Below are 142,790 nucleotides of genomic sequence, written 5' to 3'. Positions count from 1 at the left end.
CTGGTAATTAATGATATTTTCTCCACTGAGGTCTTCCATATGTTTATCTGTCAGCGTTGTTCATCAGCACATTAAAATTATTGTTATTTTTGTGCATGGACTTCTTTATACCTCGTTGTTTTAAAGCTAGAGAAAGGTATTTTGTTTGTTTTGTTTTTCATTTAGGATAAATTAGCCCTAGCTGGTTTGACTCAGTATTTAGAGCATCGGATAACAGACTGAAGGGTCCCAGGTTTGATTCCGGCCAAGGGCACATACCTGGGTTGCAGGCTCGATCCCCGGCCCAGGTTGGGGTGCGTGTGGGAGGCCATGTCTCTCTCACATTGATATTTCACTCTCTCCCTTTTACCCTCTTTGAAAGCAATGGGGAAAAAATCTCCTCGAGTGAGGATTTTAAAAAATTTTAATAATGTTTTTAAAATTTAGGATAAATTAGCTTTTTTGTGGCTGCAGTAACAAATGACCACAACCTTTTAGACTTACAATAAGATAAACTTACTTTCACAGTTCTGGAGACCAGAAGTCTGAAACCAAGATGTAAGTAGAGCTGAGCTCCCTACGCAGGCTCTAGGATAAAATCCTTCCTTGCATCTTTCAATTTCTGGTGACTGCCAGCAGTTCTTGGTTTGTGGCAATATCACTCCAATCTCTGCCTCTGTCTCCTTCTCCTTTTCTGTCTGTTGTAAAATCTCCCTTTGGCTCACTCTTGGGGGCACTTGTGATTGTATTTAGACCTGACCCAGATAACCCAGATGAATCTTTCCATCTCAAGATCCTTAACTTAATCACATCTGCAAAGTCCTTACTATTTGCTGGTTCCAAGAATTGAAACATGGGTATCTTAGGAGGCATTTTCACCGTCTACAGAGGTTGTACTTAAATTTGTAACATACAGACACTCGACTCTAAATTGTTCTAATGAAGTATAGAGCTGATCACAGCAAGGACCATGGAGTGCTTTACTTTGAAAACACTCCCACATCTTATTTTTATTACATGTTTTACTTCTACACTTTTTTAATATACAAAACTTTTTTATATTTAATAGTTAATTATATTGTCATTTGTTGTCAATTTATGTTACCATTGTTTCTTGTATCCTTGGTTCACTTTTTCTTGCTGATATATTTTATAGGTCTTTTAGTGAGGATCTGTGGCTGATTCAATCTCTTGTTCATCTTGTATCTGAAAAGACTTTATTTTGCCTTTACCCTTTTTTTTTTTTTAATTTATCTTTCTTGTTGAAAGTATTACAGGTGTCCCATTTTTTCCCCCCCAATTGACCCCCTCCACCTCGCTCCCACCCCCTCCCTAGGCCTTTACCCCATCATTGTCTGTGTCCATGGGTTATGCATATAACTTCTTTGGTTAATCTCTTCCCACCCTCCACCCCCCTTCCCTCTTCCCTCTGAAATATGATCGTCTGTTACATGCGTCAATGTCTCTGGATCTATTTAGTTGGTCAGATTCTTTTGTTCATTAGCTTCTTCTTAAAGAAGACCCTTCAACATTTCCTGTAGTGCTGGTCTGGTGGTGATGAACTCCTTTAGCTTTTCCTTGTCTGAGAAGCTCTTTATCTGACCTTCAATTCTAAATGATAGTTTTTCTGGATAGAGTAATCTTGGTTGTAGTTCCATGTTTTTCATCACTTTGAATATTTCTTGCCACTCCCTCTGGCCTGCAAAGTTTCTGTTGAGGTATCAGCTGGGAGTTGTATGGGTGCTCCCTTGTATGTAATTAACTGCTTTTCTCTTGCTGCTTTTAAGATTCTCTCTTTGTCTTTAACCTTTGGCATTTTAATTATGATGTGTCTTGCTGTGGGCCTCTTTGGGTTCCTCTTGTTTGGGACCCTCTGTGCTTCCTGGACTTGTAAGTCGATTTCTTTCCCCAGATAGGGGAAGTTTTCTGTAATTATTTTTTCAAATAGGTTTTCAATTTCTTATTCTCTTTTCTCTCCTTCTGGACCCCAATAATACAAATGTTGGGCCTCTTGAAGTTATCCCAGAGGCTCCTTATCTTCATATTTCTGGATTCTTTTTTCTTTTTGCTCTTCTGGTTGGGTGTTTTTTGCTTCTTTATGTTCCAAATTGCTGATTTGATTCTCAGTGTCCTCTACTTTGCTGATGATTCCCTGTAAATTATTCTTCATTTCAGTTCATGTAGCCTTCATTTCAAATTGGTACTTTGTCATTGATTTTCTCAATTATTTTTGTCATACTCTTACTAATATCCTTGAGCATCCTTATAACCATTATTCTGAACTCTGTATCTGTTAGCTTGCTTGGATCTATTTCATTTAGTTCCTTTTCTGGAGATTTCTTCTGTTCTTTCCTTTGTGACATGTTTCTTTGCCTCCACATTTTGGCTGCTTCCAGGTGTTTGTTTCTATGCATTAGGTAGAGCTGCTCTGTCTCCTGGAATTTGTAGAGTGGCTTTGTGTAGTAGGTGTCCTGTAGGGTCCAGTGGCTCAGCCTCCCCAGTCACCTGAGCTGGGCCTTCTAGGTGCTCCCCTGTGTGGGCTGTGTGCACTATCCTGTTGTAGTTGAGCCTTGGTTGCTGTTGGCGTCACTGGGACGAACTGACGCCCAGGCCAATCAGCTATGAGGACCAGCTGCAACTACGGCCAAAGAGCTGCTGTGCTGGAGACATGCCTATGGAGCAGGATTTGCTTCAGTGGAGCTTTGGTGTTCACCAAGTGCGCCCCTTGAGTGTCACTCGTGGATGTGGTAGGGTTGTAATCCAGCGTGGTCGAGTGTGACCACCAGGTGCACTGTCTCTGGGGCCTCCCGGGAGGTGCGAAGTCAGCCTGTGCCAGTGCCTTGCCCAGGGCCACCCAGCATGAACTACACAGCAAACCTTAGTTGGCTGCTACTTGTGCTGGGCTTGGAGGTGTCCAGGAGAGGCCAAGCTGTGAGCCAATGCAGCTGATGCTAGTCCCCGGCCTGGGGCCACTTATCAAGCTGTATGGGGCCCACTGCTGCTTGTTTGAGAGATTTTAGGAAAGTCCTAAGCATGAGGCTCGAGAGGCCACTTGCATAGAAAAGCCCCTGGAAATGGCCTGGATGAGCTGCAGGTGGGGAGGGGCGGGGCCTCCGGGAATCACAGGGCGGGGCCAAGGGCGTGAGTCAGGTGCTGGCGATTCAAACATGGCGCCTGCCTGCCGGCTGTGTGCGGGGAGGACTCGCCACAGGAGCAATGGCCTCTGCCAGCCCTTCTGCCTGGGAGAAAGCCGCCCCTCCACCTCTCGCCCGGATCTCAGGCAGGTTAGTTCCTCCCCGAGTGTCCCAGGTCCTTTCAGGCTGCTGCCCGGCGCTGGGCTCAGAGGGAGCGTCCGAGTGAGTCCATGCCGGGCCCTTTAAGAGGAGCTGCTGGGGCTCCCGCAGCCTCCGCGACCCTCAGCCACAGTCCCCGCTGGTTTCATAGCCCGGAGTTGTGGGGGCTTCTCTTCCCGGTCCTGGAGCCCTGGGCTGGGGGCCTGCTGTGGGGCTGGGACCCCTCACTCCTCCTGGAAACCCCCTCCGCCAAGATTCCCTCCCGGGTTTAACCTGCGCCACCGGGTGTGGGCCCGCGGCCGCGTCTCTGCGATTCAGCCCCGATCCGCCAGCGTCTCCGCCCCTCCTCCTGGTCTCGGTGCTGCTTCAGCTCCCTGGTTGTGGGGCTTCTGTTCAGCCAGATCTCAGGAGGCTCTGAGTGATGGTGGTTCTGTATTTTAGCTGTAATTTTGAAGTGGTCACGGGAGGCGGCGGGTGCAGCTGTTACCTACGCCGCCATCTTGTTTCCCTCTGCCTTTACTCTTTAATGATTCCTTGCTGAACATGAAATCCTGTTTACTATTATATTCCCTCAGTACTTTAAAATATTACTCCATTGTCACCTATTGTAGCAGATGAGAATTGTGCTCCATGTCCAATTCTCTGTGAGTGAGGTACCCTTTGTTTCTGGCACATTTTAAATTCTGTTTAGATTTAATTCACAAATTGTCTCTTCAATAGTCCATACAGGATTCACATCTTTACTTACTTTTGAGAAATTCTTCTCAATTGTTTCTTCAAATACTGCCTCTTCACCATTTCCTTCACCCTGTTCTAGAATGCCTGATAGACAAAGGTTGGGCCCTTTCTATCCTCTACGTTTTACATATGTTATTTACCTACTTGTTTATCTCTTTGTGAATTTTGTGCTAAACTGAATTTTGTGCTTAATTCTCTTTAGATTTATTTCATTTTTCTAATCTTCCAATTTACCAATTTTGTCTTCAACAGTCTAATCAAGATTTAGTCATAGGCAGAATTCTGGTGTGTTTAAGAGCTAGGGCTCTGCTACCAGCCTGTCTAGGTTCAATTCTACTTCTACCATTTATTAACTAATGGATTTGGACAAATTAATAGTTTCTCAGGACCTCAGTTTTCTCATCTGCAAAATGGAAATAATAGTATGTACTTCATTGTGTTTATGAATATGAGGAGAGCCAATGTATGTAAAGCACGTAAAATAATTCTTAGCACACATGGTAAGGCTCAATAAATATTAACTATTTTTATTGTTCAATTAATATCTAAAGTTAGTTCAAAACTTTTTTAAAGAATTAATTTTCATATCCTTCCTTTTTTTTAAAAATTCTCACCCGATGATATGTTTTTATTGATTGTTAGAGAGTAAGAGGGGGAGAGAGAGAGAAAGAAACATTGAAACATAGATCAATTGCCTCCTATATGTGCCCTGACCAGGGATCAAATCTACAACCTAAGTGTGTGCCCGGACCAGGAACCAGACCCACAACCTTTTGGTGCATGGGACAACACTCCAACCAACTGAGCCACCAGGTCATAGCTATCCTTCTTTTTTTAATTGCTGCCTTTAAAAATGATTATAATTTTTGATTCAGTTTACATCTTTAGTTATCTCTTTGAACATCATAAACATCTTTACTTTTAAGTATTTCTCATAATGCTCCATAGACTGAATTTCATCTGGACAAGTTTCCTATTCTGATTTTTGAGGTCTGTTGGCTATTTTATTAAATGTCATGGGTTTGGGGATACAGACTAACAGGTTTATTTTGAGTGTGAGATTTTTTTGCTCTCTTTCTCCAGGGCTCATCTCATTTTAGCAGGTGTGTGGTTGCCTCCATCTGGCCTTCCAGACATCCAAGTAAGAAACAGATCTTTGAATAGTAATGTGGGGGTTATTTCTGCCCCGGATTGATATTGGGAGTATCAAAGATAGTGTCACAGAATCAATACCTAGTTGGGAGATTATGTCTATTGGAAATGCCATCTCCATAAAGATGCTCTTCAACCCCGAAGGAAACAGCCATATCAGTTATTAGTTAACTAACCCTTATACTACTAAACTTAAGGATTTTTAAAAATTTTTATTGTTGACATTATTATAGATGTCCCTCATTTTACCCCCCTTTGCCCACCTCCACACAGACCCCACTCCCCCTTCCTCTGGCCCTCACCACACTGTTGTCTGTGTCCATTGGCTATGTATTATGTTCTTTGGCTGTTCTCTTCATCTTCTTTCATCCCCTCCACCCCAACCACCTCCTCTCTGTCATCTGTCTGTCTGTACCGTGTATCCTTGCCTCTGGTTCCATTTTGTTCACCAGTTTATTTTGGTAATTAGATTCCATATAAAAGTGAGATTCCATGGTATTTGTCTATCTCTGACTGGTTTATTTCGCTTAGCATAATAATTTCCAGGTCCACCCATGCTGTTGCAAAAGATAAGCATTCCTTCCCTCTTACAGCTGCACAGTATTCCATTGTGTAAATGTACCACAGCTTTTTATCCACTCATCTACCGATGGGCACTTGGGCTATTTCCAGATCTTGGCTATTGTAAGCAACGCTGCTATAAACACAGGGTTGCTGATTAGTATTTCAGGATTCTTAGGATATAGTCCCAGAAGTGGGATCACTAGGCCAAAAAGCAGTTCCATTTCTAATTTTTTGAGAAAACCATACTATTTTTCACAGTGGCTGCACCGGTCTACATTCCCACCAACAGTACACTGGGATTCCCTTTCTCCACATCCTCTCCAGCACTTGTTTGTTGATTTATTGATAGTAGCCATTCTGGCAGGTGTGAGGTGATATCTCATTGTAGTTTTAATTTGCATTTATCTGATGATCAGTGACTTTATGCATTGCCCCAGCTTGTTCCTATTGTAACAAGGTGGCTCAGTTGATTGGCGCATCGTCCTATATACCAAAATGTTGCAGGTTCAATTCCCGGTCAAGGGACATACCTACGTTGTGGGTTCAATCCCAGATCCCTGGTTGGGGTAGGTACAGGAGGCAACCAATAGATGTTTCTCTCTCACGTCAATGTTTCTCTCTCTCTCTCCTGCTTTCCCCCTCTCTCTAAGATCCATAAACATATCCTCAAATGAGAAGTGTTTTAAAAGGATATTTTTAAAATTAAATTTATTGGGATAACCTTGGTTAATAACATTATATAAATTTCAGGTGTGCAACTTTATAATACGGTATCTGTGAACTCTATTGTGTGTTTACCATCCTAAATCTAGTCTCCTTCAGCCACCATATACTTGACCTTCTTTGCCCTCTTTGGCTTCCCCCTAGTCCCCTTCTTCTCTGGTAATACCAATCTGTTGCCTGTATCTATGAGGTTGGTTGCTTGCTTGCTTGCTTTTTGTTTTATATTTCACATATGAGTACAATCTTGTTCTCAGGTCCTTATTCTTTTCCATCAGACTTATTTCACTTAATAAAATACTTTCAAGATTCACTTATATTGTCACAAATGGCAATATTTCATCTTTTTAATGGCTAATATTTCATTTATATATATACCACATCTTATCCAATTATCCATCTAAGGACACTTAAATTGTTTCCATGTCTTGGCTATTGTAAATAATGCTGCAATGAACATAGAGGTACATATATCTTTATGAATAAGTGTTTTCAAATTTTGTAGGTAGATACCCAAAATCAAGACTGTGGATCATATGATAGTTTTATTCTTAATTTTTGAGGACCCTCCAATTATACATATGCTATGTGATCATATGATTATATATTTTTGTAAAATTTGCAAAAGTAAGAGTTTTATCCCCCGGCTGGTTAGGAGCACTTTCTTTTACCACTCTGACTTCTCTGTCACATGGGAGTGTTGGAGAGACAGCATTATTATTTAGGTCTTGCTAAGTGTAACTCAGCAATACATTTAATTTGGGTTTAGTGGGCTATATATTATGGGGTTCATTCCAACAGTCTAGTTATTGCCACCTGTTGGCTTCCAGGAAAATCCCTACACCCACTGTGCCAATCATCCAGCATTGTACATAAAAGTGAAAGTTAGAGGTTATATTGAGACATGAACACATCTATGAGCTAACATAGGAGGCCATAGATAAAGAAAAAGTTTAAAATATATGGATAGAGCCAGAAGCTAGACTATGGAAAGGTACTCCGAATCTTAAAGCCCACATACAAAAGAAAATTGTTGGAAGATTACTCAAATTTGACCAAAGTTCTAAAAATTCACATTACATTATCAACAAAAAGTCGTGAAACTGGAAGAAACTTTTGTAATAATCAATAATGAAGAACAAGCTGATTTATATACTAAAGGAAAGAATGTACAATCTTTTCTATTCTATTTTTATTCTCTATTTTAAAATCATTGTCATGTGAAGAGGCAGTGAGTGTGCAGCCAAAAAGTATTTTTAAAATAGAAAAAAGTATTATGGAATGCATCAGGCAGTTGGTCGATAAAATTTTTATTTCTTTGGGATTTTTAATTTTTATAATATTTTTAAATTTATAATTTATTATGCTTATTCATTCTAAATGTGTCTACTTTCATCACTAATCTTCTATTTGGGATTTATATTATTTTTTAAGAGCTCCCTTTCCCCCAATCTTATAAGCTCAGGCCCCCAAAACTGGATCTGTATGGGAATGTACAGCTTCCCAAATATGTCTTCTGATGCCCTCTGAGGCTGCTTCCTTATTCAAGGAGCATAAATAAGATGCTGACACTTAACTCTTAATAGATTAATAGGAATTAGAACTAGAGTTAATGATTCTGAGACAGTAAAGCAGAGAATGCCGAATTTAGTGCAGTGGGAAGAATAAGATAGAATCTTATTTGTGGTGCTCCTTGTGCCTGGATGGACTATTTGTGGCTGCTTTACACAAAATTAATTTTCAGTTTATTAATGTAAAATTTTTAAACCCTAGTTCTCTTTAAGCCTAGTTGAACATAAGCTTTAAGATAATTTTCATTATTCTATTTATAAATACAGTGAATTTTAACAATCATTTTAAGGAAGCTTTTGATTACCATTTAATCAATTTATACTGAACAAAATATTCTAAATAATCAACCCTATTTACAACTTAATTATATATTTCCAAACATTTAAACTGCCTTTATAAGTGTAATATATTTGATTTCTTTTGAAGGGCTTGACATGCCTAACCTAAAACAGCAAAACCTCTCTTAACTTAGCCACTTTACTACATTTAAATAAATAAAAATTTAAAATATAGTGAATTCCCACTTCCCTTAAACAGTCCAAATTGTTTACAAACTTGTTCTCTTATCCCTTTTACCTAAAAACTCAAGCCCAAAATAGATTATTTAATTACATATTTTCAGATACACAAGTATGACAGATTCCCTTAAACCTAACACCAAATATATAAATTCCTAAATTTAGCCCCAAATTATTACTGAATACTTTATATATTTTATTATCTCACTATATACAATTTCAAGTCTTTCAAGGATTAAAAAACTTTGACAATCCCAGGCAATTGGTGCTGCCATCTCCAGAACCTGAGATGCTTACCAACCATAGACTTTCAGCCAGGATAGGAAATCTCTGGTGTACAGACAGTCTTCAAAGATAGCTCCCTCAATAATCCGTGCCTCCTAGAATCCACAACCCTTCTGTAGTCCCTTCTTTCTGAATCTGTGACTTGCTTGTAACCAATAGAAGGTGACAGAAATGAAAACTTATTGATTCCCCCAATCTCTCCGAATGATCACTCTGAAGGGAGCCAGCTGCTGTGTAAGAAATTTGACAACCCTGAGTCCACCATGCCACAGGAAGGCCCAAACTAGCCACAAGTAGATGCCACATATGGATAGAGAGATATGCCTGGCCAGCTCCAGTTGTCCCAGCCCACAACTATTCATTGTCATCCCAGTTGGAGCCTCAGGTATTCTGCTTCTCAAACCATCCCTGGGGGACTCATCTGAATTCCTGACCTACAAAATTGTAAAATATAAAACTGAGTTTTTTTAAATCACTAAATTTTAGGGTAGTTTGTTACACAATAGATAACTGGAATGCATGCAAGGTTATTGGGCCACTAATGATATGTTGAGACCCTTTTCATGGTTTTCTAACAGGATTCCAAGCATGTATCAATCAATCAATTAGAGTTCCATTCCCCTGGTTTATACTGTTCCCTAATCTTCAAACTTGAGTTGAGTCAGTCAGCACCCAGCCCGAAGCTTATTACAGCTTCCTTCATGGTTTTGTTGGCTCTTGCTTTGTGTTTTGTTTGTTTGTCTTCTCTCCTTTACTCTGGACTAAAACTTGCAAAGAAATTAAATGACATCTGACTGGATTCTCTATCTCTTTCTTCATCAGGTTCTAAGCCACCAGATGAAAGTCAGTCTGATGAAAGGCCAGCAGTTCAGGACGGATCCTTCCCTGAGGTCATTGGCATTTGCCTCAACTCCTAGCCATTGCTGCTGCAGGACCAGGCAGCTGGAGGGCTGCTTTGCTCAAAAGGCACTCAACCTGCAGTGCCTGGAGACGAAGCTTGTTAAGGTTTGAGACCTACAGAATACATTATTGGTGTCAAAATATGCTGAGAAAGCTACAAAATCAAAATGGGAAAATATTTAATTAAATGTCCACAAATACATGTTAACTTCATTAAGTGCTGAAGTTAGTACTTATAAAAATTTTATTACATTTGAACACAACCTCAAGTTAGATTTTTTCCAGTTTACAAGAATTCCTGAGAATGCAAGACTGCCAGAGCATCAGCTCATCATAGTTTAAATTACCAAAAAAATTCAAAAGTAAAAATATAAATATACTTTACATTTTAAATAAAAGATGATAATTAATGTGGATTAAGGGTATGTACATGGTAATATTTTCATGATGTTGGGTGGGAGTTCCACAAATAGGAGTTCAAAGTCTCCACTAGGTCCTAACATGGTCTTGGGAACTGGCCAGTTTGCTGGTTTTGGGTTTTTTTAATATGTTTTTATTGATTTCAGAGAGAGGAAGGGAGCGGGAGAGATAGAAACATCAGTAATGAGAGAGAGTCATTGATCGGCTGCTTCTTTCACTCCCCCAACTGGGGATTGAGCCTGCAGCCTGGGCATGTGCCCTGACCAGGAATCGAACCATGATCTCCCGGATCCTAGGTCGATACTCAACCTCTAAGTCGCGCTGGCCAGGCTGACCAGTTTGCTTTAAAATCAACCTAGTTTCATTTTTTAAAATTTATTTTTAATTACAATTAACATGCAATATTATGTTCTTTTTGTGTGTACAACATAGTGATTAGACATTTATATACCTTACTAAGTGATCACCACAATAAGTCTAGTACCCATCTGGCACCGTATATAGTTATTACAATATTAGTGACTGTATTCCCTATGCTGTGCTTCCCATCCCCAGGACTTATTCTATAACTGACAGTTTGTACTAGTTACTTCCCTTCACCGTTTTTGTCCATCCCCCTAACCTCCTCTCATCTGACTACTGTCAGTTTGTTCTTGTATCCATGAGTTTGTTTCTGTTTTGTTTTGTTCCTTTGTTTTTTTAGATTCCACATATAAGTGAAATCATACAGTATTTGTCTTTTTCTATGAGATTTCACTTAGCATAATACCCTCCAGGTCTCCCCATGTTGCTGCAAATGTCAAGATTTCACTCTTTTATACAGCCAAGTAGTATCCCATTGCATATATGTACATTTTCGTTACCCATTCATCTGTCGCTTCCATATCTTGTCTATTGTGTGTAATGCTGCAATGAAGATAGGGGTGTACATATCTTCTTGGATGTGTTCTTGATTTTTTCAGATAAACACCCAGAAGTGTGATTGCTGAATTACATGGTGGTTAAAATTAAAACATTTTTAATTTTTTGAGGACTCTTCATACTGTTTTTCATAGTGGCTGCACCAATTTACAGTCAGGCCCATTTTCTATATAGTCATTCCCCTTCCAGCCTGCACATTTGTACTTGGCTATAGCTCCCCTTTTCACTTCTTCTCTTACAGAATTAGGATCCTAAATGATCCTGCAGAGATTTGGCTCTACTCTGAGGCAGTTAGTATATTATTGCCAGGTTTAGAAATAAGTCACAAATGAAATGACTTACTGAAAGGTTCACAGCTAGGAAATAGAAGAGAGGCCAAGACTGGGGCCCATGTCTTCTGACTCCAACAGTCTTTTCCCTCTTATTTTTCCCCTTCAAAGCTCCTTGTAACACTCATTTTACTCATATGCTGAAAACCATTGTTGGTGGCAGGAAAAGTACGCCATGCAATTGTCCCACTCTGTTGGAACATGGTTCTATACCAACTGGCCAAGGAATCACTCTGAGAACTGTGCTTTGATGCTTTGATAAAAAAAGAAATGGAGAATAAGAAAGCCTGCACAGGGAAGGGAGGGGGGGAAAGAGCTTGAGTGAAAAAACACGAATGAAATGACAACAAAAGCCGAAAACCAAAACTACTTCACACTGTTGTCTTGGGCCAGCCCTCCTGTTAACAGCATCCTCCATGGAGGCCGGGTCAGAGGCTGGAGCGCTGGAGCCAGAGCAGTTCTCTGGGACTGATCCTGGGAGTGGAGCAGGACAGAATATTAGAGACAGACTTGATTGTCTTTGGGAAACTTGTGTGTGTTTTTTTCTCAAACCCAGTTCCCAGAAAAGGATCTGCTCTCGATCACTTACACAATCTGAGTCAGTAAATGACCTCTGGAAGGGACATTTGTATTTCAGCTGCCTTCCGTTTGCTACAAGGAGTAGAACCGAATGTTGGCGCACTTGTACTAACCATTAGGACTCCGTGTTGTTTCTGTTTCTTCACGCTCCTCTGCTCTCATACTGAAATTTGGCCTTAAGTTTTCATTCTGTTGGGTTCTTTATTGTAAAAACATTTATATTTTAAGGTATGTCAGAGCCTTTTTGTTGCTAGACAGAGTATAATTTATTAAGTTGAGAAATAACTATGTCCCCAGCAACTGAGAAATGCTTGTTTTCCCTAAGGCGTTTTCACCTCTTAGATCACCCCATTTAGTTATATAGTCCTGGCCCATCCCACTAACAGAAGGGAGGTGTCTTGCCCTCACCACCGCCCCCTCAAAGAGGCTGCAGAAGCCTCTTACTCCTGGGCAGTCTTTTCCAGATCTAAGCGAATGATGAAGCATCCAGCCGGGTCACGTGCTTGGAAACTTAGAGAAAACCAAGCCAAGAAGCAGGAGAATGAGCCCCTCAAAGAATTTAAAGGTAAACAACGGTTCTCTCATTTGCAGTATTTTGACAGGGAAAACAGAACTAATCCCCAGTGTGAAGAGGCTGATTTACTTGGCCTTCATGTGAATTCTCTGATGGTCCTGCCAGCGCTCCCTCCCCCTGGGCCCCCTGCTGAGAGCGCTCCCTAGCCCATGCAGTTCAGGTGCTGGCTCCATCAAACATTCGGGCAGGAGGGCCTCTAGCCCACTGCAGGACTAGCAAGAGCAGCTTCTCAAGCTCAACCGGCTGGACCATGCCTTTGGTCTGGAGGCCATTGTGACTGCATCAGAAGTGCTGAGTCCTACCAGTCAGGAGAGCAGGCCTGCTGATTCCCATTGCCCTGGGGTAACCCGCGAGTCTCCCCAGACTCCACTGCCCTGCAGTGATCCCATCCAGCTCTCCCGTGTCAGGCAGAAACCAGAGCTGTCAGGGAAACAATCACCTGTGTGTTTGGTGAAGATGATACGCAGATCGGATCATGGAGACCATTAAGCAACTTTCCTAGAAGAGCATGGTCCAGTGACCTAGTTAAGGAGCTCAGACTCCGAGCCTGGAGCTCTTTAAAGGTCTTACTTTTCGTAACTCCAGTCCCTTTGGCCCTATTTCCTCCTTGCAGCAGGCTCAGCCGAGATTAAACACAGCTGGTTGTCATTATTTCTTCCACCAGCACTTTCCGTAATTGAAAACAACCACTTCAGACTTCCCTGCCTCAGATGAAATGATGCCAAGTCCATGAATATTTCCTCCATGTTCTGTGTTCCCAACTCTAATCATTTTCTATGTGAACATACCATTTGGGAACTTGACTTAAAAATCAGTGTCTTTCTTCAGGGACAAATATTCAAATTAGGTAATGTTATTTTTATTTATTTTTAACAAATATATGCATATGTACAGAGTGTAAAGGGTGCATAAGGGAACACAGTGCAAAGGCAGTCTTCCTCCTACCTCTGTCCCTCAGCAGCCCAGCTCCCTGACCCAGAACCAGTTGCTGTCACTGGTTTCTGAGGGTCCCAGCAGAAATGGTCAATGCATTTAAAAACTTACATGATTCTATATATTCCCCCCACACAGGTGGTAGCCAACACATACTGTTCTATAATTACTTCACTTAACAAATTTTTGGGAGATCTTCCCAACCCAGTACATATGAGGCTACTTTTCTTAAATGACAGCATACAGCAATATAGTGCTTTGGAATAATGTATTTAACACTTTGCTATATGCAATTATTTTAAATATTTTGTTATTACAAACAATTGATATCGGTGTGCATTTATCACTTCACACAAGTAAGAATTTATATATAGGATAAAAACTTCGTAGCCTGGGCCAAAGCATATATTAACTTTTGATTGTGATAGATACACTGTACTGCCCAGTATGTCCTCCCACCTGCAGTCTAAGGGAGTCACTCTCCTTAGCACTGTTTTTATTAAACTTTTTTTTAAATGTCACCCCAAGGTTTTAGTTTGCATTTCTATTATTATGACTGAGTCTGAAGCTAAATACGTTTTCATAAATTATAAAACCACTTACATTTCTTAACTGTGACTATCTAGTCTCATCTTTGCCCACTTTTCTAATAATTCACTCGACTCTCCCATATTGATTTGTGGTGCTAAGGAAATTAACTTGATTTTTGTCTTAGTGTTTTCTTACCACAAAGAAATGTTTAAATCCAATGTGGTTGCATTTCTTAATCTTTTTTTTTTAATTGGCTTCTGGATTCTGTAGGCATTACTCAAAAATGCCTTACCAACTCCAAGAATATTTCAAGAAAAACTCACTCATCATTAAACCATAATTTTTATGGTTTAATTTTTTTATGTTTAAATTTTTAAACCATATGGAACTTATTTTGGTGTAAGATGTAAAATGGTGATCAATTTATTTTCCCAGGTAGCTACTCAATTGTTTCAATACCATTCGTTAAATAATCTAATTCTTTTCCAAGAATTGGAGTTTTTGTATATATATACATGCACTAAAATTATATATATGTATTGGGTCTATTTGTTCCTGTTGATCTGTCTTTACCAGACAACACTATTTTAATTACTTTTAGCTCTGTAATATATTTTACTATCTGGCACAGTTTTCTTAGACATTCTTTTTTTTTTTTTTTTTTTTTTTAAATCTTGGGTGGGGGGGCATCGACTCGATGCTCCATCCATTCACTGGTCATTTCTTATATGTGCCCTGACTGGGGATTGAACCTGCAGCCTTGGCGTATCAGGATGACACTAACCAACTGAGCTACCCGGCCCGGACCAAGCATTATTTCTCTTCTTTTTCAGACTATCTCTTCTTATTCTTGCTTGTTTATTTTTCATGTGATCTTTAGAAATGTGAATTTTTTTCTTGTCAAAAAGTCTTACTGGTGTACTTATCGGCTTCACATAAAATCCATTGATTAATTTGGGATAAAGTATATTTTTGTGATCTCAAATCAACATTCCTAATCAAGATCATGGTATGTCATTCCATTTGTTTGTCCGCTTTTGTGTCCAAAACAATAACTTTCAAGTCTGTTCTTCTTCCTTATTGAAATAATTCCTAGGTAGTGATCATTTTTCTTGCTTGTTGTAAATAGAGTGGCTTCTTAATTTTAAATTCCAACTTACTGTTTGTACATATGAAGGCTATAGACTTTCAGTTTTACTCATTTCATCCCCAGCCACCATAATGAATTTTGTATTGAATAAAATAAAATTTCAATTGATTATATCAGGGTTTTCAGATACATAATCTTATCTTCATGTAATCATAATTTTGTATTCCTTTTTAATGTTTATATAACCTTATTTTTAATCTTTTCTAATTGTGTTGTCTGGAACTACTAGAACATAAAATAACAGTGATGATAAAAGAAATCCTTTATTCCTCTGGCTTTAGTAGAAATCTTTATAAGATTTTCTGACTAACCACAATATTGATGCTGACTCTGGGGCAGACTCAGATTTTTTTTTTTTTTAATTTTTAAATTTTATTTTTGTTTAAAATATTACAGATGTTCCTTTTTCTCCCCAATGACCTGTTCTACCCCGTCCCATCCCCCTCCCCAGTCCCTCTCCCCACCATTGTCCGTGCCCTTGGGTTGTGCATATATGCACATAAATGACTCAGATATTTTATGTTATATTTTTTATGTTAAAAAAGTATCCATCTTTTCCTGTTTTATCAAAGTATAGTTTTTTAGCACCTATGGAGTCAATCATATAGTTTTTTACTTTTGATCCATTATTATAAATTTATTAAGGTTTCATGATATTGAGTCCTTCTTGAATCCCCAAAATAAGTCTATGAAACCAACTGGTTGTGGTTTGGGTGAAGGACATCTCTAAAAATATTTCTGCTATGAAAATTGTATTATATTTAGATTTTCTATCTCTTCTTGGGTTATGATTTATATTTTTGTAGAACATCATTTCTTTCACCCAGGTTCTCAAATTTATTTGTATGGAGTTCAGCAAAGTAGTTTCTTATGATTATATATGACAATTTAAATTTCTTGAAGATCTATGGTTATTTTCTAATATTCTTTCTTATCTTCGGAATTTATGAGTTTTCCTTTTTATCTGATTAAATTAGACAATAATATACTCATTTAATCTTTTTAAAGACCTAACTTTGGGATTTATTTATTAGTTCTATTATTTTTTTGTTACTTGAAGTCCAGGATCTTGCCATCTAAATCAAGTGTAGGTATAGGTGTGCATACTTGAGTACGGGTCCTATTAGTCTGAAAACCTGTGAACTAAAGAGACACACCCAACACGCAATGGTGGGACAGACATATGATAACTACCATAGACAGTCCCATTTGGAAAGGGGTAGAAGTGATCATTCCTATACCAATTCTGAAATCCAGTTGGAATTTTCTTGACTGGAAGTTTCTTGACTCACTCCTACTGCTTTCCTGGAATAACTTGGCTCTGTCACCTAGGCTACTGTGGCCATCCTCTGAGTTATCCTACCTTTCCTATGAAAGGTTGCTTCTGTTTGCAGCTGAACAGTCTCTCTGCTTGCTTCCTGCCTGTGAGACTGTGGGTCCAGTGCTATGTCTCTTTTCATTTTGTTTCTGTCCCTTTTTAGGCCAAATCAGTGTAATTTTTTCCAGTATAGTTTTCTTTGGGGGGATTCATTCCATTAGACAGAAGATACACATACAGGGTTTTCTTTATGACAAGCCTGTCTTCATTTTGATTTTCAGCTAAGACTGGAGAGTGAGCACCCTGAAGTCACAGTAAAGGGGAAGAAGAAATATGAATGATATGATGAACGAGGCATTAATAGAACTTAATTAGATGTGGATGAGGGGATGGGCTAAGGAAATGTCAAGAATGACCAAGTTTCTGGCTGAGTGAATGGCTGGTCAGGAGGAATTGCAGGAAAACATTTCAAGAGAAGATAATGTGTTGGGTTTTTTTGTCATGTTTAGTTTCATATATCTGTGGGACATCCAATGTTCAGTTGTATGGGCTTGTGTACACACACACACATACACATCTCTACGGCTCAGGAAAGGTCATTGGACTATAGGTAAGGATTTCTGTTGAATTTGGCATATATGTGTTAGGCCTTTTTAAAGAAACAAAATCTAATATGCCAAGTATTACATGTGCTGTTGGCATTTAATAAATATCAAAAGGAATAAACAAGATCATTTGTCACTAAAAGAATAATTGGATTATAACCTTTTATAGGATTGCTCTCTTCCCAAAATGAACTCCTGAAAGTCCAAGATCCCGTAGGAGAGCTCATTCTAATTTTAGTTTATACAGTTGTATACTTTAAAACTCTGGATCATAACAAAAAATCTCTGTAAAAACATGGTCTGAACAATTAGTATCTCTTGAGCATTGACTATCTACAAAGTACTGTCTTAAGCTAGGCAGAGAGAGAATCTGAGGCGGGCATGATTGAAACAGAGTTCCTAACTTTAAGAAGCTTGAAGTCCACTAGAAGTGAAAAGACATATAAAGAAATATCTTTAGTGCATAGTAATTGTGATGTGTCAAAGGCCAGGCAAAAACACAATGATAGGACATTTCAGAAATAATGGGAATGCAGAAGCAAACGAGAACAAATTCCTATCTTTAAGGAGGCTGCATTTTATTGGGAGAGACAAGTTATATACAAATAACTTTTCCACATGTACATTCATATTTATATGTGTATATGGTGTCAGGTGTAGAGTAAGAAGAGAGAGAATGACATGATTTTAGGTAGGGTGTTCTGAGCTGGCCTCTTCTGATACTGTGATATTTGAAACTTGACAGAGGTAAGGAAATGAGCCAAGAGGAATATATCTGGAGAAGCCCATTATAGGCATGTGGGAAACAAATTCCAGGAACATTTCAGTGTGGCTAGAACTCGATGTTGGGGGGGGGGGGGCGGGCAGAGCAGGGGTCACAAGAGGGTTGGTTAAAAGATGTGGCTGGAAGGGTAAAGGGTCAGATCACCACTCCCCAAAGCCAAGGGCTTTGAAGGTCCTTGAAAATGAGGCAGGATAGTAAGAAGCTAGGAAAATTCCTGGGCAAGTGGAATGGGGAAACTGAGGCATAATCAAGGCGGAACAATTTGACCAATTTACAGCCAGATAGTTTACAGATAATCAGGGTTACAAGAGGTCTCCTATCCCTTCTCTAACCTCATATAACCCTGATTATCTATTCTCAAGTGTGCTCCAGTGGTGTTAATTAAGTTCTCTGGCGGAGCCCTTTATCCCAAGCCTCTGATCAATTTATCAACTCCCCGCGGAGAGCAAGTTGCATTTCCTATCTTAGCAAAACAAAAACAGTTAACATCCTGTGGCCATAAACCCTCTGCACTTGGATTGAGTAATTGTTGATGGATTGTCTGAATGACTCGAAACATCCCAGGAAACTGGAGATCTTTGACTTTCCTAACTGCCCTCGTAGCTAGGGGGAGGGGGGCTTGCCTACCGCTCGTAAGTAGCTGTGTCTAATAATATGATTCTAGCTGTAATCTGTGCTGAAGGTCCTGTCCTCTCATCGCGGCGGCTCTGAATTGGGCAAGAAGCCCATTCCATCAGGAGGCTATGATTTTGATTCAGTCTCCATTCCTGGAGGTGTGTCTCAGGACGATGGTTCTCAGACTTGGTTGCACATAGGAATCAGCTGGGGGAATTTTAACAAATACGAATGCCAGAGTCCCATCCTTGGAGATTTTAATTTAGTTTATAGGGGGTGTGGCTGGGCACTTGCAGCTCTCAAATCTCCCCAGATGATTCTAATATGCAGCAAAATTTGAGAAGCATCTGCTTTGTATAGGCTTCAGCTGATATCAATTATTGATTCTGATGGGGAGTTTTGTCTTTTTGCACTTTGTGTGAAAAACAAAACAAAGAAACCACACAGTAAATGAGATAATTCTACAGGGGAGTTCCCAATGTCAAGCCCACATATTGCTTTCAGAGCTGGCTGTAGTCACATGTAAATCACAGTCAGGGATTATGAGAAGGAATTTGCCCTAAAGTAACCTTCCCTGACTATGCCCCAATTTGGAATTATACTGTTTTAACACCATTCTTCATGCTTAATCTACCATAAGTGACTGTTTTCAGGAGAGACAGCCAATGCAAGAGTTACAATAGCCAACAATATTTCCCTTCACAAACCTTAGAGAGTTATTTTTCTTTTTTTAAATATGTGGGTGTTTGGTGTGGTTTTTTTTTTATTGATTTCAGAGAGAGGAAGGGAGGGAGAGATAGAAACATCAATGATGAGAGAGGGTCATTGATCGGCTGCCTCCTGCACACCCCCCAATAGGGATGGAGCCCGCAACCTGGGCATGTGTCCTGATGGGGAATCAAACTGTGACCTCCTGGTTCATAGGTCGATGCTCAACCACTGAGCCAAGTCAGCCGGGCGAGAGTTCTTTTTAATGTTTGTTTCTTGGGTCAGGGGCTAGCTGGCTCCTCTGACCATGGTCATTTCTATTTCTCCTCAAACACTTAATTGTAGTGTTTTCCAGTGGTGCACTAGGAACCTGGTGCTTTAGCACAACTTCAGACTTTGTTGGGAAAAGGAAAGGAGGGAGGGGAGAGTCTGGCCTGAGTCTACCTGGGGAATGTTGAGATCCAGAGACAGTATGTATAGGCTAACATTGGGGATTCAAGGTTTCAAGGGATGAAAAAACAACCCTTTGAGCTGCTGCTTTCTGTTCACAGTTCTACTTAGATACAATTATACACAAATTAAGCAAGATATACTTTAGCAATTTTTAAATTGTTCTGGATAATTCTAATTATTCAAGAAATCATTCAGCACCCATTTCCAGTTTCTCCCTCCCTCTCTCTGTCAGCCCCTCTCCCCCTCTCTCCTCTCTCCACCTCTCCTCTCCCCTCCTGTCGTCTCCCCTTCCCCCCCTTACTTGCTTCTGTTGTTATCGGTGGGGAGCTCTCTGTGTCCCAACCCGTTGCTGGTGGAAGTGGAGTCCTTGCAATGTCCCAAGGGAAGGAATTTTCTGAAACTCGCACAGGAGAACGAGTGGCATTTATTTGTGTGAAATTACATCCCCGAGTTTCCAAAGTCCCCTTTTCCTTTGTTCCTCCAAGGAAGAAGTCCAGCTGTGTCTTTAGCAGGGCTAAGATAAAAGCTGTTGCCCAGAGTTTCCATTCTACATTTGCAAAGTCTAGTCCAGCACCAGGCTAGCTTAGCTCCTGTTCCCAGCTGCCGTCCATCTGTCCATTGCGTGTGGGATCCATGTGGGGTCCGTCCGCATAGCCATGGGCCACGCAGCTTCTAGGAACACAGGCAAATACAAGGAAACGAGCAAAACCAAAGGAACAAGAGAGCCAAGAGAGAGAATTCCTATGTCTGGGATTATGTATCCCTAACTTTGCACTGGCTCCGTCCCCTCTAGCCAATGATCTCTGTTCCAGATTAGACTGATAGTCACCCTTCCTATGTCACCCCAACTTTACTGCACACATGTCTATCTCCCCTTTGTTGGACTCCTTTCCCCAGTTATCTGACCTGTGGAGAATGGGCCCGTGGTTCCCTGGGTAGCGTAAAATTGCCGCTTTCTGGTGAAGCTGCTCAGATGGCCATGCTTATTGTGTCTGGCCTTTCCTTTGCTCCTTTCCTATTATTAATAACTAGCTAATTACAATGGCATCAATCCCCCCTTAAGAGAAATACAAGCCATTGTATTCTTACAAAGGGTCAATGGATGAAGGTCTCCATCTTCTTGTAGCTGCTTCTTGCTGTCAGAGGGGCATAGTCCTGACTATCCCAAGGCTCAGAAAAGGAAGAAAAAGGAAAGGGAAGGGGAGTCTTCATACAGGGAAGGGGGATTTTGCCATGTCCGGGTCAATCTGGTGTCCTGGGAGGTGGCATAGGTGATGTCCACAGGATGATGTATTGGATAAGCTGGCATCCTTGTTGTATTCTAGAAACGACAAACTTGAAAAGAAGGTTAAAAGGCATAATTCAAAAGCAAGGAGACTTATAGCAACTAAAGGTCTAGTGAGAGGTAAAAAAACAATGTGATAATGGGAAGGACTCACTTTACAGTGTCCCAGATTAGGTCGGAGGATCGGCTACTCTGTGTCACACCTGTCCGAAGCCCTCCTGTTCACCATACTTAACTCACAAGTGAGGTCCGTACTGTGGGAACGCACAACCAGGTATATAAGGACATAGGCATATATTCTATGAAATCAGAAGGGAGAACACGAAACACAAAGGTTAATGCACACAGCAAATCATAAACCAGATGAGAAGACTTCCAGATGCAAGGCTATTGCTGGAATAAAAGCAAGCAGTGACAATCTGATAGGTCAATCTGATAGGTCCTCCGAACCCACAGTCCTGCAGATCCTTTTTGTCTTCAGTTAGAACACCTCTGGTGATGTCATCTGATGCTGAAGCCTGTATGGCATATGCAGACATAGTCTTAAAAACAAAACTTTGAAGACGGTTAACTGTACTGGAGTCAATCTCCACAATTGAGCATTGTGATGTTCATTGAAACACAATTTTTCTCCCCATAATTACCCTCATTTTCAAAGAGATTGCATTAAGTCCATTTTTAATTTGGCCTGATTATTTGCATAAACACAACAAGAATAGTAACTGATCAAATAGATCACACAGGCTTTTTCAAATTTGCTTTGCTGAAATTTTCACAAGCAATCTTTAGATTGAGCAATAGTCAGCCCCTCAGGGCAAAGAAGCCAAGCTACAGTTTCCATCAGGCATTGCCTGCAATATCCATATGCATGGGTCAATTTCTCAAGTCTTTGAGATCCCCAGGATGTCTTGAGGTTCCTTCCTTGCCATCTTTCAGGAAAGCAACCCTCATTTCATACCTGGAAAAACTGCTGTGAACCACATGACCAAGCAAGGTATTAGGCCATATCTGCAGTGGACTTTGATTCGCTTTGGAAGTCAGTCTTAATTCCTTAAGGTTTTCTGGTGACATCCAGATCCAGGCATGTCTTTCTTAAATGTGGCATTCTAGTCAAAATCTTAGTTAATAAGACCACAAGTGAAGACTGGTCTTATTGAATTTATGCAAAGAAACATATTGCCATGACTCGCTCATGAAGAACTGCCAAATTCTGGAGGGATCAGGTAGGGAGAAAAAGCTAAAAGTAAGCCATTAGCACTTCTCAAGATTGGCAAACACATTCCATAACTTTTAGACACATAGGCTCTTCACTGGCAAGCACACTTATACTTTAAGAGACATACTTCCATGAGACAGGTATACAGCAAAACTCATTGATAATTCAAAGTCATAAGGGAATTAAGTTAAACTGATTGGCTCAGGTAGCTTAGGCTCAGATAAGATCTATTTTTCAGAATCTGCATTCCAATGATGGCTCAGATAAGAGTTCTTGGAGACCAGATATTAGCACTTTAGAAACAGTCACTTCTTTCCCAGACTTAAATTACTTGCCAGAGTATGTACTTTAAAAGAGTCTCTTAAGGCACCGTGAATTGAGACTGTATTGCCTATTGACTTCGGGGAGAAAAACCTTCATCATCCTAAGACAGGGAGAAAAACCTTTCACCCTGTTGAGAGGGAGATTTGGTAGCTGAGGGAGGCATGAATTTCTTCTATGCTCCCTAGCTCTGCTGTCTCCGCTGTCACAGACCAAAATCCAGGATGGCCTGTAACCCTGTCGATCTTGGCTTCCCATGGCCCGTTCTGCCTACGCCAGCTGGGGGACTGGCCCTTCAGCCCCAAGTCTCCTCCCACACTGGAGCCAGAGACTCTCCCCAAAGCAGCAAAAAGTAGCAACACAATTGTCCAGGTGTGGAGCGTTTAACTCCACATGAGAGATTCTGATGGCCTCTGGCCTTACTGGAGGTTTCCACCCTTTACTGTCATGGGTAGAAAAATTCTGGCTTTTAACTGGCCTCTAACAGCTGGGCTAGCAATCTGTTGCTGTCTCTTATATTCCTAACAGTCTCAGTCCCTCAGGAGGCTTGGCAGAGTGATACAGCCTCTCTGTTAATCTGGCTGGACAGAGATTTAACACCAGGGCCATGGGGGCAAATTCTGTTAGTAGTCAGCCTCCAAGATTAGTTAACAAAAACCTTTTGTTTCTCTGAGGCATTTTTTCTATTCTACAAGTCTGTTCTAGACTTGGGACTCAGCCTCACCCTTGCTCTCCCAGCTGCGCCCTGTCCTCTGGGTCTCAGCTTTGTCTAGTGCTGGCCTTTTCTGTGATCAAGAGACCACACCACTATGTCTATTGGAGATCAGGATATGCCACCCCAAAATGTGCCACTTTGGCTTAAGGATTATTTTGAGCTGAAAGCAACAGATGCAGGAAGAATTCTCTTCTTTCCCCTTACCCACGTAAAAAGAACATGTGCCCCAAGAACTTGTGGCTCAGTGGTTGAGCATCGACCTATGATCCAAGAGATCAAGGTTTGATTTCTGGTCAGGGCACATACCCCGGGTTGCAGGGGCATGCAGGAGGCAGCAGATCAATGACTTTCTCATCACTAATGTTTCTCTGTCTAAAATCAATAAAAACATATATATTTTTTTAAATAGAGTATTATAATCACAGGACCAACCCAAAATGGTCCTATCTAGTTTCTGACAAGATACTGAGTTGCCTTTCAGCATCAACAAACCAAAACTGCAAGTCATGCAGCCAAAACATGTGTAGAGGAGAGAACTTTGACCTCCAGCTACACAAGGAACCAAAGTTTCACCCCACTCGTGGAATTGAAATACCGGGACATAACCAGGACTTGAACACCAGAACTCTTTCAGGAGGACGGGCCCACTGTGCAGGAAGATCCCGTGCTGAAGCCCCTTACCACGTCCTCCATAAACGGCCAAGTTCCAAAGCTCTCCAATCAAAACCTACACCACCAGCAAGTCCACATACCAGCCTATTCTCCCTAACCCCTAATCCTCGATCCTGGCCTTAAAAACCCGTGGTTAAAAGCCATCGGGGAATTCAGGTGTTATACCCAGTTTACTCAAGACTAATTCACACAGAGACCGAATTGTTTGTTTGGAGTTTTTTTATTAGCCGGCGGCGGCGAATGGGCTCTTGCCCTAAACAAACTTGCAGCCCCGAACAGTTTTTGCAGGGAGGATATAAAGACGAAAAAAATTACATTCCATTTGCTTAAGGGGGGAGCAGTTCAGCTAAGGGGACGCAGGTGGTGGAACTAGCGAAGCGAAATACTGAAGCTAAGATAAGCGTTAGTCAACTTTCTGCGGTTATCTATCCTCTGGAATTTTGTGGGTTGCAATCTTTCACACAGCGCCAGGAAAGGAGAAGAGGTCATTGTTTCTACATAATAAATTGTGTTGCTCTTGTTTATCTTAAAGTAGCGGTTGTAAGGGTAGAAGATGGGAGAGCAGTGCTGTGTCAGGAGTGCTATACTTCACAGGTTTTAAGTGATAGCTTCCCACTCTCCTTGCTTGGTGCCCTGCAAAATAAATGGTCCTCATTCAGTTCAGTAACAGTATATATTTCTCTTTGAGGAAGATGCCCAACTTCCCCATGCCAGGGAAAGAAGAGCAACTTACCATCAAAGATAGAGAACTGATACCAAGATGAGTTTACATAAATAGATCTTGCTAAAATAGCCCTTACCTCCCATCAGTTACTCTATATGTTTTCTAGTCACTTTCCCAGTATATTATCCCTTGAAGCCCAAACTCTCTTTCCTTTGTAAAAAGGGTATATAAACCCCAGTCTAATTGCTTCTTTGGATTTTACTTCTTTTGGTGAACTCCAAAGCACATCAATATTAATAAAAAATTATGTGCCACTTGACCTGTTAATCACCTTTTTGTAAATTTCATTCACAGGCCCCCTGCTACTAAATCTAAGAGCATATCAAAAAAGCTTTCCTCGCCAACACTATTCTGTATTAGACATCTTTTGTTGATACAAGGACAGCCTACATGGTCATCTCGCAGAATTCCTACCAGGATTGGGACACACGTTTCCTTGCTTTTTCACTTCTGTCTCAACCAATCTGGGCATCATTCGGAAATTCTTGTGCCCCAACCACTATCCCAGATCAAAGCCCAGGCCCAGGGGCCTGGGTCACTTTCAGTTATCTATCCTTTCTCTTTAAACGGGATTTTAATTCTCCCTTCTAACCTGGAGTGAGTAATCCTACCTGCTGCTTTTTCACCTTGTGGACTTCCTTACAAGCAATGAAGGGAAGCAGAGTTTTCCACCCCAAAATGTGCCTTTTGGGATATTGATTGTTTTAAGCTGGTTTTCTTGTGTGTGTGTTTTTTAAGCTGGTTATTTTTATGAAACAAAAGACTCCGGAAAAAATTTTGACCTTCTTCCTAACTACCTAAAAAATACTTAGAGGGACATGCTTCAGGAAGGGAGATACCATCACAGATAACTATAGTTTAATATAGACTAGCAATAGAGAGGAACCTAGTAAGGCCCATTGTTCAAAGTCCTCTCTGTGTCCCATTGTTAAAGATGGCCCAGCAAACATGTATTTGCCAAACATTTGCTCTTCTATCTCCATGTGAATTGCCTTCCTGCCCTTTGAAGTCCCAAACCACAACCCCCCTTCTACTTAGTTCCAGAAGTATCTAAGCCTTAACCGCCCAATGTGTTTTTGGGTCTCTCATTCTTACGGCACCACCAAATGTACGTCAGTGACGAATTTCGGACATTTGCTCCTGTTAGTCTGTCTCATGTTAATGTGATTAATTGCCCAACCAGAAAAACTAAGAACGATGGGAGGAAAGTTACTTTTTTGTAGCCCCTCCCCCCCGCACCCCAAGCAGAATTCACCTTTCCTCCCTGAGAGCAATTAGCCTTACAACTTAAACTTAATAGCAGAAAGGCAGCTCTGCACTAGAAAATACAGGAAGTATTTTAAATATTCCTTGTACACGTATCTTTGTTAGCACTGGGACTTGAAAGGAGCCGATCACACTCTTGGCGGTGTGGGATCTAGTCAGGGAAGATAGTAAGTATATCCACACACTTGAAAACAAGAGGAAGAATTACCTTTGGGAATTCTAGAAGGATGGCAGCGGTGGTGAGAGCATACTTTTTGGATATTCCAGTGAAAAACAGAGCAAACAGATAGCAAAACCGAAAGTCCATGGGCAATGTTTGCAACAAAAGTCTGTGAAGAGGTATCTTAAGGCCCTCAAAAGCAAGTGACTAGGAAGGGACAAACTACCAAAACTCATACGACCAGCACGACATTGGCATCTGTGCACCAAAAAAAAATCAGAGGAAGCAATGAGGAAGCTCGGGAACCGTGGAGTAGGAGGGCCCTACAGTAACCGTTACTGTTCCCTGGCAAGTGTTGCTGGTGGATCTGAGGAGAGCAGCTGAACACAGAAGAGCAGAGACATTGCCTCCTCAAGAGAAGAAGGGCAAGCAGTTCACGGGAAGGTCTTCAAGGCTGGACAGCCTAGTGCTCTCAGTTTTTGAAACAGATAAACAAGGCTGTCTTCCAAAATAGGAACACAGTGAGGGAAAACTGCTGAGTGTGGGGTTAAATGTGAGCAGAGCGATAGAAACACGGGAAAGAGAACATCCAAGGGAAAGTGGGAGAGAGAACAGAGCCAGGAAATCTTAGAAATAAACAGCCAGATTTTGTGTAATTTTTAAAGAAATTTTTATTTAGGTAATTGTAGATTCACATGCAGTTTTTAAAAAATAATGCAGAGGAATCCTTGGTATACTTTACCTAGATTCCTCCAATGGTAACGTTGCAAAAATGTAACATCGGAACCAAGATGTTCTCGTTGATACAGTCTACCAAGCTAATTTAGATTTTCCCAGTTCTGCTTACATTCATTTGTGTGCATATTTAGTTCTGATAGGGGCACTTATAATGTCCAAAGATTGAGCGCCTGAATTAACCTGAAATTATATTACTTATAAAATTGTAGAACACATATACGTATGTGAGCAGGCAGTTAAGTTTCTTTTTTCCTGAAGTTTCTCTCTCCTAGGCCTTTGCGCTTGTACACTCCACTTGATCCCGGACAGAGCAATTAAGGAGGTGACGAAGCTGTGGAACACTGAGTCAAGATATCACCTCATCCAGCCCGGCCGGGCGTGGCTCAGCGGTTGAGCGTCAACCTAGGATCCAGGCGATCAGGGTTCAATTCCCGGTCAGGGCGCATGCCCGGGTTGTGGGCTCAATCAATGACTCTCTCATCATTGATGTTTCTCTCTCTCTCTCCCTCTCCTTTCCTCTCTCTGAAATCAATAAAGATATATTTAAAAAAAAAAAAAGATATCACCTCATCCAGACATCGCCAGATGACCAAGAACAAAGAATGACATCTTTGGACTTCTAGGACTGCACGTAGCTGCATTCCATTCCCAGCCTCAGTTTGCCCCATTTCCCTATATAACCCTGTCCCTCAGGCCACTCCTCAGGACAGGGTTTGGATGCTCGCATGCCCCCTGTCTTCTTGGTTGGCCGGCCTTCTCAATAAACGCCTTACGTGATTCAACCCTGCCTCCGCTGAACTGGCCGCAGAGACAGGCAGCCCGAACCCCGCCCGGGTTTCGGGTAACAGTTCTATATCATTTTCTCACATGTGCGGGTTAGTGTATCCACCACCACAGTCAGTGATGCCGAACAGTTTCAAAATCACACGGATCTTTCATGTTGCCTTTTTTTTTTTTAAACATATTTTTATTGATTTCAAAGCGAGGAAGGGAGAGGAAGAAATAGAAACGTCAATGAGAGAGTCATTGATCGGCTGCCTCCTGCACGCCCCCTGCTGGGGATCCAGCCCGAAACCCAGGCATGTGCCCTGACCGGGAATCAAACCTTGATCTCCTGGATCCTAGGTGGGCACACAACCACTGAGCCACACCTGCCGGGCTCATGTTGCCTTTCTATAACCACATCTGCCTGCCTCCTCTCTCTCTACATCAGGGGTGGGGAACCGTTTTTCTGTCAAGGGCCATTTGGATATTTATAACATCATTCTCGGGCCATACAAAATTATCAACTTAAAAATTAGCTATGAAAAAAGCTCCTAGATATAGCGAATTTCGAGTCCCGCTTGCAGTTGCCTTGGCAGGACCAGACCAAATGATTTTTTTTCATGGTCAGTCTAGCTAAAGATTTGTCAATTGTGTCGGTTGTGTCAACAAAACAGCTTTTCAGTTCATTGGCTTTTCTGTATTGTTTCTTTAATTCTTTGTTTTGTTAAATTAATAAATTATGCTCTAATCTTTATTATTTCTATCCTTTTGCTTGCTTTAGGTTTAGTTTTTCCTTCTTTTCCAGTGTTCTAAAATGAAAAGTTAGGTTGTTAATTTGATTTGATATTTTTACTCTTTTTTTTTTTTTTTGTCAGTGTCTCAAAAGTGGAATATTTACAGTATTTTGGCATCTAGGCTTAAGCTGTTTAAGTCTGCCTCCTCAAGATGGGAGCTAACTGGCACTGCACAAAATCTAAAGAAAGTCTTGATAAGCACATTTTTGTTTGGTAAGTAGTCTGTTTGCTCAAGAGAACAGATCTAACCTTCAATAAACTTATCTGTAGGGATTTCCTAAAACAATTGTTGGAATTATTTTTGTTTTACAGTCTTGTTTTCCTCTGGAAGTTCTTCTGGAACAAAGAACCACGTCATGTTGACATAGGTGGTCTACAGGCTTGTCTAAGTCATGCAGACACAGCTGGTTTCAGTTCTCGCCCCCTAAACCAAGTCCTTCTGAGATGCTTCCTGCCTGAGTCACTGGGAACACTCTCCACCCTCCTACTCCCCCAGGGGAAAGATCTTGGTGCGCCTTTACTTCTGCATCCTCCAAGGCAGTCTCGCACCCTCAACTCGTGCTTTGCAATTGCTTCCCAAATGCTCTTTCAGCATGTCTCCACTCTTTCTTTCACATATAGTTTTCTTTCTGAAATAAATAAGTCACTTCTCCCCTAAATGATTTACAATAGTTTCACAACGCTTATATATGGGGGGCAGGGAAAGTGGGTTTAAGTCACTGACTGAATTGAATAAAGATTAAAGGTTAAAAATAAAAAAGCTCCTGCCACATTCCAGGTAAAGAAAAGCAATAGACACATCAAATTAATCTAACAACAGTAGGTTTAACCTAAAACTTTTTAAGACGTTTAACATCATTTCATTATTATTTTTAGTGGAAAATTGAGGATTATTTAGCAACACTGCTTTTACCTGTAATAAATAAACAATGATAAAGTCAAGTGGGGGGGAAACCTAAGAAAAACCACCAGTGAGGCATATAAAATTGTTTTTAGGACACTATCTGAAAAATTCATGGATATTTGTAGCAAATACGTCCCTATGTTTGTTTCTGTGAGCCAAGAGGGTATTAAAATGTTGTCCACGACACAGAAAGGCTTTTCAATGTAAGCTGCTGCCCTAAACTGAGCCTCTGCTAGAAATGAACCATGCTAGTCACAGCTCTTTCAACAGAACTATCATCTTAGGATGCTAGCAGCATAGCAAACTTAACTTACCCTATCCTAATGATAAGCAATGAAGCAAAACTAGAAAACTGAAGTGGAAAAAAAAAGGACAGGGTAGGAGATAGCTAGAGATCTTATCTTTACATGAAAAGCCTTTTGTTGAAGTTTTTCCGAAGCCATCGTAATACAAGTTTTCCAAATGGATGTGAAGAGAGGACTTAAAATTAATAATGCACTAAAGTATTTCTAAATCTTAAGTTAAAAATAACACTGAAAAACTGTTTAAAGTATTACAGATATCCCCTCCCCCTTTTTAAAATAGGTTTTTATTGATTTCAGAGCGAGGAAGGGAGAGAGAGAGATAGAAACTCCCATGATGAGAGTCATTGATCGGCTGCCTCCAGCACACCCCCTACTGGGGATCGAGCCCCCAGCCCGGGCATGTGCCCTGGCCTCCTGGTTCATGGGTTGATGTTCAACCACTGAGCCAAGCCGGCAGAGGCCCCTTTGGGAGAAAAAGGGACATTTGTAATATTTTAAACAAAAATAAACAAACAAAAAAAATGCACTATAGTAAGTACTATACACTGATTAAATTTTCTAAATATTCAAAATAAAGCTAATGACATTGTTTAAAAAAAGTATCTTTATTAATTTATCTTTATTAATCTGTAAAGTATGACAGATGTCCCCCTCCTTTTTTTTAGGGACTCAAGCACATTATCCATGACAAAAAATTTCACTGCTGTACAAAATAAAATTAATTCTAACTTTTATTCTTACAAAATTTGAAGAGTAGAATTGGAAGATTGCTATAAGTTTTAATGTTGGTAAGAACTTGACTATAATACAGCTGAAATGCGGTGGTGAGCTGAGCAAGAACGTTTAAAAACGAAGTCACAGATTGTCTTTCTATACTTTTTTTTGAAGAAAAGTATAAAGTTAGCAAGCAGTCACAGATGAAAGAATAAACAAAATAGGTGGGCTGGGTAGTTCAAATGAGAAACAGAAATATCTATTTAGAGTTTAAAATGGGCAGAGTGGGTTTTTTGCAGCAAGAAAATGGGGTGGTGGATGGCAACTGATAAAACAGGAGAACCCTCAGCGACATTTGCTCTTCTGCCTGCCAGCCTCCTCCACTGCTGATATCTACATTCTCACTGTGGGGCTCTTTTACAGGGGTCTTTCAAAGGATACCTTCAGCTAATGTGAGAAAGGCCTTTTCAATGTTTATGCTGGCTTTTGTACCAGTCTCAAAAAAATCTAATACCATGCTCTTTTGCAATCTGTTCTCCGTTTCCTTTAGGTGAAACTCTTTTATAGCCATATCACACTTGCTTCCTAGCGACGCCCTTTCCACACCTTCATTGGCATGCTCATCTATGTTTCTAAGCCGTCTGCTGATGTTTTCAAAATTTTTACCATTGATGATGTCATAGACTAGCACGATACCCACTGCTCCTCTGTAGTAGGAGGTTGTGATGGTGGGAAGTCGCTCCTGGCCTGCCTATCCCATATCTGCAGCTTGATCTTCTTTTCTTGTAATTCATATGTTTTGATCTTAAAGTCTTTTCCCATGGTGGAAATAAAGGTGGAATTGAAGGCATCATTCAGAAAACGTAAAAGGAGGCAGGTCTTCCCCAGCCTCGCAACCCAGATCAGGAGCAGCTTGAAAAGCAGGTTGTAGGTCTTAAACTTCATCACTGGGAAGGGTGGCTCAGGCACTCACTGCCGTGGGCCCCAAGGGATGGGTCCCTCTCACTATGGTCAGCTCTTCAGTTGGTGTTCCTAGGCCAAAGGACCGAAGAAGCATGGGGGGAAAGGAGGGCTTGAGAGGGCACAGGGGACCTACTAATGGCCTTGACAATGAAGCACCAATGGTGGGGGTGGCGGGCATCTCCAAGGACAGCCATCGCATCTCCACAGCCTCTCTCAGCCACTCTGCCCTGTTGGGGTGGGGGGTGGAGGAGGGTTCACAAAATGGCCTTCCCTCCCACCTCAGGGCTGGGAAGATCCCACAAAGCAAGCAGCAAGCTCTGCTATGGAAGGAGCACAGTGTGCTTCATTTGTTGTTCTTTTTCTAGTCCTTTTAAGTGTAAAATTAAATAGCCTGAGATTTTTCTTTTTTCTTGAGGGAGGCCTAAAATGCTATGAATTTCCCTCTTAGGACTACTTTCACTGTGTCCCATAGATTTTGGGTTGTTGTGTTCTCGTTTTCATTTGTTTCAAGATATCTTCTGATTTCTGCCTTGATTGCATTGTTAACCCATTCAGTGTTTGGTAACATGCTATTTAACCTTCATGTTTTTGTGTGTGACCTAGCACGTGGTCTAACCTAGAAAACGTTCCATGTGCACTTGAAAAGAATGCATATTCTACTGCTTTGGGGGTGAGATGCTCTGAAGATATCAATTAAATACATCTGATCCACTTTGTCATTTAAGGCTGCTCTCTCCTTGTTGATTTTCTGTCTGGAAGATCTATCCATTGATGTCAATGGGGTGTTAAAATCCCCTACTATGACTGTAGTACTGTAGCTATCTCCCTTTATATTCATTAAAATTTGCTTTACATATTTTTTAAAAGTATGTTTTTATTGAGTTTAGGGAGAGAGAAACATCTATGAGAAAGAAATTTTGATCGGTTGCCTCCTGCATGCCCCCTCCTGGGGATCAAGTCCAAAACCTGAGCATGTACCCTGACCAGGAACTGAACCAGCAACCTTTCAGTGCATGGAACATTGCTCAACCAACTGAGCAACACCAGCCAGGGCAAGATTTGCTTTACATGTTTAGGTGCTCCTATGTTGGGTGCATAAATGTTTACAACGATAACAAGAGGATATAAAAGATTATATCCTCTTGTTGGATTGCTCCCTTTATCATTATGTGGTGTCCTTCTTTGTCCCTCACTATAGCCTTTGTTTGAAAGTCTGTTGTCAAATATAAGTATTGCTGCCTCAGCTTTTTTCTTTTTCATTTCCTTTTCCATGAAATGTCTTTTTCCATCCCTTTACTTTTAGTCTGTGTGTATGTTTCATTCTGAGGTGGGTCTCTTGTAGACAGCATATATGTGGGTCTCATTTTCTTATCCATTCAGCTACCCTATGTCTTTTGACTGGAGCACTTACGCCATTTACATTTAAAGTGATTATTGATAGGTACATATTTATTGCCATTTTATTCTTTTAACTATGTTCCTCCTTCCTTTTTTCTTCTTCTCCTCCTCCTCCTCCTTCTTCCTCTTCTTAAAGAAGATCCTTTAACATTTCTTATAATACTGGTTTGGTAGTAATGAACTCCTTTAACTTTTTACTGCCTGGGGAACTCTTTATTTTTCCTTCAATTTTAAATAATAGCCTTGCTGGGTAAAGTAGTCTTGGTTGTAGGCCCTTGCTTTTCATCACTTTAAATATTTCATGCCAGTCACTTCTGGTCTGAAATGTTTCTGTTGAGAAATCAACTGATAGTCTTATGGGAGCTCCCTTGTAGGTAACTGTCTCTTGCTGCTTTTAGGATTCTCTCTTTGTCTTTAATCTTTGCCATTTTAATTATGCTGTATCTTGGTGTGAACCTCTTTGGGTTCATCTTGTTTGGGACTCTCTGCACTTCCTGGACATCTGTGTCATTTTTCTTCACCAGGTGAGGACAATTTTCAGTCATTATTTTTTCAAATAGGTTCTCAATCCTTTGCTTGCTCTCTTCTTCTGGTGCCCCTATGATATGGATGTTGGTAAGCTTCATGTTGTCCCAAAGGCTTCTTTTTTTTTTTTAACATTCATAGGAACTTTATTTATTTAATAGTCAAGGACCAAGCAAAATGTCCATCAACAGAAATGGGTAATAATTGGTGGTATCAAAGGTTTCTTAAACTATCCTGAGTGTTTCTTCTTTCACTGGTGTGGATATAAGGTACTATCTTTACTCCTCACATTATACCTTTAGGATTAAAAGAGCAGTAAAGGTCAAGAAACAGAGTGACACTATTTGTGCATATGGTACATATGGAGTTAAAATGTACCCTTGGATTCATGGTCATCTTGAAATGATTAATGGCCTAGTTTCAGATAGAATGCTCCATATCTCTGGTAATATACTTATCATTGGCATCTTAGCTCAAATCACATATGGTAGTAGAGAATTCCTAGGGCCTTATTTTATAACCCAGACTCTCCAACTTGGGAACTTCCAAGAGCCTAATTTTCTCGTTCTTACTTGAATATCAAAGTGCTGAGTTCACAGTCATGAACTCAACCAACACTTTATTTAACTTGTACTGTCATTGCCCTCAGTATATGACACTATCTCACATGATGTTGGCACTTTCAGTGGTAAAAGAAAGTTATTTTTTCTTTTTAAATTAGTATTAATGATATAGTGTTATGACACAAATATCTTCCTTCCTTCTTTCTAACTTCTGTTTTCTGTTGCTTTTTTTAAAACTCCAACTCGCCCCCTCTTTCCTTAGCTTTTTTGGGTCGGTATCTCAGTTCCTTTTTGTTTGCTTCTTTTTAGGACATATAGAAAAATTTCTCCCTAGAGATAATTATGTTCGTGTTTGTTACATTCTTAAGAAATTAATTTTAATGACTCCTAAATGTCCTATTTCCAAGAAAAATGAGTATATTGGTGAATTTTGGTTATACTCACTGCCCCTAGAAACCTACAGAGGTTTCTACTGTCCATCTGAAAAGGCAAAACAAACAATGATGTAAATCAATTTCTGGGAAAATAAAATGGTGGAAGCAATATAGAGCCAAAGCACAATATAGCACAACAGTATTTTTCTAGTCCTTAACTTCATACTCAGGTACCTCTAACATTTTTAAATCTTTTCTAATTAATTTTGGTGAGGGACAGGGCAGTGAGTAAAGTCAGTGTTAGCATGTACAATGTCTTTGCATGAATTACTAAAAGATGCCCACACTGGGTAGATGAGTAATAAGAAGGCATTCACTTCTGAGCACATGAAGCGTATGAAGATCCATGTGATGCATAGTTTCCTATCTATTCCTATATGCCTGCTCAAACTTGCCAATGGCACCATGACCCTAACACCTTATAAAATGCCTGCATGTAGTAGGTGCCTAATAACATTTGTCAAGTTAGAATGGCCCTACATGTTCCATCCTCTGTCCCTCCAGCTGTTAATAGTATCATTTGTTACAACCCACCACCAAAGCATTAAGTGCTAGAGATGTCGAGGTTTCCTGACTGACTGAGTCCCCCAGAAGCCAGTATACAGCTTACAAAAACTACCAGAGACGCCCCCCCCCCCCCAGTGCATTAAAACTTTACTGGAAAAATATTGGGTCAAAGCTCCCACCCAGACCCCACATCATGGATTCCAAATCTAGCCATCCACAGATTAATCCCTTCTCCCAAAATCTCAGGCATACCTCCACATGAGCAAAAATGTTGAGGTCAGACTGAGAAAACTTGTTTGGGGAGAAATAAGAGACAATGCTGTCTGGGCAGAGCTTCCATGTTAGATAAATGAAGAATAACTTGGTTGAATTGGAGAAGTAGTGAGTACAATCATTTATTGTCTCTCTACTTGGCCACTCTTCTTGACTTGCAATTTGGGCCATTAGATCACCATTAAGGGGTTTAAAGAACTCCCAATTTTTATTTAGCTCAGCCTAACTCAGGAGATGGTCTTAAGATTGCATCTCTTGGCAGCCACATTGTGGTGGTGTGAGCCTGGACTTTGCATGTAACTTTCCTCATCAACAATGGGACAATGTTGACAACTTCACAGGATTATCACAAGAATTAGAAAAGAATATGCCTGTGAAAGCCTGGAACTATATAGCCTCAGGATCTCAGAGGCAGATCATGTCCCAACTCTCAGTGTCTCATCCCTGACATGAGTTCTGCTGCCACACTAGTCTCTTCTTGGGATGCAAAGACTGTAAAGAAAATTTCACCAGCCTTGGATAATGCATCCAAATTTTGCAAATCTTATTACTGATCTTATCTCCTTTAGAAATTCCTTCAGTTGTGTCATAAGAATGGGTTTCATTTAGATTGTGAAATCTTTGTTCATCACTTTTGGCTAAAGAAGAATTTGTCTCAGCTCAGCAATTAAGAGATTTCCAAGTCTGAAAAAGACTAGAGATGTTGGAACTCTGTCAGAGGAATGGGAGAAGTCAGAGAAATAACTTAGGTCTGGGTACTTCCCTTAATCTCACTTCTTAGGCAAGGTTCCTTTTTAAGTCCCAAAACCTGGGGTGAGAAGGTAAAGAACTTGAGCCATGATGAAATAGGGAGGTCCTCATGCTGGAGCTTTAGTACAGGTTTTCTGAATTAAGTCTTTTTAGAGCCCAAAATGGCTGAAAAAAAATCAATCATTATGAGTTACTGGTTTGTGAGAATGGGAGTTGCCAATGTTATTCAATGAAGAAAGGATAGACTTTTCAGCAAATAATGCTGGAACAATTTGACTATGTAACAAAAGCAAACAGTTACTACCACCACCTCCTTAGCAACAACATCAATAACAAAAACACATTTATGTATTGCTTGCATCATATAAAATAATTAACTAGAAATGGGCTAAATGTAAAACAGTGAACAACAATGCACACACACACATGTACACACATACCTGCACACACATGTGCTCATATATGCAAATGATAATTTACAGTTCTGTTGTTAGCCAGAAAAAATAAGTTTTGAGTAGAAGGGGATGTTATGTTCTATTCTAGTAATTTCGCTTGGCTGTTATGTTATTAATAGACTAATGGATAGCTAAGGCAAGCAAGGAGACTAGGGGAAGACTATTGCAATAATCCAAGTAAGAGCTGATGGTGGTAGCATTAAAAAGAGTAGGAAGTGGCCCTGGCTGGTATGGCTCAGTTGGTTGAGCATTGTCCTGGGCACTGAGAGGTCGCTGGTTCGATTCCCAGTCAGGGGTACATGCCTGGGTTTCGAGTTTGATCCTGGTCAGGCGCAGGGTGTTTCTCTCTTACACTGATGTTTCTCTCTCTCCTTCTCTCCCTTCCTCTCTCTTTGAAAATCAATAAGACATACTTTTAAAGGGTAAAAAATGGTCAGATACTGGATATATTTTGAAGCCAGGGTGATAGGGTTTCTCAACTGACTGACTAAGACTTGGGGAAAGAAAAAAAGGATTCAATGATAGAGTCCAAGTTTTTCTTCCTAAGCAACCAGAAGAAAGAAGTTACCATGAACTGGGAGAAGAAAACTGGGGAATTCACTGTTTTTACGATCAACAGCTATGTTTTTAACATATTACATTGGAAATGCCTATTACAGCCAAGTTGAGATATTTCTTTATTTATTAACTTTACTGAGAAACAATTGACAAAAATAATTGTATATATTTAAAATGGGCAATGTGATGATTTGATATACATTGCAGAATTATTAACAAGATCAAGATATTAACACATCCATCACCTCATATAATAAAATGGTTAACACTCTCCCTCTGTGTGTGTGTGTGTGTGTGTGTGTATGTGTGTGTGTGTGTGTGTGTGTGGTGAGAATGCTTAAGATCTACTCTCAGCCACTTTCAAGTATACAATACCATATTATTAACTGTAGTCACTATGCTATACATTAGATCCCTAGGACTTCATCTTACAACTAAACATTTCCAAGTGGATATATTTAATAAGCAATTGGGTGTATACAAGTCTGGAATTTAGAAGAGAGGTACAAGCTGAAGATGTAAATTTTGGTTCATCATCGGGTACCTGATGCTTAAAGCCATGGAACTAAATAGGATCACCTTGAAGAGGTGGCCGGGGACTGAGCACTGGAGCAGTCAAACTTTTAAAGTTCAAGAAGATGAGCAGGAACCAACAAACAAAATTGGAAAGTAATAGGCAGACAACAGGATAGCAAATAATAGATTCTGGAGATCAGTTAAAAGCTGTTTCAAGGAAAGAGCAACCAGCTAGGTCAAATTATGCTGGGAAGTAAAGAAAGAAGAGAAAAGAGGCCCGGCTGGGCGTGGTTCAGTGGTTGAGCATCAACCTAGGATCCAGGCGACCGGGGTTTGATTCCCAGTCAGGGCACATGCCCGGTTGCGGGCTTGATCAATGACTCTCTCATTGATGTTTCTATCTCTCTCTCTCCCTCTCCTTTCCTCTCTCTGAAATCAATAAAGATAATGTTTAAAAAAAAAAAAGAAGAAGAAGAGAAAAGAGAATTGACCATTGGGTTTAGCTCATGGTGGTTATCAGTAACCTTAAGAAGAGTAAGACTGGTAAAGTGAAAGTGACTGATTGATTGGACTTTGAGAATGGAGAGAGGAAGTAGAAACAATGAGTAAAGACAAGTCAGGCAATATTGCTGTGTAAGGAAGAACACAGAAACAGAACAATAGTTGATGATGAATGTGAGGAGGTGTTTGTTTCTTTTAAGTAGGAACTATTATTGTACACTTGTAGGCTGATAAAATGATTCAGAAGGGAAGTAAAAAGTGAGGGGCAGGAGAGAGCAGGAACAACTCTATAGCAATGTCTAAGTAGAAGAAAAGGAATTCCTTCTCCTGCACAATTGATATGTGTAGGAATTTTGGCTTAGATGGGAACAGGGAAAACATCTATCAGGAGGAAAGCATGGCCTATGGACATTGTAGCTAGGAAATTGGTAGATTTAGGACTGGGGCACACAGAAGTTCTCGTTATGATTGCCTTTATATTCTCGGTAAAATAAGAGACTAAGCCATCACCTGAGAGTGAGGAGAGGTGAAATAATCAACTGGGAGAGCAAAAAAGTGTTTGGAAATGAAGAAGGATTTCTGGGCAGCTATTAGGGACCATTTAAATGAGTTTGTGACTCATTTAAAGTGAGAAAGTCAGCAGAAGAAATGTACGTATGTGTCAACAAGGAGAGAGACAATAATGAGTTTGTTGACATAAGCTTCAGCAAACTTTGGGGTTGAGAGAAGAGAAAGAAACCATGGTCTAAAAGTTGACAAGGGGTAGCAAGAAGGAGATCTACCCCACCCTCGGGCCGAGTGATGAGAAAGGAGAGTATCTACCATTTGAGAAAGCCACAGAAAAGTGGGATCCTCAAGGGATAGCCCAGGCTCAGAGAAAGAAGGTAAAGACCATGTTCAGCCGGGAGGCTGAGTATACAGTGGACTTTGCTAATGACAAATCAAGAATTTCAGAAGAAACTGGAAGGATGTGTGAGGTAGGGGATGGGTGGAAGACAGTAAGATTAAGGAATGTGCAGGGTCATAAGGAGTCTCGAGCTTCTTCAGTGAGCAATGAGAACAAAGTTATTGAGCAGGATGGAATTGCCCTCCCTTTTCTTGGTTTATTAGCTCTGTTTTGTTCTTTTATTCAGTGCTTTACTAATTATGGTGTAAACCTTTAACTTATCACAGTTTCATTCTAATGCTGTTACATGAGACAACTTCACTTGTAGCATAAGGGGCCTTACCGTAGAATATTTGCATCTCCCCTCCCAGCCTCGGGCCCACGTTGCCATCCATTTCCTCTCTACATATGTGTTAAACCCCACGATTCTTTGTTGTTACTTTTGCTTTAAACAGGTGAGTGTTTAAACACATTTAAGTAATAAGAAAAAAATCTTAAATATTTACCCAAATACTTAACATTTCCAGTGGTCTTCATTATGTTGGGTAGATGCACATTTCCATCTGATACGATTCTCTTTCTACCTTAAGGAACATTTAACATTTCTTCTAGTCTGAATGTGCTAGTGATGAATTCTTTCATCATTTTTATGTCTGAAAAAGTTGTGTTTTTCAATTTTTTTTTTTTTTTTGAAAGATATTTTTTACTGAGTAAGAATTCTATGAGAGTTTTTTCCTTTGAGTATTTGGAAGATGCTACTCATTGGTATCTCATGCATTTTTTCCAACAGGAAATATTCTGCCATCCTTGTCTTTCTTCCTCTGTATGCATATATCTTCTTTCTCTAGCTGCTTTAAAATTTCTTTTTCTCACTTGTTTTGAGCAACTTGATTACGATGTGTTTTAATGCAGTTTTCTTTTTGCCTGGGTTTTGCTGAGTTTCTTAGATCAATGAATTAATAGTTTTCATCAGATTTGAAAATATTTCCACTATTTTTTCAGTACATATTTTTTTCTGTTCCCAAAACCCCTCCTCCCATTCAAAGCCTCTAATTACACATATCACAGGACATTTCAAGTTGTCCCACAGCTCATTGATGCTGTGTTTAATTTTGACACTTTTTACTGTCTTTTTAATTTTGTATAGCATGTCTTCCAGTCTATCTTATTAATCTTTTCTTCTGCAATGCTTGGTCTGCTATATAATTTGATTCAGTTTATTTTTTAATCTCAAACGTTATAGTTTTCATCACTAGATGTTTGATTATTTTTTAAGATAACTTCCATGTTTCTACGTAACACAGTCTTATCTCTAGCTCTTAGAATAGATGGACTATAACTGTTTTAATGTCCTAGTCTACTGATTCTACCATTTCTAAAATTTCTAAGTCAGTTGTGGCTGATTGGGGTTTTTTTTTCTCTTTAGTTATGGGTCACATTTTTCTGCTTTTTACATTCCTGACAATTTTTAATTGAATACATTGTGAACTTTACCTTGGTGGGTGCTCAAAATTCTTATTCTCGTAAATATTCTTTAGCTTTGTTCTGGCATGCAGTTTCTTGGAAACAGTTTGAGCCTTTGGGGTCTTACTTTCAAGCTGTGTTGGCAGGACCAGTGAAGTGTTTGTTTTAGAGCTAATATTGTTCCACTACCGAGGCAAAACCCTTTGTGTTTTCTACTTGATAATCTATTAATTATAAGGTTTTCTAGTCTGTGAGTTGGAGACAGACAATATCTTATTTCTGTGTGAGCTATGCAGGTACTATTTTCTCTATTCCTTTTAGACCATTCTTTCCTGAACGTTTGGTAGTTCATTCTCATTCTCTCTCTCCCTCCCTCTCTCCCCCCCCCCCTCACACACACACACACACACACACACACACACACACACACACTGATCCATAGGAAACTGAAGACTCAAGGGGAACCCTCAGCCGACTCTAGAGCTCCCTTTCTGTGTCTCTCCGTCATATTTAGTAAGTACTCTTCCTGGCCAGCTCTAGCTGCTCCCTAGATACTCAGCTCTGTTTTCCAAACTCAGAGTGGGTCTCTTCTCCTGCACTGCAGCCTTAAAACTCTCCCCAGATCTTAACCTGGGATCGTTGTAGGGCTCACATCATTTGTTTGGCTTCTCTCAGGGATCACTGTCCTTTGTTGTTGAGTGTCCATTGACTTGAAAACCATTGTTTTATCTATTTGTCTGGTTTTGTCCTTTGTTTCAGTCTCTATTGCCTATTACTTCATCTTATTTGGAAGTAGAAGCCTGAAGACATTCTCTTTGTAGCAGAATTGATGCTTTAAACCTGATTAATGAATCTCTGGTAAACAAATTTCAGTCCCCTTGAGGAAGATGTTCATGACTCACAGTGGCCTTTCAGGATCACTCTCTCTGAAGCCTGATCTTTAGAGTGAGGAAACTGAGACAAAGAGATTAAGTAAATTGCTTAAGATTACAAGTAGTAAATGACAGGCACTAGAATCAAATCCAGGTGTCTTTTGCCAAAACCCACATTCTTTACTCCATTATGCTTCTTACATATGAAAGTGAGTTATTTAGGCCACATTTGATATCGGAGACTGAGTGAGTGTAGTCCAACAAAAATACCAATATTGTGAAAGCCAAAGGTCAAGTGGCAAGGAGATCCTCAATTAAGGATAGAAGACATTTCCAAACTAACTTCTCTCTTTCCCTTCCTCCAATTCTGTCCTCTTTCCCCTCCTACCATGTACTTTTACTGGATTTATCAGGTTCATCATCTGACAGTTGATTGAGATTAAACCCTCTAATCAGTCAGAAAAGTGGTGAAGTGGGTATTGCTGGCCAAAACCAGGTTTTTTAAAAAAGAACAAAGGAAAAATGAAACTGAACATTGAAATATTGGTAGCAGGGTAGCTCAAAAATTACTCTTCATCTGTGCTTGAATCTGACTTTCAGCTTCTCACCTTCCTCCCTGAACAATATGAGCTTCAGCACCTGCTCCAACTTCTCCACAAACTAAGGAACCCTGGGCTGTGTGCAGTTGCCCAGCCAGCCAGCAGCAAGGCCAGCATCTGTGCAGGCACTGGGGTTTTGGGCTCCTGGATCTCCTTGTCTTACTCTACCAGTGTGCAGGGCAAGTGGGGGTTCCAGGGCCTGCCTGCAGAGATGGTGGGGGTTCTGGTGGGCATCCAGAGCAAGAAGGAGACTATGCAATACCTGGATGACTGCCTATCTTCCTACCTGGAGAGGGTGAAGAGCCTAGAGGCTGATAATTGGAGCAAAATCCAGAAACACCTGGAGAAGAGACCCCATGTCAGAGACTGAGGCCATTATTTCAAAACCATCGAGAACCTGAGGACTCAGTTCTTTGCAAGTTCTGTGGACAATGTCTGCATCACTCTGCAGATTGCCAATGCCCATCTTGCTGCTGATGACTTCACAGTCAAGTATGAGACAGTCGGCCATGCACCAGTGTTTGGAGAGAGACATCAGTAGGCTCTGAAATGTCATTGATGACACAAATGTCAGTCAGCTGCAGCTGGAGACAGAGATGAGACTCTCAAGAAGGAGCTGCTCTCCTTGAAGGAGAACCACGAAGAGAAAGTCAATGGTCTACAAAACCAGGTTGCCAACTCTGGATTGACTGTGGAAATGAATGCCCCCAAATCTCAGGACCTCAGCAAGATCATAGTAGATATCAAGGCCCAGTATGATGAGCTGGCTGGGAAGAACCAAGAGGAGCCGGGCAAGTACTGGTTCCAGCAGGTGGAGGAAAGCACCACAGTGGTCGCCTCGCAGACTGCAGACACAGGAGCTGCTAAGATTGCACTCACAGAGCTGAGACGTATGGTCCAGTCCTTGGAGATCAACTTGGACTCAGTAAGAAATCTGGCCAGTTTGGAGGCCACCACCCTCAGGATTGTAGACAGCAAAGTGGTGTCTGAGGTCAATGACACCAAAGTACTGAGGCATTAAAGGCAGCAGAAGTGGGGCACCCCTTGTGGGGGAAGGAAGCCAATAAAAAGTTCAGAGATCACTGAACATTTTTTTTTTTAATTACCACCCTGGGTGGTGTGGCTTAGTTGGTTGAGCACCATCCTATGCATCAGAAGGTCACTGGTTCAGCTCCTGGTCAGGGCACACACCCAGGTTTCAAGTTCGATCCCCAGTAGGGGGCGCGCAGGAGGCAGCCAATTGATGTTTCTCTTTCACATTGATGTTTTGCTCTCTCTCACCCTCCCTTCCTCTCTCTAAAATCAATTTTTAAAAATCCTCTTCATAAACAAGCATCAGGGTATTTTTTAAGAAACTGTGTTTGTCTGTTGTTTTGTGTTTTCAAGCAACTTTATTTTCTCATGGAAAGAAGCTTAGGAATTGGCTGACTCCATTGGTAACTTTCAATCTAAAAGTCCTGGTGTTAGATCCCACCTAACTTGAAAAAGGGCCCAAAAGAATGCTGTAAGGAAACAAACTTATGCATTAAGAGTTTGGACATGTGGATAACCAGATATTTGGCATCACAAATGACTGCCTCTAACTGAAATAGAAAGAAGAGGAAATAGATAAAATTTCATTTATTGCCTTCATAGGGTAGGGAAAAGGGCTTAGATTATATCTGTCTTGTATTGATTTGGTTTTCAGTGTTCCTAAATCCAGCATGTTATTCTAATTTATCTTCAGACCTTGGCTCCTGTTTTTCACCCTGGCTCCTTGATTTGCTCTCGCCTTTAGGAAGATGACTTGGACGCACCTGGGGTGCCACTCCCTGTAGCCCTAGGCAGCCGCACACACAGCACCCAAAGGCCAAGGCTCTCACCCTGTGCACATACGTGTACCTCCACCACCTGAAATCACGACCAGTGTTTATACTTCCTCAAAAACAATAAGGGAGATTAGATAGAATTTGGAATCCGAAAGCCTGAATTTAAGTGAAAACACTGGCTGCTAACAAGAAACTTGCTTCAGGAAACAGCTGGGCTGAGTTGTTTGAAGCCCAGGTCTACCTGTGTGGGAAACCTTTCCAAAGACAACTCTTCTAAGATAACTTTTATCCCTAAGTACATTGTGGAGGGCGGTTTTCTATTTAAAGCCTTATTACCACACATTTTCTGGTGAAAAGATTGAGAAAATCAACTGGAAGACTTTTTTTTTTCCTGTTGAAATGCTGATTTGGAGATGTATTTCAAGCCTTCAGCAAATTTCAGTATCCTAGGCCAAATGAGTTAGGGTCCCAAAGCAGCTATAGTGGTTCAGATATTGCATTTCTGAAATTCAGTCAGCACGGTTTGAATGCTAATAGAGTGGGTTGGAGGCTTGCGTTATCCCAGAAGTAACTGGTAAGTGTACCTTACTAGAAGGTGTCATTCAATTATAATAATTCTGTTTTCCAAAAGTCTTTCCTTAATGAACAGAAGAGAGGCTGTTTCTAGAGCATTAATAACTAACTGTCTCTAAACATCTTAAGAGATCATTACAGATTTTATAAAACCTTACTTGTGTTAGTTTAAGGTAACTAGGAAAACAAAATATGTGGCCCATAACAATCTAAATGAAGAAAATGTGGGTTGGGAAATCAAACCAATAGTAAGCTAATCTGAGTCCCAGGAGGGAAATCCCTGGTCTAGAAATTGGTGCAGGAGTCAGCAACTTCTCCCAGGCTTGGCAACAGGAAACATGCTGTGATTTGTTCAGTGACATGGTGGCCAGAGCTATGGAGAGTCATGTGCAAGAATGTGCATGGACATGAGAAACTCCCACCCCACCAATGCACCAATTTTTAAGTTAATCTTTTCTCACTCCTTCCCTTTACATCCCAAGTCTTCAGGTTTCGGATAGCTGAGAGCTGGAGGCCCGCTCAGCTTTCCTCTAGGTTGTCCCGTCTCTGGGGCAACCAGGCTCTCAGCGAGACAGAATATTTACCACATGTAACATAGTGTCTGGAACATGAGAAGATACTCAATAAACTTGGTTAGCACCTGTGAGGCAAACGCTGACTGGCTATTTTGTCCCTTCACCTTGATTTGCTTGGAGAGATCTCGACAAGGACTTGGCGTGTCTCTTCAGAAAGCTCCCAGGCCCTGAACTGAAGGATATAATAATAGAAGGGAGACCACATACTGACTTGCAGTCATGCTACTGAATAAAAACTGGCATGGCCAGAGAGGACAACTAAACACAAAGAATTTCTAAGCCACAGACTCTCCTAAGATTTCATGTGTGAAACTAGTTTTCTGGATGGCAATCTGTGGGCAGGGAGGAAAGAATTTAGCTGGTAAGCTCATTGGTTACTCTTAGTTCCAAATCTCACTGGATAGGACTCTATAAACAATCCTGTTGTGTAGAGGAAGTATATTATTTTGTAAAAACAAAAATGAAACAGAAGTAGAAGTCAAAGAGCTGATTATCCATTTTCTTTTGCCTTACCAAAGAAAGGCCGGGGGAGGAAAAGAGCGTTCTTTCAAGATGTCACCTTCTTGAAAGAAGGTGACCAGGTGCCCCTGGCTCTTTTGAAACATGGTTTTCTAAATGTTCAAATTTATAAATAACTATTGGAGGGTCACCTATTGGGTAAAGTAAACTATGTGAATTTGTTATCTATTGCTACTACATAACCAAACATCCTCAAATTTAGCAGCTTCAAACAATAAACATTATTTCACAATTTTTGTGGGTTAGGGATTTGAGAGTGTTTTGCTGGGCCTCTCATGAGGTTGCATTCAAGCCATTGGCAGGGGCTGCTGTCTCTGATGGCCGCCTGGGTCTGGCGGAGCCACTTCTGAGTTTCCCCTGTGGCTGCTGATGGGGGGGGGGGGGTTACTCCTTCCCTATTGGGGCCTCACCATAGAGTAACTCACAATACGGCTTCTCCAGAGCAAGTGACCAGAGAGAGAGAGAGATGACACAATAGAACAACCAAAATGCAAGTCACAGTCCTGTTATAACCTTATTTTGGAAGTGACATCCCATCACTTCTGCTGTATGGTACTGGCCACAGGGATTAGTGTGGGAGGGAACTGCCCAAGCATGAGAATACTAGGAAGTGAGATTTTGGGGGACCAACTTGATGGCTGGTTACTACACTATTCCAGTTGTTCTATACACTTTTGGTCTGCAGCCATGTGGTTCCTCTGTCTAGAACACTGTAATGACAAATAAAGACTCGAGGTGTGATGAACTAGTTGGTATCCGTGGTACAGAGTGCCCTCAGTGGGTAGGCTCACCAGCACACACATGTACTGTGTCACTAGTCACACAGACGTGTGATGGTTTTAATGCAAGTTCATTTATACTATTAGAAGTCCAAGGCATGCACCTTCTAATGGTAAATGTATTGTGCTATGTTTATATGTGAAGCAAACTTATAATTTAAGCACACAGTTTAGAATGTATTTAGGAAACAGAATGATGTAAAGAAATGTGGATACACTGAGTATTAATCAGTAAGAATCAGTTCTAGGTCCATGTGTGTTACTAACTGGAACTACAACATCAGGCAAGTCACTTAACCTCTCTGAGCTTATCATATCAACTATAAAATGAGTGTGTGATATTAGGTGGTTTCTAATAATACTGCTACTTCTAAAAATGGTTATTTAATGATATTTTAATTATGGAAAATTCCCAATAAGATGCATTTCAGAGTACAATTTTCTACACCATAGCATTTCTACCGTAAGAGAAATGTATCACAAATGGGTCTATAATCTAACTGAATCAGAACAAGGGTATTGACTGCATTCACTTATGACAAACTGCCATATGGTGGGCCCCTGGGATATTCAAGGCTGGCATTCGAAGATTGCTGCAGAGATTCCTCCTGTAGGGGCCAGAGGAGTTGTCCCCAAAGTATACTTTTTATAGGTCACATATGCGGCATGTGGTAATGTCTATTCCCACAGGTCTAGGTGTGTACACTTTTAATTTACATGCCATAAAATTCACCTATTTTTAGTGTACAATTCAATGATTTTTAGCAAATTACAGAGTTGTGCGATCATAACCACAATCTCATTTCCATCAATCCCAAAAGATGCCTTATCTCCATTTGTAGTCAATGGTTTTTCCAACTCCCATCCTCAGGCAACCACTAAATCTACTGTCTCTATAAATTGCCTTTTCTGAAAATTTCATACAAATGGAATCATAGAGTATATAGTCTTTTGCATCTGGTCCTTTCATGTAGCAAAAGTTATTCAAGGTGCATCCATGTTGTAGCATGTATCAGCAGTTTGTTCTGTTTTGGTTTTTTTAATATATTTTTATTGATTTCAGAGAGAGGAAGGGAAAGGGAGAGAGAGAGAAACATCAATGATGAGAGAGTCATCGATCGAGCCCGCAACCCGGGCCTGTGCCCTGACGGGAATCGAACCCTGATCGCCTGGATCCCAGGTCGACGCTCACCCGCTGAGCCACGCGTGGCCAGGCAGCAGTTTGTTCTTTTAATTTCAGAATAATATTCATTTTTATGGACATTTTGTTCATCTCTTCACCAGTGTGTGGACATTCGGGCTGCTTCTACTTGGGGGCTGTTATGAATAATGCCGCTTTGAACATTTCTGTCAACTCTTTGTGGACATATGTTTTCATTTCTCTCAGGCATATACCTAAGTAATGGAATGGCTGGGTCACACGGGTTAAATTCTATAATTTTTCAAAAAACTGGCTATACCATTTCACATTGCCATTTTTATTATATCAACAGGCACTGCTGGACAGTGAGGAAAGGGTAAACTGGGGAGTCTCTTCCTGTCGGGGTGACCCAGCTCCAGAAGACCTTTGCCTGACTGACAATGAAGCTCCGGGTCAGTGACCCCTGAAACAATTGTTTTCTGGACTCAATCCTTCCTGATATACTAAGAAGCAGCCCCTTCTTAGTTGCGTGGGTGCTCTTGTAGGTTCTCCTTCACTATCAAGACAACCCAAAGCGAAGTTCTAAAAAATGCACCTCCCATCCCAAATAGTTCATTTTATTGCATAAATGCAATCTTTTTGTAGCTAGCATTTAGATCTCAGAAAGAGACAATGTACTCCAGAAAGTGGTCAAAGATATTTTATGTTAATCTAACATTTTACTTATGAAAAAGTATGCAGGCAAGGAAAGTTCTGTGTATTTTATTTAGGAAAAAGCCTGTATCATTTTCCTCTGTAGTTAGTTTAAAGGATCTTTAAGGCATGGATGGACCTAGAGGGTAATATGCTAAGGAAGTCAGACAGAGAAAGACAAATACCATATGATTTCATTCATATGTGGAACTTAAAAAGAAGAGAAATCAACAAACAAAACAGAAACAAACTCAGTGATACAGAGAACATTTAGATGGTTCCCAGATGGGAGGGGGTCAGGGGATGGGTAAAAAAGGTGAAGGGATTAAAAAGTACAAATTGGCAGTTACAAAAATAGTTCCAGGGATGTAAAGTACAGCACAGGGAATATAGTCAATAATATTGTAATAACTATGTATGGCGTCAGATGGTTATTAGAATTATCAGGCTGGTCACTTTGTAAGTCATATAAATGTCTAATCACCGTGTCGTACACCTGAAACCAATATAATATTGTATGTAAACAGTGATTCAAAAGTAAAAAATTATTTTAAAAAAAGTTCTTAGCTTGTGGGCCATGGAAAAATAAGTCACAGTGGATTTGTTTGTCCTGTGGTCTGTAATTAGGTGACAAAAAAATAAAGGATCTCTAAGTAAGGCCCTATCCAAATGTAAATATAAAAATATATATAATGTACACTGTTATTTTAGAAGCCATATTTTTTACTAAGTATAGTGGTTACTCAGTAAATATTTGCTGAATGAATCTGCCCTAAGAATAAATTTCTATTTTAGGGGACTAAAATGATACAAAATAATGACTTGGTGTTGTAATAAAATGTTGTCAATTTTATTAAAACTTCACATAATTAAGTAAGTTTGTTTTTCTTAAAGCCCATTTTATTGTATTACTTCATCAGAGTCAGCTGGCTCAGTGAGACTGTCACTGATAAAGGCATGTACAAAGTTAGCACCACACATCTACAAATGCAGATGGCCATGGTGACCTTCCCCATATGTACAACCCACTTTTACACATACACACATATATTTACAGCTAATAAATAACACTCAAAGCCAAAGCATTGTTAATATATGATATAGAGTGAACTCTACAGAAGCCAGAGTTCCCAGGGCCATGCACTGATTTGATTGATATGTTCTTAGGTTTATGCACCCTTCCTCAAAACCCAAATCCAGGAAATTAATGAATTAGCAATAAAGGGGGATGCCAACCACTAATCACACAACATTTTATTTTTAGAGAGAATTCATGCCAAACTGGCTGATATCAACCACAACATTCGTCCTACTCTGCATAGGTACAACTGCATTTCTCAGACGAAGGGCTGACTTTCTGGCAGCTCTGGAACAATTCCCACGCCAACAAATTCCAACACATCTTTAGATCATTCACCTTCTAAGCCGCACCAAGTAATTAACATGCGTGCGGGGTTCATATGTGAGTATGTATGTGTTCAGGCGCCCACACGTGTTCACAGTTTGGATTCCCAGCAATAGCCTCTGAGATATTTGACTTCTTTATAGTTTTATATTAATATACAGAAAAGCATTCTGAACACAGGAGATCTAGTTTATAAATAATTGCTCACTCATTCCTGGCTAGTTGTTAAAAACAACTCTCATGACATTTCCTGTGGCTGTGGCAATTGAGGATTCTTTTCATCTCCCACAATGGCTGTAAGCACTGTTTATGAATATATCCCAGTGACTTTTCCATCTCTCCACTTAGTAAAAACGGTCCTTATCTAAAATTTGTAGGCGTTTGTGTGATGCAAAATCTGACTTTGAACACATTTTCTTATCAAAACCAGGGGAGAAAGAGACATGCCCCGAGTATGACTGAAGTATGACTGAGCTAAGCCTAAAACCGAATAGAAACCATTGGATTGTAAAGGGCGTCACCCCGATGAACAGTTTTGAAAATCTGATCCTAAAATTATGGGATCATTTTCTTTCTCCACAGTGAAAATTATGTGTCAGCTGAGTGGAACAGGCTCATTTCAACACCCACCCAGGGAACACTGTTAAAATATAGCTTTGAAACAAAGCAAGAAAAGAAGGGGAGAGGTTAAGCCATAAACTCTAAAGCCTTTTAAAACCTAATTGTTCTAAATTTTCTGTCTCCTTTAGTTTGTAACAGTTATGATGCAACCAGCCACAGGGAGTGTTTAAAGGTTCGGTTCAGCTCCTCGCTCCGAGTCACTGGTTCCTGGTCAGCTCCTGGGCCACGTCCCATGGCAAGAGGGGAACCAGTCCCAAAAAGGCAGGTGTTTTGACCAGTAAGGAAATAAGTCAGACAAAAAATTATTTTCTAGATTCAGATTTGGAGTAAACATTGAGAATGTATCGATCCAGAAAATTCAGAATTCCAACAAAAATATGAGGTTCTAATCAATTGCAGGCTATGACAAAACTCACTACATAAAGAATCTTCATTATTTTACCACGAGCCCAAACAGTGCTTTTCATATCTGCTGTTTTTTAATGTTGGAAAATGTGCTATTTGGCCACTGTACTGCTCAAATTGAATTAGCCACTTTTTCGTATTTGAGATTGTCTCTGAAAATAACTAACAAGGATAGCTGGGATTAATACTCAGGAAAATTCACTTTGAACCACCCAAAGCTCTGGGCTTCTCTTGTAAAAGTTACTTCATTCTCCGCAGAATTCATGTGCTGTTCTTCCTTCTGTAGATTCTGAGAAAAAAGGAGAGAGAGAAAGAAGGGTGATTTATTATCTGCTTAGTGTTTTACAAGCCTCGGCCCTCCCCCCCCCCTTCAGGATGGAAAAATCTCAACTGAGACGTGCAGAACAAAAATTGTGAGCATAAGGCCAGGGGAGATGCGGAAAGGGGCCGGAGAAAACGCAGGTTCCTAGAAAGGAAAGGCGCTGACACCTGCTCAGCCATGGAACAGTGAAGAGTATCATTTTCAGAAGGCTGACCCACACGGTTTCGAAATTTAGGGCGATGTCTCACTTCTACAGCTTGCCAAATGAAATGCCTGTGTGTTTTTTATTTTTCTTGTGACATGAGACTTCTAAAGAGTTATAGCAGAAAGAGAAATTTTGTTTAATTAATTTAATCACAGAGGAAACTGCAGGAGGCGGTTAGGCTGATTCATAATTGCCTCCTTGACAAAGTTCAGATGCATTAAAAAATGCTGCCTCAGTCATGCTATAATCAGACGAGGAATGGATCATTAGGCTTCCTCAGATAAATTCTTATAACTTAAGTAATATAACCAGAAATGCCTTGTAAACAGATGGAGTTATTTCCTAATTTGGGATTTGTTTGTTTTTTACATTGACATATAGAATTAAAGTTGTGAATAATTTGGGGAGGATGTTTGTGTATGTTTTTATGTGACATAAATTCATGTATGAAACTTCATATAGGAGTCCCTTGCTAAGAGGCAAAGCAAATGTGATATTGCCTCAAATTTATGATGAGGAAAAACAAAGCAATGACCCTCTTAGTAGAACAGTCTCCACGCAGGTAAGAGTTCAGGGGCGCTGCCTGGCCCAGTACCAGTGACTATCTTCCATTTCAAGTTTATCTTGAGTGTCTTACATGAATGTTTTTAATCCAGATGGCTTCACCTTGCCACTCAAAGATGTATGCCATAATTCCATTTTTGTCGAATAATAAAAACTATATAAATATTATATATGCATAGAGAAAGCCTGAAAATATATACAGGCGTATCTCAGAGATATTGCGGATTCAGTTCCAGACCATTGCAATAAAGTGAGTGTCACGTGAAAGTGAGTCACATGAATTTTTTGGTTTCCCAGTGCATAGGAAATTTATACCACACTGTAGTCTATTAAGCGTGCCATAGCATTATGTCTAAAAAACAATGCACATACCTTAATTTAAAAATGCTTTATTGCTAAAAAATGCTAAGCATCACCCGAGCCTGTTGGAAAAATAGAACCGATAGACTTGCTTGACGCAGGGTGCCACAAACCTTCCATTTGTTAAAAACGTATTATCTGGAAAGTGCAATAAAGCAAGGTCTGCCTGTATATTAAAATGTTAATTGGGGGTTGTCCCTAGGTGATAGAGTCACAGTGATTTTCTTTTTGCCTCTTTCTCCTAATCTAGCCAAAATTATCCATGGATAAATTACATTAAAAATAGAAATTAAAAATAATAGAGATATTCCATATAGGGTCTTTAAATTTGTTTTTTCTGATTAGGCAATTCTTATTCTGTACTTTTGTCCACAAATGTAACTAGGAGAAGACAAACCAAAAGCAATTGCCTTTTCTATTTCCAGAAAACATGTGACCAGCCTGTCCCATTGTCTCTTATGTCACTGGCTTGTAGGACATGACCTAAGCTTTCTCCTCTTTATCCCTGCCTCTCATTAGCACTTGGCATCTGGCAGGGGAATGAGTGGAGGAATGAAAGTGGCACAGTGCAGGAATTCGGGAAGGGTTGGGGAAGGTCACATGCTTAGTCTCCACTTAGTACTGACGCTCTGGAAAGATTTAGCTGCCAGCTGCCACGTGGATTAGCCTTAAAGGTCAGGTAGGAAAGAGCCAGGGAGCTGTTTTGAGGTAGAAAAGAACAATCTCCTACACTCTAACTCCATTAACTCTCCACCTTTGGAGTTCTGAGACGGATGCTTTGGCTCTCTGTCCCCAAGTCGGCTGGCACGTAGAGCACCATCCAAGGACTATGTGGCTGAGCTGATGGCTTGCTGTCCTGGGAGGAGCTACATCCACAGCCACATGACTACTAACTTGGGTGTATGCTCTGCATATGTGATCATACAGGTAGCAGGGGTGCAGCACAGGGAAAAGATTTTGTGGTCGTTCAAGAAGTAAAATAAAATCTAAAAAGTGTGCCAGGGATGAAGGTCAGAGCTGGCAGAAAGAACAGAGACAGAAAAAAGAGAAAGTACCGCCCGAAGCAAAACAGACCAGTCTGACGTGCACACGGAAGGGCTAAGGAAGCCCCTGGGGGGTTCTGGTCACAAGAATCAGCGCAGGCCTGCAGTTCTGGGGTGAAGAGCCCAGCATGAGCAGCACCCCCCAGCGCGCACACTCGGGGCACCCAGAGTTTTAGCCCATGATGCTCACCAGCCAGACTTTTTACTCAGAGACTTGTCGTAGCATTTCACAAACACCAAAGACGTCTTTCCTTTCTGCAGACGAGGCACTTTCTCCCGGGAACAGAAGAGCACCCTGTGGGGAAAAGATGGATGTGAACATGCCACATGGAACAATGGAAAGGACTGTTCAGAGATGTACGGTTGGGTCAGGCTGGTCTGAGTGATTGTTCGGATATTTCCAATAATTAACGGTTTACACTCGGGCTATCCTGGTCAGCAACACATCTGAATCAGAGGGCTCTTTGAGGGCCTAACCCACTGTTCAGCAAGAAAGCCGGTTAATCGATCCTGACGGCGTACAAACAGCCTGGAGCAGCCTTAAAATCACAAGGCTTTCACTGAGGGATGACACAAGATCGGTGTCAGGCCTGAGTACCTGCCTGAGGGAATCCGCAGACCAGCCTCCAACTGGCACAGCTACAGAAACAAATGCTCTGCGTCTCCAGCCATACCCTCTTTTTTATTATTATTATTATTATAAAAGAAAATGCCCAAAGAGAAATAACTTATCAATCCTAATTTTAAAAGTCATATTTTTATTAACAATATTATATTAACGCTGTAGTTTGCAAAACCCTGTACATTTAGTACAAAAGTTTTCGATCCTGCGGGGCTCTCCAGGCAATTCATTTTATAGACACGTGTAGGGCGGGACTGGGGGGACAGGGTGAGATTCTCCTGGCATCTCATCCTCCTTGAAGAGGATGGTTCTCATCTTTGGATGTCAAAGTAACCCCTCCGAGGTTCCATCCATAACTGATTTGTGTTTGCAAGAAGCAGTGAAAAATGAGAAGCTGAGATTCCCAACTTCCCGTCTCAGCTCTCACACATAACTGTGACCAATGCAGGGCTTATGTTGGCTTTCCATGAAATTTTAAAATACTGTCACTTGCCCTGGCTGGTTGGGCTCAGTGGTTAGAGCGTCGGCCCTCAGACTGAAGGTCCTGGGTTCAATTCCAGCCAAAGGCACATACCTCAGATCCCCGCCCTGGCTGGAGTGTGGGTAGGAGACAACCAATCGATGATATGTCTCTCTCATATTGATGTTTCTCTCTCTCTCCGAAAAGCAATGGAAAAAATATCCTCCGGTAAGGATTAAAAAAAAAAAAATACTGTTACTTCCCTAGTATGATAATTAAGGAACACTCCCCCAAAAATGATCAGTGTAATTATCTAACTGATATAGTTTCTTTTATTTCTCAATTACAGTTGACATTCAATACTGTATATTCATTTCAGGGGTACAGCACAGTGGTTAGACATTTATATAATTTACGAAGTGGTTCCCCCCGATAAGCCTAGTACCCACGTGGCACCACACACAGTTATTACGATATTATTGACTAGGTTCCCTATGCTGAACTTTACGTCCCCGTGACTATTTGGTAATTACCAATTTGAACTTCTCGATCCCTTCCCCTTTTTCACCAAGGCCCCCTGTCTCCCTCCCATCTGTCAACCATCAGTGTGTTCTCTGTATCCATGAGCCTGTTTCTGTTTTGTCTATTTTGTTTTTTAGATTCCATGTATAAGTGAAATCATATGGTGTTCATTTTTCCCTGTCTGACTTATTTCACTCACTAGCTGATATCATTTTAAAGACAAAGCTTACTAAAGTTTCACCAGAGTGTTGAAGGCTCCAGAAACACTATCTCTAAGTAAGGACATCAGAGTAAAATAGATAAAAATAAAAGTACTTACTTCTTTTGAGTCTCTCCTGCTTTTACTCTGACCTTCTCAATAACAAAGCCAGGGCTGCTCCACCAGTCGGACCAGCTGAAGTACGAGTCGCTCTTCCATTTGAGTTTCAACATCAGCAGTTCTCCAATGTCCACCTCCGTGTAAATGAGGAAGGAGTATGTCTTATTGGTGGAAACTTCAGGCCTGAATACAAAAATCAACATATTCGATAAGTTCTGGGAATCAAGTGTCTTTTTCCCTTTTTTTCCTCCCAAGATGTAAATAGCTTTATTGTTTGGTGGGGTGAGTATTTAAAAAATGCAAAACATGTCCCACAAAATACTCAAGATGAATGTCAATGGCATTTAGCGTATTTCAAAAGATATCTTCATCCCTTTCATCAATTCCAACTTTTATCCTAACAATATGAACTATTTAATACAATTTTAAAAGAAAAAAACCCATTAGCCAATTAGTCAGAGACATTATTTTCATTTTCATATATTCTCTTTAAATTTGTAACAGTCACAGTGTACATACAATTCTCTGTTCTTTCTTTGTTCACTTCATATTTTACCTTCTGCTTCTGCCATGTTTTACCTAGTTTTATGTAATTATAGTTTTTAGAGGCTAGATTGACTTAGTTGATTTGTTAAATCACAATTCACTAAACCATGGCCTCAAAGTTGGACGCTTACTTTGTATGCTATTATATGTACCACTGTAATCAACATCTTTTGCCATATAGCTTTTTCTAAATTCTTTTTAATATTTCTTTTTCTAGGTGCCCTACTCTTCTTCTGTTCCTCAGACCAATGCTGATGGCAGCTAGCAGTGCCATGGCAAACCCACACGCTGGAGGTCATGCATGTGGCTACTCACAGGGTGAAAGGGATGTTCTCACTCTCGGCCACAGTGCCGTACAGAGAGATGTCGAAGGCCTGGTTGGTCTGTGTGTCACTGTCAGTCCCAGAAAAATGTATCTTTACTTGGTAATGGAAGACTGTAGGGAGAAAATTGAAACAAGCGCTGGTCAGCCCCCCAAAAGCAGGCAATTCAGAGCCACAGACAGGATCTCACTAGCGATCAAGCAGGAAGCGCTCACACTAGACTATCAGTGTGGCTTAAAAGATTTCTTCATGTCTGTACAGTGTTTGCTACTGAAAAAGTCAAACCTTGAATCCTACGCCCTTTCAGGAAAGTGTGGTTGTAGTGGATAGGAAAAATCCATTGACTACACGTAAGCCAGCATTTCTGATGTTAGTCCTTCTAGCCAGGTATCTGACTATCTCCTCTCCCGTCTCTCCTCAGTTCCTGTAGGTCTTGCTCTAATCAAGTTCCATGTTTGCAATTCAAGTGTGAACAAATTCATAATGAAATGGAAATACCTTAGGAGGTTTGGTATATTCTCCCCTCCCAGGAATAGTTGTATTTTAAAATACAGGTGGCTCTTGCCTTCACTTATAGCAAATTAGGAGCTGAAAAACTTTTTCTGTAAAGGGCCAGATAGTAAATATTTTAGGCTTTGGAGGCCATACAGTCTTTGTCCCAACTGCTCAACTCTGCTGTGGTGGCAGGAAAGGAGCCTTAGTCAATACAGAAACAAATGCATGTGACTTTATTCTAATAAAACTTTATTTACAAAAGCAGGTGGTGGGCTGGATTGTGGCCCATGGGCCATAGTTTGCTGACCCTGGATGGATGGTTTCAAATTAGCTCTGAATCTGGTGCTAATGGGCTGGCCCAAACTAAGGGTCACAATTCCAGAGGAGGGTGGCCAGCAGGGCTGCTGCTGTACAGGGTAGTGTAGGTTGTGCACTGGACCTTACTGGCGACAGGAATTCGGAGCTTCAGTAAAGTAGATCAGATCAACTTCCTCTCCACCAAGAAAGACAAGTTTGGGCTCAGTGTTTAGTGACATCAGTTTATCATCTCTGTTGCAATGAACAGAATCAGTACATGTAATGCAATGAGCATGACCAAAAAATGGGATCAAATTGATTTTCCTGTTTATAGCAGTCTCGAGCTTACCTTTGTAAGGCATTTGAGAACGAGTCTTCAGGTACATTTTGCTGCTTCTTTTGGCTCTGACCTTATTGATCTCATAGCCCAAGTTGTTGCAACGGTTCTTTCTGCAGCTCAGGCAGAGCCCTTTCTCAAAGGCTTCCTTTGAATTGCACCGGTAGGCCTTACTGGGGTTTTCTTCATTCAACAGAGAGTCAATGAAGAGGTGAATGGAGCGCTCATGGGAGCACTTCACAAGCTGATCCACATCTGGGGGAAAAGGGAAGCAAAGAAAATTTCAACTCTGTGGCAGTGCTCAGTGAGTGCCTCATCTAGCAGGTCTAAAAGAGTTTGTGTGGTGTTAAGAATGAAATGTCCTCAGGCCCTGGCTGGGTGGCTTGGTTGGTTAGAGCATCATCCCATACACTAAAAGGCTGTGGGTTCAAGTCCAGTCAGGGCACATACCTAGGTTGCAGGTTTGATTCCCCCTGTCAGAGTGCATACAAGAGGCAACCGATCGATGTTTTTCTCTCATCTCTCTCTTCCTCCCTCTAAAAAAATATATCCTCAGGTGAGGATTTAAAAAAATAAAATAGAATGACCTCAGGATCTAGTTCTATGACTTTTTTATTGTATATTCTATTTAAGGGGGCATTCTTGGTGGCTGCTTCTCACCTACCCCCAATAATGTCAAAGTTGCAATTTATAGGGAACTTTGGGCTTTACTGCTGTCTTATATTTGTGAGTATGTCTAGGAAAATATAATAAGAGATATCCAAGGTAGAAGCTGATTTCACCCAGTTTATCCTATCCTTCTCTTATAGTTAAAGCATATAATACTTCCAGATGCTTCTAGAAATATACTTCTAGAAACCACATCATAAGGGCAGGCATAATTATTAAATAAATAGTATTTTGTCATAGATGCTATATGAAATTCAAGGGTTTTGTTACTACTAATGATTTTTACATTAAGTGAATCATAGAAGTAATCATCAATGTCGTAAGAGTGTATCTATTACCATAAACTTTTATAATTATTTAAAATAGTAACTTTATGCTGTAAGTTTTATAATGTGCACAAAAGTCTTGAACATATTATCTACAGCAGGAGTGGGGAACCTTTTTTCGGCCAAGGGCCATTTGGATATTTATAACATCATTCTCAGGCCTTACAAAATTATCAACTTAAAATTAGCTATTAAAAAAAGCTCCTAGATTTATTGAATTTCAAGTCCCACCTGCAATTGCCTTGGCAAGGCCAGACCAAATGATTCCAAGGACCATATTTGGCCCACAGGCCAGACATTCCCCACTCCTGATCTACAGGTATGTCCTATTTTCCACAAAGTATGCAAAGTTCCCATCAGACAAATAATAAATTTAACACAAGCTAGCATAGATATTAAAGTAAATATTAAGCCAATATTAAAATTTTGGAATATCTGTTGTTAGAGAATGGTGATTTGTCTCTGATTTGTGCATCTCTTTAAAATGCCGACAAAAGAAATGTGGACTAATTAACATGTCCCTTATTTTCTATAAAATTCAAAATAACCCCACTGGTCTTGCAACTGCATTCAAAGTATGATAACATGTGGCCATATGACATTTTATGCTGCTATTATGAAAGGCAGAGGAGTTTCCTTGTCTAAACCTCACCTTTCTTGTCTTTTGTCCCTGCAAGTGCTCCATGTAGTCTAGGTCATAGTGCATGAAAGATGAAGTGTCTGACTGACAACAGGAAGGTGATCATGCTGAACATGACACTTCATCAGTAACATAACTTGTCTAAATGTGTATATTAAAATGGCATACTGGTGGAGAATGGTAGAACACTGGGTCAATAAGAGTTAAGAACACAACTTATGTTAAATTAACTTCTAAATCATATTTACCTCCAAGGCCTCTCTCTGCAATCACACGAATAGCTTCCCCAATGTTACAGCCGGGTTGAAAAGTGCCTCCGTTAGGGTAAATGTCAACATGCCCCACTGGTTTCTGGATTCCAATACTTCGGCCAGGTGACCCTCTGGTGAATGTGTGTAAGACGTCTACAAAATCCGCATCGTCGGGAGAAAGGCGACTTGGAGCTTCTGCATACTCAAAGTTAGGTCCAGCTGGATCTAGGCCTTGATGGGTAGAAAAAAAAGGCCTCACAGATTTTTTAAATTCCTATTGTTTTTAGTCTCTATCAGTATCACCTTAGCATTCCATTGCTCACCATTCGAATCTAACTGGCAGCCCCACAGATTCTTATTAGTTCCTATTCAAAGGTGATTAAATCTTTAAATGACTGAGAGTCAGAAAAGTAAGCTTAGCTCTTCTAAAATGGAATTTTTAGTCTCTCAAAGTGGCCATGAATTAGTAATTTTCACTCAGGATGACCTGATTTCCTTTTGTAAATTACTTTTGAAGCTGGTGAGAGGCCCTTAAACTGTGGTAGGTTCTTTCTTCCTCTCTGCGTATGCCAAACCATCTGTTGCCACTGGCCCAGGTGAATGTTTTCCCTTTTCCAAATGGTGTTGGTCTTTTTTCATTTTCCCAGTGTTGATGTGAGGGGTGATATATGGGCAACACACTCCCAAAGCCCGGGGCAAAGGGAGGAGGGACACTGGTGGGCTCTCTGCCTTTAACTCTGCTCTGTTTCCCTTCTGCCAGTAGATGGTCTGCCCATGAGAGCAAGAGCCTATATTCTATCTCACTCCAGAAAAAGAGCCCTCCCCTGAGATAATCGAGTGGCTGGGCAGACCCAGAACCCATCTGACAAACATTCCCATTCTCTTTCAGAATGACAGGCGTCTCGACTCTTCTGTTGTAAGGCGAAGGCACTGCTTTCTTACCTGTAATCCTGTTAACCTTCTTATTGGTCAGGCTCCCTGCAATGCCAGCCGCATGCGCGCCAAGGCTGTATCCCAAGAGATGGACATTGTCCAGAGGATAGTTAAATTCCTCCTTTGGAAGAGAGAAAGATAAAAAGAGCTCTTACAGTTCTTTGCAAAAGATCAAAGCTAAAAGAAATAAAATGAATATAAATTTTGTTTTCAAAATATAGGCAATACTGAAAACTGATTCTACTTATTTTAATTTTGTGTTACCGATAAGAAAGACGCATACTCTAGGGTTGAGATTTTACTCTTTCCTTAACAACATATTTGAATTTGAAAGTTTTTCAATACATCTGAAATTGAAATGTATTTCCATACATCTGAAAATATGTGTATGCATGTAGTTACATATAGATGTATGTATATGCATAGATGCACATGTGTATACATATAGATACACACACGCACGCACATAAATTTAACTTTAACCCATTTTCCCCTACTCTAAATACTCTGCATCACTCTATTCTTTAAGGTCAGCCAAGCAGTGACTAAAAATCAGAAAATATTACAGGGGAAGGGACCACAGACACATATGGTCCAGCCTCTTCATTCACCAGATGAGAAGCCTGAGGCCCAGGGAGGTGATCTGATTTGAACTATATCTGAGTGAAAAGGGACAAAGACCCGCCATTTGTCCCCCTCTGGCCAGGAGATCTGTTTTGGACACACAGGCCTCTGCCCCCGGTCTTACCGCCATCCAGTTGATGAACGTGGCCACATCCTTTCCCACCAGCTTGGTGTAGCCCGCGGACACCGGGTAGTGCTGCTGGGCCCGCGACAGCCAGTCCACCACGATGACGTTGGAGTCGGGTTCCCTCTTGTACAGGGCGGCCACAAGCTTGGGCACCCAGCTCTCGTACATTCCTGTCACCTGCAGAGGGTGATACAAGCTTTCTTAAAATGCCCACCTACAACTTGTCACAGATGTGTCAGCCCAGTACCCCTACACGAAGTGGGGGAGACAACCCCCCGAGGAAGCCCGTAGGCTCCGACAGAAGACTCAAACCACACAAAAGACCGCGGAGACCTGCAGCTGCCCCTCGGGTGACAAATTAGAGCATCCCCAAGAAGGGCGCGCTGGGCTCAGGGATGGCAGACCGCAGCTTGCCGCGCTTTCAATTTTAGAAGCACGTTTTACGAATTCAGTAAAACGTCAATAATTTAAAGTATTCAAAAGAAAAGATCAGTCAGAACAAGTTAAAATTTTGCAGCAGAATTACAGACTATATTTTAAAAATCAGCTTGAATACTATCAATTAGGCTAATTGAATGTTTCCCAAAAGAATCATTTTGGGGGATACAAATGTACTTTTTTTTCTTATAAAGAGTCACATACACATTTGATGTGCTAATGAAAAAAATAGTCTTAAACATGCTAATGTCCCCTAACAGAAGTAAGTTTGCTTAGCAATCCCTTTCTTAATATAGAAGAAAATGATGAACTTCAGCTCAGACTTTTTCACAAGTTTCTCAAATTCTTCATTATCAGCGTGGAAACTAATGAGGTTTAATGGTCACATTTCCCTAATTATTAGATCGGTCATGTTTGGAGGTAAGCAGACTGCCAACTATAATTCTTCGCTTCTTGTTAATAAAGGCCCCAAAATTCAAAGTCAAAAGAACTGTGGGGTCCTCAAATTAACTCTCTTTATGTAGAGAGGAGACGTTGGACACCTGTGGAAAGATGCACACTTTGCAATAACAGAAACATATTTAAAAACTGCAGATTATAAAATTGCACACACCATCCTGCCATAAACCTGTACAGCAACAACCTGATTTAAATCCCCAAATCTACCCACCCTTAGAAGACCTGAGAGCAGATCATATTGTCAAGGTTAGTCACCACGTACCCCACAAAGAAGATTCTGAAATCTATGTGTCAGGCAGCTTTTCAGGGCAGACCTGTAAAATCTTTCATCTTCTAAAGGTAATTCTAATAGGAAATAATAGGATTCTTGAATTTCCAAACCAAGGGACTTCGTTTGGAACTCTGATTTAGAGGGTGGGTTCTTTCCGACTTACGCTTCCATTTAGTTTCGTGTATTTTCTAGACCAAACTATCTAAACATGGTCGCTTGCTTTTGCCTCATACAAACAAACTGCACGCTTTTCACCACATTGCTGTGCTCTGAGAATCCGACCTTGGTTCCAGCCCCAGCTCTTCCACTGACTACTATGAGCCACGTAGGCGCTGCTTTAACCTTGCTAGGCCACCTACAGAGCAAAGGCGTCAGACTCAGGTGATCTCCAAGTTACCCTCCACCTCATAAATTTCTTCTTGGGACCATTCTGCTTTCCAATTTATTTGCAGTGATAAAATCCCAACTCTATAGCTATTTTAAGCATGAAGAGAAAACAAAGAAGAAAAAATACAAAAGCGGTGTTGGCCCATTAGGAACATCATAAAATCTTTGAACATGTCTCAGCAAGTCTGCTTCAAGTCTGGGTGCAGCCTGGGCCTTCGAGGGAACCAGCTGGAGCACCCACCTTGCACAAAACCCTGAGAAATTGGTCCAGCCCCCTTCTCCTCTATTTGAATCTATTCGAGATTAGGCGCCACCCGGTGCAGCTGCCTCTCAGGGCAGGAGGATGTCATTTCTTCAGAAAACAATGTTAATCACTCCTCCTTCCAGCCAGGGGCGAGGACCTCCTACAACACTATGAGAAGCCTGCCCTTAAAGCACGGCCTGGGAAGCCCCAGCAGGTGTCTAAACTGCCTTCTGAGCTGTGCCCCGGGCACGCTGCACCCTAAGAGCGCCTCTGGACTCCTCATGACAAAGCTGCAGAGCCCCCCGCTTCCCTCGGTCTTCAGCCCTTGGTCGCTGAGCAGCCTGCCTCAGACAAGGCAGGAAAACCTTGTTTGCTCTAAGGCCCTATTATAAGTTTTTCTGTACTATCGACGTTTCCAAATGAGGCAGCCTGTCAAAGAGCAAGTAACCCAGCTTACTCCTGCTGTGACTGATACTTGTCTTAACTGCCTGTCAACTAACCTAATCTTTCCTTTTTTAATTCAACATATATACTGTAACTAACCCAAAGGGGTGGGAAATCCAAGTGAGCACCCGCCTTCTTCAATCTGGAAAGGTATTCTTTTCTAGGTTTTCCTTCGTAGGTTCCTTAAGCCAGTACCAATTTTTAAGTTTTTATTATCAGACCCACAGCTGAACTGAAGCCCTCCTTGCCACCTGCGCCAGGGAGTCAGCTGAACCAACCGGGAGTTCGGTGGAGGTGAGCCGGGCCATATCCAGCATGGCTGGATTGTGAGGACCAACCAGCTCTATGTGGTGAACCTCAGCCCCCCAGACAGTGGCCAAGGCCCGGAGCCCAGGTTCTCAAAACGTCAGGACCACAATGTGAGGTATACAAATGGGTTTCGTGGACAGTAGGGCCAGGGATAGAAATGGGCACCATTTACTGATGCTGGGTTAGCTGTGTCATCTTAGCATGAGAAAAAAAAAACCACGTTTTTTAAAAAATTCCTAAAGTATAAAATTCTCTCGTGGATAAGATGTGTAAGATATTCAATTTATTCCTGTCATATAAATGTTTATTTAGTTTAAACTTTTTGAAGGGTTTAAAAGCCAAGTTCTATATACAACCCAAATGTCTCTAAAACTACCAAAGATTACTTTTTCCTATTTAACTCTTTTGAAAAGATTTGTTAGGAATTTGAATATGTATATTTATCAAAAGATATGTAATTAACTCTAGTAAACAGATATACTTCTATTAAAATAAACACCCATGTAAATTCTATTAGAAGTTACCTTCATCTCCATGAAAGTTTTAGCAATTGTCCTTTACTGTCAATAACAGTTGGGACTAGAAGTATGTCAATCATTTAGAATTTAGTACCTATTACCATATTTGCAAGCTCAGACATAATGAAAGGTTATATCTCTTTCACCATCCATTTTATTTAAGTCCTCTTTAATAAACAATGAAATCTGCTCACTAGGGATTTAAAATATTAAAAACCAACTGAAGTATTTAAGTAAGAACTGCACCACATAGAGTGACTGTCTGGCATATTTAGAGAGAACTAGTTTATTCATATTTTTTTAAAGTAAATTTAACTACAGTTTTTACCACTTCTAGTCATCTGGCCTGACAGTTCCATGACAAGCCCTCTTCCATCTCTAGAAAAGCTCCCTAAAGTTTATAAATGGAGAATGTTGGACGGAAGGATGTCTAGTCCAACCTCTTTGTTTTACACATCAGTAAACTGAGGCCCAGAGATGAGAAGAGCCTTGAGCCACATCACAGAGCTGGAGAACAGCAAAACCAGGACTGGAACCAACACCTCCTCACTCCCACAGGTTGTCTTCCTTAGGAAAGAACCTTTGGTGACGTGCTGGGCAAATCAGGATCCTGCCAGTTCCACCAGTTCCCCAAAATGACAACCTACATTCTGCTCTGCAGTTGAGCAAAGCCTTGTTTTCCATTTCACAGCAACGGCTGGCTCAAGGGCACCAACTAGGTACCAAGGTAAAATAAAGGTCAGCACTGTCCGAGGGAAGTGACTGTCACCCTGTGACTTTAGATTCCACAGTCCCCAGCTTGAGCCAGAATTGCCTTTACTCAAGTTTAAAGCAAAGCCATCGGAAAGCAAGCAGAAGTTTGGGGTGCGGAGACCCATCACTGGGTTCCCAGCAGCTAGGGACAGGAGGCCACCCCAAACCACTCCTTCCCAAAGAGCCTCTCTTACCGTCCAGCCATGGATCACCACAAAGGTTTTGCTGCTGTGGTTAAAGTGACAGTTAGACAAGGATTCTCGGACTCCAGGAATGAGGTGGCAAGTGTCCTCAACTGTGTCTTCGGGGGTCCGTAGAGCAAATTTACTTTCAATGTCTGCAAAATCTCTTTCTCCTGTAATTTCTGAAAAGGAAAAAAAATGGATAGAAAGTTAATTGGAGGACTGGATTCTTTAATTTGATGACATCGTCAGTATGTTTTAAGTTCACAAGCAGCCAGCACCGATACTATTTTTGCTTCTAAAATTTTTTTTTAAATGAATGTGTAAAAAAAAAAAAAAGAATGTGGATTGCAAGAGAATGATGGATTCTCTAGCCATGATCACAGTTGACAGAGACGGCCTTCAAATAACTGTGAGTTAAGCAATATTGATCTCTCTATCTTCCTTCCTCTCCTTCAGCAGGGCGTGTGTGTGTAACTGCTATTTGAAACTCCTTAGTTAATTCAGTCTTCTCTCAAAATATGAATTGGCCAAGGTCGTGCTGCTAATAGTGGGAGAAAGAGTGGAGACCAGAACCCAGGTCTCCGGGTTCCAGGTCAAAGTTCATTCTCTTAGGGAACATTGGCTTGTGGCTCTCGCGTTGCATAGTTCCACTTATTTCATCTATATGTCACCCTCTTTAAATCTGAGTATATCAAAGGAATGTTTTCCCACAATAGGATACAATAAAGCTTGTTTGAGGGAAGAGTGTTTCCTTTTCACCAGCATAATTTTTTAAATATTAGCAATAAGAAAAGTTGGAGACACAAGGAGGCTTTTGTATAGAATGGGTCCCACCCCCATGGCAGGACACATCAGTTCAAGATATTTTTAAAAGTCACTCAGTGGATTGTTCATAAATACCTGTGCTATGTATGAGCAATGGTTAACTCTTTCCCCAAGTATTTTTTTTCCCATTTATGTCTTTAGTGTTCCACAAAGTCAAAGCTTAAAAACTACCACAAAGCTGGTTTTGGAGAGAACCCACTTTGGTTCTTCGTAATTAATCCCAAAATGAGTAAAGAGAGAAAGAGAAATTTAGCCTATTTCTTTCTGGACAATAAATCTAAATGTTGTAAATCTTCACAGGGTATTTGTAAACAATACATTTCACTTGAAGTAAACTGTATTGCAGATAAAATCACTATTTTACAAAGCCAACACAAAGGGAAGTTACATTAGGGGGAAATATGTGATTTCTTGTCAAGTAAAAATAACCTGTCTCTTCACTGTCAGAAGGTAATACCTTGTAGGTTTCAGATTTCACTATTTAAAACTTTCAGAAGATAAATAACTGAGGTTGTTTAGAAATATTTCTAATTTCTTAATCTAGACTTACTCTCTTTCCACAACTCAAAAGCTGAAAATCTGTAATTTTAAATAACACTGCAAAAGTGAGGCCAAAAAATAAAAATAAGAATGATATTGTACATAGAAAGACAAGCATTCAGACCAAACTTATCATAGATTTATCTGGCAACTGGCCAATGTTTTCCTTTTTAATTATTTTCAAAATTTCTAAAACAATATTGTGGTTACTTCTTGCTATGTATTTTTTATACGTAACAAGGTGATCACACACACACACACACAATCTCTAGAATCTAGACATTCTAAGATAATTTATTCAAATAAGAGATTGGTATTTAAAGCTTTTTTTCCCCATTTCATATAGTAAAGTTGCACTTGAAATGCACTCATCCATCAAGAATACTCTGCTTCTCATTTATTTGAAGATGTAGGTAGGTGTTGCTTTTCCTTCCTAACCAGAAAGCACTCTGGTGGCCTTATTATTTATCTGACAGTGGAAAAAATATATTGTAGATTTTTTAATCTGATTCTGCTTTCAATATGCAAGAAGTTATTTTATTGTTAGAAAGTGCTTTAGAATATTTAAAACTAAATCAGTTTCCCTCTCCCACATCTCTCCACATGAAATAACTCATGCCTCCTCTCTGTCTTATTTTAACATGTTTGATTAGCAATCTTTTTAAGGCAGGAATAATCTGAACAACCTGGCAGATAGATCTCACCCACCACCTATTTGCCAAACTGATATTTAAGACTCTGCCTTGCACAACTCCACAGGACGTCACCCACTTTTAGTCAATTTTTCCTTAGAATTATGCAACACGGTGGCCCTGGTGTTGCTGGTGATTTTGAAATGATTAAGAATATTCTTTGTAATTATTAAGGCTGGCTCTGCACATTTACACACACACACATACACACACAGTCTCTTTAGTCCACAGATCTTGTATCAGATTATCTGTTTAGCTGATGGAGAGCTCCAATTTCCCACAACCAAGATTTAATGTTGGGCACATAGCTTGCAAAGAAAAATAATAGGAAATTCATACACACTCGAGCAAATTTGTATTTGGAGACCTTTACTTCACTTTCCAAGGAAAGTATTTTTCATTTTAAGTTACAGAAAGCATATGAAGCCTTTGCCAGGAAACTACTACCACTCTATACGGTATGTGAAGTTTTCAATTCTATGTCAGTTCTATGAATGGAATCAGAAATGTCACTCTTACCTTCCCTCTGACGTTCTGACAGGAATTTTCACACTACAGGTGTTTGTTACCCCTCAAGGATGTCTCAGCATCCTAAAGACAAATGTGCTTTACAAACCTCTATCGGCCCTCACACAACTGACTGTGGCCACGTAGAGACAGGGAAAGATGGGTACTGATCGCGAGCACTGGATGTGTGCAGTTGTCCATTACACGCTGGGACTGCGCTTGGCTGGCAGATGAACTGATACGACTTCACTGTTACCAAGGAAATTACTGTTTCCATACATGGAAATGATATTAGTGACTATACACTTATCCTTTTAAGGAGATAAGAACCTTTTAACAGGTCCCCTGGGAAATTAAAGCCATCTAGAATCATAAAAAGGGGGGTACCTAAGGTGTATTTCTTTATAAGAACCTCCATCCTGAATTCAGCTCTTCATATCAGCACCACCACGCCAACCTGGCCCCATCAGACATGTCCCTATTAAGCACTAAGGGGAAATTTTGGGGTGCCAGGCAAATTATAAGTTAATGCATTTCATGACTGTAATCTTTATTCCTAAATTCCTAAATAGATAGCTAAAAATCTAAGTTGGTACATAAAGACAAGGAATTGATCTTGGTGTGGATAATAACTCGCAGGTATAAAATTAGGTTGAGAAGTCAAAGCACTTTAAGGATAAATTTAGAGAGGGTACATTTTTATTGCTAGAAAAGGAAAAGCAGGGAGCATCCCAGAAAAGATATTCTAAAGGCAGCTCACAATTATCAGACGAATTTGATTGACATTTATAAGAAGACAAGAGGTACAGGAGCTCGATTATAATGCAATTCTCTCTGAGGTTTCTACTTTCTCTCCCTCTCCCTCTCTCTCTCCCTCTCTCTCCCTCTCTCTCTCTCTCTCTCTCTCTCACACACACACACACACACACACACACACACACACACACACTCCTAAAGACCCTCATCACCATTCACCTGCCTCGCTAAGACTGATGGTCACAATTACTGCCTCAGGCACCTTCTGCAGAGTGTCAAGAACTGAAGAACAAGTTGAACTGATGAAAATAAAAACCAAGTTTGGCGAGGGGAACAAAATCGATACTGTTATCTAAAATAGTAGTAAACCATACGGCCCGATTTCTCCTCCAGGAATGAAGCCAGAAAGGAGGGCTGAGCTAAAAACACCCAGCCTGAAAGTGAGAAGTGCTCCTCTGCACCTCTTCCCCAGCGCCCGAGTCCGCCTTTCAATACAGCCGGTCACCAGGCAGTCCCTACTGAGCTCAGCCCACTGCAAGTGGCATCTGCCACGTTGCTGTCATCACCCGACACGTTTGATTCCGATCTTAGCCTGGAAATCCACCGGGACCAGTCAAACAGAACCTCAGCGACCGAGCACCCACTCATACGGTCGTCTCCTCCTTTTTCAAGTTTCCTGATGAGGCGCAGTAGAGACTGTGGTGGCTCCAAGAACAAGGACACGGGGCAGTGCCTCCTATCCCCAAGCTCTTCCTAGAACCAGCCGGAGAGTGAGTTAAGTGAAGCCAGAGCCCAGACTTACCAGTCCCTCCCAGCTCTACCTTTCTTCTCGGAAACTCTTACTTTCTTAGAAAAATTCGCTTGGAGAAGAAAAGGGGGGAGAGCTGCTGTGCTAGGAGAAGCACAATATAAAGGGGGGGCGGGTGGAGTGAGAGCGAGAGGGAAGGATGAGAGGGATTCACTTCAGGCCTACTTAAAAATGATTCCCCAGGACCTGTATAGCCAGGTAAAGCATGCGTTGGTTAAAATCCAATTTAATTCATTAATCACTTACGTGTCCATTTAATCAAAGAGTAAAATTAGAGGGGCCTAAGAGAAATTTGAGTCTGGCCCAAACTCCTCTTTTAGAGTTAAGGAAGATAAACCCGGAGAGGTGACACTGAGGAGCCCAGGAATTTAGAGTCCTGAACCTCTAAGGGAGCCCAGAGAGAACTTAAACTCTGGGTGACACATCTGTGTGTGTGTGTGTGTGTGTGTGTGTGTGTGTGTGTGTGATGGTAGAAGGAACACTGTGCTATGGCGTACTTTTTAAAATGAGAATTTGGAGTTTGTGCCTGTCATCTTCTTGGCCAGTGTCAAACGCTCTCCGGGGGAACAGGCCACCGAGGGATGTTTAGGGCTCTCGGAGTGAACCTCTAGGGGCCTGGCACAGAACACACTTGTCTTTCCCATTCAAGTCCGCTTTGATGGAATCTACTTTTTTTTTTTTTTTTTTTTACCCTAACAAAAATGTTCTTTCACACGATGCAGTACTGAGATAAACTCCTAAAGAAAAGTCATGGACAAAGTCGACTGTCGCTTGCACCACTGCGCACGTGCCACCTGAAAGGACGTCCAGGCAACACCACCCGGCCGTTTTCTTTTCTATTCTGTTTCATCATTAAAGAAAAGACACAGCAGCAAGTCCTGGGGTGGCTGCTCTAAGCCGAATAGTTCCTCCTTTTCAGTGGCTGTTGAGTGTTAGCTGGACGGGGGTTCCAGGGAGGCCGGGGCCTCTGCCGCGGGCGGGTCTCGGGCTGCGCCCGGGTCCCCCCGCCCCGCCCCGTAAGGAAATTCGCACGTGGCCTCCAGCGCCTGAACCCCGGCGAGCCGGCGGCTCCCGCGCAGCGACTGCGGCTCAACCGCGGCCCCCCCGCGGCGCCCAGAGCGGGGCTCTGCTAAGAAGACAGTAAGGGCAGCCGGTGAAAACCTGGCAACTCCCAAGTCCGCGTCTTCAGGAGGGCCACCCCTTCGCTAGGTTTGCTGGGCGCTAAGAAAGCCAAGCGTCCAGGAGCGGCAGCTGGAGAGCCTCCCGGCGCCCTAACGCCAGCAAGACGCCGCGTCCCGGTCCCCCGCGCCGCGCGCCCCCGGTCCCTGCCTCCCTCCCTCCCACCTCGACGCAGAGAGTGAGCGCGTCCTGTGCTCCCAGGGTGCAGAAAACCATGCCCCTCGGCGTTGGGGCCGCTTCTCCAGAAGGGGCCACTTTCCCGCCCGCGCGCCAGCAGGCGGCGGCTGAGCCGCATCCCGGGCCAAGCCAGGGTCACCTTGGCCCGCGTGCCTCTCATTCCAGCCCTCCCCCTCGGCCGCGGCGGGGTTGTTACAGCGGGTCACAGCTGAGCCCTTCCTCCCGCCTCCCTCTTCCCGCCCCTCGCGCCCCCCCGCCCCTTCCCGGCTGCGCCCGGGCGCCTGGGAACGCGACCTCGGCGGGAGCGGAGCGGAGCGGAGCGGATGGCGCGGGAACCGGGAGGGCGGGAACTTCGAGCCGCCCCGGCGAGACCGGAGGGAGGATTCCCTTCCTCCCGCTCCCGGATCCCGCCCCAGCCACTTCTCCGGGGAGCGCTCGGGCTCGGAGAGTCCTCGGCGCGCGTCCGCATCCCCCTGCCTCTTCCTCCTGCCCACGCTCCGGGCGCGTTCGCGAGTGGCCGCTGAGCCGAGCCTGCAGGTGGAAGGGGGGTCTGCGCGCAAAACTTACTGTTGGCGGCGGCCACCCCTCCGCGGGAGGCGGTCAGACACTGGAGCCAGACGCCCAGAGCCACCAGGAGCAGCGCTTTGCTCTCCATCTCCGGGTTTGTCCCTCGGTAGGAACTGCAGGGCACGGTGGACGCGGGACAGACCGATGGACCGCGGCGCCGGCGGCGGGAGCAGGCTGGACCTCGGTCCTGCGGCGCTCGAGTCGCCTGACACAGCGCAGAGCCAGACAGCGGGAAGCGGCAGGTTTCCTCGGAGCAAGAGGAATCGAGTCTGACACTGTTTCCACTCCACGGCTGCTTAAGTGACTGGAAATATGCAAATAAACCTCATCACCTATTGGCTATAAAATCATAAGTTGGGGGGAGGGCCCTAAATTCCCTTCCAAATGTTTGAGCAAACTGTGATGAAGATCAGGCCTGCCAGCGAGAAGAGGGTGAAAGAGCAGGAGGGGTTTGTGGATTTCCTACTCGCTTTTCCTAAGGGGTCTGCTCTCCCGGGACCTCTGCACAGCACCAAACACAGGCTTATGCGGATTTACGTTAAGGACTCCACAGTCAGCAGTTTTCCAAGGAGGGGAAGTTAAGCTGTTCAACTACATTTGGTCCAAACTGAAACCCACTCCTCTTTTGATAGATCCCGTTTGTCCTTTGCAGGGTTTATTTCCCCCGAAATTATCCTGGACAATGTCAGTTTGGGGGTCCATAAACACACCCTGTTCTGTAGCTTTGTGCTTGGACAATCCGGCATTTTAACATTGGCAAAATACATTAGCCGATGTGGTGGAGAAAAGCCCTCTTACTGTAACTAATTTCTAATTTTTCCCTCATGCAGATTATACCCAAACTCATCAAAGAGTGCAAGGATAACATTTTCTCCTCAGAGGCAGAATATCGAGGTCAAAGAACCTAAAACTGTATTGTTATGCAAAGTGAGAAGCCAGTCACAAAAGACAGATGTAAAATATCCACAAATGGGCAACTCTTACAGACAAAAGGAGATTAGTGGTTGCCTGGAGCTGGGGAATAGGAGAAGAGGAACGTGGAGAAGTTTTGGGGGGATGGTGATGAAAATGTTTTAAATTACATTATGGTGATGGTTGTACAACTGGGTAAATACACTAAAAAAAAATTGACTTCCACACTTTAAATGGGTGAACTTTGGGTATGTAAATTATATCTTAATAAAGCTATTAACAAAGATGTATTGAGGTATGCAGTTAAAATAAGAGTAATGAAATCATATTGGAAATTGTATTTTTGGCTAAAATGCCCAGAATACTATCAAATATCTTTTTAAGTGTAAAGGATTTGAATTAGCCGGAAAGGACAATTAACTCTATACGCTCCACTTTATATCTGAGAAACAGGCTCGAAAATCAAAACCTCTAATTCACTGTCTTATATTGGATTATTTCTCTGAATATCTTTAATGCCTCCTTCTACTCATCCCTCTCTCTGTCTCACACACACACACAAACACACTTGTATGATAGAAGGTGAAGTGACATATTCTTTAAACTAGGCTCACGTTTAAAGTTTATCTCAAAAATGAAATACACCTGATAATATCCAAATCATTCAAAGTGTGCTATTCTGAAGACTAGATTTCTATTTTTAAGTTGATACATTAAATGCCTCAACACAATACATTGTCTTGTATTGAGATTATTAAACAATATATTGTGCACATTCATTCTATCCTGCAAAATATGTGGAGGAATTTTGAAACGTGCCGAAAATTAAATCCTTCAGAAGAACAATAGAAGTAAAGAAGGACCATGCAAGGGATGAGTAATTGTGATGGGGCAGTCCTCCAAAAGTTATATAGTAAATTTGAATTTTAAAAAATGACACGAGAGGAGTATAACTGTATTTGCATGTACAGGTACAAATGACATATAAACGGAAGTGCAAAATGCCTACTACATTATATAGAATATTCATGCAGCCTATTTTCACACATAAATTTTTTAGAAAATCACTTGCTAATACAACCAAACCAATTTACTCTCTGTGCCTTTCAGAGAACTGCAAGAAGATTGCTAAAGGGAAGTCTGATGCTTATGGCGTATGTTTAAAATGATTTTCCAGGTTAACAGGCAGCAAAATCAAAGAGTTTGAGTAATGCTTTTTTATTATTATTTTAAATAGGAAACCAGTTTTGGAGTGGCCTGTAGTGTCGCACTCTATGTCCGTTGGGGTTGCAGAGATTTCCAAGAAAAAGTTAACTCCTAGTAGCTCCGCGGGCCGCGGACGCGGACAGGTTGGCCCGCACCCCGAGCCCGGGTCGGCAGGTGGGTGTGGAGGCGGCGCGCTCCCCTGATTGGCTGCTCTGGGCGCTGCGGGCCCGGCGGGCGCGGGGCTCACATGATGCCCCGGCTCCGCTGCCAGGGCGCGCGCCGCGCCCCCGCCAAACTCTCCAAGGTTATTTGATCGCCCAGAGCGTGAGCCTTGGCGGTTTCCGTAATTGACTTTTCCTTTGTAACAGACTTAAAAAGCTTCCGATTAAAAGAAGCTAAGCTTTTTATAAACGTATTAACAAACTCAGGGCAGGACGCTTGCTCCTGGTATAAGTTTAAAATGACCTAAGTAAAAAGTTAAATGGGCATTCCTAAAGAAACGGCCAGAAACTCCAGGAGTCCACGTTTAGGGAAATTTTATCTATCATCTATCTATCTATCTATCTGCCTATCTATCTATCTATCTATCTATCTATCTATCTATCTATCTATCTATCTATCTATCGTCTGTCTATCTATCTATCTATCATCTATCTATCTATCTATCATCTATCTATCAACCATCTACCTATCTATCAATCATCTATCTATCTATTATTTCGATAGTGGGCCTACTTGCACACACTGGGCACTTTCCATTCCTTTCCACATTTAATCATTACAAAAACATCCTGACCTTAATAATATTCCTCTTGTACAGATGAAGGAAGATAAAATGCAAGGAATATTAAATAACAGTAACAAGAGTCAAGTGGTGTGGGGGTTTTTTGGGTGTGTTTTTTGTATAGCGATCCCAAGAAAGAAGGAAAGTATACTTGACGGGTTCTATTTTGATGTCGCTGTACTTGCAAAGCAGAAAAGTCTGGAAAGCAGATGGTTTTTGTACATGTATGGTTCACTACAGATTTTATTTGGGGAAAATGTCTGGGTTCTAAAAGAGCATCAGTAGTACTGAAGTGGGTCTGGTGTCTATCACACAAATTATATTTATTATAGGAAAAAAGTAAGGCTAATACAAATAAAATTTACAAACACAAAACCATAAATATAAAAACTATTTTAAAATCTATTGCCTTTTAACTTTTTTAAACCAAGATGTTTACTAAAAATTGTCCTAAAAGACTTTTCCACTGCTACCCATCCATACCCCAGCATTAAACGGTGGACAGGGAGGAGGGTCAGCTGCGCCTGGACAGAGACGGGGATGTGACCGTGAGGAGACATGGTGCCCGAGGCTGGAGCTGTTCCCACTAAGCAGTTAAGTGGAGATGCTGCTGTTGCAGACCCCTTCTTTGATTCCTTACCCAACAAAGCCGTTTAAGAAATTCCAAGTAACGGTTCAAGGAAAAATTAACTCAGACAGAATATAGTTCCTCATTGGGAAAGCTGGGTGTCATATTCTGGAAAAGTTAAAGTACAAATAAATATTATATGTAGCCAGTTTGCTACTGTCTCCTTCCTTCACCAAGTTTGAGTGAAGGGTCCCTTGATTTGGGGGTGAAGGAATTGTGGGGCGTGAAGAGAATTGCTTCAAATGATTAAAGTGTGGTGTTAGCCTGGCCAGCATGGCTCAGTCGGTGAGCGTTGACCCAGGAACCAGGAGGTCAGGGTTCGATTCCCGGTCAGGGCACATGCCGGGGTTGCAGGCTCCATCCCCGGTAGGGGGAGCGTAGGAGGCAGCGGATCAATCACTCTCTCATCATTGAAGTTTCTATCTCTCTCTCCCCTCTCTTTCTGCCTTCCTCTCTCTGAAATCAATAAAGACTTTTTTTTTTAATGTGGTGTTAAATAATCCAGACATACTTTAAGGATTTTTGTTTTCTTGGTTTGAGAATATTCATCCCCTCCCCTCTTCCAAAAACAAAACAAAAGAAGCTTAATTTATTAATTAATACTTTAATGTCAGCATTAAAAAATTTGACTAAGTAAAGTTAAGAGAAATAAAAGATTTTTTTAAAGAGTGAATTTTTTTAAAATATGATTTTATTGATTTCAGAGAGAGGAAGGGATAGAAACATCAATGATGAGAGAGTCATTGATCAGCTGCCTCTTTCACGCCCCCAACTGGGGATCGAGCCCGCAACCCAGGCATGTGCCCTGACCGGGAATCGAACCCCGATCACCTGGATCCTAGGTCAACGCTCAACCACTGAGTCACACCAGCCGGGCTGAATTTTTTTTTTTAAAGAGTGAATTCTTTTTAAATGTCAATGTATTGCAATGGCCTGTGCTGGATCAAGGCATTATGGTAAGAGCGACACGTCAGAACATGCCAGAGAGACAGATGCTGTCACAGAGGAGCTGCCACAGGTCAAGGGGGAAGAATGCAGGCCTTTTCTAAAAGACAACTCAGACAAACTGAAGAAAAAAGTCCCACAAATAGCCCACTGGATTTTTCATGTTTTAATTTATAAGTAGTTTTTTCCCTGTTCAAAAAAAACCCCCAAAACTTAAAAACCTAAGCCCATGTAGGAAATCAAAGGAGACTTTCTATGAGACCTATTGATGACTTGAATATGCAAGACCACGAATGTATGTTGCTGAGGGCTTCACATTCTGAGATGGCCTCAGACAAATCATGGAAGCCCTAGCCTAACGGAGCTGAGCCTGACTCCAGCACAGATATGCTTGAAGTGCCCCCTGCTGACTTCTGGTGACACTGCAACATCTCAAAAAAGCCACTGTAAGAGGCTTGAAACAATTGACTTTAGTCATTAAGCTCTTGTATTTTTATTGGAGTTTTTCTTGTTTGTTTTGTAAAATTATATGTATCTATGAAGGAGGTATTGCTCTTCTCACCTCTGTGGCTACTTCCCACAGCATCCAGCTGTGCTGGGAAGTTAGGAGGTTCTTAGTAGTTGTTGGGTGAATAAATAACACTGAGTAAAAGATGATGCAGTGCTAAATAGGGGAGAAATCGGGTTATTTTTTATTTTAAATTTTCACTAGCTTTAGTAATTATGAAACTTGAACGTGCATGTGTGGGTGCGCGCGCGCACACACACACACACACACACACACACACACACACCGTCCTTGCCATAATCTAGTCTACTTAGACCAAATCTATCTGGTTAGGGAAATGGAGGACAACTTCATTTACCTGGGGCTTTTTGCTGGCCTCATATGTTTCTCTTCTTCCTTTTTATTAACTCTTTTGTTAAAAAATATATTCTTGACCAAAATAAAACCATAAAAAACAAAATGTCAAGAAGTACAAAAGTGTGTGCAACCAAACTTAAGTCCTTCTCTAGTCTCTAGTCTCTCCCCAGCAGCGACAAGTTCCCTCTCCTGTGTATTTTCTAGAAGAATCTACGCATTTACAAGCATAAATGTGTATTCATCCACACATTTACAACTTATTTTTTACAGCAATGTCAACATACCATAAGCACTGTTCTATAACTTATTTTTTCACCTATAAAGTGCTCATGCAGAAGGGCCCCTTTTCTTTTTAGAGCCATGTAAGATTCTTCTCTGTGGTTGTACCATCATTTTTTAACCAGACACCTATTAATAGTTATTTAGGTCTTTTTAGTAATATAAACCATGCTATCATGAACAAAGACAAATTCTTTTAAATTATTGAGTCATCAAGTATAAATGTTTTTCATAAGCAAATCCACTAGGTCCTCTAATGAACATGTATAAATTTGGATTTCTACCCACAGTGTGGAAAAACAAGTGACCGTAGACATTCTGGCCATTATGGTGTATGAGTGAACTGTTTAATCTCTGCCAACCTGGAAAGTGAAAAATGGCCTTTTGTTTTAATTTTCATTGTAAATAATAATAACAATAATAATAATAGCTAATTCTCATACAGTCACTATGTGCCAGGCATTATTCCAAGAATTTTACATTTATGACTAAAGTGATACAAAATGGTTTTATTAAGATATAACTTACATATCACACAAAACATCCATTTAAGGTATACAAATAAATTATTTTTAGTATGTTCACATGGTTGTGTAAACATGATCAAATTTAGAACATTTTAATTACACCCGAAGAAGCATTTTAGCTATCACTCTGCTCACCCCCTTCCCGCAGCCCCAGCCTTAGGCTACTTTCTGTCTCTATAGATTTTCCTATTCTAGACATTTCATGCACATGAAAACACATAATATGTGTTTTTTCTGACTGGCCATTTCCACTTAGCATAATGTTTTCAAGGTTCATCATGTTGAAGCTTGAGTTAGTACATTCTTTTTGGTTGCCAAATAATGTTCCATTGTACAGACATAACACATTTTATTTATCCATTTATCAGTTGTATGTCTGAGGTGTTCCCATCTGGGGGCTACTATGAACATAGTATAATAATTCTGCTATGAACATTTGTGTACAAGTTTTTGTGTGGACAATATATTTTTCATTCTCTTGGGTACCCACGCAGGAACAGAAGTGCTGGGTCAATGGTAACTGCGTTTAAGTCTTTGAGGAGCTGCCAAGCTGTTAAGTACCTCTTTCTCTATCGTTCCCCAGCTTTCCCTCTGACAGTTTGTCATCACCTCCTTGTGCTGCAAATTAGTGTCCATTTCTTAATTATTATACTCATGAAGTTGGGATGAAATCCACTCATAGCCTCGCAGGGAACAGGCTGACATATCTCAGAGAGGAGCGGGGCAGACGGGAAGAGATTAACCAAAGAACATACATACGCATACGCATGACCAATGGACGCAGGCAAGAGCGTGGTGAAGGCCTGGGCTGGGGCCTGGGCTGGGATGAGGGGGAAAGGGGGGGGGGACTTGGGGGACATCTGGAATACTGTCAAAAGTAAAATATAAAATAAAATAAATCCACTCAGAGCATCTATCTCCTTAGCACCAAACATAGAGCTGGGTACCAGGGTAGATACTCAAACATCTATGTGAACAAATGAGAGAGTAGAGGAAGGAAGGAAGGAAGGAAGGAAGGAAGGAAGGAAGGAAGGAAGGAAGGAAGGAAGGAAGGAAGGAAGGAGGGAGGGAGGGAGGGAGGGAGGGAGGGAGGGAGGGAGGGAGGGAGGGAGGGAGGGAGGGAAGCAGAGGTAAATGCAGAATTGTCCTAGACATCTGTGATTTTATGGTAGTGCTTTTACTTTTATTATGTGATTTCGATATGTTATAGAAACTAATATAATTTTATAGGTAATTTTTCTCCTACTTGATATTTTAGTGTAAAACTAATTGCCATTTTTATCACTGCTAAAGTTATAGTACTATTTTATCAAAAACTTATTTATATGTTGTTCAGTACCAATTCCAATACCTTCCATTCAAGATATGTAAACAGTTTAATAACACAATGTGTCACCTATTAGCAGACTTCACATTTGTAAAGGCTAAAGCATCATACTTAGAACTGAGAATTTACCTGGACCTAGCCTAATTTCTCAAAGAAAATTCGGGAGAATCAGTACATAAATTGACCTTCAAAATTATTTCTAAAACCTGTACTCTCTGACTTCATACGTCAATCACCATTTTCTTCTCACTATACAGGGATTTGACTGACCCTTGTCCAAAATTCTACACAGCTGTCTTAACCCTACTGGAAGTACCCTACCTTAGATGCAACCTTTGGACCATTTTAAGCTACAGGAGTTCAACCCAGTTGACTTATTACCTAATAGCAATGTAAGAGGAGAACAAATCTGCCAGGACCTTGAGTCTACATTATTAAAGGCTTTCTCTAGAGGCCTTGAACCCAGTTTGTCTGCTTGACTGGCCAGGAGAAAATAGGCAGTCTCATGGGCTCAGTCCTGCCTGAATGAGAAAGGCGTTTCTGTCTTAGACTTCAGCTCCAGCAGCTCCACTGAGGAGTTCCAAGAGGAGCAAATGTCCTTAGAACCTGATAGAGGAAAAGCTCTGGCTGGTTTGGCTCAGTGGTTAGAGCGTCGGCCTGCGGATCCAAGGGTCCCAGGTTCAATTCTGGCCAAGGACATGTACCTCAGTCGCAGGCTCATTCCCTGGGCCCAGTCTGGGCACGTGCAGGAGGCAACCAATCCATGTGTCTCTCTCACGTCGATGTTTCTCTCTCTCTCCCTTCCATTCTCTCTGAAAAGCAATGGAAAAAATATTCTCCGGTGAGGATTAAAAAAACACACCAAAAAAAAACAACTTGATAGAGAAAAAGACTGAGAACAGATGGCAAGGTCCACAATGAAATCTGGAGTTCTGGGCCTATTCCTGGTTGCTAGGACCCCAGCCCCAGGGGTCACTAGGGGTCACTTTGACCTCAGCATTCTCAGATATCCTAAGATGAAATGCTCTGCTCACTCAGCACTGTAAAGACCAGTCTGTAATGTGCTGAAGCTGGCTTATATCAGCTTGCTAAAGCTGATTGTTAAATCTTTAGGAGTTTTGAAAACAGATTAATGGCATCTGTAGCTTGAAATAAGCCACCAAGGGAGCATTTACCCCACCGAAATTGGCAAACGGTACAAACTAAGACTTTTTCCCCAAGACAGTCGGCTGTCAAATATTTACCAGTAAACCACTTATTCCTAGCCTATAAAACCTACATATAAATCAGGGGTTCTAAACCAGGAGTGATTCTGGCCTTAAGGCAACGTCTAGAGACATTTTGGGTTGTCACAAGTGGGAGGAGGGGGAAGCTGTTTTTGCCATCTGATGGGTAGAAGGCAGAGATGCTGCTAAACATCTTACTACAATCCCACATAACAAAGAATTCTCCAACTCCCCAAATGTCAATAGTGCTGAGGTTGAGAAATCTTGGTGTGTACCTTGAGAAAGTAGAGCTTCCTAATAAGCCATATTCATTAAGACCAAAATCTATTCCTCATGATGGAACTGACTATCCCGTAATTACTCTCTCCTTTCCCATTAAAAGGCTCATGTGACCACCAGACAACCATTGCTAATGCTCATGTATTAAAAATTAACTTTGCAGGCACTTCACACATAAACTCTTGCTGCCTCTTCTGCATCACTCATATGTACTCATATTGTAGTTGTATGTCATTGCCCTTTTCAACTTATTTTGGTGACATTCTGGTATCTGCCACAAATCAACCCCTATCCACCTCCAACTATCTTTTAAAAAAACAGCTTTCTTGAGATATAATTCATATATCATACAATTAACTCATTTAAAGTGTAAATTCAATGGCTTTAGCATATTCACACAGTTCCGCAACCATCACCACAACCAATTTTAGGACATTTTCACCATCTCAAAAACAAATCACAAACCTAACTAGTCAATTCCAATTTTTCCCAAGCTCCCCAGCCCTAGACAAACACTAATCTACTTTCTGTTTCTATAGATTTACCTATTCTCAATATTTCATATGAATAGAATCATATGTGGTCTTTTTGATGTCAAATATTCCAGTGTATGGATATACCTAATTTTATTAATCCATTTATCAGTTGATGGACATTTGGGGTGTTCCCACTTTTGGGCTATTTTGAATAATGCTGCTATAAACATTCACTGGTACAAGTTTTTGTGTGGGCAGATGTTTTCAGCTAGGAATAGAATTGCTGAGTTAAATCATAACCCTTTGTTTAATTATTTGAAGAACTGCCAGACTATTTTTCAAAACAGATGCCCCATTTGTACATTTCTACCATCAGTGTGGGAGGGTTACAACTTATCCACATCCCCACCAACACTTTTTATTCTCTGTCTTTTTTTAAAATTTATCTTTATTGTTGAAGGCATTACAAATGTCCCTTTTTCCCCCATTGATCTCCTCCACCCAGTACCTCTCCCCCCAGGCCTTCACCCTCTATTGTGTGTGTCCATGGGTGATGCATATATGCATATAACTTCTTATGCTAATCTCTCCCCACCCACACACCCACCCCCGCCTTCCCTCTGAGATTGGTCAGTCTGTTCCATGCTTCTATGTCTCTGGATCTATTTTGTTCATTGGTTTATTTTGTTCATTAGATTCCACATATGGGTAAGATCATGTGACACTTGTCTTTGTCTGACTGGCTTTTTTCTCTTAGCATAATATTCTCCAGGTCCCACAACGCTGTCTCAAAGGGTAAGGGATCCTTCGTTTTTACAGCTGCACAGTATTCCATCTATAAATGTCCGAGAAGATGCCTGATAGGATATCAATCTTCTTGAACTTGTAGAGACTTGTTTTGTGTCCTAACATGTGGCCTAGCTTTGAGAATGTCTCATGTGTTGCCCTGCCGGGCGTGGCTCAGCGGTTGAGCATCGGCCTTGGATCCAGGCGATCTGTGTTCGATTCCCAGTCAGGGCACATGCCCGGGTTGCGGGCTCAATCAATGACTCATCATTGATGTTTCTATCTCTCTCTCCCTCTCCTTTCCTCTTTCTGAAGTCAATAAAGACATATTTAAAAAAAAAAAAAAAGAGAGAGAGAATGTCTCATGTGTACTTGAGGAGAATGTATATTCTACAGCTTTGGAGTGGAATGTTCTATAAATTAAATTAAATCCATCTGATCTAGTGTGTCATTTAGAGTCACTGTTTTCTTGTTGATTTTTTTGTCTGGAAGATCTATCCAGTAAAGTAAGTGGATGTTAAAGTCCCCTACTTTGACTGTATTGCTGTTGATCTCACCTTTAAAGTCCTCCAGAAGTTTGTTTGGTTGATTGTTTTTGTTTGTTTTTTGTTTGTTTGTTTTCCAGCCTGTATGAGTCTTTTGTTCTGGGGTGGATCTCTTGTAGATGGCATATATCTGGGTCTTGTTTTCTTATCCATTCAGCTACCCTATGTCTTTTGATTGAGACACTTAATCCATTTATATTTAAGGTTATTACTGATAGGTAGTTATCTATTGCCATTTTATTTCTTTATGCCTATGTTTCTCATTCTCTCTACTTCAACTTCTTACTGCAGCAGTCCCTTTAACACTTCTTGAAATGCTGGTTTGGTGGTGATAAACTCCTTTAGCCTTTTTTTGCCTGGAAAGCTCTTTATTTCACCATATATTTTGAATGATAGCTTTGTTGATAGAGTAGTCTTGGTTTCAGATCCTTGTTTTCATTACCTTGAATATTTCATGCCATTCCTTTCTGACCTGTAGAGTATCTGGTGAGAAATCAGCTGGAAGCCTTATGGGAGCTCCTTTCTGAGTAACAGCTTGCTTTTCGCTTGCTGCCTTTAAGATTCTTTGTCTTGGATTTTTGGCATTTTAATTATGATGTGTCTGGGCGTGGGCCTCTTTAGGTTCTTCTTGCTTGGGACTTTCTGTGCCTCCTGAACTTGTGTGACTTTTTTCCTTGACCAGGTTAGGGAAGTTTTCTGCCATTATTTCTTCAAACAGGTTCTCTAACCCTTGCTTATTTTTGACCTCTTCTGGCACTCATTTGATGCAAATATTGTTATGTTTCGTGTCCCACAGCTCCCTTAACTTAGCACAGGGATCCAAATGGGTGCCCTCTGAGATCCTCCTGTTTTTAATTGTTTTTTCTTTTTGGTTCTCTGATTGAGTGATTTTATCTACCCTGTCTTCTAATGCGCTGATCCAATCCTCAGCTTCCCCTAATCTGGGGTTCATTCTTTCCAATGATTTTCTTTATTTCTACTATGTCATTCTTAATTTCCTTCATAGTTTCTATATCTTTTTTCATGCTGTTGAGCATCTTTATGATCAGTATTTTGAACTCTATATCTGATAGATTGCTTATCTCCATTTCATTTAGCTCTTCTTCTGGAGAATTCTTTTGTTCTTTCATTTGGGGCTTGTTTTTTGGTCTCCCCATTTGGGCTGCCTGTTTGGATTTGTTTCTATGAATTAGGTAGATCTGCTAGGACTCCCAGTCTTTTGCATGGTCTCTGATGCAGTCCAATGTCAGACACTGTTTGTGACTGGCCTTGAGTACCTTGTTTGAAGTTTTCCACACTCCACAGCTTCTGGTTTCCTAACTGCCAGGGCTGGGTGTGTTTGGACAGTATCAAGATGTGCACCAAGGTCTGCTTTTCTAAGCCCTGGGTCCAGAAGCAAATCAGGCAAAGACTCAAAGCACCCAGAAGTTGTTATTCAGTCTCTTAATGAGGCTCATTAAGAGACTCCATGGGGTGGAGCCAGAAGTTTTTTAGCAGGGTGGGGCAATTGCTTCCCCCATCCCCCACCCCAGGCAAAAGCTGCTTGGAAGGTAAATGTCTGCCTGAGAAAGATGTCCTCTGCCGTTTGGGGGAATAACTCAGCACCGGGGTCAAAATGGGTGCCCTCTGAGATCTATTCCCCCAGTCAACCCCCCTGGATTCTCCTCACAGAGCTCTAGTCCACTCTGCCTTCCCTCCACCAGAGCCCAAGGTGAGTGGCTGGACACGAACCCTTGTGTGTCGACCCTTTGAGAGGGTGCCTGAATTTCCAGCCACTTCTGCCTGGCAGACTGAAACCCTGCTGCTTTTCATAGCCAGATGTTATGTGAGTACCTTTCTCAGTTCTGGTGCTCTAGGTTGGGGAGCCCCAACTGGGGTTTAGACCCCAGAGTCCTCAGTGGAAACCCCCAACAGCTGAGATATCCCTCTGGACCTTCAGCTGCTGCCTGTGGGAGCCCAGCCAGCCCTCTGGCATCTCCACACTTCCTACCAGTCTCTATGTGGTTTTCACTTTTCCTCCTTGGTTATGAGGGTGCTCTCCAGCTTGTCTTCAGTTCTTCAGTTGCAGTTGATTATTCCAGGTGGTTTTTCTATATTTTAGCTGTAATTCCAGTTTGGTCCTGGGAGAGCGTCAGCGTAGCTTCCACTCAATACACCACCGTCTTGGATCTGTCTGTCTTTTTTATTATACACATCCTGGTTGGTGGCATCTCATTGTGGTTTTCATTTACATTTACCTGATGGCTAATGATATTAAGCAGTGTGTGTGTGTGTGTGTGTGTGTGTGTGTGTGTGTGTGTGTATGTGTGTGTTGGGGAGGAAGAGGCAGGGTGAGGGAGGGAGATTAAATTTATCCTTTAGTCACAGGTTGCCAGTCCTCAAGAATCTATCCGGACATAACAAAGAAAAATATCTAACATCCAGGCTTGGAGCTGGTCATAGCAACTAGGTAAGACCCTGAGTTCTTCCTTGGAGATAAAATGGGTAAATTTTCTGTTGCATTGTTTTTGGTGGAGGCATATTCAAGACCCATTTAATATTATTTTTAAATTGTTTACTTGCAAAGTAAAAATAAAAATTGATTTCTCACCACTAACCAGTTTTCTCATTTTAGTTTCTTTTTTAAAGATTGTTGAGCCTACTTGTCCTCTGGATAAGAGTCCGTATTAACATTTACCTGCTTCAGAGGTTGAGGAACTAAATAGATCTCCTAAAGAATTTCTTGGGGTGAATCCAGTACTATCATCTGCATCTCCAGCCTGGAAGCCCAGAACTTTCTATTAGTACAATGTCCCCATTGGAAGCACAGGGGATTCAGAAGAGCAGCTTTTCCCTATCCCCGGTCTTTGATCTTTCTATGATAAGTTGCCAAAATATCTAGGTGAACATTTAAAAATGAAGTCACTGATATATTTCAGCTATATGTTTTGATACATGTCAATGCATCAAATATTCTACATTAGTTTGATATATATGAATATTCAGTATTATGTAAGTAAAATGTACATTTTCAGCTTATTGTCTTAGACACTTGCTATTCCACCAATGACCACATGGCAAGCCCTCAGTGAATATTTGTTGATAATAGTATCTCTGTGCAATATTTGAATGGGAATTGAAGAAAAATGTTGCAATTTGCCTGCATGCAGATATACTCTGAAATTACTTGTGGTTTATAAGAACTGAAAGTCACTAGATATCAAGCATAAAGCTTTAATTATTATTATGATTCACTATTATTTTATTTTTATTTTGTTAAGGAAAATGAGATACAGTGAACCATTACTATTTCATGCTGCTGGTAGGGTAAAGTTCACATCCTTGCTTTTCTATTTATAATGTGGGGGGCGGGGTGGTCATTCACCTACCCAGTCTAACTAAGCCTTTCGGTTTCTTCTATTTCTAAAAATGAGATAATAGTATCTGTTTTGCCTCCCCCACAAGGGTGTTTTGAAATCAGAAGGTGCTTTGAAACAAAGAGGGCTATGCACGTGCTGGGGTTTAGGGATTACTTGTAGCTTCCTGATGTTGCTTCCTTCTAAGGCTTGACATAGTAGTATTTTGAAATGTTATGTTGCTCCCCAGAAGTAAACTTTCAAAACTAATGACGAAAAATCATAACAAGAAACAAGTTGCACATCTCTCTTACTTAAACTACTGGTGTTTCTGAAACTGTACTGACGTCTAAGTGGAAAGTGAATTCCACTTATAATTATCCTGGCTCGGTTTGTACTATGGCAACATAAGAGCTTGTCCTAATGCTCAGAATTTTACCCTTCAAAAGTCAGAGTTCTAAGAAGTGCTCCAGGAAATGGCTTTGGAATCCAGAGCCCAGGGCCACTTCTCTGTGTGGGAATTTGCCAGTGAAAATGCGGGAGACAAAGCATTGTATGTGTTCAGCATCATCCACCCCAGGGTCCTTAAATGGAGTGATTTCCGTGCTTTCAAATTTCCTGGAGCCTGCCCAGCCGGGTGTGGCTCATCGGTTGAGCATCGACCTAGGATCCAGGAGATTGTGGTTCGATTCCCGGTCAGGGCACATGCCCGGGTTGCGGGCTCGATCTCCAGCAGGGGGCGTGCAGGAGGCAGCCGATCAATGACGACTCTCTCATCATTGATGTTTCTATCTCTCTCTGTCCTTCACTCTTCCTCTCTCTGAAATCAATAAAGATATTTAAAAAAAAAAAATTCCTGGAGCGTGAAGTTTTCTAGAAGAGCTGTCTCTCCTGCTCTGATACTTTTGTGTCACCTTAGAAGAGTCAGTCAGGAGACAAACCTGATTGAGGCCTTGGCTTCCTGCTTATCTTTTCTTTAAGATGCTCTGAAGGCATCTGCCGGATGGTATCTGAGAATGTGAAGGTTTCAGAAGGATTTGGAAGCCATTTGGTGGTCACTAATGTTTGGCTCTTCATTTTCTTGGCAGTTCACCATCTAATGGCCAGTGGACTGGGTCTAGGTGAGAGGTGGCATTGCCTGGACTGAACTCTGTACCAGGACATTGTGGGCATGAAGGCTGCGGTCAGAAATGTCGCAATATTGCTTCTCCTCCCTCCTTTACTTTCCCTTACAAACTAACTAGTAAATACAAATAATCCAAACACTAAATTCCTAGAATGAACTCAACCAGGAGAGCACGGCGGGGAGGTTTTTCCTAGACAGCAGGCTACACCCTATTCCCAAATTGAATCTTTTATTTGTCTATTTCATGGATTCTTGTTGGGTGCTTATAGATCTTCTAAAAATAAATACCTCTTAAATAATCTTTTAAAAGACCGAGAACGTGTTTGGAGAATAAATCAATTTTTTCTACTTTAATGTTTTTCATTTTAAATATGGTGTCCTTTTTTAAAAGCGAAGAATAACTGTAGTAGGTGGAAACAATGTATTTTCAAGTTTCCTTGTTTTGTTTTAATCAAGCAGAGTTTGCACTGCATGTAGATTTGTAGATTTGTTTGAGAGGCAGTACAATTCTTTTGGATGTTGTTTTGTGTTTTGATTTTGGTATTCTGTTCTTTGGATTTTTTCAAAGAGCACTCAGATCTGGTTTTTGTTTTTGCTGTACCTACAGAACCATTCTGTGTTTTGAAATATTTCATTGTGAAAATGTTTGCTCACGGAGGATTAATCACATAGGATTCAGTTTCCCAAATGCTACAAACTTGGGTTGATTTCTTTTAACGGTTGAAATTTTTTTTTTGTCTAGAAATCTGCCAACAACCTTCCATGTTTCAACTTAAGATAGGAGATTGGATAAGTGATCTTGTGAGGTCTCTATAATGTCGTGCATGTCGATGGGGATCAAACCATGTTTGGGGAAGACATGCTATAGAAAGAAGAAAAGAGTGCCTGCTCTTGTGTACTATATTTGACTTCCCAGGTATCAGTTAATAGATATATTATTTTTGTGGTACTGGTTTGGTTTTGCAATTGGGAGTTAAAAGAATTCTTCGGTACCATAGTAGCTCATGATTTTTAGTTTGTCTTCATTACACCAAGGATATAAAGAAGTTATTCAGATGAGTTGTCTACATAACACCAAATATCTGTATATTTGAATACCTACCAATAGCTTGGTAATTTTTTTCCAGTTTTTAACCTAGACATGTAGTGCTGTGTATGAACCCAATATAAGAATCCTGCTGTATAAAGGTGATTCATTGCATAACATGACGTCATCACACATATTTTATTTTGTATGACTGCAATCCTGGATGCTATGTTTTCTTTATATACTTTGCCACCTTTTACATCATCATTACATAGTTGTCACTGAGATGGATGGATGGATAGATGATGATAGATTAGATAGATAGATAGATAGATGATAGATAGATAGATAGATATAGATAGATAGATAGATAGATAGATGATAGATTAGATAGATAGATAGATGATAGATAGATAGATAGATAGATGATAGATAGATGATAGATAGATTGATGATAGATGATAGATGATAGATAGATAGATAGATAGATAGATAGAGAGAGAGAGAGAGAGAGAGAGAGAGAGAGAGAGAGAGAGATAGATAGATAGATAGATAGATAGATAGATAGATAGATAGATAGATAGATAGATAAAAATCTGGAGGAAGTTTCAAAATAACCAGAAGACAGTCAAGTAACTGAATCAATTCTGACTAAGCTATAGGTTCAGCTTTATAAGTAGTCCTCTTTGTGCCACCCCAGAGATCCAAACAGCTTACCAGGTGCCTCTTTTCCTGCCCTCCCTGACTGAAAACACCTGTAAGGCGACAGCCACCCTTTCTGAAGGTTCGAAGGCCTTTTGACCATCTGTTTCTATCCCACTGCCTCACTGCAAGCCGTCTGCTTTCTGGTACGTAATGAATTCTGCAGTTCAATTATTGCATATTCAGCTCCAAAGTTTCTGTTTTGTTCTTTTTTATGTTTTCTATCTCTTCGTTAAACTTCTCGTATTTTTCTTGTATTGCTTTCCTATCGTTAATTATCTATGTTCTCTTGTAGCTCTCTGATCATTTTGAGAACAATTATTTTGAGTTGCCAGTTACTTTTTTAATCTTCTCTTTGGGGCCGGTTACTGGAGGTTACAGTATTCCTTTGGTGGAGTCATGTTTCTGATTCTCTCTCATTCCTGTAGCCTTGTGTAGGTGGCTGCTCATTTGAAGAAACAGTCATTTCTTCCAGACTTTATAGAATGATTTTGACAAGAAAGATTTCCACCTACTGGAGTGTGATGTGTCCCTGGGTCTAGTGGCCAGGGTGCCAAGTGAGAGATGTGTGGCGCCACAGGGCTGGGGTAGAGAGCATGATGTCTCTTCAACTCAGGCCACTGGGACCACAGCATTGACAACTGTGCGGTGCTTGGCAAGTGCTCCTGAGTGTCCACAGTGGTGGCAAGAGCTATCGGGTTCCTTAGCTGTGCCCCCAGGTTCAGTGGTGGCGGCCAGAGCTGGTGGTATACACGCAACCGGCTATGGGGGCCAGCTTCACGTGCCTGTGTAGTGGCAGGGGCCACTTGCAGGCACACAGATGTAGTTAGCTGTTGGGGCCAAGATAGACAACTGCTGGAGCACTGGTGATTTGGGGGCCCTGGCCGTTGGCACTACAGTGCTTGCTGGGTCTTGCTCTAGGTGCACGCAGCGCAGCAGGTGAGGGTGTTGGACTGGCGGCGTGCAGGGGCTCAGCGGCAGGGGCTCCTTGCAGGTGATCACAGTGGGGCAGGCCAGTGACAGAAGACAGCACCTTACCTGGGCCACAAGCAGCTTTGATAGGTATGGTTGCCAGGTGTGCTCTTCTGTGACTGCATAGCCTTCCCTGGGCTTGCACACACAGTGAGAGGCTGGTGACAGGGGTCAGGCTGGCGGGGTGCAATTGCACATTAGAAGGGCTAGACCCCGGCACACACCCAACTGTGGCGTCGGCTATGGGGCTCTGGATTGGTATACTGCGATCGCAAAGCCTCCGAGGCCTGGGGTGGCCGCTGATGCAATTCCAGGCTTCCAAAAGTAGAAGGAGGGTGCAGGGCGGGCTCAGGTGGCCGCAGTCAGTGGATGTGAGTGCCCGCGGGGAGAGCCGGCCAAACCTGCAGGACATTTGTGGCAGCCGTGCTGGCCACTTGTTCCTTCTTTATTATTGAAAGCAGCTGGGTTTGTCCGTAAAACAGGTGACTGTGACCCTCAACCACCTCCACGCATGGCTGCTATTGGTCACCACCGCTTTTCTTTATTGTTCTAGCCATCCCTAGATGTCTCGGCTTTGCTGACCTGGGTAGGGTGAAACTGGAGTGGAAACTTCATGCGGGGCCCCAGAAGGCCGGGGAAGCCAGTTGCTCACCCCACAGCTCCTTCCCTGGTGAGCAACAGTTCCTCACCCCCCCAATTCCTTCCCTTTTCCAGCTGGGGAGTTCCCTCCTGGCAATCAGCAGTGCCAGTTTAGGGGATGAGATGACGCAGGGAAAACAAAGCTGGATTCTTTCTCTTCTGTGTGGTTATATAAACCGTGTAGCCAAAGTTTCTTAAATGATCGCTGTGTAATTGTTGACCTTTGTGGGGGGACAGAGGCTGGGGTCTCCTATGCACCATCTTGATGATGTCAAGTTGAGCTCAATAAATGCTGATTGAATCTATAGATGCAATTCTTACCACAACCCATGGTTGTAGTGTTAGCACTGCCAATATTTCACATAAGTGCAAACAGCCTCTAGATGGTCAGGATGTGCTACGTTCCATGCTTGGAAGTGCGTATTTCTGATCATATAGACCTAGTTTGACCATTACCTCTAGCTGTCTACGAGTGACATAACTTTTGATTTGGAGATTGCGTGTCACTTCTTTCTGGTCCAGGAATAGAAGTAGGAAGGATGGCCACCAGCTCGCCTCACAATGCACACAAGGATATGCGACCTCTAGGATTTGCTCATTGATTTATGTGGGCCATTTCCATTGGCACCTGGGTGGGAAGTGGGGACAGGTGTCTAAACCAGATAAAGCTGCTGAGTCTCACATAAGACAATGTGTGTGAGCACTCTTTTTAAACTGTAGAACACTATAGAAAATAACATATTAATAATGCTAATTAAGCCCGGCCAGGCATGGCTCAATGGTTAAGCGTCGACCTAGGATCCAGGCGATCAGGGTTCGACTCCCAGTCAGGGCACATGCCCGGGTTGTGGACTCGATCAATGACTCTCTCATCATTGATGTTTCTATCTCTCTCTCTCCCTCTCCTTTCCTTTCTGAAATCAATAAAAGATATATTTTAAAAATTAAAAATAATGCTAATTAAATGGTTATTAATGCTAAATAAATGGTTAGGTGCATTTATCCTTATGAATCTATGCTGTCACTACTCGCAGTGTGAATTAAGCATGTGTTATCAAATCTTGCTACATGCTGGGCGAGGCGATTCTCTGATTTCCTTGTCTCTTATAGAATTTAACTTGTACATGTCCATGTTTTATAGTTTTTTACTCCAGTAGACGTTTACCCCTTTACTTTTCTGTTTAAGGATTTCCTGGTTGCTTCACGTGACTGTTCATTTTGTTTTATATTTTGGAGGAAGAGTACATATTAGGCAATTTGTCCCTTTTATTTAACCTTTTCTATCACTATTGAGAAACTATAAGAAATTGTCCTTTATAGCTCTCACTTTCCTAGTGACACAAGTTCTATGGGGCAAGATTTTTCTATTTTAAAATAAGTCTTTATCTTACTCAATTCACAGGGGTTGCTGTTTGTCCTGATTGGCCAGACACTGTAAAAGACATTTTCACAATGGCTTAGCATTTCAAAATTCATGCAGATATTGAAAATTGTGAATTTTCCAGACACTCCAAATCTCAGATCAGAATTTTATTTAAAATGTTTAGTACACTAGCTATTGATATAGTATCAGGTTCTTTCTAAAATCTATGCGAACATTTGTGAACCTCTCATGTTGCAGGCGAGAAACAGAAGTCCAACATGTACTGACTCACTTAAGGTCATGCACGTAGGTGGGAAGAGAGCCCTGGAGCTCCTGCCTGACTTTCCCTACGTGACACTGCCTCGCATGCAGTAACCTGGACCCCTTTTGCTGCAGAAAGCTGCCAACCTCAGTTCCCTCAGGACTCCATCCTTGAGTACGTATCCAGTCACGCTGTCTCTCAGGGGATTTGGTGCTGTGGGAATTTCAGCATCCTGTATTCATGGCCATGTTGGCTCAAGAAAGTTTCAAAGACTAGAGTGCAGTGTGTGCAGATCTGACTTGGGCATCTGAAATATATGTGAAGAAAACAGGAATTATTCTATTTGTTTTTCCAAAAAGTTACAACTCCAGTGCATTTAACCTCTTACCCATTTTTTCTTGTCATTACTAATAAAAGAACACTCATCACTTTATACTGTTTTCACATAACAATTTTCAGATCTCAGATCATAAAGTGATCTGAGAAATATCTTTAGATGTGATCATTATAAAAATATTCTTTCTTTATAAAATTAATAATTTATAGTGACCTCATTCATTAATTGCCTCAAAATCTTGCCCTCAGGTTGCCCTCAGTAGGAATCTCCATGTTCACAAAGCAAAGCGGGCACAGAAGGGAAGCTGAGTGGGAGCAGAAGCAAAGCATGGCTGTCCCCTCCTATCTTCATACTGTTCTGTGTTTATAAATTCTTAAGTCAACTTTTTCATACCTTTGGAGAAATCACTGAGCATTTTTTATTTGGGAACTTTTGCTAAATTCAGTTAAAGGTAATTCTAGAAATACTTTGTCCTCTGAAATAAGCCACCCTTGTTCTAGTGGGCACCTGGTCCATCTCTGAGCAGCAGTGACTATCTGAAATGTTTCCTAATGCTGAGTCCAAATCTGTTTTCCTAGTGTTATTTATTGAGCAAAAGACTCCTTGTGCATGAATCCAATACTGTGAAAGATACTAGAATTATAGAGATAATTATAATTACAGAGATAAGGAAAATGTTTCCTCTTCCAAGTTAATCAGAGTGTAGCAAGTTTGGAAACCCTAAATAAAGGAGTGCCTTACAGAGATGAATGCAGTGGCCCGTACAGTACAATGTGGTAGGAATGATGACACAGACACCCCTATAAGATACTATCCACAGAAACTTTGGGCCTAGGTCAAGCATCACAGTTGTAAATGTGGCACTTACTCAATTTATAGGCCTCAGGCAATAAGCAGATAACTTCAGAATCCAAACTTATAAGTATCTCAGTTCACAGAAGAGCACTAACTAGCTGTATGATCCAAAGGCAAGGTTTTCAAAGTCAGCTTTATTGAGATGTAATTTGCATTGTACAATTTACCCTTTTTAGTGTATAGTTCTATGAGTTTTGATAAATGCATTTAGCCTTTTAACCACCATCACAGTGTAGAACAATTCCATCACCCCAAAATGTCCCTGTTCCCTTTTGTAATCAGCACCTCTCCCAAATGCTAGTCCCTGGTGACCACTGGTCTGTCCTCAATCCCTATCATCTAAAGACAGGATTCCCAATCTTTGTAAGCTTTGGTTTTTCATTCATCGATGGAAACAATAATATCACCTATTTCCTGGGGTTGTTAAAAGAATGAAAGATAATATATATATCTCATGCTTAGCACAATGCCTGGTACATTATGAGAACAAGATGTCAGTGGTTCTTGTCATCATCATCATCATCATCATTAAATACTGAGCACTGAGTTGTACGCCAGAAATCACAACAGTGTAGTAAGTAAAACTAAGAGTTTGTAAAATGCAATCTTCCATGTAATACAGAAGCGTATGCTATAGTATCTTGACAATTGGTCGTCAGGCCTCCATTAGAATGCTTTCATCACTGGGAAAGTCAGGTTTCTCAAGGCGCTTTCTCACATTGGTGAACAGTAATAATTGCTTAAATGTTCTTTTTGCCTTTCCATAACTTCTACTCATAAACCACAATGACTTAGAACACAAGTCCAATTTCTCTTTCACATAATGGGTCTTTAAAGAGAGCACCCTCGCCTCTCTTTATTTCTCTTCCTGAATCTTTTTCCTACTAAAGTAGTTCAAAACCGATAAAGCTAGAGGTGATTGGTAGAGGCTGCAAGGAGGTAGATATGACTCAGTATAAAAAGGAATGTTCCAAGAGAGCTACTTAAAGATAAAAGAGGCGGAAATTGAAGTAATTATTCTTATATCCCTTAGGATGTTTAAATGCTGGTTGAAAAATCAGAGATGTTGTAGAGTATTATATGGGAGTTAGATCAAGTAATTGCTAAGCTTCTTCCAGCTTGAAAACTATGATTCTACAAACATTTGTTCCTTTTGCCACGTCTCTAAAACATTTCATCTGTAATTTCAGAGTCATAGAAATCACTCTACCATCACAGAAATGGTTTCTGCCTTGTGTTTAAAATCCATTTATCTTTCTTCACTTGTTTACTCAAACTCATCTCAAGTTTTTGTTAATCGCATTTGGATAATAGAAAATAATGTATATCAGAACCTCTTCACAAACTTTGATTATGCAAAATATAAGGTGCTGTAAAGCTCTGTCTAGTCAGAATCCTTGGCTAGCACCACAAAATTTTATCTTAACAATTTTTAATGGAAATTTGTCCAAATTCTAATTAAATAATGGTTACAGTTTTTACAATTAAAGTGCTTAACTGTCTTTTCATTTTTCAGTTTACTGGAGATTTCACATTTTCTGCATGACTCAGCTCTATTGTTAAGACTATTAATTGGAGTATTGAGCTGTAATACAATTATGCTTTCAGGGCTAGAAGACAAGTGTAAGGATGGATCTTTGCCCCTACGTGTGTACATGTGTGTGTAGGGTTTCTGCTCTTCTCTGGATCCTCCATCCCAGTAGCTGTCACAGTGCACTTATCCATAGCAACATTTATTTTCTAATTTGTTGTGGCTTGGAAATACAAGCTTATTAGAACAAAGTCTCAAGCAAGGGTACATAAATTCTGAGACACTAAGGTATAAAATACATTAACTCTCATGCATGGTTCTTATATAATGTTTATTTTTGCAGCTCCAGGTGCTTAAAAATTAACTTCTAGTTTCCTCTTGTATTGTGAAGAGGAGGGATGAGGCTGTGAGCTACTTGAAACAATGTAAAATCTAGAATTTACTGCTCTGCTATTAGCCACACTCATTCTCTGACCTTCACAGTGGCAGCTCTATCTCCAGCAGCATGTCCTGCCTTTGGAGGGGCCCAACAGGTAACTGGAGAGCAGCGTCCTTTTGGTATCAAGAGGAGCCAGGCCAGAGCATGATTCTAAGCCAGGTATCTTGGCTATTTTCACGAGTTTTTGATAATCCTCTCACTTAGTGAATATTATTTCAAGGAAAACTGTGAAAAATGCTAGATTCAAAGAAGTCAGAAAGGAAACAGAAGAAAGATCTCTCCCAGCAATACATCCGCTCAGAACAATGGAGTTGAGAAAAGAGAGTCCAGAGAAGGGACAGAAGGACATTTGTCAGAGAAAAAATCTCCAAGTCAGGAAAAACTAGGACCATTTTTCTTTGAGCACATTTGTCGCTGGTTTTCCAGGAGGTATATTTGGCCCTGTGTTGCTGGTAAGAGACATGCTCCTGGATCTTGCACAGTGGGTGGCATCTTCCAAGGTGCAGCACCAGGAGGACGTTCTGAGGTCACTAATGTTAATGGTAAAAACTGTCACAATTTAAAAAAAAAAAAAGGGGGGGGGCTTCTTTGACTCTGATGGGCGCACTCTCTGTCATCTCCCACCCGTTCCTCATTTCTCATCAGCAGCGCAGTCGTTCTCATTTTGCGTGGCTCTCTTCTTGGGGGCCTCTTTTCAAGTGCTACTGTCTTGGACGATTCAGGGTGTCGTAGCAGGATGCCCTCGACTGGGAGGCCTAAACGACAGACACTTACAGCTCACATTTCTGGAGGCTGCGAAGCCCAAGACCAAGGTGGTAGCAGATTCGGTGTCTAGTGGGGGCTCACTTCCCGGTAGAAAGATGGTCACCTTCCCATTGCGTGTTCACACGGCAGAAGGAAGGTGAGCGAGCTCTCTGCAGGGGCTTGTATGGGGCACTAGTCCCATTCAGGAAGGCACCGCCCTCGGGAACTAAATGTCTTTGAAAGGGCCTGCCTTCTAACGCCACCATACGGGGGGTTAGAATTTCAACGTATGAATGGGGTGGGGACACAACATTGAGTCCATTGTAGCACCTGAAAAATTGAATGTGTAAATCTTTATTATCTTGGCAAGTACATTTAAAACATGTCTGTTTGGAAAAGTTAGAGGCAGCTTGGGCAAGGGAGCAGGAAAGGCACTGAAAGCAGCAGGCACTAGGACAGGCCACACTCTAGTTCAGCAGCAGTGAGCTGTCGGGGTGGAAAAGGGAGCCTGCAAGAGAAAGGGGAGGGTGTTCAAGAAGGGTCTGAGCTGAAGAAAAATGAGAGACGTAGGCTTGTGCTCCCTGTGCTGGTCCTCACTCTGTTCTTTGGACACTCTGATTCCTGAGCCTCAAGACTCTGAAACAGGCACAAGGCGACCTAGTCGGAGCTCAGGCGGCGCCACACGCACCCTTCTGACCTGTCTTCCCTGGGGGGTGGCTGAGGCCAATGTCAGGGTGTCCCGTTCCACCGCGACATTGTCCGCTGAAACCACTGCATGTGTTTCTCATCCTGAGCATGCGCTTACCTACCCCCGGACCAAAAAAAAATGACAGAATTAGAACCCTCGCAAAGCTTAAAGTAAGTCCTTGTCATTCATCGTTCTGCTTTACTCAGAAGCAAGAATTTCTGGTGCCAGGGGGGAACTAGACTTACCTGGGGAGTCACTTTGTAAGTTATATAAACGCCTAACCTCTATGTGTGCACCTGAAACTAATGTAATATTGAATGTCAACTGTAACTAAAAAATATTTTTTTTTAAAAAAGAAGTTTCTTCTTCCTCTCTTCTCTCCCTCTTTCTCTCCCTCCCTCCCTCTCTCTCTCTCTCTCTCTCCTTCTCTCTCTCTCTCTCTCTCTCCTTCCCTCCCTCTCTTTCTTTTTGATTTATTTGCAGTTTAGAGAACAACCCACCTCAAGGACAACTTTGATTCTTGATGACATAATTAGCCTCAGAAAAAGCTTATTAGCCTGTAGAAAAATCTATTAACCTATAAAAAAAGTTTACTAAGCAGAAACAATTTCCAAAATAACTATTAATTTTCCAATTGAATCTATTTTCTGCTTTTAAAAGAATTAAAAAAAAATGTGCCCTGCTACCTAAGGTTCGCAAGCCATTATTGAAGTCAGAAAAATTCCAAAGATTCTGCTTTGACTTGTGTGTGGGTGATACTTTCTAAATTTTCTTCAAAAGGACCAGCATGTACAGTTTTCTAAAAAGAGACATATCAGGGGAAATGTTTGCCCATAAGTCTGAAGATGATGTTATTTTTATTCTAGATAATAAACTGCTGTTTAATAAACAGTTTTGTTTTGTTTTTTTTAATTTAATTTAATTTAATTATTTATTTTTAATATATCTTTTACTGATTTCAGAGAGAGGAAAGGAGAGGGAGAGAGGGAGATAGAAACATCAATGATGAGAGAGTCATTGATCGGCTGCAGCCCACAACCTGGGCTTGTGCCCTGACCGGGAATCGAACCCCGATCTCCTGGATCCTAGGTCAACCGCTGAGCCACGCCTGGCCGGGTAACAGTTTTGTTTTAATGCCACCCTGCAAACTCTTCTAGAGCTACAACAAAACAAAACCATTGCCAGCTTCGTGTTGTTTACAAAGAATCAAATGCCAGGGTAACCGGGAAAAGTTGATATTGAGCTGATTACTATGTTTTCTCTTTGTCAGCTCTCCAAAATTCACTGTAGAAACTTCTTCGTTCCTCCTAACTATGGCATACTTGTTTTCTCTCTATGGTTTCTGGACTAGAAACTGGACAGAACAGAACAGAGCAGTAAGATCCCCAAGCTTATTGCTCACAAAGTCTTGCACTTTGTTCCAGACCAGGAATCATCCTAATTTACACCTATTTTTAAAGAAATAACTTTTTTACTTCTCCTAATACTGAACATATCCTCTCTTGAGCAACAGAAAATTTACCTAGCAACTGAGTTGATAAGGAATAACTTTTTGCACCCTAATATAAGCTTGATAAGAAGCTTTTCTGAGCACTTAATTTTATTTTTATTTAAATTTCAGTTTTAAAAATTTAGAGTTGGTTTTTTAGATGCTCTAATTACTTAAAATAATCTATTCACCAGACTAGGCAAACATTACAATTGAGCTCCATTCTAAGTATCTGGATTTGTAACAAATGAAAACATAGAAGTGATAGTTCACAAAAGATTGAACAAAGACAGCTTAAACTGGAGTTCCATTAAAATGACTTAAAACATTCTGTTTACATACAACTTTCTGCAACACATCTAAAGCACTGTATTTTATTGATTTGAAGGCACACTTTTTAAAAAATGTTTCAACAATTCTGAAATTGGGATGTTTATTACCTTGCTGTGGACCAACAAACATTTATGATATACTTGTTTGTGCATGTGCACAAACATCAAAAACACTAAATCTCACACAGCCTGCATTTTACCGATTTCCCTGGCAATGTCTCCTACCCCTCTCGCTTCCCACGAGCTTGCTCCAAACAGAGGCCTGTCTGGGTTCCAGGCTCGGTTGTGCACCAGAGCATTCACCAGTCCAGTATGCATGGGATGCGGTCGCCTCCAGTCTCATTACGATTATCATTCTATCATTCCTATCTCAGCCTAAAATGTCCACTTCACATTTAAGATCACTTCTTTTTGGCGTGAGCTCCCCTCCCAGGAGCACGCCCACATCTTCCCCCTTCCCCTCTTCTTCCCCCACAGGCATGCATCTTCTAAGCTCTAAGAGATGCCACAAGACTTGCAACCAGGGGAGCAGGAGGCAGCAGCTGCTCCTGGGCTAACCCCCTGAACCAGTCCCCAGGTCCCCTTTTCTATGACTTTCCAGTGAGCCAAAGCTGCCCTGCCTAGGCTCTCCTGTTGCTCCTTCCATCCTAAGCCCTTCCTTGTTTCACCACCCCAGCTTTAATAAAAGTACTATCAAAATTAAAAAATCACTTATTTTTGACAGTGTCTCTAGATGGCAGTAAGGTTACGTCTCTGTTCACTGTAATTCTGATCCCAGCTAGTTCATTTTCAACCTGGGTTCCATTATTTACAGTCTCATTTTAAAACTGAGGCAGCCTGGCCAGTCATGGTTCAGTGGCTGAGCATCAACCTAGGATCCAGGAGATCAGGGTTCGATTCCCAGTCAGGGCACATGCCCGGGTTGTGGGCTCGATCCCTAGTGGGGGACCTACAGGAGGCAGCCGATAGATGACTCTCATTATTGATTTCTCTCTCTCTCTCTCTGAAATTAATAAAGGTACATTTTTTAAAATTAATTAATTAAATAAAAACTGAGGCAAAACCACTTCTGCCATTGATCAGTAACGAGTTATCAATATCAGAAAAAAAAGTTTTGGTTTTCTCTGGTTTCTATACTCACCAAATGCTTATTGTACACTGTGGTGTCTTTTATTTGTATAGCCCTCAGAGCACTCCACACACGTTCTTTCTCTTTATGGGGAGGTTGAGTCATTGTTACTGAGCCCATGATCAAAGAGAGTGTGCAGCTGGCTCAGAGGGATGGCAAAAGGAAAGAAATATGGAATACCCTGACCCTAACCTTAATCCTAGCCCTAACCTTTACCTATGGAGTAAAACCAAGACCATCATTACCCGTGGAGAGTAAAAATGGACTGGAATTCATAAATCAAAAGAGCCCCAGCAGAAATACAAAATGTTTAAAAAGCACTGCTAAGTGGAGAAAAGAATGGGTGAGGCAACGAGGGTGACTGAGTAGGTGCAAAAGAGGCACTAAGGGAAAGCTGTCAGGCAGCCGGTGGACAGACAGGCTGATGGGTGAGAGGAGAGGAGATGGATGCCAAGACTGAAGGGAACCTGTGAGGAGAGGGCAGGTGAGAAGGGGAGCAGGGTTTAAGTGCCACACAGGACAGGGCATCGATAGCACAATTATAAGTTAGCATTCAGAAACCACTGTTCAATAAGTGAGTCTTTTCTGTTGCTTCAATATCTACTGTCAAGTGTCATGTAGAGCTAGTGGAGATGGGATCAGATAAAATCAATTCAATCTCTCATCTTACTCTTTGTAATGAGTACCTATTTACAGTCCTAACCAATAGCATTTATACTTTCAAAGTGTAATATTTTTAATGAAATCTCAAGTTAAGTAGGCAAATAAATAAGATGGGTCTGTGAAAATTTGCTGGTTTTCTCGGAAGGCAAATGTTTATGAAAAGGAGAGGGCTTAGTGAATTCGTCTTCATGTTACAGAAGAAAATATGAGGATAAATTTATTGTAGTTTATAATTTGATAATTACAGTTTAGCGTATTCACTATAAAAATGTTTGAAGTTGCCTAAAATCTATAGAAACAATGTTCTCAGTGAAGGTCAATCAGGTTAGACTTCTTACTTCTGGTGAGAAACTGCAATACAATTCAATGTAATCAAATGAGTGAGGGAAAGTAGAGGCAGGATTTAGTAAGGAAAGTTTCACACTGACAGAGAGAAAACAGCGCCACCTGCTGCTAACCACTTCACATTTTTAAATTTTCTTTAAAAAATAATTATGAAATTTTTTATTAACAAATTTAAAATTAAAATAGAAAAAGCCCCATGAAACATGATTTTTTAAATCAAATGTAATTAAGTAACACAACAAAAACCACAGTCTATGACCTCACTCTTTCTCCTTCCCCTTCTCTTGCCTCACAGAGGTAAATACTTTCAATCTTTTTGTTGTGTTTTCTTGTATGTATCTTTATACATCATTTTGGTAACAGTCTTAAACTTCTTCCTCTTGATTTATCCATTTTAGACACTCTCTGTTGATTTCATGTTATTATAAATGAATATTTAGCTTTCTTTCTTCACTACTCCCATCATACTAAATATTTACTCAGCAACTTTGTCTTACGTAAGGTCAGAATTTCCATTATTACATTATATTACAGTATTACATTACTCTTTCCTTCTGTCTTCTAATGTAACATCACTTTTTCACCTTTCTTGTTCTCTGCTTTTCCTGGATTGCCTCTTTGTTTTTATTTGTATAAATTTTTGTTAATTTCATCTTAATTTTTTCCCATTGGCTATGTCAATTTCTGTTAGTGGTTTATTTCTAAATGCTTATGCATGTTAGACATCCTATCAGTTCCGATCTTTCCTGGATACATCCCTTGGAGAATCTTCACTCAGCCTGCTCAAATTGTTGACCACCTTCTTGTAGTTCTTTCCGGAACCACACGTTTTCTTCTTCTTTGGAGTGTATCATCTAACAGCTTCTTAAGAAAGAAGGCATGAGATGTTAATTTTTTGAATCCCCAAAAAATGAATATTTACTTATTCCATCATCATGCTTGACTGATATTTTGCTGGACATACAATTATTAAAGGAAAAATTCCCCCCAGGATTTTAAGGGCTTGCATCATTCTCTTCCTCACCCCCGACAGCATTATTGAGTTATAATGGACAAATAAAATTGTATATATTTAAAGTGTACAGAGGAGTGACATCAGCATCATGGTGCAGTAAGACATCCCTTGTACCTGTCCCCTCACTCAACAACAATAATTCAGCAGCCATCCACAGACAAAAGAGCCTTTTGGGTAGCTGTGGGATCTAGCACCATTCACCAAGGAGCCTGGAGGAGTCTCCCCCACCAGGCATCAGCATAGGCATACAGAACTCAGTCCCAGCTGAGGGGCCTGCAGTGACTCATGAATAAACTCTAGCACCTCTTGGCCACAGTCCAGGAGCCCCTGAAAAACACCGTCTAAAACAGATAGTCAGCTGCAAATGAGAACCTTTGTGGAAGTCCAGGTTTCCAGAGGATAAGTTACAGCACACTGTAGGGGGGGAAATATACAAGTCTGGATGCATTGGAGAGGGTAAGAGGAACAACTTGACTTCATTCATATCACCCTTCTTCCAAGGCAGCACAGCTTACAGCAAAGATAGATATTTTAGGCCCAGGATTTCTTAGGGGAAGGTATGAGTACATGAGTGAGCACCTGGGTTTTCCAGTTGTGTAGGACACTGCCAAAGAAGCTAATTTCTCTCTCACCCCATCCAGAGTACTAATTTGTGAGCTGGATGAGTGAGGGGCAGGAAGGGGCTGGGAAAACAGCAGATAGTACTCTCCGAGAATATTAAAGGTATGAGGATTGTACTAACCACGTTGCAGCTGCTGGGAATGCCTCATTCCAGTGTGCCTCACACACACACCCCACCCTGTGGCCAGCTCCGTGTCTGTCTCCCATGACACTGGCAAAAGCAAGCTTTGGCAGATGGCTAGTGAGCAGAAAGCCTGCCTGAATCTGCAGCAAAGGAGAGACAACAAACTTAAGCTTTAGTGCTACCTTTGGGAAAACAAAAAGGAGGCTGTCAGAATCCGGAACGGTGTGTTGCAGGATCAAAAGAAGGCATACAAGCTTGAGAATTCTACCACAAAAGAGAGCAAGAAGCATGAATCAGGTGTGTTCATAGGTCTGAGAAAGCCTCAGAATCCCTAGCAGGGCAGATGGAAGGTGTTACTCTCTCAAAGGCACTTAGTAAAGACTGGAGGCAGTGACTGACACTTCAAATGTTAAGACAGCAATGCAGAATTTTAATAAATGTGAAATAATAAAGAAAACATGGCATGACCAGTCACAATAATTTTCCAATAAGTGATAAAGATATGGAAATCTGTGATTTACCAGATAAAAAATTCAAAATAGCTGTTTTTTTAAAAATCAGTGAGTTACATCACAAAAAGACAATTCAATTAAATCAGTAAATAATACACAAACAAAATGAGAAGTTTAACAGGCAGGTGGAAATAATTAAAAGAACCAAACAGAAATTCTGGAGCTGAAAATACAATGAATACTTTTTTTTAAATAAATGCAATAAAGAGCATCAACATCAGAATGGATAGAGCAGAAGAAAGAATTTGTGAACTAAAAGACAGAAATTTTAAAAGTGTCTAGTCTGAGGAAAACAAAAAAAGAATGAAAATGAATAAAAAAGACTATGTGATTTATGGGATAACATCAACAGAACCAATTTGCAAATTATTGAAATTTTAGAATGAGAAATGGGAGAAGAAAGCTTACTTTTAAAAATTGGCTGAGAATTCTCCAACACGGAAGAGATTTGGATATCCAAGTACATGAAGCTCACAGATCACAAGACAAAATCAACTTAAACAGATTTTCTCCCAGACACATTATAATAAACCTGTCAAATAATTTTTATCTTTCAGTCTTTTCAAGTGGTTTATCACATTGATTAACTTGTGTATTTAAAACATTTTTTCATTCCATGAATAAATACAACTTGGTAATGGTGTATGACCCTTTTAATGTGCTTTTTAATTTGGTTTGCTAGTATTTTGTGGAGGATTTTTGCAATTATGTTCACTAGAGATTGGCCTGTAGATTCCCTGAAATTAAATCAGATGACACCTGATGAGACAGCTTTTCCAAGATGTTCATTTCATGTTACCTAGAAAGTCTAAAATTTGCAGAAGTGACTCTGGATTCTGATCCAATTCAGTCTCTGAATTTGCAACTTACAGGCTGTATTATGATAAAGCATTTGTTCTAAATGGTTTCTTTTGAAATAACAATACTATTTTATTCCTTCATGTTCCATTCCTGCACTGTGTCTTCCCAAAGCACTTGTTTAATTCTTCCAGTTCTGAGTGGTATTCTCTGTTCTAGGATACAGACTTTAAATGGGAACTGCCTAAGAGATCTGGTCTCCCTCCTGCCCCTCTGTTACACAATTGGACCATAATAGATTTCCAATCTATGTACTTTCCCCCAACACTGGAGGATGACACCCAGAAAAGGTCCTTTCTGGCATCAAGGACAACTGAATCTGGAAAATCCTGACTCTTGAACAGTGATGCTTTCTGAGAAAGATCTTCATCAGAAGAGGAAATGTAAAAATTAATAAACAGAAACCTCACTTAAAACAGAGTTGGGAGACTAGAAGAGAGAATTCTCATGCACAGGTCACTCCGTGCACACTACTGACCACAACAGTAGATATTTGTAATAGGATCACCCTTATTCCTGGTCACTTTTCACTTAATATAAGCAATTATCCCCTCCCTTTAAATGTTTAGAAAATACGGTTTTCATTGCTACATAGTATTCTTTCTACTACCTTGTACATAAATGACCTGTTTCTATTGTTGTTGCCGCCTTCTTCCTCCAGCAACCACATCTTGTTTATCTCTGAAAATGAAGTTTGCTTGCAGTCATCTCCAGGCAGCTTCCAAATTTCAGTCAATGATACATTATGCCATGTCCAGTTTTACTTGGTGTGAGTTATTTTTACTGATATTCACTAAGAGGGTCCAAGTATCCTTAAGGTCAAAATGCGGTGTCCAATCAGTCTAATTCTTTTGCATGTGTGTGTCTGTCGTTTTTTGCAGTCCCCACCCAGGATATTTTTTCCACTGATTTTTTATGAAAGGGAGGGAGGAAGGGACAGGGAGGGAGGGGGGGGACATTGATCTCATATGTGGAACCTAAAAACATGGAACTCATAAAAAGTAGAATGGTGGTTGCAAGGGGCAGAGGGATGAAGAAAACAGGTGTTGGTTAAAGTATATGGACTTGTATTTAAAAGAGGAATAAGTTCTGGGGATTTAATGTACAGCAGGGTCACTATAGTTAACAATACTGTATCATATACTTGAAAGCTGCTATGAGAGCTTTAATGCTGTCATCATAATGACAATAACAACATGAACAAAACGGTAGTTAGGTGAGGTGAGGGATGTGTTAACCAACCTTACCGTGGTAAACATTTCACAATATATATACATATGTGTCAAATCGTCACATTGTACTTACACAATAGGCATGTCAATTCTATCAATAAAGCTAGGTATAAGTAAATAAATGTCACCAACTGGCATTAAAAAAGTGAACACAGATGTTTATAGCAGCTTTACTTAGAACTGTCAAAACTTGGAAGTAACTTCAGTACATGAATGGATAAACTGTGGTTCATCCACATAATGGAATATTATTCAGTGCTAAAAATAAATGAGCTATCGCCATGGAAAGACATGGAAGAACCTTAAATGCATATTTAAAGAAGCCAATTTGAAAAGGCTATATACTGTATGATTCCAACTATCCAATACTCTAGAAAAGGCAATACTATAGAGACAGTAAAAAGACTGATGGTTATCGGGCTGGGGGGAGGAGGGATGATAGGCCCAACAGAGGATTTTTAGGGCAGTTACACTACTCTGCATGATACTATAACGATGGATACATTTCATTATATATTTGTCTAATCCCATAGAATGTACAACATCAAGAGTGAACCCTAAAGTGGGGGAGGTAGAAGAGGGTATGGGGGGGGTAAGTGGTGACAGGAGACTTGACCTTGGGTAGTGAACATACAATATACAGATGATGTATTATAGAATTGTACACTTGAAACCTATAAAATTTTATTAACCAATGTCACCCCAATAAATTCATTAAAAAACTTAAAAAAAGAGAGAGAGTGACATTGAGTTATCATAATGTGTGAATGCAGGTTGATCAACTGTAACAATGTACCACTCTGATAGGGAATGTTGATAATATGGGAGGCTATAAATGTGATATTATAGGAAATAGTTGTACCTTTCTCTCAATTTAGCTTGGAACTAAAACTGCTCTAGTAAAATAGTTTTTAATTTTTTCCAGTTTTATTGAGATATAATTGGCATCCATCACTGTGTAAGTTTAAGGTGTACAACATAATGGTTTGACTTACATAGATTGAGAAAAGATTACGATGTTTTTAGCCTCCATCATCTCATACAGATACAATAAAAAGAGAAAGAAAAAAATTAAAAAATATTTTCCTTGTGATGAGAACTCAGAATTTACTGTCTTAATAAGTTCCATAGATATCATACAGCAAAGTTAACTACAGTCATCATGCTATTCAATTCCTAACTGATTTACCTTGTAATTGGTAGTTTGCACCTTTTGATCACGCTTCTCCAATTCCTCCAACCTCCATCATCCCCAAGGCTTTCTTTTTTAAGTTGGCCTGCCATGAAATCATACTTTCAAAGTCTGAGAAAAGAAAAATGTGTTTCTCTAATTTGGAATAGCATTGAAGATTAGAATGGAGAAAACAATTACAGTAATGCAGAAATTTACATGTTGTTTCTCCAAAATTCTTTGATGATCTTTGAAGAGGCCATAAGGAGCCCAGACAAGGAAGAACTGACTGCTGCTAAGTTGTTCCGCTTGACAAAAACTCATAGAGAAAAAAAAAAGGCTCATTTTTTTTTTAAACATATCTTTGTTGATTTCAGAGAAAGGAAAGGAGGAGGAGAGAGAGAGATAGAAACATCAATGATGAGAGAGCCATTGATCGGCTGCCTAGCCTGCAACCCGGGCATGTGCCCTGACCGGGAATCGAACCCCGATCGCCTGGATCCTAGGTTGATGCTCAACCGCTGAGCCACACCGGCCGGGCTGGCTCATTTTTGAAATAAGACTGCTTCAGAATTGAAAATGTCATCAGAAAAGGACAAATTAAATAGGACATTCTCAGTTTCTTTCCTAAATATATAACTACTTGGAATCCGACTTTGATCTCGCTACTTCAATTTACCTCTATGCTTTAAAACCATTCTCCCAGACAAGGTTTCCTTTAGACTGTGTAATGGGACAGAAACAAACGTCATTGTTATTTTATTAAATATAGAATATTATCTAAGTGCTACTGCATCTGAGTTCTCCTTTTACAAAGTCCTACCTTTATGTATCTTAAGGCTATGCCACCATATGGCCTAGAAATTTAAATATCCAACAAAAAGTTTAAATAGTTCAAATAAATTACTGTATCAGAGGACACATAGAAACACTATAAAAATAGTTATACTTTTTTCTCCCATGCATTGTTTAATTAATCCTATTATAATTACTATTAATTGTCACTGTTAAGTAGTTCTATTGTGGTTTTGTTCAAATAATAGCATTTATGTGACAGGTAAGTAAACGATACAAAATAATATAGCATTTCAAATAAACACCAATTTTTCATACTTTCATATTAAAGTAGTAACTTCGTGTGCGTGATTATCTAGTACATGACGGCTCTCGTCCAGCGTGGCCGCGTCCCGCGCGAGCTCTCCAACCCGCCCGCCCCCGCCCCCGCCCCCGCCCCCGCCCAGGACCGGAAGCGAGGGACCCCGGGCCCCGCACGACCAACCCCGGGCCCACCCACCACAAGCCCCGCCCTCACAACAAATCCCGCCTCTCCAGCGCCTCCGGGACCCGCTCCCCGAAGGCGGGGACTTCCCTGACTGGCCCCGCCTCCGCAATGTCCCGGCTGCTCCCCAGGCTGGTTTCCCGGACCGGCCGGCATCCGTGCAATCACCGTGGAGGGCCGGCCGCTTCCGGTTCAGGCTGTCCTGTTGGCGCCCAGCCCTCCTGGCCTCATCTTTTCCGGCTTCGGTCAGGCGTGGCAGGACCGCCAGGCGCCCCAGCCCTTTCATATCCTCTCAGTCTCGGCGGCGCCCTGCCTCTCCTTCCGGCCAAACCTGTCATGGCGGCACCCTGAATTGCCACTTCTGGATCTAGCCCCTCTCGTCGTTCGGGCTCTTCGTACTGTGGGCTGTCATGGCGGCGCCCAGAGCTCACAGGAAGTGAAACTTCGAGAGTGAGGCGGGGCCTCTGCCCGGAAGCGAGCGCGGCGCTGGAAAAGATGGCGCCGGCAGTGGGTAACGCGCTGCCTTGCGGGGCCCGGCCTTGTGGGGGTCGGCCCGGCGGACAGCCCAAGCCCGTGCCGCAGGCGCGCACGCTCCTTGCCGCCGGGCCGGCGCTCATAGCGAGCGGCGACGAACTGGTCGCCGCCGTATGGCCGTACCGGCGACTGGCGCTGCTGCGGCGCCTCACAGTGCTGCCGTTCGCCGGGCTGCTGTACCCGGCCTGGCTGGGCGCCGCGGCCGCCGGCTGCTGGGGCTGGGGCAGCAGCTGGGCGCAGATCCCCGAGGCCGCGCTGCTCGTGCTGGCTACGATCTGCCTCGCGCACGCGCTCACGGTCCTCTCGGGGCATTGGTCGGTGCACGCTCACTGCGCGCTCACCTGCACGCCGGTAAGTGCGCGGGCAGGAGCCCGGCCTCCACAGTGTCGGGTCTCGTGGCAGGTCGCGGCCGCGGCGTTCCCGTCGACCCCCGGCGGCCCGGGCCTCCCATCTGCTGGGCCTGGGTCCCCAGCGGCGCCCTATACCCTTTAGCGCTGGCATAATTTGGTACCAGTGCCCCCTTGCTGCGCGACCCCGGCACAGATACTTCCTTTCTTTGGAATTCCTCCCCGGTGTTGGCATTTAGATTCCATAAGGGAATACCTGTAAAAAGCATAGCGCAGGGCCCAACATATGTCGCTGTTTAATGGCCCCCATCTTAGCGAGTACTCGGTGGTTTCTCCTGGAAACAGCCCTGTCTTCCTTGTCTGCCTCCCACCGTGGTTTTCAACATACGAGCCTAGCCCGGCCAGGTGGGTTTTCCTGTGTGCAAAGTTTGGTTTGAAAACTGGACTTCAGCCCTGCTGTCCAGTGCTCAGAGACCTCTCCTCCTGCGACCAAAACTAGCTTGAAATGCAGTTAATACCAGCGTTTAAAAGGAGCAAGAAGGAGCTATTTGTGAGCAAGTGACTTAACTGTTTTGGGTGTTTTTATGTCCGTCTGCAAGATGAGGGTGATGACGGTCTGGACTGCTGTCAGGATGTGACCCTTAGCCCCAAGGTGTGGGTGAGGAAGAGCTGCCCTGGGTCAGCAGTTGATATCCTCCAGGCCTGCCTCAGGTGACCCCCGCAGGTCTGGAGCAGTGGGTGAAGAGATCAGCCTCCAGCCATCCTCCCCCTATCCCAGGTGTGTGTCCGCTAAAAGTACAGAGAAAGGGAACAGCACCAAGGGCTGCAGAAAGGGACAGGAGCCCCCATCTTTGACTCTGAATGTGGACTGATTACTCTTTCTCTTCTAAGAGCGTAATCTCCTTTATCCAACAAGCTGTATATAAGGGGAGGGGCTCAAACTTTTGGGCTTGATAGATTGAAATCAGTACAATGGAAGACCCCAGCAAGGGACAGAAAAATGGAAGAGGGTTAGGGGGAGTTTGACACACACACACCCAAACTTCCGGCTGCCTTTTGGCATGCAGCTTAAAAGAGTGACAACGTCCTTTCCCAGGATGGAGAACAAGGAGGAGCTAAGCAGCTGTGGGATTAGGCCAGATCTGGGTTTGCATCAGAGATCTCAGACATGTCCTTCTGCTCTCCGGGTTTCAGTTTCTCCTTTTGTAAAGTGAGAACCCTAACACCTACCTCATGATGCCACTGTGAGAAGAAACATGGTATCTGCAAAGCTCCTGGTATGGAGCTGGCCCATGTAGCACTTTGCACTTTTCTTCCATGGCGTTACCAGAGTTCTTAGATATATGTTTGTTATTTTCTGCCTGCTTCCATTGCCCATGAACTCTCTGAGGGGTGGGGTCTTGTTTTTCATGGTCACTGCTGTGACACTCTCCCTCCCACAAACACACACTGGCAGAGCAGCAGTGGGATGGATGCAGCCCATGACTTAGGGAGTGCTAATTGAGCTCCATTGGGTGCTTCCACATCTTAAGTGCTGAGAAACAGCTGTGAACAATACAGACAAAACCCATAGCCTTCATGGTATTAGTTGGGGAGACTTATACTCAGTGCCAAAGAGAGAAAATAGAAACGAAATAGGAACATAGTGATGGAACTTCATGTGGGGCGTCCAAGTGTGGCCTCCTGAGAAGGTAATGCTTGAGCAATGGCATGAAAGCTGTATGACCACATTTCCCAGAGAGAACAGCACATGCCAAGCCCCTTAGCTGAGTCAAGGGTGAGTCTCCAATCTTCTTGCTCTTCCTTGCTGGAGGACACGGCAAGAATAGTAATGGGGCGGGGGGGAGGAAGCCGAGCAGCAGTGGACCAGGTGAGCTGTGACAGGACTTGGTTCACATGTATCAAGGGTGCACCTCTTGCCCGACAGTATTCTTCCTATCGTGGGGGTTGAGAAGGGCTCAGCAGCATCACTTTGCCTCTCACAGGAGTACGATCCCAGCAAAGTGACCTTCGTGAAGGTGGTCCCGACCCCCAACAATGGTTCCACTGAGCTCGTGGCCCTGCACCGAGATGAGGTAGGGACCACCTGCCAGGCTGCCCAACGTAGGAGTTGGGTGAGATTCCCAGGAACGACATCCCAGGTCAGGGGCCTCTAGCACAGACGAGCCTTCTCCCACAGGGTGAAGATGGGCAAGAGGTGCTCTCCTTCGAATTCCAGAAGATCAAGTATTCCTATGACGCCCAGGAGAAGAAGCGCTTCCTCCCTGTCGCCTTTCCTGTGGGAAACTCCTTCTCTTACTACCAGAGCAGCAGAGGGTTTCAGGAGGACTCAGAGATCCGAGCAGCAGAGAAGAAGTTTGGGAGTAACAAGTGAGTTTTGAGGTCCCCATGTGTCCCTCCTGCTGATAGGGCTGAGCCTCTGCCTGTGGTCATAGACCTCCACTGTCCCAGCTGGTGGCCCCTTTCCTGTTCCTGTCCCTTCGAACTCCTGGGTCGAGGTACCTGAGAAGTGGAATGGAGGAGTCCACCTTTTCAACAAAACATCCCAGGTGAAAGTGGCCCCCTTTGAGAAATGTGCTCTATTCTAGCCTCCCCTGAACTTGTCTGCTGACAAGAACCTACTAGGAGCCCTTCCTGGGGAGCCTGGCCCATGGCATACAAGAGTTGGCTGTTCATCTTTGTCTTGTTTTTTGTAATTCCCCAATTCACTTTAAATTCTTTCTTTAAATGTAGTTTGTTGTTGGTCTCTTCATACACATCCCGGCACTTACAGAATGGTGATAAAAAAGAAGTCAGTGGTCAACTCTTATTTGTTCCAGGTAGAATGGCAGGTGCTATGTACACACTTTCTCCTTTAACCTTCACCAAAACTGCCAGTGCTGACACGTGCCTGGGAGAGGGCAAGGCTGAACTTCAGAGCCCCCACCCTGGCCACTGTGACAGTCATCCTGATAACCCTCAGCACCTATAGGGAACTCTTTCCAGACTTAATTGTTTACCACAACTGTCAATCTAATAGGAAGATTTATAAGAAATGTTTACCAGTCCCCACTCTCCAAACCCCCACCCCAGGTCCTGGCTCATTTCAAGTCAGTGGACACAATACAGAGTGAGTCTCAGTTTATTTTTACCACAGTGGGGCCATTGTGGTTTCTTTATCATATCCCACATCCAGGAGCCCACTATACATTATGCTGCAGAACATACCCTTAGTACCCCCATCCCCTCTTTCTTACATTTTTGATGCTTTTATTCAGGGAGTTTGGGGGAAATCCTGGCTCCATACCTCCCCTCTCCAGAGTGGAATGGGCTCAGGCACTGTATTTCAGCCAGGTGCTTAGAGGCATCTGGCGGCCCAGCCTCTTCTGTGCAGCTTCAGCTTCAGGGCTTCTGTCCCAGTCAGAGTTTCCTTCTCCACTTGATTTGTCTGCCGTCCAGATGATAGGTTCTCATCTCTCTAGCCCCCACTCGGGTGGGGGTGCTGCATGAAGAGCTTGTTGCCAGTTCAGAACCTTTGTCTAGGTTCTGCAGAGCACAGGGCTCAGGGCAGTCAGCATGCCTGCCCCAGTGGGAGAGGAGACCCATAGTTGAATGGAGCATCCGGTCTAGAAGCTTGTGAGAGCTTCCCATTTCCTGAGGAGGCTTGTAGTGCCTCCAGGTAGAGGTGTCAGGATGGGGCCTCAGAGGCCTCTCACCATGATCAGGGCCTAGAGTCTGGTTTCTTGCAGGGCTGAGATGGTGGTGCCTGACTTCTCAGAGCTGTTCAAGGAGAGAGCTACAGCACCTTTCTTTGTGTTCCAGGTAAAACAGCAGCTCCAGCCCTTCTCTCCACCCCATTCATTAGGGCTTTCACAGCCAGAATGACCTCTGTCCAATTCCAAACCCACCAACTTCCTTGTCCTATGAGTCAGAGTCCATGGGTGGAGTGGCCCTCGGTGTACGTACGTCCAGCCCTCAGCAAGCATCCTCATTATGTTCCCGGGGCAGGTGTTCTGCGTGGGGCTCTGGTGCCTGGACGAGTACTGGTACTACAGCGTCTTCACGCTGTCCATGCTGGTGGCCTTCGAGGCCTCCCTGGTGCAGCAGCAGATGCGCAACATGTCCGAGATCCGGAAGATGGGCAACAAGCCCCACACAATCCAGGTGTGGCCAGCAGGGTCCCAGAGGTTGTGGTGGGCCTGGTACAGATGTATTCCCAAAACTGACCATACCCCATCTCACTCAGGTCTACCGAAGCCGCAAGTGGAGGCCCATTGCCAGCGACGAGATTGTTCCCGGGGATATTGTCTCCATTGGTGAGGCTCAGTTCAGCTCCTTCCTGGTGGCACCTTAGCCTTGGCTTCTGCCTGACCCTCTGGTGCTACCCTGCAGGTCGCTCACCACAGGATAACCTGGTGCCATGTGATGTGCTGCTGCTTCGGGGCCGCTGCATCGTGGACGAGGCCATGCTCACAGGGGAGTCAGTGCCACAGATGAAGGTGCGGGGAAAGGGGAGTCCTCGGTCCACTCAGATGTATCATTGACTCATTCTTGGAGGAGCCACCAGCCAAGAGAATGCTGGGATCCTGTCCAGGCATACATAGAGGAGGGATGAAATTCTGGCCCAGGAGGCTGCAGGAGATAGAGCGGGTGCAGCATCTGGACAGAGCTGCCAATCCCAGTGCCCTGGACCAAGGGAAGTTGAGTGGTGGTGGGGAGAGGAGATGAGAAGCCCAGAGCGTTGGGACATTCAGGTGCCTTGAGATATCAGACTGAGGTGGACTAAGAGAAATGGGGAGGGTGTGATTTCTGGGAGAAGCCAGGTGCAGGGTCACAGAGAGTTGATGAATATGCAACTGGAGAGAAGACAAATTGGGGCCTCTGTCCCCAGTGAGATTCAGATGGGCTCCTCCAGCCCCAGGGTTCAGCTCTCCGGAGACAGGGTGGAGAAGGAGGCTGAGGTGGGACTGACCGTCAGCTTCACTGTCTTCCCCTCTTCCCCAGGAGCCCATTGAAGACCTCAGCCCCGACCGGGTGCTGGACCTGCAGGCTGACTCCCGGCTCCATGTCATCTTTGGGGGCACCAAGGTGGTGCAGCACATCCCCCCCCAGAAGGCCACAACAGGCCTGAAGCGTAGGTGCCTTGGGGGTTTCTGAGGAGTGTCCTGGCTCCACCTCCCCACCCTCTCCATGTCTGCTTGGCCACAAGGGAATCCAGACAAATAGACAAGAGTGACACTGGTTCTGCTTGTTTCCACAGCAGTCGACAGTGGGTGCGTGGCCTACGTCCTAAGGACTGGATTCAACACTTCTCAGGTGGGGCATCTTGCCTGACTCTGGGGAGAGTGGGCTCCATGGCAGGTGGTGGACACTCAAGATGGCGGCCCTTTTAGACCCCAGAACGTCCACCCCACAAGCTCACTCTGACAGCAGGTACTGGGCCAGAGGCCATGCGGAGCAAGCCCAAGACCAGGCCTGCTATCCCAGCTGAGGGTCTTGTGGGGAATAGACACAAACCAGCTGTTGCCGGGTGTTTCGGGGTCATAAACATTGAGCCCATAAACTCATTAAACCACAAGTAGACTGCCTAACAGAGGTGAAGGCCAGACCTAGGAACTCCTGCACCTGTCTCAGCCACTTCTTTCCCCCACCTCCAGGCTTTGGCCACTGGTCGGTCTCTGTAGCTCCTGGCCCAGTTGCAGCTGCCCACATAGCCATGTGGTCCCTGGAACATCTGTGTGGTGTGTTGCAGGACTCACTGATGGGCCTGGGGCTGGTGCTCTCTGTCAGCTAAGGGAGGATCTGGCCCTGATGCCCTCAAGCAGGGGAGGCCACCACCCCAGCCCCCAGAAAGGCCTCTGACTCCGTCCTTCCAGGGCAAGCTGCTGCGCACGATCCTCTTTGGGGTTAAGAGAGTGACTGCGAACAACCTGGAGACCTTCGTCTTCATCCTCTTTCTCCTTGTCTTTGCCATCGCGGCAGCCGCCTACGTATGGATTGAAGGTAAGCACCACGTTCCCCACCTGTCTGCTTGGTCCTATGCCCACCACCCCAGGCTGGCAGGCCCTGTTTCCACAGGCACCAAGGATCCCAGCCGGAACCGCTACAAGCTGTTTCTGGAATGCACACTCATCCTCACGTCAGTAGTACCCCCCGAGTTGCCCATCGAGCTGTCTCTGGCTGTCAACACCTCCCTCATCGCCCTGGCCAAGCTCTGTGAGTACCTGGGGAAGGACTGGGGTGCCAAGGGCTGGCGTCTGGCAGGACCCCTGAACCTGGCTCCACCTTTCAGACATGTATTGTACGGAGCCCTTCCGGATCCCCTTTGCTGGAAAGGTGGAGGTCTGCTGCTTTGACAAGACAGGGACCTTGACCAGCGATAGCCTGGTGGTGCGCGGTGTGGCTGGGCTCAGGTGAGCATGGAGACCTGGGCTGAGAGGTGCCCAGCCAGCAGCAGTGGGCTTTCTGAGAACTCAAGGGCCTGAGAGCTGCCCACCCAACCCCCAGAGTGAGGGCCTGTCAGAGGCCCTACTGTAGAGGTCTGATCCAAGGGGCTTCCTGTGCAGTCTCAGTGTGTCAGTGGCACAGGAATCACCTTGGGCTCCAAGCAGCCACATGACCTCTGGAAGTGTCCGTGAGACAAGTGCAGATGTCACAAGGACCAAATCAACACCCCTGCTGCCCCTGAAGTGACTGGCACAGAGTATAGGCCCCATTCCTCCTCCTGATTGGCAATGTCCAAGGGTCCCTCCACCCTGTAACCAGCTATTCCCCTTCTTTGCAGAGATGGAAAGGAGGTGACCCCTGTGTCCAACATCCCTGTAGAAACACACCGGGCCCTGGCCTCATGCCACTCCCTAATGCAGCTAGACGATGGCACCTTGGTGGGTGATCCCCTGGAGAAGGCCATGCTGACAGCAGTGGACTGGACACTGACCAAAGGTGAGGGGCTAGAGTCTCGGGCCCAATGCAGACACACCACCAGCTCTCACACTCCTGGGCAGGCAAGCCAGACCCCTGAGACAACTGTATCCAACTCAGGCTGGCGGGTGGGTACAGGCACCCCTGACTTGGGGCGTACCGCATTCTTGGGTGTCCCCACCCCACCCAAAGCTATGGGGTAGGGTCCTCCAGACCCAGGTCTCCCAGCTCTTTTCCCCTGGAGCCAGGAGTCCGCAGGCCCCGGGTCTGGGGATGGGGGGAGGAAGGAGGGACAGGCGGGGGCCTGGCTGCCTCTTTGGAGCGAAGGCCCTCAGGACTCGTACTTATTTGTTTCCAGATGAGAAAGTATTCCCCCGAAGTATTAAAACTCAGGGGCTGAAAATTCACCAGCGCTTTCATTTTGCCAGTGCCCTAAAGCGAATGTCCGTGCTCGCCTCCTACGAGAAGCTGGGCTCCACCGACCTCTGCTACATCTCAGCTGTGAAGGGGGCCCCTGAAACCCTGCACTCCATGGTGAGCTGAGCACGGCCCTGGGGTTCAGGGGGGAGGTCAGTGTGAGGTGGTCGTGACGTCCCCCTCCATTCCCTGCAGTTCTCCCAGTGCCCACCCAACTATCACCACATCCACACGGAGATTTCCCGGGAAGGAGCCCGCGTCCTGGCTCTGGGGTACAAGGAGCTGGGACACCTCACCCACCAGCAGGTAAGGGCCCAGGCTCCCTACCTGCCAGCCTCTCCCCTGCCCCCCACCTGTGTTTGTATCACCTTGTCCCCTCACTGTGCCTGTGAGCAAGCACGATTTCATCTTTCTCCTCCCTGGCCTCTACCTTTGGAGACTCTAGGTGGTACTCAGTCCTCAGTCCCTTCTCCATGGTACCCCTTCCCATCCTGGAGCCTAGAGCTGCCTCCACCTAGCCTCCTACCCGCACACCCAAGTGTCCTCACACACCCTTGGGAAACATTAGGAGGCATCTTGGATTATTGTCTCCAGTCTAGCTCTGACCCTGCCCAGCTCAGCCACCTGGTTACTGCATGGTTTGAGGACACCTCCAGCTCTTAGTCATACCCCCGAGTTCCATCAGCTCTTCTACCCCCACTGCCAACACTCCTTTACCTACTTCCACCTTGGCCTTCATCCATGCCGTTTGTACCCAGTGGCCAAGAGATCCTTCCAGAATACATGCCTGATCACAACTCCCCCAGAGCCACTCCTGCTCAGTGCCATCCCTGACCTTTCCTGCCCTATTCTCCCGTCTTCATCTGTCTTGTGGCACTCAGCACTCTGATTCTGAGATTTTACTTACTACATTCCTCCCCAGTAGACAACAAGCTTCATGAGGGTGGGCATTTTTTGGTTTCTGGGTGAACGCATGCTGGGTGGTTAACAAGGAACAGTTTCTGGTAGAAGCAGAGACACAGGGCCTGTGACGACATGCCATGCCCACACCAGGGAGTAGAAGCACCACTGGGGATGGGGATCGGGATCACCCAACCATTGCCAAGCCCCTGTGTTAAAGGGGAGGACAAGTCCTTCTCTGACCTCCCCACCCAGCACATTGTTGGGGCTTGGGAAGTTAGGGAGGGACAGATCATGATCATGAAAGCACCTCATGTTTGTCCACAGGCCCGGGAGGTCAAGCGGGAGGCCTTGGAGTGCAACCTCAAGTTCGTCGGCTTCATTGTGGTCTCCTGCCCGCTCAAGGCTGATTCCAAGGCTGTGATCCGGGAGATCCAGAATGCTTCCCACCGGGTATGGCTGCTGGACCCTCCATACCTGGCCCCTCAGTCAGGTGGGCGGGTGGGTCTTGGCTCGTCCTTACGGAGAGGAGGATGTGACAGCAGAGGACACTTCCACACTCAGTGGGGCAAGTGGGTGTTTCTTGGGGCCTGCAGCACCTTTGGGAGGCTGAGGCTGGGTAGAGGGTATGGAAGCAATGCCCAGACAGATCACATCTATCTTTCTCAGTGCCTTTAGTCCATTTGTCCTGGTAGTTTGTGTTATCTAGTTTGGAACTCAGGATGCAGTTTAGAGTGTGGGAGGTAAGTGAGCACTCTCACAGAATGATAAAATGATCAGTCCCCACCTGGCACTCAGCAGGCCTCATCAGCTCTAAGCTGGGAGGCTGGAGCTTTTGGTTCTCACCCACCCCAAACACAACTTCTTAGGAAGCTACCAAACTAAGAAGGTCCATGCCAAAAGCTGGTTCATAGTTTATACTGCACAGAAAAGGTATGGATTTTCTCAGAAAAACAAACGTACATGTATTGTTTTCATAAAACATTCCCAAGTGGGAACAGACTGTGGCCTTGGAATCCCAGTCCCCAGTAGGGGACCAAGACCTCCCTCTGTAGCCTTCCTTAGAGGGGACTCACGCACCAGGTCTCCAGGCTGTAGTTCTGCCCCACTGAGCCTTCACCCCTCTCCCTAGGTGGTCATGATCACCGGTGACAACCCACTTACTGCCTGCCACGTGGCCCAGGAACTACACTTCATTGAGAAGGCACACACACTGATCCTGCAGCCTCCCACAGAAAAAGGTGAGACCCTGAGTGCCTGGGTGCTGGACAGATCCTGAGACCAAAGATAAGCTTCTATCCCAGTTGCCCTCCTTCATGCCAGGCCTGAGTGAGCACACCCAGTGTCATTAAGTACCTGTGATGGTGGCAGCAGTGTGACATGGACCTGTGGATCACAGCCCTGCTCCTTAGGCCATCTGGCTAAGGAGTTGCACTTGTGTCTGGCAGCAGGAGGTTAATCACTGGCTCCAGGGTCAGTGATGACTTGTAATCTCAAGGCAGTTGATTATAGTCACAGAATCTCACATTTCATATCATCACACCCACCTTGGGCTTGACAGGCTGCGTGTGCACAGCAAGTATACTCCGTTCCCAAGCTCAGGGACTGCTGGGGCTCGGGCTCGGCATGGCCAGGCCCTGGGCAGGGGGCTTGGTGTATGTTACATCATCCCTTCACCTTACACAGGAGGGCTTGCCATCCCCATGCCACCTAGGAGGAAGGCATCTGGGGCAGCTGTTGGCACCCAGCTTTATAGACAATGAAATAGAGAAATGTGAACCCACCCACCCATTTTTCTTGGTGTCACTGTGACTAAGCATTTGAACCTGGATGGCCTGACTCCAGCCACTGGCCACTCAGTTGTTTGCAAGTGGTATCCCAGAGTCAGACCAACCGAGAGCCATTCCAGCCCCAGCACTTTCTGTCAGGTGGGGTGGGGTGTCAGATACTGAAAGATGGTGCCCAGTGCATGACCTGGCTAGGGGGTAACATGCACCAAGGGTGTCACAGGGCTACAAGCCAGGGAAGGGTGTTGGTAAGGCCCAGCCAGGGTGGCTTCTGGAACCTCCTGGCCTTTTTCCCAGTCTGCACTGCTAGTCCCAGGGCTCTGTCCAGCTCCAGGTGCTGGGCTCTTGAGAGGCCAGAGATTGTAGGCAGGCAACCCAGAGAGGTGGGTGTCAGGGCTGTTGATTGACAAGTGAAGCTGCTCTAATAAAAGGGCAATAACAAAAACCAGGTGGAGGTTAGTTTCCTGCCCAGCTGATATAGTCCAGGGTGAGCCATCCAGTGCCAGGTGGGCTAGTAAGCCAGCCAGTTGGAAAGAAGAAGTAGATAGCAAGTGTCTGGTCAGAGGAAGTGTCTCTAGTGCCCCATCCCTGGGAGAATGGGGTTTCAGGCAGGCCACAAGGGTGGGGCTAATTAAGTAATAGGCCTGGGGTGTGCCTGGGTTGGAATTTGTCCCCTTCATGAGGTCTCAGGCCCTGGGTTCTGGGATTCCCTCAGCTGTATTGGAGTGTTCTGAACAACCTCTATAGAGCAGTCAGGGGTCCAAGGCTCAGGTAGGTGTAGATGCAGCTTGGGGGAGGAGTAAGGAACGGTAGAGGTCAAGATGGTGCTCCAGAAAGGGGAGATTAGGACTAGACATGTTGAGTTTGCGTGAGGGGTCTGCCTGGGTGGCTGAGCCCTATCCCTGAACCTGGGCACTGGCCCTGCAGGTCGACCCTGTGAGTGGTGCTCCATCGACGGCAGTGTTGTGCTACCCCTGGTCCAAGGCTCCCCGAAGACACTGGCCTCGGAGCATGCCCTGTGCCTCACAGGCGATGGCTTGGCCCACCTACAAGCCGAGGACCCCCAGCAGCTGCTGCGCCTCATCCCCCATGTGCAGGTGTTCGCCCGAGTGGCCCCCAAACAGAAGGTGAGTGCAGGAGTGACAGGGGTAGATGGTGCCCTAAGGTGACACACAGCCCTCACTTGGTCCTTTGCCCACACAGGAGTTTGTTATCACCAGCCTGAAGGAGCTGGGCTACGTGACTCTCATGTGTGGGGATGGCACCAATGACGTGGGTGCCCTGAAGCACGCTGACGTGGGTGAGCCGTTTCTTCCTTCACTGTTCTGTTGGCCTACATGGCAGTGGTGGCCTTTCTTCAGTGTGTCTAGATCTCTGTGCTCCTGGCAGGCTTTCCTTTCAGCTCCTCAGATGGGCAAGGCCTTCCCCATTCTAAGAACTTTTCTCCCTTTCCCACCTCCCTCCCATGACTGTTAACTTACCTCTTGGTTCCAGTTTAAGGGCTAACCCCCCCATGGGACAGTGAAAGGATAGGGCGGAGCTAATAGGATCAGGGATCCAAGGGCAGGAAGGATACAGGTGTGTAAGGAACAGTATGGCTGAGGCCACCAGGGCCATGGGAAAGTTTGGGGAGCCAGGGAAGCATTGTGGGGCAAATGTGACTTAGTTTGCTCAGGCCCCCTGGGCACCATGCGAGCAAAGGCCAGGGAGAAATGGGACAAGTGGGGACAAATAACTGGAGCTGAAGCATTGGCCAGCAGTTCACAGCCTCGGATCTCTGTAAACAGAACATACTTATCTGCTTTACTTGTCGATTACATTTATCGAGTATTATTCATCTCTTAGGATTATGATTCTTGGCATTCAGTGAGTCTTGATCCATTTAGTGTTACGTGCTTTTGGGGGGGGGGGGTGTTTTTATTTTTAAGTAGTTTATAGAAAGTAAGATAAAATGCTCTCTGAGGTATTCCTTGGGGAGGTCCAGTGAAATGGGAAGGTTTGGCTCTAAGGCCCGTGGCATCATTTTGGCATTGAGCAGACACCCCGCTCTGGCCTGGTGCTGTGGGCTCCCCTGGATCCTAACAGTCACATACCCCCCCACCCCCAGGTGTTGCACTCCTGGCCAATGCCCCAGAGCGGATTGTTGAACGGAAGCGGCGGCCCCGCGACAGTCCCGTCCTGAGCAACAGTGGTGTCAGGGCCACCTCCAGGGCAGCCAAGCAGAGGTTGGGGTTCCCACCCCCGGAGGAGCAGCCCACCTCCCAAAGGGTGAGTGTTGGGAGAGGGGCACTGGCACCCCCTTGTGTCCAGGTCTCACCTACTGCCACCCACCCCACAGGACCGCCTGAGCCAGGTGCTGCGGGACCTCGAGGATGAGAGCATGCCCATCGTGAAGTTGGGGGACGCCAGCATCGCGGCACCCTTCACCTCCAAGCTCTCATCCATTCAGTGCAGTGAGTCCCGCCACCTGCCCTGTCCCCCTGCTGACCCTGCCTGGCACCCATGTCCATGCCTGCATGGCACCCATGCTCACACCTACCTCCCCCAATCCATGCAGTCTGCCACGTGATCAAGCAGGGCCGATGCACGCTTGTGACTACGCTACAGATGTTCAAGATACTGGCGCTCAATGCCCTCATCCTGGCCTACAGTCAGAGTGTCCTCTACCTGGAAGGCGTCAAGTTCAGCGACTTCCAGGCCACACTGCAGGGGCTGCTGCTGGCTGGCTGCTTCCTCTTCATCTCCCGCTCCAAGGTGGGCTGGGATCCCAGGCAAAGCAATGACTCCCGCTCTACCCAAGGGCACTTCTGCCTCTGAACCATGCCACCCGCCCTGGAGGTGCTGAGAGGCTTCGGTGATTCATGGCAAGGGACACTTGGGCCAACCAGGGCAGGCTGTTAGAGGTGCTTCCAGATGTCATCTTTTTCTTCCTCACAGCAGCTCTCAGGGTAGGAACTGTCATCCCCACGTTGTAGATGGGGAGTGGGTGGTAAGGGGAGAGCCCACTGAGGCTTTTCAGAGTAGCACAACTTGGGCCCCAGCACTGTCCACAGGCAAGCAGGGCTCTGGAGGCTGGTGCCAACCTGTGGCCCCAGGATGCAGTGACTGCTCTGCACCGGGCCTGCAGGAGGCATGGTGGCTGGCTGGCTGGCTGGCTGGCCGGCCGGCCCAGGGCACTCCGGGCTTTGACACTCGGCCATGCCCTAACTCCTCCACCACCACTGCAGCCCCTCAAGACCCTGTCCCGAGAGCGGCCCCTGCCCAACATCTTCAACCTGTACACCATCCTCACGGTCCTGTTCCAGTTCTGCGTACACTTCCTAAGCCTTGTCTACCTATACAGCGAGGCCCAGGCCCGGAGCCCTGAAAAGTGAGTGTCCCCCAGTAGCAGGGCACCCAAAGGAGGCAGCATCCATGTGGTGGGAGGAGGGTGCAGGTGCAGATGTTGGCCTGGGGAAACCAAGGCCAGTCAGAGCCCTGGCAATGTGTAAGTGCAGTGGAAACAACAGAAGGGCCCTGACCCCCATGCGTCCTGCAGGCAGGAACAGTTTGTGGACCTGTACAAGGAGTTTGAGCCAAGCCTGGTCAACAGCACTGTGTACATTATGGCCATGGCCATGCAGATGGCCACCTTTGCCATCAACTACAAGGTGAGCTCCAGCCCTAACCCGAGCATGCCCTGTCCACCCACCCAGCCCCTACAGCACACAGCTCTGTCCCTGCAGGGCCCGCCCTTCATGGAGAGCCTGCCTGAGAACAAGCCTCTGGTGTGGAGCCTGGCTGTGTCACTCCTGGCCATTGTGGGCCTGCTGCTCGGTTCCTCGCCTGACTTCAACAGCCAGTTTGGCCTTGTAGACATCCCCGTGGAGGTGAGTATCCCTGTGGATGTGGCCCAGTACTTGACCTGGGCCCATTGGCAGGCATCCGGCTCATCATCGCTTCCTGCCCTGCAGTTCAAGCTGGTCATCGCCCAGGTCCTGATCCTTGACTTCTGCCTGGCACTCCTGGCCGACCGCGTCCTGCAGTTCTTCCTGGGGACCCCGAAGCTGAAAGTGCCTTCCTGAGACAGCAGTGCCAGCACCCACTGCCCACCCTGCTACCGCTGTGCAGGGACCCCATGTGGGCCCCTGGAGGGAACACTGCCCCCACGGCAAGGCCAGCCCAGCCTTACCCACCAAGACTGAGCTGGGACCCAACTCCTCTCTCTCCCCATGGCTGTCCTAGGGCCTGGCTGGCAGAACCAGCCCCCAGCCAGCACCTTTGGTAAATAAAGCAGCATCCACAATTTTAAGAAGCCCTGTCTCCATCTCTGTCTATACCACACAAGGGGTCACTGGGAGGCTGGGTGCTCACCGAGGAAGGTCCTAGCACCCTCCCAGAGGGCTGTGTGAGGTTAACGACACCCTCTGCAACAAGTCAGGGCTTGCATGGGTCAAGCTTCCAACACAGAGTGCTCTGCATATTTCCTAGTTTAATAAGCACCCCCATATTTCAGCTTCTTGTTTTCATACCTCAGGCACTAGGGGAAGTCTTAGGATCTATGGCATTTTTCTTTTTCAGTAATACGCAAAATGACAGCATGCCTTCCCCACATGATAACTTAGATGTGAGGAAATTCAGTCCACATCATTAGAATACTGAGTCAGGTTGTGGCCCTGGAGTCCTGAGCCATTTAGGTGCTGTTGACATCTCAGTCACAGCCACACTCACCCAGCAGCCTGGCTCTGCCCTCATACTGACAGTCCTTCCTTTCAAAGGGTGCTAACTCACTACAGCTGAGGAATGTCAGAATAGGCAGTGTGAGAGCTGAGAGCCAGTTGGATATGAGCCTTCCCTCCCCACCAGTGCTGATTGGGGAGCTCTCAGTCCTTTCCTGCCCTCTTGGTCATCCTCAGTAGCCCACCCCTGTCTGGCTTCCCCAGTGAGGGAAGTGTTGCCTGCAGTCCGAAGAAGGCCTTGGGAAGCAAGCAGGGACTGGCTGTGGGTGCCTGTGAACATCATGAGCGCAGGCTGGCCAAGGTCCTGGATGGGTAGTGGCCCCAGACCCCAGCCTGAAGAGGGGTTGCTGTGGTCAGGTGGAATGTAGAGGGATGCCAAATCCCTGAGACAACTTGAGGTGACTTAAAGGGGAGCACTCTGGAATTAGGTTTGCCAAGGATGATTTAGGGGCCCAGGGCAGGGTCTCTGTGCTGCCCTCAACACCACCCCATCCCATCCCAGGCCTGAAAAGAATTGGGACTTCTGGCTACACTACAATTGAGCCTCAAGAGCCTGATCTAGCTTTGAGGGTTGATGGGAGTCCCCCAGGCCAGGGGTCTCCAGCCACAAAGTGTTAGGGAACTTAGGATTTGGCTGTAGTTGGGCAGGACTGCAGGCCTCCACAAGAGGCTCCATGTCTAGTCGATCTGGGATGGGTTCTGGGGTCCAAGGAGCCCTGAGCAGGGCTATAACTGGGTATGTGAAAGGGTCAGAAACAGGCTGACTCTGGGGAAGTGTGCTGGGGCTTTGGGGCCATGCAAAGATCTGGTCAGGATGGAGCCCTGGAGTGTTTATGTCTGGTGGTTGCCCAGCAGGCACTGGCCCTAGGGCATCTCCGCTCACCACTTGGGCAGGGGACTCCCTCAGTGCTTCGAAGCCTCGGGGGCGTGGCCTGCAGCAAGGGCGTGTTGGGGTGATAGAGTGGGGGCGTGGTCAGCCTTGGGGCGGGGAGACGCGGAAGCTGGTGGCAGCTGCAGCAGGAAATCTGGGCTAGGCCCAGCGGGTGCGGCGCGGGATCCCATCCCAGTCCCCGTCCCCACCGAGTGATCCCTGGACCATGGACGCAGCAGAGCCGGGTAGGCAGTCCGGGATACGGGATCCAAGAGGGGCATCCCCGGCCATACCCCGCTTCCTAAATTGAGGGGCCATGGTTGTCCCTCTCCATTCATAGAGCAGGGAAAGGAGTTCCTGAATGGGGAGGATGCCAGGGCTCCTCCATTGTGGGCACCGGACCCCCAAGCCTAGAGGGGCCCGGGACACCAGTCCCTGACCCCCTCCCCCTTTGGAGTGTTCACCCCGGATGCCTGGGGGAAGGGGCCCAGGAAGGGGAAGTGGCTGGTTCTGCTTTTGATATTTGTGATGGGGGCAGGGTGTCACAACTGCTGATGGAGAGGGGAGAGAGCGCCAATGAAGGATCCCCACTGGGTTGCTCCACAGCCCAGGGAGGATCAATGCTGATCTGGGCCCCATGGAAGAGGGGGTGCAGGGGGAAGCTGTTGCAGAAATGTAGCAAGTTTACACTTGTGTTTGAGGCTTTCTTTTGTGTCTACTCTGTGCATGTTGTCAATCATTCAGTCTTTATGGCCCTCGTGGTTTCAGTCCGCCAGTGTTTCTACCACAGCTCTGTGCCTGTCTTTCCCACGTGTATTCCCATCTGTCTGGTCTGAGGTCCACGTGGTTCCATTGCCAAGCTGGCTCTCTTCCCTGGGGACAGGGTGACTGCATCTGGGGCATCTGTTTTGTCTCTTTGCTTCTGAGCCCATATGTTTATGGCTGTCTCTGCTCTCTGTGTTGGGTTGTACCTGAGTCCATCTGCCTGCCCTGAGTCAGCCCCACCCACCCAAGCCCACTTTCCCTCCCTTCCAACTCAGACACCCACCCCATTCCACACTCCCCACAGAACCAGAACTCTGTCTCTCTCCTCCTTCTCTCTTCCCACCCTCCAAACACCCAGCCAAGGTTCTATGGACTGAGGGAGGCTTCGGTGTACCCATGTGTAACACTCCCCTCCCCTCCCAGGACTCCCCCCAGCTCCTGAGAGCAGGAAGAGGTATAGTGACATCTTCCGAAGCCTGGACAACCTTGAGATCTCACTGGGGAACGTGTGAGTCTGAGCCTGGGTCACCCCCAAATCCTGCCAAGATCTCCAAAACTTCCAAAATTCAACCCCCCAAATCTACTGGAAATCCCCATAGTGGTCCTAGAACCCCCACATATACTTCTGGTGACCCCTTAAAACATTTGAGATCCCTTTAATCCCACTCCATGAACCCCAAAGTTACCTGTAACCTGTCAAACTATGTCTCAAGTTCCATAAAAAAGCTCATGTGGTTCTCCCCCCAAACCCCATCCCTTAGACCTCCCAGATACAAGAGATGTCACTGAGGTGGTATCCAGGACCATCCACCAAAGTACCCTGGGATCCTCAGCACCCCTAGGCAGGACAGCCTGGGTGGAGGGTGGTATCCTGATACCCTTACCTCCCAGGACCCTTGAGATGCTGGCTGGAGACCCTGAACTTTCAGGAGACCCAGAGCTGGACAAGACCCCCACAGCCACTGTGGTGAGAGGCGGGCAGGGAGGAGGGGGCCTCCAGGAGGAGGGGCTTTAAGGAGGTGGGCCCCTGCCCTGCATATTCCTAAACACTCTCTCCCTCCCGCTCAGGCCAATGAAACCAGTCAATGGAGTGGCCCCTCCCTGGAGGGTCCTGCACCCCTTACAGGTAGGGGGGTTTGAGGCCAGGAGGTGGGGGCAGAAAGAAGTTCTTCCCTTAACAAGTCATCACCAACTGCCTGTCCCATGTACCCGGGGCACTACAGTGCACACAGCAGAACTGAGCCCCTGCCTTTAAGTAGCCCATAGTCTGGGTGGAGAATCAGTGTAAAATTGCAAGTCATTGTAAAAGGGTATTTTGGGGAGTCATAGGGTGTAGGTAATAGTCACTGGTCTGGTCTAGAGGCTCAAGTGAGGTCAGGGTTCCAAGGGAGTTTAGGATTCAGAGGTCAGAGGTCCACCTGTCTGCCCCAGGGGAGGAACTGGACTTGAGGCTCATTCGGACCAAGGGTGGTGTGGACGCAGCCTTGGACTATGCCAAGACCTGGAGCCGCTATGCAAAGGAGCTGCTGGCCTGGACGGAGAAAAGAGCCAGCCTTGGTGAGAGTCCCTTCCACGTGGCCCCAGGCTCGAGGCAGCTCCCACACCCTGCGCAACTCAGACCCTTGCTGTTTCCTCCCAGAGCTGGAGTTTGCCAAAAGCGTTATGAAGATCGCCGAGGCTGGCAAGGTGTCAATTCAACAGCAGGTAACCATGACCAGCCCCCCCACCATCGCCCCCCGCAAGCCCAATCCCTCCAGAACCCAAGCCCAACCTCCCCTAGATCCTCAGCATCCTCCAACGCCCCCCCGCCCGCCCCCAGAGCCACATGCCACTGCAGTACATCTACACCCTGTTTCTGGATCACGACCTCAGCCTGGGAGCCCTGGCCTTGGAGACGGTGGCCCAGCAAAAAAGAGACTACTACCAGGTGAGGGAGCCATGCTGTCCATGCATATTCTGTTCCCAACCTCCCAGCAGGAAGGCACTGTTACCATCAGGGCCGTTTTTGCTGATGAGGAAGCTGAGGCCCATGGATGCTGAGGAACTTGCCCAAGGTTACCTAGCAGAGATTCAAACGAGGCTTCCTGAGCAGTTGCAAAACTGTGCTTTTGTTTGTTGGTGGGGCTCAAGGTGAGGTACTGAGTGTTCCCCAAGAAGAGATTCTTGGCATCTCTGGGTGAAGGCAGGAAGGATGAGGTGACCACTAAGTCTCTTTATTGGGACACAGAGTGGGGGTGAGCAGGTCTGGGTGAGAGGTCCCCTCCCCCGCCCCAGAGAGAGTGCAGACCTTGAAAAGGGTCCAGAGGGTGAAAGGCACGTGGCCTCAGGGAGTGCAGTGACCGGTAGCCCTGAGGCAGCACCCCATCCCCCATCATTGCCAGCCCCTGGCCGCCAAACGGACTGAGATTGAGAAGTGGCGGAAGGAGTTCAAGGAGCAGTGGATGAAAGAGCAGAAGCGGATGGTGAGACCCAGGCTGGATGAGGGTGAGCCAGGGGAGGAGCGGAAGGGGCGCTGACCATGCTCCTGCCCTGCCCTGCCCCCAGAATGAGGCGGTGCAGGCCCTGCGGAGGGCCCAGCTCCAGTATGGACAGCGAAGCGAGGAGCTGCGGGTGCGCTCCCAGGCATCCCTGGAGGACCTAGCCCCCCAGAACTCTCTGGGACCCAGCAAACAGCAAGAGAGGCGGCGGCGCTCTCGAGAGGAGGCCCAGGCCAAGGTGGTGACCCTGCCCCATGCCCCCCCCCAGCGCTTCAGTGTCCCCCGCCCCATGCTGTCTCCCACATGCACCCCCGGCCTTGGTGTCTCCAGGCACAGGAGGCAGAGGCGTTGTACCACGCTAGTGTCCGTGAGGCCAATGCGAGGCAGCAGGACTTAGAGGCCACTAAGCAGCGAATTGTGTCGCACATACGCAAGCTGGTGCTGCACGGGGACGAAGTGATGAGGCGGGTAAGATCCTACCCCCAGCTGAGCTCCTCTCCCCCCTGCTCTCCCTAAACTGCCTCCAGGATATCAGAACTCACTCCATCTCCATGGACAACCAGTTCCCGCCCCAGACCCTGACTGCACCTCTGCCTAGGCCCCACTCCCATGGGGTCCTGTCCCCAGGATGATCTTGCCCAGCTCTGACCAGCCACTTTCCCTGTGACTGCCATCATCCCTAAGCTGCCTACAAATGTTCCACCCTAACCCCAAACCTTGACTATGCTGGTGTTTCTTGCCTCCACCCCCCATCTCTCATGCCCGGTCTCTGTGGTCTCCTGGCAGGTGACCCTGGGACTGTTCCACCTGCGAGGAGCTCAAGCAGAGCGTGGTCCCCGTGCCTTTGCCGCCCTGGCTGAGTGCTGTGCGCCCTTCGAGCCGGGCCAGCGCTACCAGGAGTTCGTGCAAACACTGCAGCCAGACGCCCTGCCACCCCCACCACCTGCCTTCTCTTTCCAGGAATTTGTTCCTACCCCACACAGGTGGGCCCCTAAGAGCAGAATCAGGAAGGAGCCCCAGAGATGGTGCCAGCTGTTGGCACCATGGGGCTGAAAACTCAGAGTCAGAGAACTCAAAGCCTCAGTACTTGGGTTTAGTACCCAAGGCTCTCATTTGGGAGCAGGGGTTGTCCCAGTCCTGGGAGGATCGGGACTTTCAGGTTACTGCACTGGCCATGATGCTTGTGCATATCAGGGCTTACAGACCCAAGTACTTGGAGTTGGATCCAAGATGCGGTCCCTGGGTGCTGTCACCCCTGGCCAGTGTCCTGGTTCTCAGAGCCCTCAAACCTGTCCTCTCAGCTCCCCTCTGGACACAAGAAAAAAGTTCTCCGGCCCCCCACCTCCACGGTTGGATGAGAGTGTAGCTGAACCAGGCCCTTGGGAGGACACAGGCATAGGCTGGCAGGGTGAGTACAGTGAGGAGCGGGCAGGAGTGGTGCTGGGGCAAGGGCCGTACTAATTGACCTGTCCCTTCCTAGGGACTCCAGGCCCCACTCCAGGAAGCGATGTGGACAGCGTGGGAGGTGGCAGTGAGTCTCGATCCCTGGACTCTCCCACTTCCAGCCCAGGTGGGGCCAGGACCTGGCCCTGACCCACTCCTAACCTCTGACCATCTTCCAGCCCAGACCAGGCTCTGATGTATAATCTCTAACCCATCCTTTGACCTCTAATGTACCCACACTCCTGACCTATTTCTTCAGTCTCTGATCTGTCTGACCCCTCTCCTGACCTCCGATCCTTTCCCCAAGGACATCTGTGGGTAGTTCTGAAAGGCCTGAAAAGCAGGATGGTCTCCTTACCCTTGGAACTTCCCCTGACCCCAACTTCTGTGATCCTCTGACTCCAGGCCCTGGCACAAGGCGGCTGGCGAAGGTCTCATCCACAGGCACTGAGTCTTCAGATGACTTTGAGGAGCGAGACCCTGGTGAGGCTGGGAGCAGGTGGGACAGGACTGGGGTGGGGGTGGACCATGCCCGCCTGACCCTATTTTCCTGCAGACCTGGGAGATGGACTTGAGAATGGGTCAGGCAGCCCCTTCAGGAAGTGGACACTGTCCAGCGCAGCCCAGACCCACCGGCTGCGGAGGCTGAGGGGCCCAGCCAAGTGCCGAGAGTGTGAGGCCTTCATGGTCAGCGGGACCGAATGTGAGGAGGTGTGGCCCGGGCCGATGACCCAGTGCTCTCTGCTGACCCCCAGTGACCTCCCTGAGCCCAGGCACCTCCATGACCTGATATTCCTGTGACCTTCCTGCCCCTGGCACCAGCCCTGGTCCAATGATTTCCCATGAGCTTCCCTTTCCCTAAGGATCCTTACAACCTTCACTTCTCCTGCTGACCCCCAATGACCTCCCTGACCCTGTGACCTCCCCCCATGCCTGTGCTTTCTTTTTTAAGGAATCTGTTCTTTATTTATGCAAAACATTTTCTAAATTAATTTTTATTTGCTACCAATGAATTTGCTACCACCACCACCCCCAGTGCTTTCTGACCTGCCACAAGCGCTGCCTTGAGACTCTGCTGATCCTCTGTGGACACAGGCGGCTCCCAGCCCGGACAGCCCTCTTTGGGGTCGACTTCCTGCAGCTGCCCAGGGATTTCCCAGAGGAGGTGCCCTTTGTAGTCACCAGGTGCACGGCAGAGATAGAACAGCGCGCTCTGGGTGTGCAGGTGCTACCTTGACCCTTAACCCTTGACATTTGACCACCCCCAGCAATGGCCTGACCCTCTCCATGGCTGGATTACAACCCAGGTATTTCTTTCCCACCCTACCCTGCAGGGCATTTATCGGGTCAGCGGGTCCCGGGTCCGTGTGGAACGGCTATGCCAGGCTTTTGAGAATGGCCGAGCATTGGTGGACCTGTCCGGGAACTCACCTCATGATGTCTCAAGTGTCCTCAAGAGATTCCTCCAGGAGGTAGGTGCTCAGGGAGCAGGGACAGGGGCTGGGCAGGCTTAGGCTAAGGACCCTCTGCAGCCTACCCATACCCATGTCCCCTCTGCCATTCCACCTCCAGCTCACTGACCCCGTGGTTCCCTTCCACTTCTACGATGCCTTCATCTCTCTGGCTAAAACCCTGCATGCTAACCCTGGGCATGAGCCTGGGAACCCCAGTCCCAGCCCTGAGGTTATTCGCTTGCTGAAGACCCTCTTGGTGCAGCTGCCTGGCTCTAACTACAACACCCTGCGGCACATGGTGGCTCATCTGTTCAGGTGTGCACTATCCCTACCTTGAAATAGACTTCTGACCTGAGGCATGGATCTGTGACCCCTGCCCTGGACATGTGACTACTGACCCCTGGGACTGACCCCTGACACTGACCTCTGACCTTTGCATGTGTTTTCTGAGCTCTGAACCTTAATACATGACTTCTGACTTTTGGTGTCTACTCTTGACCCTCATCGCTGGGTATGTAGCTGCTGGTCTCAAACAATGACCAGGGCCACTGACCCGTGATGGGCAAGTTGCCACTAGTCTGGCCTTCAGGTCCTACCGGATGAGTGATGACTGGGCACTCTGTGCCTTTACCCTTCTCCTCACCCCATCCCCAGGGTGGCTGCACAGTTTGAGGAAAACAAGATGTCTGCCAACAACTTGGGCATTGTGTTTGGACCAACGCTGCTGCGGCCACCAGATGGTCCTGGGACAGCTGGCACTGGCTCTGTTACCTGCCTCCTGGACTTCGGGTACCAGGCCCAGCTTGTCGAGTTCCTCATAGTGCACTATGAACAGATCTTTGGGATGGATGAGCTCCCCCTGGCCACTGAGCTCCCGCCTCAAGACCCCAGCCCGACCCCTGGGCCCCTCACAACCAGCACCCAGCCACCACCCCCATACCTTGCCCCAGATCCCCTGCTCCCAACCCTACCGTCAGACCCAGACCCAGACCCAGACCCTGAGCCCTACAGTGCCCTGGAGAAGCATCCTGAGGCCATGCCCACCGAGGTAAGAACCAGCTGGGCCCACAGACATGGGGAGGGTCTTCTCTCCACTTAATCTCCTTTCTCTCCTCTCTTCCTTCCTTCCTTTCCCTTTAAAATTTTCTCTTTCATTCCTTCCTTATGTAACCTGTGCTCATTCTAGAAGGAAAAGTGAGGAATGGAATTGGGGAGGGGTGGTAATAATGGAGTAACAATAGGATACAGCCCTGCAGAGGGTGATCATTCATTCCTTCAACAGAATATTTATTGAACACCTATGTGCCAAGCATTGTTCTAGGTATTACATATACATCAGTGAGCAGAATATTCAAGGACCCCATTTTCTTGGTGCCTGCATTCTCATGTGAAAGAAACCAGAAAAAGAAAAATACGATACAGAGTTAGTTATATAGGATGTTATATGGTGACAAGTACTATGGAGAAAAGAAAGGGTAACATAAGGTAAGAGATATCAGGGGCACCAAGGTGAGAGGTGATGGACAGTTTGCAGCAGTAAGTAGGATGGTGTGGGCAGGTCTCATGGAGAAGGTGGATTTGAGCAAAGACTGGGAGGATGTGAAGGAGAAATAAGCCAGGTGAAGATCAGGGTAAGTGTGTTCCAGGCAAAGGGAATAGTCAGAGCAAAGGCCCTGAGGTGGGAGCATGCCTGGTGTGTCCAAGGCACAGCTCCGAATGAGGGGAAGGGTCAAAAATGAGGCCAAAGGGGTCTGTGGGCCACCACCTACTATGCATAGACACTTTATAGGCTTCCTGTCATTCTCACCACAGCCCTGAGTGGTAGATGCTGTTTGTGAAAACCATTTACAGATGAGACTCCTAGAGGGGTTTCCCTGTCCCTCAGATTCTTGCCATTCCCGAGCTGGGAAAAGGGCTGCAAGTATTCTGTGAGACTCTGAGAACTAGAGTGACTCAGAAAGTGCTCAGGACAGTGTCTGACACATACAAAGAACTCCAGTTGCTATTAGCATTTAGCTAAAAGCACAACAGTAAGAATATACAGCTAAACAGGTGTAAGAGAATAGAGCAGGTAGGAGATTCTCCTCATCCTAGTGTGGAGATGGTTAAGTCACAACCTGGCCTGGCCCTCTGCTGAACAAGGGCATTCCTGCCCTCACAGAGCCCACAGTTGAGACCAATAACTTTGCTCTGCACAGCAGGACAAGCAGGACACTGTTAAGGGCATCATCTCTCTCCAGACACCAAAACTACAAAGGAACTTGCATGTCTAGGAACAAACTCTCAGTTCTCCAAGAGTCTCAAAGAACTGGGATTTTACTGCTGGGGTCTTGGTCTTGGATTTCTCCCTACAGATTCTAACTCCACAGAGTGACCAGAGAGAGGAAGTGGCCAAAGACACCAAAGACGAGAGAGGGGAAGGTGAGTGTGTTGGGGAGTAACCCAGGAGTTCTGGGGGTACCCCTGCCTAGGGTAGTTGGCAGAGAGATGACTCTCAGGGGGGGCGACATCCAGAAGACTTCATGATGCTCAGCAATGACCACCCCATTCCAGTGTCCAGCCACGGCCCTGAGGACTCACTCCTGGGGACACAGTCCCGTGGCTACTTCAGCCGCCAGCCAGTAAAGTATCCCCGGGGAGGAGTGCGGCCTGTCACCCACCAGCTGTCCAGCTTGGCCCTAGTGGCTTCCAAATTGTGCGAGGAGACCCCTGTCACATCAGGGCCCCAAGGGAGCTTGAGGAGGAGGGGACCAGGCCCTGCTGCTGCCTCCCCTGATAGCAGCCCCCTGCGCCGCACCCCACTGCCCAAGCATTTTGAGATCACCCAGGAGACAGCCCGGCTACTCTCCAAGCTCCACAGAGAGGATGTGCCCAAGGCCACCTGCCACCCGGAGGACCCTCAGCCTGAGGATGAGGAAGCCGAGGACCATCTCTGACCATCCTAGCACTCTGAACAAATGGCCCAGGACTGAGGAGATAGACTCACTCCTTCTCGAGAGTTCAATGTTGGGGGTTCTAAGAGTTCCTATAAGGAAAAACTGCACAGCCTGGCAGATTAGAACCCTTTTTGGGGCAATCTACCAGAACACCCAACTAGACACAGGTTACTGCCAAGCATCAGGGCCACTCAGGTTCAGAGGTCATCAGGGTCAATACTCAGGTTCAGTACAGGCCACAGGATCCTTGGAGTCCACCCTAGTCTCTGACCTCTTGGACAGGGGTACCTTTTTGCTACTTTGGTTTATGGCCATTTCCCCACCTCCGCCCACCTTCTTAGCTGACCCCAAGTGCCCAGATCTGGGAGTGGGGGAGTTACAGCCCAGACACATCCTGGTGGTGCCTGGGGTCTGATGGCCTCTGAATAAACTGTGTCTTTATGTCCTTGAGTGTCTTTCTTTGCCAGGTGAGGGCAGCAGCATCTGGCCCTATTTCACCCATCAGGGACACCAGGGCCTCCTTTCTCAGCACCTATAGGCAGCTGGGTGGCCCCGGAGCTGAGTCACGCCGCCCGGCCCTGCGGGAGCTCTCGTCCCGGACGCAGTCCTGCCTGATCAAATATAACAAAGTGCAGATAACCGGGACAATGGAGCTGTGTGCTCGGCGACGCAGGCCCAGGGGCGTGGGCCGGGGGCGGGATCACGAGAGAAACTCGAGTGCGGGGACGGTCTACCCAGGAGGTCCCGGGGCTCGGCATCTCCTCGCCCGAAGGCACGATGGGGAGGGGGTCCGGCGGTGGGAGCCCGGTCGGATCAGGGCGTGGCCTGGAGCTCGGCGGCGGATTGGGCGCGAGGGAGCGGGGCTGGGCCAGCGCGGGGGTGCGGGCCGGGGACCACCCGGAGCTGAGCCCTGGCGCGGGAGGTCACGGCGGGAATTCTCCAGCCCCGAGTGACTCGGCGGCCCCCAAGGCCGAAACTGCGGGCGCGTGAGGTGTGCGGGGCCGGGATGGGGGGTCCCCCGCCGGAAGTGGAGAGGGGCCGCGAGGCGGGGAGGAAATGGGGGACTGCGGTTCCGGGCGAGCCGGTCTCCCCTTGCCCGGCTGCAGAGGCGGGGCTCCCCCAGGTGGCGGGGACGGGGCGGGGCTCCCCCAGGTGGCGGGGGCGGGGCGCCGGGGCGGGGCTGGAACCTGCTGGGACTGGACGGCGGGGGCGGGGCCGCGCCTCCCTCGCCGTCCGCCGCGGGCGCCGAGCGCGCCCGACTCTCCACTCCCCGCGCGGTCGCTGGGCCATGGTCTCGGACCCGGCCCTTCCCACCGCCGGGCCGCCGGGTCTGCGGCGAGACGGGCGCGCAGGTGAGGCCGGCGCGGACGGGGGCGGATGGGCGCGGGCCCCAGGGCGGGTGCGGCCCCCTTCTCCCCTAAGCCCCTGCCCAGCCTGGGGGTCCGGGAAGCCCCGCCAGCCGCGCCGTAGTCGAGGAGGCCACCGTGGTCCCGCGTCCCACCCGGAACGGCGCGGCGCGCCTCCCGCTTCAGGAGCGCTCTAGCCCAAAGCCCGCCGCCCGGCTTCTGGGGCTGTCTCGCTGCCCACTCGGGACTCCCCAGTCACCTCCAGGCCCCAGCACCCACCGCCTGCAGGGTCCCAACTGTGACCCACCCTGAGCACACATGCCCCCAGGGCTCTACTCTCTCCTCCCTCCTCTACTTTCACAGCCCACACCCCTTTGTCCTTCCCTAACCCCCACCCCCCAACCGGAACAGATTGGCCTCAGATTGGCAGCACGTGGGCAGATGGGTTTTGTTTTGTTTCTTCAGGTTACAAAACAAAACCAACTGGAAAGAAAACAAATAAACCCAACCAGTTGTTTGATTTGTGAGAGTCTTAAATAACAGCTGTCCCACCACCACCCCACAACCCATGGAGCTTGCTTTTCTAGATCACCCTGGTCCCCAATAACACCACTTTGGCCTGACCCGTTTGAGTTTGAGAGCCTTGGCCTTCCTGTCCTGTGCCTGTCCTCTGTGTGCTGCTCCTTTCTATGTATGTCCTTCCAACAAGTGCCACTTGCATTGACCTTTTCCTCTGTGCCCCTCAGATGGTTACCATGGGCCAGTGCTACTACAATGAGACCATCGGCTTCTTCTACAACAACAGTGGCAAGGAGCTGAGCTCCTACTGGCGGCCCAAGGATGTGGTTGTGGTAGCACTGGGACTGGCAGTCAGTGTTCTGGTGCTGCTAACCAACCTTTTGATCATTGCAGCCATCGCCTCCAACCGCCGCTTCCATCAGCCCATTTACTACCTTCTGGGGAACCTGGCCGCAGCTGACCTCTTTGCCGGTGTGGCCTACCTCTTCCTCATGTTTCACACTGGCCCACGCACAGCACGGCTCTCACTGCAGGGCTGGTTTGTGCGGCAGGGTCTGCTAGACACAAGCCTGACTGCATCAGTGGCCACACTGCTGGCCATTGCCGTGGAGCGGCACCGCAGCGTGATGGCTGTGCAGCTGCACAGCCGCTTGCCCCGGGGCCGTGTGGTCATGCTCATTGTGGGAGTGTGGGTAGCTGCGCTGGGCCTGGGGCTGCTGCCCGCCCACTCATGGCACTGCCTCTGTGCTCTGGACAGCTGCTCACGCATGGCCCCCCTGCTCAGCCGCTCCTACCTGGCCGTCTGGGCCCTGTCCAGCCTGCTTGTCTTCCTGCTCATGGTGGCTGTCTACACCCGCATTTTCTTCTATGTTCGTCGGCGGGTGCAGCGCATGGCAGAGCATGTCAGCTGCCACCCCCGCTACCGTGAGACCACACTCAGCCTGGTCAAGACTGTTGTCATCATCCTGGGTGAGTGGGACCCCACTTTCCCCCAATCCTCCGAGACCTGATGGAGGATCGTGATGGGAGGAGATGATTTGGGTGGGGAAGGTTCTCCAAGGAGGTGATATGTGAGCAGACACCTAAATGCTAGAGAAGGGAAAGGAGTTCCAGGCAGGACGGGGCCAGCACCTCCCGAGAGGAGAGGAGGTCAGCACAGCCTCATAGGGCACAGACAGAAGTCAGATTTTGCTCTGAAATCTGTGGGAAGCCTTTGAGAGTTTTTAGCAGGGAATAATGTGGTCACTCTGGCTACTGAAATGTTGGGTGGCCTGGATAGGGCAGGCAGCAAGAGGCCTTCCCATTAGTATATACCCCACCACCACACACACACACAAGAACAAGGAGCGACTCTTCCCAATGATCACCTTCTCCCCATTGAGTAACTGGCCTGTCCCACAGTGACGTCCTTTCCCCCATAGAACAGATCTCCATGTAGAAACGCCCAGGGCTCTGGCCAGACTGTACCAGTTAGGAAAGGTGTCCCTTCTGGCAGACAAGTCAGAATAGTCTCTTAGCAGTTCTGCCTCATCACTCTGCCAAGGCATCAAGACAAGCCTCCCTGGCACTACAAATCACAGCTGTCCTCCAAGTTCTAGACACCCCTCCAGCCCTAAGCTGAGAGCTGTGGGTGCCAGGCCCTCTGACAGCTGGCCCTGCTCACCTTGGGCTCCATCCCACAGGGGCGTTTGTGGTCTGCTGGACACCGGGCCAGGTGGTGCTGCTCCTAGACGGTCTGGACTGCAAGTCTTGCAATGTCCTGGCCGTGGAGAAGTATTTCCTACTCTTGGCTGAGGCCAACTCACTGGTCAATGCTGTGGTATACTCCTGCCGTGATGCTGAGATGCGCCGCACCTTCCGCCGTCTCCTCTGCTGTGTGTGCCTCCGCCGGCCCACTCATGAGTCTGCCCGCTACACACCCTCCACCCGGACAGGCGCCAGCACTCGCATCATGCTTTCTGAGAATGGCCACCCCCTGATGGACTCCACCCTTTAGCCAACCCTGGACTTCAGTGGGATACAGCAAATGCCAGGTCACACTATTGACTACTTGTGGATGTGCCTGGTTCAACCCAATTTGAAGGACAGAATTAAAGGCAGACTTTCAGTCTGGATGGCACACCACCACTGCCAGACCTCCCCAGACACACAACTCTGTCTGCTCCAGGGCCTGGGGGTATGTGGTCATCTCCAGGTGCCCAGGAGAGTGTCAGATGGGGTCCAGGAATCTGGCTCTTCAATCATCTCAGGTTGTAGGGTTTTTAACGGACATTTTTCTGTTTTACTGCACATCCCTGGTAAACCCTGTGGACTGCTTCCTTGTCCGTGGTGGTATGTGTTAAAAATAGGAGATGAGGACTCCTTCAGGCCACACTGCCTAAAATAACAAGGATGGATCATGGGTGCACCATCTGCCTGAGGCTGACTCTTCAGGGGTACAGTGTTTATGGCCCTGTGAGGCCTCTGGGCTCGCCCGTCCCCGTTAGACTTGAGGGGGGCATATTAAGGAGTAAACCTTTCTTTCTCCTCTGAGGTCTCCAAAGCACTTTCTGCCATCAGCTGTCAGTCACCATGTCCCAGAACTATCCACCTCAGCTTTAGCCTGGTAGGGACCCTTCAACATGGCATCTCTTCAGCCCTGTTCTCATTCCCCTCTGGCTGGCTGTTACTCCATCTTTCTTGGAGTCTTGCATCTGTTCCCTCTTGTCTGTCTTCTCCACATGTTCCCCTGCCTCCATCTTGCCAACTGCCTGTCTTCATCCTCTGGAGCCCAGAGTAGTTCATGGCCCATGTGAGTCCTCTCTCGGCCGCCTGCCCTTTTGTCTGAGTCCAGGTTAACAGTCAGGTGTGTCCATCCCATTGCACACTACACACCTGTGGGCCAGGGGTAGTGGGATCCATGGAACGGTGCAAGATTTGAGTGTTGCCATTTCTCAAGCTCCTCTAATGTTGCCTGAACACTGATAAGCATTTTAGATGCATTATTTAATCATCACCTGCAAGTATTACACTTATTTTCATGTGAGGACAGTGGCTCTGAGAGGCTGAGATCTAGCCCATGGTTACAGAGCTTTGAAAGGGCACAGAGATGCATCCAGGGACTAGAGAGGCCCCTGGGGAAAGGGCTTCAGATTCCCACAAAGTGTGGAATTGGTCACAAGCTCAACCTGGTTTTTCCCACCTCACCCCACATCCCCCAAAGGCCTCAGACATACTAGACCCCTGATGATGAGCCACGTCTCTCTCCGATGTTCATAGAGGCACCCTGCTAGGCATAGTGTAGGCCAGATTCTGGATTCTCTGCTTCCACCTAAGGAGGAGATAGGGTTATGTCCCTACTTCACACACACAGTAACAGCTGAATTGGAAACCAGGCCTCCCATCAGATTCCCAGTTCTTAAAGCTACTAACGTACGCATTGCCAAAGAACTGAAAACATCTACGTCCTACATTAAATGGGGCTGGGCTTCCCTTTGGGGAAACGCCCAGCCCTAAGGCAGCTTTGTGAGGAGGTAAGAATGAACTGGAGTGCTGGTCACTTCAGGGTCCAAGGTGGGCAGCATGGATCGCAGGGCCTGGGGCCTGAATCTCCAGAGGTGATGACTCACGCCAGCAGCTTCCACCATGTGCCTGGGCACATGCCTGTGAATGATGCAGTCTTTGCCTCCATGGAGCTCTGTGTTTGTTGGACAGGCGTGTCACTTTGAGGACCGAGGCAGCCAACCAACTCCTATGATCTCCAAAAGACAGATCTGTGTTTCACCTGCTCTGACCTGACTGCTCTTGTATCAGCATCCTCCAGGTTCTAACTCAGAATCCTTGAGTCTCCTTTGGAATTGTGTCCCACCAGTTTTTCCCTCTCTTGTAGGTCTCTCTTCTCTATCAGGTGACTTCAAGTTTTTTGGTTTAAAAAAAAAACACGTTTTTTTAATTCATTTCAGAGATAGGGAGAGGGGGAGAGAGATAGAAGCATCAAGGATGACAGTCATCACTGATTGGCTGCATCCTGCACGACCCCTACTGGAGATCCAGCCTGCAACTGGGGCATGTGCCCTGACCAGGAATCGAACCATGACCTCCAGGTTCATGGGTCAAAGTTCAACTACTGAGCCACACCAGCCGGACTGACTTAAAGTTTTTGTCTCTGCTGGTGTTTGAAGCTTTCAAACACCTACACCCAACCCCCACCCCATTCTCTGAAGGACAACCAAAATTATCCACTATTTTCAGGCCTCCTGTACAAGTGCTGTGCTAGCAGCTGACCTTTTCATGCAGGGCCTTCGCTCTCTCTGGCACCCATGTTCTAGAACTTCCTCTTACTGGGGCCAAGTGTCAGCTCTCATCAGGAAGCTTTGGAGGTAGTTCTTACACTGGTTCCATCACTCATTTCCATTCCCTGCTGTCTATTTTGGAGTCCCCCAATCCAATGGCACCAGATGGTTATTGCATTTCCTCTCCAGCAGCAATGGGAACCCTACCCTGAAGGGTTGGCAGCCAGGCTGAGGACCTTTTACGAGCCTGCACCTGGAGCCTGCCCTCACAGCACACAGGCTCCAGGCAGTCCCATGAAGTCGGATAAGTAATTCCTGTCCAGCCTGTTCCTTTTCTCGCAGGAGGAGCTGCTGTCTTGAGGTGCACCTCAGCGTAGGTCTTCTGGAAGTATCCATTCTTTAAGTAACCATGTGGTAGCGTTTTCTGGACCTGGAATGCTGCAGAGCAAGAGAAGCAATAAACAAGAGAGCGGTCATGCTCAAACCAGACCTTGAAAGGTGAATCGAACGAACGTCTACAGCTGAGAAAATCGCTCACTTCTGACCTCGCAGCCACGGTCACCATACGCTGTGAGCCTCGTGGAAAGCTTCCAGCATTAGGGGACTGAGCAGCTGGCGGTGGCTGGCTTGTGGAGATGAAGGGGGTGGGGGTGTTGATGCAGCTTTGAGGGCCAGGGGAGATTCTGAGAAGGAAGGAGTTGCTGGGGGGAAGAGTGGGCTGCTCTGAAACGCCAGGGTCCCCGAGGAGGGGAGGCGCAGATGTGCAGGCCTCAGAGGAGGAGTAAGGTCTCTATAGAGCAGCTGCGGGGGCGGGGGGGGGGGCTAGAGGCGGAGCCACGAACTGCGGAGACGCGGGGTCAGGCCTCTGGAGCGGGGCGGGGCCGGCGGGGCCTCGGGCGCTGGAGGAGGCGCGGAGCGGAGGAGGCGCCTTTGCCTCGACAAGCCCTAGGGCGCCCGCGGCCGTGCGGGGCTGCTGGGGCGTGTCCGTGGGCGGGGCGCGCGGCTGCCAGACCCACGCAAGTGCTCCAGACTCCGCGGCTCCTCCCCGGCGCCCGGGGGTGTCCCGCCGCCCGGGGCTGCCCGAGCTCGGAGCCGTCCTGCGGCAGGTCCCGGGCATCGCCGACCAGAGCCTGGAGGGGCCGCAGGCCGGGTGCTGCGCGGGCTGGGCTGGGGCGGGCCGAGCGGCCGGGCCGGCTGGAGGTGTGGAGCAGGGCGACAGCTTGGGGTGCGTCTGTAAGAGGGGAGGGCGGGGGTGGGGGGCTTGAGAAGGGCGAAAAAAAGGGTTTATGGGGTTAAAATGGGTCGGATTGGCCCTAGCCGGTTTGCGTCAGTGGTTAGAGCGTCGGCCTGCGGATGGAAGGGTCCTGGGTTCAATTCCGGCCAAGGGCACGTACCTGGTTTGCAGGCTCGATCCCCGCCCCGCTCCGGGCACGTGTGGGAGGCAACCAATCGATGTGTCTCTCTCACATCGACATTTCTCTCTCCCCCTTCCACTCCGAAAAGCAATGGAGAAAATACCCTCGGGTGAGGATTAAGTAAAAAAATAAAATAATAGAATAATAGAACGGATTGAAAGTTTATGGGGTGGTGGGTTTTAGGAGATCGTCCTGGGGCGGGAGGGATGGGTTTAAGGGGAATTCCTGGGCGGAGAGGTTTACGGTGAAAGGTTGTTTCGGGGTTTATGGAATTGTAAGGGGGTGAGAGGAATGTTGGGGGTGTCAATAGATGAGTTAGTGGGATTCATAAAGTGGGAAATTTTGAGGGCAGGTAATGGAGAGTTTTGGAGAATGCAACTTGGGAATGAAGAGATGGGTGACTGACGAGGTGTAGGAACCAGCAGGAAAGATGGTTAGTCTAGGAGCTGAGTGCAAATGAAGGACCTCCCCCCCTTTTTTTTTTTTAATTTGGCAAATATTAATGAGATACTATGTGCAGAGATACTGGCTGCTGGCAAAGTCCCAGTTCTCAAGATCATGGTTTGAGAGAGAACATAGTGCAAAAAACTTAGTATATCCCAGCCAGTGTGACTCAGTGGTTGAGCATTGACCCCATGCACCAAGAGGTCACTGGTTCGATTCCTGGTGTGGCACATGCCAGAGTTTCAGGCTCGATCCCGGGTGGGGGCCGTGCAGGAGGCAGCTGATCACTGATGTCTCTATTTCTCCCTCTCCCCTCCTTTCTCTCTAAAATCAATAAAAACATATTTTTTTAAAACTTGGTATAAATTGTGAGAAAATTTATAAGGAAAGGGATGGGATGCTGTGGGAAGCCAGGTGGAGAGGTCACAGCACCGTCAGAGGCTCTGAGGTGGGAACCAGTGGAAAGAAAGCAGAGCCAGGGACTGAAGAGTTTGGAGAGAAGCTGGAACTGGATCACACTAGGCCTATAAGTCTCAGAAAGGGTTTGGGTTTTCTTTCCGTTGCAGTGGGAACATCACATCAATTATAAAACCACTATCCCACTTACCTCCACTCACCACTGTCAGCCAGCCAGGACTGGTAAACTCTCCTTTACAAGGCAGCCCATTGTGTTTGGGTTCTGCCCAAATTATTAGAAAATGGGAAAAGACTGAAGTCCTTTTGGAGGCTGAGGTCTTGTTAAATGGGGGCCTGTTTGGGGGAGGATGGTCCCTGGGGATGGGACCAGGGTCTGGGGGTATGGACCGTGCAGTCAGTCACTAGAGCCTTCTAGTGAAGAGGGGTTACAAAGCCAGTTGAACAGTAGCCCTAGGCAGTTTCATAACCTCTATCTGGAAAGTTAGGAGTGTCTGCATCACGGACACCACCATGTTTATTCTACTTTTGGAAGCATTGTGCTAGGTGCTAGAGAAACCAAGATAGCTAAGATGTTCTCTGCCCTCTTGGAGCTCACTGAAAAGTAGAGTGTGTGGGAGACCAATTTATAAATAGTCGTCATATCAGGAATATGCTGAGTAGAGGTAATTCCCAGCACAAAAGAGCTGGGCCAGGAGAGGGTCCCTTTGTGTGATGCCCTATTTGCTAGACTAGACTGCGAGCAGGGGCTCTATTGTACTTTCCTTTGCATTCCCAGGGCCTGTCACCTAGCATTCATAAAGCTTTGTGGCACACTTAGATTCTGGGAGGATTAACAGGAGCTGGGGGAGGGGGAAATGGGCTCTTCACAGGCAGGAACCACAAGAGGCAGTGCTCTGTGTGTTTGTGGAGCTACCTATGTTCCTTCTGTTTCTAGGTAGAGAGTTGCTTAAGGGGTGAGCTCTGCCCAGCTATGGCCTTCCTCAGGAATTGTAATCCCAATACAGTCCCTGGACTGCCACTTCTTTCTTATAACAGTCTCTTGAGACTCCCTTAGATAAGCTTAAGAATAAAATGCAGTCAGTCACCTCTTCTTGCTGTTCTTTTTTTTTTTTTTTAATGTGTCTATTGATTTCAGGGAAAGGGAGAGAGAGATAGAAGAAACGTCAATGACAAGAGAGTCATTGATCGGCTGCCTCCTACACGCCCCCTACTAGGGATCAAGCCCACAACCCGGGCATGTGCCCTGACCCAGAATTGAACCTTGATCTCCTGGATCCTAGGTCAATGCTAAATTGCTGAGCGTCGCTGGCCGGGCATCTTGCTGTTCTTGAAGACAGCTCTTTTTCTCTTAAGGCTAAGAAAATGAATAGTGGGTGTTATACATGCTTACAACATGGCTCTTAGATATCTGGTTACTGGTTTCTTTCCACGGTAGAAAGACCCCTGGGGCTTTTATTTTGAGACTTAGAAGCTTCAAATCTGCCCCTTCTTCTTTGGATGTAGCCTTTAGGTGAACTCAAGGACCTAAAAGTCACCCAAGTCCAGACAACAATCTTCAATCCTCAGGTGGGCCACTTACTCCACTCTGGAGCAATCAGCTTGAGTGGGTCTTTCCCTCACAGTAAATTCTGCAGCCTGGTAGATCGTGTCTCTCCTGGTCAGCTGACTGGGTGAGGGAGACTTTGCAGTCTTTCTGCCCCTTGCCTCTCACAGTGTGCCTGCTGACCCCTTCATAGTCCCTGGAGTCAGTTTAGCTCACCTGGCTAACAAGGAAGAATTTTTCATCTCACCTGTGAGGCCCTTTCAACCTGTTTTGTCACCAGGAGTGTGTTTAAAGAAGGAAAGCACACCTATTCTTAAACCTAGATTCTTACTTACATCTTTCTGCATTATTAAGAAGGTAGTTCCAAGTGCTTGTGCCTAATTTATTTCATTGTGATAGCTAAATGTCCCTCCACTATGTGTGTAGTCAGAAGCAAGAACAACACACAGATAGTGGAGGGACATTGGGAACTTTGGGATGCACCATCTTTTTTCTTTTTTAAATATGTCTTTATTGATTTCAGAGAGAGGAGGGGAGAGGGAGATAGAAACATCAATGATGAGAGAGTCATTGATCGGCTGCCTCCTGCATGCCCCCTGCTGAGGATCGAGCCCACAACCCGGGCATGTGCCCTGACCCAGAATCGAACCTCAATCTCCTGGATCCTAGGTCGATGCTCAACCACTGAGCCACGCCGGGCAGGCGGGTGGGGATGCACCATCTTAATTTAGATTCAGGCCAAGTCAGCTGGAGACTTCCTGTGGGAGGGATGACCTGTCTCCTTGGATGACCTCCTGACCTTCTTTGGCTATAGGCTGAGCTCTTCCTGGAGAAGGGATAGCTCCACATCTTCTATTTGATCCTTTCACCGATCGTGCTCTTGTTCATTCCTAGTGGGGATCGAGCCCGCAACCCAGGCATGTGCCCCAACCAAGAATCAAACTGCGATCTCCCGGATCATAGGTCGATGCTCAACCGCTGAGCCACGCCCGGCCAGGCCATAGTTATATCATTTGCTTCTCTCAACTACTTTTACGAGGGGTGTATGGGGGTTATCAGACTAGGATTGAGAGTTCCTCTGTTAGGATTGTTAAGCTCCAAAGTTCTTCCGTCGTCTCAGGGTCCTTGGCCAATGTTTGAGTCATGGGCCCTTTTGAAAATCTGTTGCAAGCTCTGGGCCCTCCCCCATTCCTTCAGTAGCCTGCCACTTAACCACACTCTCCGGGATCCTCAAGCCTCAGGTGCCCTGGATCCTGGGCTCCTTTTTTGTCTAGTAGTGAGATTCCTAAGGAGTCAGTATGAAAACTCTAGAGCTAGGAATGGCTGAAGGGTGAGTTTTGAAAACCAGACCAAAAAAGGAAGCAGAATGGTCAGCAGTGTCATTTTGAAAACCCAGGTTCCATATCTGATATTCTGGTAGAAGCAGCTAAAGAGGACTTGCCCTTCTCCAAGTCATTCTGCAGGTGGGCTGTGTTGCAGGATTGGTAGACTTGGCTGTAGTGGTTACTTCTTGACCCTTTACTTGCAGGTGCACACAGATACACTAGAGAGTTGTACTGTCCAATGTGGTAGCTACTCACCATGTGTCTTTTTAAATTAAAATGAATTAAAATTAAATAAATTAAACATTCAGTTCCTCCACTGAAGTTACATTTCAGGTGCTC

The 142,790-nt window shown here is 44.8% G+C and overlaps 4 protein-coding genes and 2 pseudogenes across 11 annotated transcripts; 4 read left to right on the top strand and 2 right to left on the bottom strand.

Annotated features, from left to right (window-relative positions):
• Positions 1–30,479: 30,479 nt before the first annotated feature.
• On the bottom strand, positions 30,480–31,165 carry LOC308555619 (ras-related protein Rab-10 pseudogene; annotated as a pseudogene). The gene has a single exon. The product of its transcript is annotated as a ras-related protein Rab-10 pseudogene (transcript).
• Positions 31,166–38,556: 7,391 nt separating this feature from the next.
• On the top strand, positions 38,557–42,505 carry LOC308555618 (keratin, type I cytoskeletal 18 pseudogene; annotated as a pseudogene). Its single transcript has 2 exons — positions 38,557–38,640; positions 41,486–42,505. The product of its transcript is annotated as a keratin, type I cytoskeletal 18 pseudogene (transcript).
• Positions 42,506–46,799: 4,294 nt separating this feature from the next.
• On the bottom strand, positions 46,800–71,430 carry LPL (lipoprotein lipase; the record flags this gene model as incomplete). 2 transcript variants are annotated; one of them, XM_081137271.1, is made up of 10 exons in its annotated part: positions 70,048–71,427; positions 64,006–64,175; positions 59,986–60,165; positions 59,247–59,358; positions 58,302–58,535; positions 56,431–56,673; positions 55,282–55,402; positions 54,421–54,603; positions 52,688–52,792; positions 46,800–50,292 (listed from the first exon to the last, which is right to left on the bottom strand). In XM_081137271.1, coding segments are annotated over exons 1-10 (1,437 nt in total). In that variant the 5' UTR covers positions 70,136–71,427. The 2 variants fall into 2 exon arrangements, with proteins under 2 accessions (XP_080993397.1, XP_080993396.1); XM_081137270.1 differs by lacking the exon at positions 46,800–50,292 and having other exon boundaries at positions 52,684–52,792; positions 70,048–71,430.
• A 34,625-nt stretch (positions 71,431–106,055) lies between these two features.
• ATP13A1 (ATPase 13A1) lies at positions 106,056–120,801 on the top strand. 2 transcript variants are annotated; one of them, XM_081136392.1, is made up of 26 exons: positions 106,061–106,507; positions 108,489–108,578; positions 108,683–108,873; positions 110,232–110,304; positions 110,491–110,646; positions 110,729–110,798; positions 110,875–110,981; positions 111,487–111,616; positions 111,743–111,798; positions 112,359–112,485; positions 112,561–112,698; positions 112,775–112,895; positions 113,267–113,424; positions 113,762–113,937; positions 114,016–114,126; positions 115,048–115,173; positions 115,853–115,961; positions 117,435–117,634; positions 117,711–117,807; positions 118,615–118,775; positions 118,846–118,960; positions 119,065–119,261; positions 119,735–119,877; positions 120,046–120,157; positions 120,233–120,376; positions 120,461–120,801. In XM_081136392.1, the coding sequence occupies exons 1-26, from the start codon at positions 106,118–106,120 to the stop codon at positions 120,569–120,571; spliced, it is 3,609 nt and encodes a 1,202-aa protein (XP_080992518.1). In that variant the 5' UTR covers positions 106,061–106,117; the 3' UTR covers positions 120,572–120,801. The 2 variants fall into 2 exon arrangements, with proteins under 2 accessions (XP_080992519.1, XP_080992518.1); XM_081136393.1 differs by lacking the exon at positions 120,046–120,157 and having other exon boundaries at positions 106,056–106,507; positions 120,203–120,376.
• A 1,405-nt stretch (positions 120,802–122,206) lies between these two features.
• GMIP (GEM interacting protein) lies at positions 122,207–131,616 on the top strand (the record flags this gene model as incomplete). Of its 3 annotated transcripts, XM_081136447.1 has the most annotated exons (21): positions 122,207–122,341; positions 123,285–123,369; positions 123,753–123,828; positions 123,930–123,987; positions 124,293–124,418; positions 124,501–124,565; positions 124,681–124,788; positions 125,243–125,323; positions 125,406–125,576; positions 125,669–125,806; positions 126,125–126,321; positions 126,640–126,746; positions 126,819–126,908; positions 127,187–127,264; positions 127,338–127,492; positions 127,818–128,006; positions 128,116–128,253; positions 128,354–128,550; positions 128,890–129,283; positions 130,590–130,656; positions 130,789–131,616. In XM_081136447.1, the coding sequence occupies 21 exons, from the start codon at positions 122,323–122,325 to the stop codon at positions 131,169–131,171; spliced, it is 2,922 nt and encodes a 973-aa protein (XP_080992573.1). In that variant the 3' UTR covers positions 131,172–131,616. The 3 variants fall into 3 exon arrangements, with proteins under 3 accessions (XP_080992573.1, XP_080992574.1, XP_080992572.1); XM_081136448.1 differs by lacking the exon at positions 128,354–128,550 and having other exon boundaries at positions 122,220–122,341; positions 127,877–127,998; XM_081136446.1 differs by lacking the exon at positions 122,207–122,341 and having other exon boundaries at positions 123,258–123,367.
• A 433-nt stretch (positions 131,617–132,049) lies between these two features.
• On the top strand, positions 132,050–135,565 carry LPAR2 (lysophosphatidic acid receptor 2). Of its 2 annotated transcripts, none has more exons than XM_081136465.1 (3): positions 132,050–132,162; positions 133,264–134,005; positions 134,719–135,565. In XM_081136465.1, the coding sequence occupies exons 2-3, from the start codon at positions 133,264–133,266 to the stop codon at positions 135,030–135,032; spliced, it is 1,056 nt and encodes a 351-aa protein (XP_080992591.1). In that variant the 5' UTR covers positions 132,050–132,162; the 3' UTR covers positions 135,033–135,565. The 2 variants fall into 2 exon arrangements, with proteins under 2 accessions (XP_080992591.1, XP_080992590.1); XM_081136464.1 differs by lacking the exon at positions 132,050–132,162 and adding an exon at positions 132,395–132,523.
• The last annotated feature ends 7,225 nt before the right edge of the window (positions 135,566–142,790 follow it).

Source organism: Miniopterus schreibersii (assembly GCF_964146895.1).
Source record: "Miniopterus schreibersii genome assembly, chromosome: 4".
Lineage (NCBI taxonomy): Eukaryota > Metazoa > Chordata > Mammalia > Chiroptera > Miniopteridae > Miniopterus > Miniopterus schreibersii.
This window is presented reverse-complemented; position numbering and strand designations above follow the sequence as displayed.

Bases quoted from the DNA above. Each gene is read 5' to 3' on its own strand.
- ATP13A1 (XM_081136392.1), top strand. From the start codon at position 106,118: ATGGCGCCGGCAGTGGGTAACGCGCTGCCTTGCGGGGCCCGGCCTTGT. The intron at 112,699-112,774 runs GTGAGTACCTGG...TCCACCTTTCAG, and splicing joins CATCGCCCTGGCCAAGCTCT to ACATGTATTGTACGGAGCCC. The intron at 115,962-117,434 runs GTGAGACCCTGA...CTGGCCCTGCAG, and splicing joins GCAGCCTCCCACAGAAAAAG to GTCGACCCTGTGAGTGGTGC.
- LPAR2 (XM_081136465.1), top strand. From the start codon at position 133,264: ATGGTTACCATGGGCCAGTGCTACTACAATGAGACCATCGGCTTCTTC. The intron at 134,006-134,718 runs GTGAGTGGGACC...TCCATCCCACAG, and splicing joins GACTGTTGTCATCATCCTGG to GGGCGTTTGTGGTCTGCTGG.